Here is a 112,351-nt window from a genome sequence, read left to right as displayed (position 1 = left end):
ATACCACATATGCGAATGCTCACAATAACTGAACAAAGACCTAATTGTTACTTTGATGGCGTGTTGTAATTCTCATTCAGATGAAATTTTTCTACGTTGAACGTTTGCTGAATTTGAAACTAACAAGCATGAATATTACTCAAATTATATATAAGAAAAATATAAATGTAAAAAGTCCGGTATTTGATAAGGAACATACTAACGCCTTCTCGTATAATGCAAATCGATATAATTCATTTGACATCGTACTATACAAATCATTACTGTATGCACACAATATGTTTAAAAAGGTTAATTTTGATTGTTGTGAATCAACGTCATTAAAAAATTGTTAAAGAATAGATAATCTATGCAAATAAAAATAAAACAACAACGATCTATTTTTCGAAAAATTAATACTACTGAAAATTAGATTTTTCTACAAATAAACCTCGGTGCAGTGTGTGCTATTCTACGTTTTAATTCTGTAGGAGACATATGAAGTAAGTATTAAAAGAAAGAATCGAATTTTTATAAGCAATGTCGATGTCAATCTAAGTTTTCAATAAAAGACAGTTGCAAAAGTAAATGTGGCTTTCGTAATTTCCGAGCCTGCCAAATAATTGCATTCTATGAAAACAGTAACATTCTATATAACTTGTTTTCAGTTGTCGTATCCTGCTACGTTGTCGGTAATTTGTTATAAGATGTTTATATAAGCTGATTTAAAATGGAACTTGTAGAATCAATAAAAAAAAAGTGCAACATTTGGAACAATTTGATTTTGGAAAATCTATATGACCGACTGTCTCTTTGCACGATGCATTGTATTTACGCCTCCATTCTGGCGTGGCTGGGAACTTGTTCATCCCAAACAGCCAAACGTGGGTGAGGGTTTAATTACCGGTCGCAAGAAAATCTAAGAGACCTTATTCTATTCCCCATTTATCCTTAAAAGTATATTGGCGTTCAAGGCTTAGACATTTATGATAATGTTAAAATTAAAATGAGCATTCAGGCCTTTACTGTATTCATAAGACATTCAACCTGAGAACGAGTGCCTACTAATTTTAGATTTCTAATTAATCTTATTAAATTATTCGGCCAAATTAATTTCAAAATTTTACACAACAATCTAAAGATATTCAAGCATTCTAATATAAAAAAAATAATAAACAAGTATATGTGACCGTTAGCAATATCATATTTCCATGTGTCGTGAACTGCCAAATCAAGATCAATACCGTAAATAGCGTATGATTTTTTAAGTGCAGACCAATGAGCAATGTGGACAAAATACTGTACTGATCAGATTTCTATTTTAAATCCACGATAAACGGAGTATTGAACAGAATGAATAAAGGACGGATTGAATATTGGACAGGAAGAATAACAAAAGGTATAGCACAAACCGGAAAACATACCCCTTATTACTAACGTAGAATGGGCATTAAAATGACATTCTTTCTAATCAAATACAAAATCAAAGTAATCAGTTGTAGTCCAATACATATAAAACTAGTACATGAAGTCATCATTGTATTATAATCGTAAACGCTATAAGCACAAAATACAGGTTCATCAAAGAAACACAAAATGGTATTTGGACAAAGTACATAAGCTGAAATGAAATACAAGAATTTAAGATTGACAATTACACAATGACTGGATGTTAGGTACCGAGTCCCATCATACGTATATATTCACTGTCAACAAAGAAAAAACAAAAAGACTTTGGAAAAAAACGGAAGACAAGAATAAAAAATTTCCCATAGCAGGATCCACGTCAAATTGATATAATCAAATAAAGGCAACAGTAGTATACCGCTGTTCGATATTCATAAATCGATAGAGAAAAAAACAAATCTGGGCCACAAACCAAAACCGAGAGAAACGTATCAAATATAAGAGAACTACGACACAACAGAAACACAACATTAAAAATAGACTAACCAGTTAAATTAATGCTTTGCAAAGACCATGTGAAAGCACAATACAGTAACTCGTGAGTGAAATAATTCTGATGAAAACTTTCTGGAGGTCGTTGATAGGACGGAAATTATATTCATTTTGTCAAATCATGTTATGTTACCGAATAGTACATCTTTTGACAATTTCACTATAGAATTGATATGTTTTAATCATTAAATGGCTGTGGTAATTATGCCCTACTGAATACAAAATCAAGGTAGAAAGATTACGACAAATAACTTGTTGACACCGCATATGTGAAGAAATCATTTTTACATTATGTGTTAACGGACCGAACGATTGCATACCTCAAAATAAACTCCTTTGTGCAAAGATTTTAATTCACCGTACTCTGATAATTCTTGTTATTAGAATAGGGTTTTCAAAAAATATATATTTAATTTAAATCCCTTATACATATATATAAATATATCTTCAAATACAAAGTCTTGTTTATGTTTCTAAGTAGATTGTTTACACGGTTACATATCTTTACCTTGAAAGAACCAAGTATCGATTTTGAGTGTTGTTTATTTTTCAGAACTAAGTTTTGTCAAGAAAAGTGAGTATTATTTGTTAGTACTATTTACTCTGAAATATTAATCAACACATCTTTATAAGTGATTTTATTTGCAATCTAATGACAGCATTAATAGCGTTTAAGTAGCAATATATATATGCATATGTCTTAATATGTGATTTCCTCGACAGACATTCTTAAGCGGACAAGCTGTGTTTATATAGAATTATCATCAGAATTCATATAAAATTCGACTCAAATTAAGACCAAAGCTTTAGATTTATATGTAAAGCCTAGTTTGGTGAACAGTTTATGGTGCTGGTCACAGTAGTGTAGGCGGTAATACCACGATGTCTCATGATCATATTAAGAGGTTCAAGTCCAGCTTACAGAAGAACAATTCGTTGCTCACGCATTGGCTTGAGGATTATAACTTAACACATTCGCTTTTATTTCGAAGTTGAGTAACAATATAGTATTTCTTACAATATCAACTTCGTGCCAACTTCTGTCTTACATAATTGAAGGATCATTTAGAGATGTGAAGATATTTTTGTATATTTTCATTAATTTTTATATGAAATTGTAGTATAAGATAATTTTTTATTTTAAATTTGTTGATCAATAAAGGCAAAAGTATATTACCGATGCTCAAATTTCGTCAATCAACTAAGATAACAAACACAATTGAGTGAATTGCACGAAATATAAGAGAAGTTAGACCATGTGCATGGACATCGTATGCAAACAGCTAAATGAATCAACATTCAGTCAAAATATCTAAAAAATAGAACAGGACACAGTCTGTTAAACGACAGATCAGAAGATCTAAAACAAGAAAATATGCTGCTAATGACAAGAGACACCGAGTTGTTTGGTCAAATAGATCTCGATGGTTACCATAAAACCGTTTAGTCATGATAACAGTCGTTTTCCGCATAACTCTGTTTCTCTAATTCTTCGTCAATTTATCCCTTTCTGCACCCATTGTATAAAAAAATTTAATCAACGTGTGGTTCGTTTGATCTCAGTTCTTCATTGGTTAAAGTCCGATTATGACGTCGATTTTTCTTGCTTTTCCTCTTGTGACGGCATGCAAAAAGACGACCATGCCTGATGACGTCACATAGAAAGAAAAAAGTAAAAACACAAAAATACTGAACTCCGAGGAAAATTCAAAAAGGAAAGTCCAAAATCAAAAGGCAAAATCAAAAGTCCAAACACATCAAACGAATGGATAACAACTGTCATATTCCTGACTTGGTACAGGCATTTTCTAATGTAGAAAATGGTGGATTGAACCTGGTTTTATAGTTAGCTAAACCTCTCACTTGTATGACAGTCGCATCAAATTCCATTACATTGTCAACGATGCGTGAACAAAACAAACATACTCAAAGAGTAAAAATGTCAAAAATAGGGGTACAGCAGTCAACATTGTGTTATCATCTTAATCACTTTAAAAACAACAAATGTAACGAAGAAGCACAAAAAGGCATACATCCAATTTAACATCCTCATTTTGCTTATCTTATACGATTTTATTAATCTATGTAAAGTCTACCCGTAAAGGATGGAAGGTTTTAAGTACTGGTGTAAAATTGCGCGTTTGAAATTCGCACAGATAGACATAAAATAATTTTGTCGTTCAAAGTATGACGGCATACATAAGTGCAGAGTCACGTAAAGTAGATATAACAAAAAAACAGACTTAACATTAAAAGTAATAATAATAAATAAAATTATTGTGTGGTTCAAAGTACAAGAACACATCTTTTTGCAGTTCAGTCCCAAAGAAGGAATAAGTTTGCCTGCGTATTGTTTGAAAATCATTAGAGAAACAGATTTCACCACCAATCTCGTGTAATACGATATTTATCCACTCTCGACAGTTAAATTTTAAACTTTAAAACGCTCGGCAAAGCCTCGCGTTTTAAATTTGATAATTTAACTGTCTCGAGTGGATAAATATCGTATCACACCAGATGCAGTGGTAGAATCTATATTTACCAATGTCTTACAATATTATTCTTTTGGCTTTTTGTACCAAATCGACAAAACAATCGCGTTTCTCCTTTTACAAACGTAAAAATTGGTAATATGGTCCACTGAACATATAAAATGATAGTGAGATGTTCAGGTTAAAGTTTTGGGTTAAAGTTTTTGGTCAAGTTAGTTTTTGATGAAGTTGAAGTCCAATCAACTTGAACCTTAATACTCATGTTACCTACGATAGGATCTTTCTAATTAAATGTCTAATTAAAGTTTTGACCCCAATTTCACGGTCAACTGAACATGTAAAACGATAGTAGTATGATTTCGAAATGATACATGTCTCTACCAAAGACCAAAGAAGGTAAAAGTAAACAACTACATGTATGCGTCACCATACGGCTTTCAAAAAGGATAAATATTTATAGCGCATTGTAAGCTAAACAAATACCCCAAAATTAGAAGTTTTAAACAATGAAAGCAAAAATGAGGTCTGATATGTGAAATAATTCTAATGCAAAATATCTGAATCTCTTTGATAGTTCGACAAGTTGTAAAATCATGCATGGCAAAATTGTAACTTATTGCAAATCCGTTTTTCTATAATTTTACGTCTGGTGACGTTTGTTTGGACAAAACATGTGAATTTTTTTTATTACATAGCAAGGCCGTGTTATTTACAGCTTCTAAATACAGATTCAAAATAACATAGATTTCGAAAAAAATGCTTTTTAACACCGGGTATGAGTATTATATGTATTATATCACATTTAACATTTACGAACCGAAGTAGAAATAAATTCTTTGTTGAAGGATTTAAATGTGTCTTTCGATGATGATTAAACAAGAATTTGGTTTTCCGAAAATAGATATTTCATTTAAATCATTTATAAATAATTTTGATTAAATTGCGCAGTTTATATGTCTATGTAGATTGTTTAACGTTCCTTTACCTTGTTACGTTCCTTAACCTTGATAAACTAAAGTATCGATTTTGAGTACTGCTTATTTTGCTGAAGGAAGGTTTTTCAAGATAAGCGATGAGTGTCAGTTTATACAATTTTATATGATAACGTAGTTTTATACACCTGAAAAGGTAATGAAGACATTTGAATAAACGATTATAATTGCAATCGAATTGCAGCATCAATAATGTCAAGAGAAGCCGCATTTTGTTACATTTTTATGAATCTTACACTTAAACTCATTCATTTTTTAATATGAACATGTTCTTTGTAATATAACTAGATAGTTCCTGCTAGTTTTATTTAGTTTTAATTCAATATCGATGATATATTTCGAACAATGGCAAGTTCGTGTCAACTTTTTCCTGCAATATCGAGGCTAATTTTGAGATGAGAAGAAATTGTTTTCATCATTTTGTAATTATGCAGTTTTCTATAACTGTATTTGACCTATTAAGGCTCTGTAGTAAGGCTAAAGTAGTTTACCAATGTTGAAATCTCCTAGACCGCTTAAGATAAAAAAAAATAAAACTGACAGCATCGCAATACATCTTAGAGAAGTGAGACCTGGTGCGTCGACATTATAAGCGTATTTAAGTGTCCGTTAAATTTTTAAGGGTTTTTCATTGGGATCATAACGAACCAATAAATATGATATAGTTGTATGCATTTTTACAGTGTTTAACTTGAAAAGAAGTCTATATTTAAACACATGACATCTACAATCTTGCTGTTGACAATGTGTGTTGCTTCAGTGAACAGCTAACTAATGAATTAATCTGAAATGATGATTATCTTATAACAGAGTTCCACAAATGTCAGTGTCAAATGATTGTACATTACGCATGCTACATTGACATAGTTATTTCAAATCATATTATATTTTAAAAAAATGACGAATCTAGAACCTAGATATTAATCAGTCCTGATGTATTCCCCGATTGAACATTTACATAATTCTAATTCCATTGTAACTGCTATAGTCTAAAACTTTTATTTAAAGTATACTATCATGCAACTAATAACTGTTGCAATGCATTTAAATCCGCCCAGGTATTTGTTTGTTTTAAACATTTTGTCAATGTAGCATGCGTAATGTACAATCATTTGAATTCAAATTTATTTTTCTTAGATTAACTATGAATGGACGTACTACAATAGATGCAAGAATTAAACAGTTTATGTTTTACCTCCACAGTAAAATATAGAAATACTTGGCTATTCACTGACATTGTAAAACTTTTATCATGTCTGACATGGTTAATACTAACCTTTGGAAGGAATTAGAAATTTTGCGTGAGAAAAAAATTGTAGAATTGGCAAAATTTAGAGAATTGGCAAAAAATAAAGAATTAGCAAAAAATAAAAAATTGACAAAAATTGAAAAATTAATATTTGGAGCAACAAAACGGTTTCCAGAACCACCTAAACTAGTCCTATCAGTCATTGGTGATTCCAGTAGCTTTGTGCCTAAACCATGGCTCACATCAGTATTTCAAACTGGACTTATTGAAACTGCAAAAGGAGCAAAAGGTATGTTTCGAAATTATAAAAATTTGCACTCGTGGTATGTTTACACGAAATTCTATAATGCATCATAGTTGGTCATTAATCACACACTATAATTGATTATAACTCAAAAACAAGTACACCGACCTATCAAGTTTCTTAATTCATGTACTATCCATCTATACGTCTTTAAAACATCTAATTATTTGGAAAAAGATGAGCAAACATCCTTTTAGAATACAATTTGTGTTGAAGAATACTGAACGCATATAATAATATGCTATCTTATTTTTTTACTCGTAGGCAGATGTTTGAAAAAAAGTTTTTTAAAATGATATCGAGTCTATCAGAATTTATAGAAATAGAAACATCGTTTGCACTTTGAACACACATGTATATGTAGTTTTAATTATTCGTTCATGTGATCGTTGAATGAATGCATTGTGACGGGTGTTCTACGTAATCAATACACAATAGTTAGCAGGTCATTGTGTACCGACTACGACATGAGTAAATAGGACGAATTTCTACCTATCCTAGATTATAATAAAAAGGCTGTTACGTTTTCGACAATTTCGATATATGTATGTCAGAACATTGAAATGTGGTATACATACAAAATTACACAAATGTTGCCAGAGTTCAAATGAAGTGGATGTAAGCAATAAAGTGCCACCGTACGACATACAATAAAAAAAAACATACAGTATAGTAGGCTATAATAGGACCAAAATGAAAGATTATAAAACTATTCAAATAAAATGCTAACGACATGATTTATAACAACACAATTTGTGAAAAAACAAATTTGACAGACGTAACCCATCGCCAACAACTAAACAACAGGCTCCCGACTTGGAATATTCATACACAAAATGTGTCGGCAGGGTTTAATATATCTTTGAGTGTTCAATCCTCCCCTCACCTAAAGGCGTTCTGAAACAATCTACAGAAGAAAAATATATAACATGTAGTTTCTACAACTGCATCGAGTGTTATACGATATCTTCTTCTCGAAAGATAGTTGCATTTTTTTTATTTTTTATTAACAAATTTAAGTGTCGAGCGTAGAGAAATATCGCACCGTACGAGATGTAGTGTTGAAATTTTATTGTACAATGATTTCTATATATATTATATAAACAACTTTTATGTTGGTTTTTATCAGGCATCAAATATGTTTTGGATTTTTTTCATAGGGACGCCACAATAGCACATGGGAAGAATGAAAAACATTTTGACCCTTTTAATTGAATCGGGTTTTTTTTTTCAGACAAAAATCAACCAGCCGGAGAAAATATCACAATAGTGAAATATATTGTAAACGATAGTTATATATATATATATATATCCCGGCGAGGGAAGAACAAAAAATTTGCGAAAGCAACTTTACAGATCTAACATTGTTGGGTTAATGTTTAAACGAGTTGTATATACATAATGTACACAGTCATGTATCACCATCACTGCTGGTGATCCGATGGATAAATCTGTTGTAGAGTTGTCACTGGCTCAGACGTACTTATAAATATAATTATTCTCTGTGACTGTATCTCACATTAATTTGTAGGATCCTTTACTATAGATTATTTAGCTGATCTGTAAAAATAACATCTCCATGCCTTATATATCATGTACTGTAGTACGGACCCATGCTACTGTGATATCGTGACACCAAATCGCCTGCACTGCAGCCGTCCCGCTAGACCACACGACCACCTGGGCTCTTAAAACATAGAGCTTATATATATATATATATATAAGTGCCTATAAATAGCAGCACATGACATACAAATCTATGAGCGTGTGGATTAATCAGTACAGAGATCAATTCAATTACACAAATAAAATTATAGATTGCCTAACAATGTAATTTTAACACACTATTTAGTATGTAAATATAAGAATGTTTAAAATATTTACAAAATGATGAAAATAAACACAATATCTCGCTAGACCAACTAGCTTTATCAAGCATCAAGCGTTCATCTATCCAGGTGAAATCGGATGTAGATGATAAGAAACTTTTGCAGCTCAACGTATATGTTGCACTTAGCTGCCTTGAAAATAAGAAAATTTTGCAGCTCAATGTCTATGATGCACTTGAATTTAGCTGCCTTGAATAAGAAACTTTTGCAGCTCAATGTATATGTTGCACTTGGATTTAGCTGCCTTTAAAATACATAATTGGTAGTTGAAGTAAGCAACGTCCATTGGCCAATATTACGGGATAAAAAGGACGATGCTTAGTTTTAAATTATGCTTTATCTTTCCTGTATCTTTTCTCGTCTTTTTCGTTAAGACCATCAGGTTCTAAAGTGTGGAGTTGGTTGATCCAAAAGTTTTCTCTTCTCCTTCTCGCCGTAGTGTCCCACTCGGTGTTGACTTCTATAATTTGGAAAGTAACATTATCAAAAGGATGTTTCGTTGAACGAAGATGTCTTGTGAGAGGACAGTTTTTGTTGGTTTTGTACGATGAACGATGGTTATTGAGCCGAATATTAAATTTGTCCATTGTTTCTCCCACAGACTGAATGCCACAAGTGTCACATGTAAATATATAAATTGAGTTCTCCGTTTTACAGTTGGAACTAGAGTAGATGGTATAATTTTGTTTAGTAACGGAGCTGATAAAAGAACTGCTTGTATTGGCAGCTTTACAACACAAACAATTCCTTCGACCACATTGTTTGTAGCAACCGGGCGATGGAGGAGGCTGCTTTGCTAATACAGATGTCACTAATTTGTCACGGATGTTTTAGGTCTTCTGAAGGCCATGACTGGTGGTGATGAAAATACTTTTTTTAGATTTAAATCATTTTCTATAATTTTCCAATGCTTCTGAACAATGGATGACACATTTTTAAAATCAGGATGGTAAGTGAGTACAAGGGGTGTTCTGTTAGCTGCTTTATTCTTACCTTTGAACTCAAGAAGTTCTTGGCGACTAGTTATGTTTGCTCTTTCGAAAGCGCTATCAATGATGTTGTTATTGTATCCTCGAACAACTAGATGTTTACGAAGTTGTCCAAGTCTAGCATTTTTCGTATTTTCAGTATAGCATATTCTCTTGATTCGCAATGCCTGGCTGAGTGGGATACCACGGGAGCAGTGTTTAGGATGGCAACTTTTAGGAGAAAGGAATTGATGTTTGTCCGTTTGTTTGGTATGTAGGTCCGTTATAATGGTTGATGTAACTCGTAGTCTCGAGGAAGTTTATTTTCTCCATAGATGATTCATATGTAAATTTTATTGAATGGTGGAAAGAGTTACAGTGTTCTAGAAATTCATTAAGATGTTATTGTGAATCTGTCCATTTGAAATCAATATCGTCAATGAATCGGAACCATGATAAGGGCTGATATGGAGCACTAGCCAAGAGGCGTTTTTCAAGTTGGCCCATAAATATGTTGGCATATGACGGGGCAATTTTTGTGCACATACTAGTACCGTCTATCTGGAGATAGTGTTTTTCATTGAAAGAGAAGTTGTTATTCTCCAGTACTAGTTTAAGAAGTGTAACAAGGCACTCAGAAGGAGGATTTTTTTCACTACGAGTGTTCCATGCCTCTTCACACGTTGCTATTCGTTCGTCTTGTGGAATGTTGGTATATAAAGAAGACACGTCCATGGATGCAAGTATAGTATTGCTTGGTAAAGGATTGAGGCTTTCCATTTTCTTTAGAAAATCAGTTGTATCTTGAATGAATGAGGGTAGTTCTTTCACATGAGGTCTTGGATGACGGTTTACAAATTCTGATATCTTTTCAGTTGGATGACTATTCGCTGACACAATTGGTCGACCTGGATTGCCCGTTTTATGTATTTTAGGCAACATATAGAATCATCCGGCCTTTGCTTCGTTCTCAAGAGGTCGGAGATAATCAAAGGTGTCATTGTCTATATGCTTATTGTCGAACATCTCTTGAAGGATGGTGTTGATCCTTCGAATAGTATTATCTAAAGAACATGGAAATCCTTTACCAAGCAATACTATGAAAAAAGTCGCCATCTTGGATTGCCCAACCTACTTTGAATAAAAAATATTTAAAAATATTAATAAATTACTGTATACCTTACAAAGGCACTCATTTTCTTCCTAAATAATTCTTCTATCACATGCATATTTTCATTTTCCGATCAATGGAACCCTTACACAGCTTCGGTTGCATTCAGGTCTAAACATTCAAATTTCCCGGCGAAAGCAACGTAACTGGCACACTTGTCATTTCGCAACGATTCAGACGAAAGGGGAGGTAACATCTTGTTATTCGGAACTTCTCGGATGAATACTCCCAACCTAACGATAACTACCCAAATTATCGAAATTAAATTTCCCGCAATAATTTCCCCGCTGACTACAAATCCGCCAAAAACAGAATCTGAACAGTTAAAACAGAATTGTAGAGCAAATGGAGGAACCAAGTTCGCTAATTTCATGGTAATTATTTATTATAATTTAATAGTCAAAATTAGTTATATAATAGTTAGTTAAATTAGTTAGGAGTCTCTTTCCTGATAAAAATACTAGATTTTCAGTAGTTAGGGTTTTTTTTGGGGGGAAAGGGGGGGGGGGTAGGTGAATTTATAAAGTAATAATCTAGAAATACACAACTTGAAATAGTTATTTCAGTGTCTGTCCCATGTAAGGAGCCTGTAGTTCAGTGGTTGTCAGTGGTTCATGTCTCTCATATGTCTTTTTTCTAACTTGACTTATATTTTTTGTCTGGGTCCTAGCCGACTATATGATATTGTTTCTTTTTTCGTTGTTGAGTGTCGTACATTGCAAATACTTAGATCTCATGACTTCATATGAATTTGGGTGGATAGTTGTTGCATTGGCAATCACACCAAATTTGTTTTTAAATTAAAAAAAAAATCAACTCGAGAGGGATCCTCCTATCCTGCAGTATTACCAGAACTTCTTTATTTATATTGATATCTTATCAATACATATACCAAATGTACAATAATTTGTTATTCTTGAAGGACTTCTAGGAACCTTTCATTAAAAGATTATCGCACCAGATTATTTCTGGAATTTGGAACAAAAGAAAGGTGCATCTTCATAAGGCAGCAACCATTTGATTTTCTGGGGGGGAAAGTTTGACTTTAAAAAAATCCATAGCCCCCCCCCCCCCGAAATTCAAATGGTTGCTGCCTAAGTCCAAATACTGCTGTGTATTGCAGGATTATGAGAAGTAAATCAATTGACTGAACTCATATGGAATATATTCATGCATAAAGTTAGATCGTTGCAATGCAAAGTATAATAATGGTTTACATCATTTAGACAGCAAGCCAACACAAGATGCCCTTTAAACTTCATATGCGAGTTTATTTGGGCTTGATCTTCATTTTCTGATTGTCTCATTGGCTATTATACTGCAGATGAAAATAACTTTTTAAAAGAAGCCCAAAATGTAGCACAACTATAATTTTATGAATAAAGGAAATATTTGGTTGATGTAGTTCAGACAGACACCCAGCAAACAAAAAATACTTTTCAAATTAAGAATGTCAGTGCAAATACTAGACATTACACAGTTAGCTGTTGACTTTTGTCTTTTATAAATTCTATACACTGCTGTACAAGTCAGGGAAGCGCCCACATGTACCCATCACATTATAATCCTATTGCATACAGAAGCCTGCAATTTGGTGCGTCATTGGTTGCTGTCTGTCATATTTGATTTTCCTTTTTTATCTGTCATAGATAAATTTTTCATGTTTGAAGCTGACTTTACAGTATGGACTTTGACAAATTGTTCGTTGTTGAAGGCTGTACAGTTGACTTATAGTTGCTTAAATAAAGTCATTAATTAATTATTGACAGTTCCCTCCTTGGCAGGCATACCACATCTCCTGGTTTGTTTTCTTAATTAAAGAGAACTTATACTGTAAAAGGCATTATACTTTATAAACATAATGCAAATTTAAATAAACAGCATTAAGGTTGGATACCTATTGCAATATGGTGGATAGATTTCTTCTTAGCAATCATACCACATCTCCTTTTTCATTATCTAAAGAGACTGTAAAGCTGCAAATTGACATTATACTTTATTAACATAATACAAAAAACAAACAGCAATAAAACTGGATATCTATTGCAATACATAAACTTAAATACAATTGTTCGTGCCCAATCAATGAATATTTGTATTTACTGAAGCTAGCTTTTATGGGATTTATATTACTTATGTATACATCCTTGCTAAAAAAAATGTTGCTTGAAAATGAATCTTGTACCATAATGTATGAATAAAAGGAGATGTTGGGTATGCATCAACGAGACAGTATCTCAGGAACAAAAATAACAAGGCCTATAATCAAAAATAAATGTTTTAGGCTACCAAAAACAACACTTTTTAATTCAAAGAATATATTTTTTTAGGCTAACAGAGAATATCTTCCAAGATGAGAACTCATCTATTGAATTGTATGAAATACAACAGAGAAATTTGGAATTTTCAACACATGAAATTGGAAGAATCATAACAAAATTCCTATGTTAATGAATTGTGTGGCTAAAACAAAGCGATGTAAAAATAATTATAAAAAAATCACCAAAGTTTATTATGAACTTGCCTGGAAGATTCCGGTTTCAAAAAAAGATGAATTTAAATTTCAACACATTTCCAATATGATTCAGGAAAATACCATTTTAATAAGTAAAACCGACCATGCAATGACATTAGCACACTTTAATGGTTGTTTAGTTAATGGCAACAGAATTTTACCAGAAATTACTTTTCAATCCTCTGGTATATGGAATGTAACAATGTCAGGTAAAAAGGTTTTTCTTGATGATTTGAAAATATCTGACACATTTGAATTGTCTGAAGAGAGTGTAAAGTGCATAATTGACTTAGCAAAAAACTTTAAAATCTGCTCTGGTGTTGATGAATCTGAAATCAACAATATCATTATTTACCAGAAAATGCGCTAAGAGAAAATCGGCAGATACCAGTCATGATTCTATATTTAAATACAGATCTAAAAACTGCAAAGGTGTTGTTCCGTTTCAATCAAACTTAAATGTGTGTGTGGTATGCAGGAAATTTAAGAAAAATAATAATGACAATGATTTTCAAAATGACAACAAGACTTTACAGAAACCATGTGATGATTTACCAGTATATAACAATAATTTGTTACAATTAAAACAATTTTTATGTGGTTTTCCAGAAAAAGCACAATCTTTTTTATTATCACAAACTCAGTTTGTTAATTTAAATCCTCATGCTAGGCGCTGGGATAAAGATATCATCAGAATGTGTCTAACAATTTACTGTTGTTCTCCTCGTGCATATGAAGATCTTGCAAAAAGTGGATTTATGGTTCTTCCGTCCAAGTGTTTACTCCAAACTTATAAAAACAGAGTGCAGCATGAACCTGGAATACAAAAAGACATTTTACATTGGATGAAAAATGAGGCTTTAGCTTAAAATATTGGTTTAGGTGGCTATGAAGGCGGGATTATGTTGGGTGAGATGTCCATTCAGGTGGACTTAGAACTTCGCAAAGAAGGCAACTCATTTGAAATCATTGGCTTTAATGAGGGACTTCACGAAACAAACTATATGGAAACTCCTTGTATCGATAAGGAAAGTCTTCAACTAGCGTCCCATGTGTTGCAACTTTTGTTTTTAGGACATACAGGTTTCAGGTTCCCTTTTGCACATTATCCGACGACACAAGTCACTCCATCTGAAATGCTTTTAATATTTTGGCATTCAGTAAAAATGCTAGGATTGTTTGGTTTCACAGTAACATATGTTAGTCTTGATGGTGCTCAATACAACAGAGACTTCATGAAGATATTAATTGATGGTAAGACATCAGAAACGATGTTTTCAATGAGCATTAAGAACATATATGACAGTTCAAAACCAAATATACATGTTATAATGGACTATTCCCATGTTATGAAAAAAATTCGGAACAACATATCAAAAAGCGGTCTTCTCAATATTCACAAAAAAGTATTAAAATTTGAATCAAAACATATTGTTTGGGAGCACTGGTACAAGGCATACAAATGGGACATAGCTGTGAACCCATTCAAAATTTATCAGCAGTTAACTATGGAACACTTTTTTCTCACATCTCAATCAAAGATGCGGAATAAACTAGCTGAAGATGTTTTAAATGAAAATATGCTTCATTTAATGCAATGCTACCAAATTTCACTGAAAGAAAAAGGAGACGAGCTAAACAGTAGCATTGAATTTCTAAAAAAAACTTCTGTATTTGCAAAATATTTTAGGGATCAACGTCCTATATGTCAGTATTCCGATTAAAGACTTGATGAGAACAGAGAGGTCCTGAATTGGTTCAGAGCTTGGGAGGCTAGTATTAAGCAAGTACTGATGTCAAAGATAAAGAGAAGTCCCTATTATCATTTTAAACAAGGGAGGATCTTACCTCACTTCTGGTGGGTTTTGATGAAATGTGTAAAGATAGATGTCAACGCATATCCTCATCTATTATTCCAAATCGAATTAACAGTGATGTTTTAGAAAACATATTTTTTCAACAAAGAGGTCTACACAATGGCACAAATACCAATCCTACTTACCTAACGTACAGCAGAACCATGAAAACTATTATACTCGGTGAAGGCTTAATATCAAGAAAATCAAACACAGATGGACTGTCAAACTGTACAACAACAAACATTTATACAACTGGAACTTCCAAGGAGACATGTAGCGAACCCTGCAAGAAAATCAGGAAACAATAAACTTCTAAAAATGTATGCATTAGAATATGATGACAAAATTTGAATTTGTTGAAATGTTTTTTTTTATTTTACATTGTTATTTATTTTCATGAGTTCAGATAAATGAAACAGGTCAGATTATTAATGATAATTTGTTTTGGTGAAACGCAAAATTTCTCTGAATTACAAAATTAACTTAAAAAGGCAATCTGTGTACCTATATTCTGGAAAAAAACATACCATAATCAAAAAGGATTGACATTTTGACCTCTAGATGACATGTTTTTTTTTGTGTTGTTGGATTGCTATCTCATTGAAATACCCCATCCAGTTTCTGTAAATTTGTTAACAATTTTTGTAGACATTGGACAATCTGGAACTGGGCATTGTATAGATATTTTTTCAATACTACATACATGCTATATACATGATTTATTTTGTCAAGAATTTTTGGGGTCTTTGTTGTTGGATTACTGTCATTGATGTATATCCCACACTATGCACCTGTAATACATGTAGATATCAGTTTTTAAGTGAGCTCCATTTTAAAATTTTAATCAATTTGAATGGAATTGGCCAACCAATTACTAGAAATAGGTGAATGAAAGGTGAAGTGTACTTACATTCATGACATTTGTCTACATGTAACTAAACACATATTGGACAAGTATATACAGCATCTGGATTTGAACACGTCAACCAACTGGTTTTATCTTCTAATCCGACACAGTCTCTGTGATACCAAATAGAGCATATATCACAGCAAATCCAATCCTCCTCACATTTTTCAGGTTTTCCACAAATACCACAATTCTCATCTGAGGAATCTGAAAGTGGTGCTGTTTGTTTCAACTTTATTCCTCTACCCCTTTTCCCCTGTCTACCTTTGGCTTTACTTGTTTGCTTTCTTGTAGTTTTCTTATTACCTTTCCTCTTTGATGAACTTGCTTGAGGAGGGGTGCAATCAGTTGTGACAAAAACACTTGAACTGTCAGGTTCAGTAACAACACTATGAGAAGGTAAATGTGTTGTAGTTTCAGCTGTGTTATCTTGGTGTACATGTACTTGTGCATCTTCTTGAGATTGTGTCATACTTTTATTAGACACTGCAACTGTTGCACTGGGTGCACTTATTTCTGTTTCGGGCATTTCAACAATTGTATCAGGATGTATCTCCTTCTCTGTACATGTACTAGAATCTTTGAAAATGCAATAATTTGGCATAGCACTATGCTCATTCAACTTTTCAGCCAATACTTGTCCCAATTCTGGTTTTTTCTTACTCATTGATAAATTCACTCCATATGCTTTCAAGATTTTAATTAAATCTTTCTTTGTGAATTCTAAATAGAATGTTTCATTCTGTAATGACATAGATTTTAGTCCAAGGTGTGAGACAATTTTATTTTCAGGTATGTCAGTCATAAGAAAATTCATATCAATTGTTTTAACTTCTTTTTTCTTTACAGTTTTTTCAATAACCTTTTTACGCAACGCTTTACTTTTCTCTCTTCTTATGGCTGTCAAGTAATCCATCCTAAACTGGGCTATAGAAACATTTAGAAAAAGATTCACAATAAATTTAAATATAATTTCGAAATGCACACAGGTGTTTACTAATTTTTCTCCCATTTCTAATATAATACTCATATCATCTCGCTCTTCCTCCTCAGTTTCTACTGCTGTCCTTACATAACAATATTTTAAGCAGAATTCCTCAAGTAGTGCATTGTCAGATAAAATGTAATTTTGAGCATGTTTGAACAGTTCTTTTCTGTGCTTTTGAAGGTTTTTGTAACAAAGAAGAGTTCTAACTTTTAATTCAAGACTCTCAAAGAATTCAAAATTTTTATCATGAATGTTTGTCAGACCTTCTGATAAATTTTGCTTTCTTTTAGTCTCCTCTAAAGTCTCCACATATATTGATTCATTGGTAATTTCTGATGCAGACACAATCATTTCATCTAAAATGTTAACCCTGAATTTCAATTGTCTAACCTCTGGTACTTACCCAGGAACAAATAAATTATTTTGTATTGTTTTTGTAAGTTTATATCGACACTTTGCAATGACATATCCACCAATATATCGAATTTTCCCTCTCCCTCCTGTAGATATTTCCATATTTATAGGACAATTAATTTGAACTGATTGACCCGTGCTCTGGATAGAACCTGAGGCATCTCTTAACACATGTATTTGAATTAAAAACATAACTGCTACCAAAATTTGCTTCCCAAACTTGTTTTCATGAATCAATGGTTTAACTGAACTTTCAAGTTCTGATGATTTTAGGTACATATTGAACTTTGTGTAAAATTCAGTAAACATTTTTTGCTTAAAAGTCATCTGTTATTTTGAACAAGTGTTGAACATCTCTAGTACCTTATCATTTTGGACTTTCAACCATTTCATTAGAAAAGATTCCTTTTCCAAAAGTTTATTCTTTAAAGTTTCTGCATTGTTTTCTTCAGGAGTGTCTATGAAATCTTGGCAAGCTTCATTAAAAACTGTGTTGAGGTCCAAAATTCGCTCACTACTTGTACATGTATAAGTATGGTCCAACTCATTTAAAAAATTGAGAAAAAAAATCACTTTTTTCAATGTCTGAATCAGATTCTGTAAAATTCTCTTCATTTATAGGTACTTCTGTAATATTCTCTTTTTTGAAAGCAATTTTACAGCATACATTTTCAAAATTGATCATGTAAAGAACCTCACATAAACGATAAAACTGGTATACTGTCTCAGGATGCCTTTTTATACTGGTAGATTTATAATTGGTCACTTTAATTCCACTGATTGATTAAGCTCGGCCCACTGCCCCACCCACTTGTCCTGGTTTGAATTTTTGCAATCAATTTCCAAATAAAGAATTTGTCATGCCCTGAGATTTATGTATTGTTATTGCAAACGCCAGTTTAATTGGAAACTGAATTCTTTTGGCAATGCATTTTTTGTCGACTGGATCATATCTTGTGAATGTGTATTTGGTTATAGCAACACTCTCATTTTTCCATCGAGTACAATTGTACTCGTATTTCATGTTCATGTATTTTTCGCACTCTCCCTATTAGTCCGTTGACCAATTTGTCACTAAATTTACAAACAACATTACAGGTGCTGATATTTTCAACCCTAAATGTTTAGGTGCCAGCATTTTTTTTAAATAAAAATGATCCCCTTCATCTGTAGATGGGAAACAATGCAGGGGATATTCATTCAATGTCTCTTATTTATCACAATTGAAGAAGTCAGCATCAAGGTTTCTAGAAAATAATTTTACGACCGGTTCACCGTCTGGAATTTCTATGTCCCTATTTAAAGATTTAATAAATATATTGGTTTCTTCGGATGGTTCACCTTATCCTAATTCTGACACAGCATTTGATAGAGATGTCTCATTTTGTCTATAAATTTTACTGAGATTAATTCTGTGAGGAAATAAATATATAAAAAAATTGCTTTCAAAGCAATAATGGCCAAAATCTCCATACAGTTCATCACGTATCGGTGGCAGCTGAAAAAAAATCACCACTAAGGACAACTTGGATACCTCCCAAATATAATACTGGATTTTTTATTTTTCGACAAATAAATTCTACTTGTTCAAATTTTTTTTTTGACACCATTGAAACTTCATCGATAATTAATACATCTGTTTTAGTAATTCGGCATTTTGTAATAATAAATTTTTCATCAAAACTGATTAAATTTAACAAGTCATTGTTATTATGTCGACCATCTTCTAGTCCACAAAACCTGTGTAATGTTGTAGCACCTATGGATGAGGGATACTGTCTGCAGGCTATTCCTGTGTAGCATGTCAATTGGACGCATTTTCCTAATAATTTCAATTGCTCAAAACATGATTTAATTGTGTGTTTTTCCTGTTCCCCCTTGACCTGTCAAAACAAGGTTATGTCCATTGCAAATAAGTTTTTTAGCCAAATACTGTCCTGAATCCATGTTGTTGTTTACATTGCGGAAAATTTAATTTCGATAAGTTGGGTAGTTATCATTAGGTTGAGAGTATTCATCCGAGAAGTTCCGGATAACAAGATGTTACCTCCTCTTTCGTCTAAATCGTTGCGAAACGACAAGTGTGCCAGTTACGTTGCATTCGCCGGGAAATTTGAATGTTTAGACCTGAATGCAACCGAAGCTGTGTAAGGGTTCCGTTGATCGGAAAATGAAAATATGCATGTGATAGAAGAATTATTTAGGAAGAAAATGAGTGCCTTTGTAAGATATACAGTAATTTATTAATATTTTTAAATATTTTTTCTTCAAAGTAGGTTGGGCAATCCAAGATGGCGACTTAGATCCCTTTAGGTTTTTTCAGTATACGGATATGGATAGTAAAGTGCACATTGCTAGAAAACAAAGAAATGTCGATGGCATCGTCAAAAACGTTAATAAAGTAATACAAATAGACAGGAAATACTAAAAAAAATATAAAAAAAAACATTGATTAACAAAATTTAATGCTAACCGAGTCCCTGTGCACACGACCACCTGGGCTTCACAAAAAATAAAGCTTTCAGTGGCCATGTGTTACCTTTCCTCGTCAGTTTCAATCTAGCGTCGTACTACAGTACATGATATATAAGGCATGGAGATGTTATTGTTACAGATCAGCTAGCTCAATTATCTATAGTAAAGGATCCTACAAAGTAATGCAAGATTCATATACAAGTCTAAATTGAAAACTACGTTCAAACCTATGGTTGCGTTGGATAAAAACCGCAATTTCTATACGTGTGCATGTTAACAAATTTCGTTGTAGAAGGGTCTAAAAACAGCACAAACAACATTTTCCAAAAGACCAAAAAAAGTGAAAAAGTATATTTAAACAAAACGCATTTGACTAACAGGTCGAACAAAGGAGGGACGAAAGATACCAAAAGGACAGTCAAACTCATAAATCTAAAACAAACTGACAACGCCATGGCTAAAAATGAAAAAGACAAACAGAAAAACAATAGTACACATGACACAACATAGAAAACTAAAGAATAAACAACACGAACCCCATCAAAAAGTAGGGGTGATCTCAGGTGCTCCGGAAGGGTAAGCAGATCCTGCTCCACATGTGGCACCCGTCGTGTTGCTTATGTGATTACAAATCCGGTAAATAGTCTTATTCGGTAGGTCACATTCATGAAAGGGAAAGGGATTGTAGTTACGACGTAAAGAACATATCCGATATCATTTGTGAAACGGTTATTCCATAATGGTCAACCAACTCGTAATGGCGTCCGTAAAATTTACGAAGGGATGATTTCAACTTCACCATTTGGAACTCTTGGTTTAATAGCTTCCTTGTGAGCAGTAACCCTCTATCAAGAAAATCATGATAGGAAATGCAAGCACGGGAATATCGTATCAATTGGGAGATATATACCCCGTATGCAGGTGCTGCTGGAATGTTGCTACTTAGAAATGGAAAGTTCACAATTGGAAAGCTGAAATCATCTCTTTTGTCGTAAAGTTTTGTTTTCAACCGACCTTCATTGTCAATTTCTAGATGTAAGTCAAGATATGAATCCGACTTAACTGTATCTGTAGTATCCTTTATCTCCAATTCGATGGGATAGATGCGTTCAGCATAGTCACCAAATTTTGAATTGTTTAGTGAAAGAACGTCATCTATATAGCGGAAAGTAGAGTTAAAGGATATTGCTAACTTCTTATCTTTCTTCCTAAGAAGTTCCTGCATGAAGTCAGCCTCATAATAATAAAGAAACAAGTCGGCAAGTAGAGGGGCACAGTTTGTTCCCATTGGGATGCCGACAATCTGTTGAAAAACACGTCCTCCGAACGTTACAAATATGTTGTCAATCAAGAATTAAAGCATCTTGATAATATCGGTTTCAGAGAATTTTTTGTTTGAATCAGAGTGATTCTTTACAAAGTATGATTTATCCCTCCCTAAGACAAGATACTTCTATCTACGTTGGTCATTCTTTTTTATGAAGCAAAGTAATACCAACTCTTTCAATTTGTCTTTTAGTTTGGAATGTGGAATACTTGTGTAAAGAGTAGAAAAGTCAAATGTTTTAATACTGTTACAAGATGAAAGAGAGTTTGATTGAATGTACTCTAAAAGATGTTTGGAATTTTTAAGTATCCACATCTGATTCACGCCACCTCTAGAATAGGCAGTTTCAGAATAACTTTGAAGCCCGTCTTTGATTGCTGATAAAATAGATGTTAATAATTTAGAAAGAGGTTTCGTGGAGCACTTGGAAGACCCAGCAATATACCGTTGTTTGGAAGGACACTTATGTAGTTTAGATATCCAATACAGTGATGAAAGATCCAGTTCTTCATCTTTGGTTGAAATACCAAAGGAACAAAGAACAGACCTATGATTATCCAGGATTTCCTCTTTGGTAAGTGTCGTGAGGGTATATGTTGAGTTTCCAAGTGAATTGTCTATACCTAATTCGTTTATCAAGCAATTAATGTAGTGACCGAACAACTCATGTTCTTTAACCCTGCTGACTGCCATTGGCGATTGCCAAATAAAATTGATCACAAGATGTAACAAAAGGGATCTTAATATAAATTTAATACTTAACGGAAAACAATAATTTTGTGGCCAAGATGTTATGCCACAATCAAAAGGTGTCAATATATTTTTTTGTACACCAGATCCGGATTTCGATATATATACATTGCGCGAAAAATATATAAAATATAACAACTAATTTTATAACACTCATTAGTGTGTTAAAGTTACATTCTTAGACACTTATATAATTTAATTTAGTAATTGCATCAGTTTATTTACAAACTGATCCACACCTAGATAGATTGAATCTTGAGTGTTGCTATTTTTAGACAATATATATATAAATATTTGGTGTAATTTTCAGACTTATATAAATATTTGCATTAACCTTGTATCTATATCACTCTTAGATCCAGTGGACATGTATATTGTATGGTTTGTCACTTGTTTAGACTTGTTTGTATAATATACTTATTTCTAGTGACTGTATAATGAAATGAATCATGATCCTATATGATATATAAAAATTGTTGAGTTAGATTGCTGACAAATAATAAATACATTGTGTATGAAAATAATAATATAACATCTACATACGCTTAAAAAAACACGTGTCTCATGTCTATCTCTAGATTCACCTTCCGTGACAAGGTAACACTACGACTATTGAAGTTATAATTTTATATAGCGGATGTGGTCGAGGGGTCTAGAGCGCTGGACATGGGGCTAAGCGATTGGTGCTGTAGTGTATCAAAGGTGTGAGTTCGAATCCCGCTGAGGGACGGACAAAACGTTGTCAGTATAAAATCTAACTCTAACACTGTTTGGTGTAATTTTCAAACTTATATAAATATTTGCATTAACCTTGTATCTATATCACTCTTAGATCCAGTGGACATGTATATTGTATGGTTTGTCACTTGTTTAGACTTGTTTGTATAATATACTTATTTCTAGTGACTGTATAATGAAATGAAACATGATCCTATATGATATATAAAAATTGTTGAGTTAGATTGCTGACAAATAATAAATACATTGTGTATGAAAATAATAATATAACATCTACACACGCTTAAAAAAACACGTGTCTCATGTCTATCTCTAGATTCACCTTCCGTGACAAGGTAACACTACGACTATTGAAGTTATATTTTTATATAGCGGATGTGGTCGAGTGGTCTAGAGCGCTGGACATGAGGCTAAGCGATTGGTGCTGTAGTGTATCAAAGGTGTGAGTTCGAATCCCGCTGAGGGACGGACAAAAAGTTGTCAGTATAAAATCTAACTCTAACACTGTTTGGTGTAATTTTCAGACTTATATATATATAACTCGTCTAAACATCAACCCAACAATGTTAGATCTGTAAATTTGCTTTCGCAAATTTTTGGTTCTTCCCTCGCCGGGATTCGAACCCATGCTACTGTAATATCGTGACACCAAATCGCATGCACTGCAGCCGTCCCGCTAGACCACACGACCACCTGGGCTCTCATTAAAAGAGCTTTCGCTGGCCGTGTGTTACCTTTCCTCGTCAGTTTTAATCTAGCGGCGTACTACAGTACATGATATATAAGGCATGAAGATGTTATTGTTACAGATCAGCTAAATTATCTAACTCTAACACTGTTTGGTGTAATTTTCAGACTTATATATATATAACTCGTCTAAACATCAACCCAACAATGTTAGATCTGTAAATTTGCTTTCGCAAATTTTTGGTTCTTCCCTCGCCGGGATTCGAACCCATGCTACTGTGATATCGTGACACCAAAACGCCTGCACTGCAGCCGTCCCGCTAGACCACACGACCACCTGGGCTCTCATGTAAAGAGCTTTCGCTGGCCGTGTGTTACCTTTCCTCGTCAGTTTTAATCTAGCGGCGTACTACAGTACATGATATATAAGGCATGAAGATGTTATTGTTACAGATCAGCTAAATTATCTAACTCTAACACTGTTTGGTGTAATTTTCAGACTTATATATATATAACTCGTCTAAACATCAACCCAACAATGTTAGATCTGTAAATTTACTTTCGCAAATGTTTGGTTCTTCCCTCGCCGGGATTCGAACCCATGCTACTGTGATATCGTGACACCAAATCGCCTGCACTGCAGCCGTCCTGCTAGACCACACGACCACCTGGGCTCTCATGTAAAGAGCTTTCGCTGGCCGTGTGTTACCTTTCCTCGTCAGTTTTAATCTAGCGGCGTACTACAGTACATGATATATAAGGCATGAAGATGTTATTGTTACAGATCAGCTAAATTATCTATAGTAAAGGATCCTACAAATTAATGTAATATACAGTCACAGAAAATAATTATATTTATAAGTACGTCTGAGTCAGTGACAACTCTACAACAGATGTATCCATCGGATCGCCATCAATGATGGTGATACATGGCTGTGTACATAATGTATATACAACTCGTCTAAACATCAACCCAACAATGTTAGATATATATATATATATATATATATATCCTCTGTTTTGGTAAAAAAAAGAGTTTTAACATAGATGATGTTATTAATATCTACGATTTGCAATTGCTGAAAAGTCAAATCATTTTTATACTTTTATTATATCTAATACTTTTATTTGTAGACTGTTTGATTCTCTACAAAGGCTCATCAGAAAAAGTCAGTTCAATCGTAAGAGAAGCAGTATTGAATTTTCAAAGTTTGCAAACAGAAAAGGATAACGATTTTATCAGTCTAGTTGGAATTTTACCAGAAGAGACTGCTGCATTTAAATCTTGTAATGCATATAGTCTTCATTCTCATAAGGACCAGCAGTATGGATGTGTATGTATTTTTGAAAGAATTGTTGAAGGTATTTTTTTCCTTCAAAATTTGAAGGAACGTTTGATGATTGAGGTTATTAATCCCTAATATTATTATTAAGTTCGTATGAAACTAGTGACTGGTAAAAATAATGTTTATCCAATTCTTGTATATATCATAAATTTAGTCTTCTGTTCACGATTTTATCATTTTTTACGCACAAATATCGTATAATCGTTATTTTTTTTTCTCTCTGATTGTTATTTGGTGAAAATATGGAAGCTCATTAATTGTCGTGTTTTGAAGCCGGAGTTTACCGATTGTCACCTTATAGTAAACAATCAACAGAGAAGCATGACTATTGAGCACGTGTATAACATGTACAATCAGATACTAGTTTATTTCAGTGGCAGATCCATGCGTATTGCGATCACCTATTTTTTAAGAGAGGGTCAAGCTAATTAAGGTCACTTTGAATACGGGAAATATGTCGGCGAATTGCTTCCTGTAAACTTCTTCTAAAGTGGACAATTAAAGAATTTTCTTCAGAAAAAATATATGTACATCAGTTTAATAATGATAAATATCCATTTTGTTATTATAAAACATATGCATCATTTTTTATTTTTTTTTAATTTGAGGTTTCAAATTACTTGCATTAGTTCACAGCTAATGATATTAAATTAAGTGTATACAGAATACTGTTGTGATACATGCAACAACTTTCATTAAATTTAACAATACTACCGAAAAAGCCTTTTAAAATATCTTAATTTCCCTTTTTTTTTTCTATTCCTTTTCTGTGATGTTTGTAAATCATGCGCTTTATGATACGTTATGATTCTATTCAATACAGTGATTTAAAAGATGATGAGTAACTGAATTATTATATGTTAATAAAGATTCGGACTCAATCAATCTTCGCATTGCGTTTGAGGCATATCAAGTACCGCTACTTTTATAGTTCCCTAAGTTCTGATTGGATGTTTCTTATCAATTGACGCTAAAGTATGATACTTGCTCTCTTTAAGTTATCTGTATATAACAAGTAACGAAGTTATGACAAGTTTTTCAGCTTAAATCGATGAAGTGTATCTGAAAATAATTCATACCAATTTAAAGAAACGCAATTTCAATGTATCAACATGACGCGTGAAAATAGAGCATATCACTTCCCAGTGAATACGAGAAGTTGAGAATGGAAATTTGGAATGTGTCATTGAGCAAAAACAAATCGAGACCACTAAAGAGTCTGACACCATATTCCTAGTGACGAAGTTGAAATCATCTTGGTCCATTTTACGGACGCCATCACGAGTTAGTTAACCGTTAAGAACAATCTGTTTGATTTGTCGTAATTATGATCCTGTGCTCTTTGTTCTCGAATGTAATGTACTGATTAAAATTTATCAGCGAGTTTGAACTTACATTTAAATATACCTGAGGTTTTGATAGGTTTTATGTAGTTTAACTTTTAGTTTTCTATGTTGTATTTGGTGTACTGTTGTTGTAATATCAGTATTTAGTTCAAATTTAATCTTAGATCAATCCTAATTCTCTCTTATTCATTCAAATGTGACGCCATTTTTCATTTTTTGGTGATCTGTTTTACAAATTCAAATGTGACGTCATTTTTTTGTCATTTTTTACAATTTCAAATATGACGTCACTTGCCGTTGAGGTTTTAACTTTTTCGGATGTGTCTATTTTTTGTGATGCATTTTGTCGGGTTATGTAATGTATTTCGGTTGTTTCCTGTAATTAGTTAATACTTCAGTTTTATCATATATCTTTTGTATAGTCATTTTATAAAATTTATTGTATGCAAAAGTATAAATTATTCTAAATGATAGGGATGTTCTGGTACCTAACAGAAAACCCTGGCCGTTTTTGACACAACTTTTTTGTACCAAGTCAGGAATATGGCCATTGTTATATTATAGTTCGTTTCTGTGTTTGTTACATTTTAACGTTGTGTTTCCGTTGTGTCGTTTGTTTTCTCTTATTTTTGAGTGTGAATTCACATTACTATAAGACGTGTCACGGTACTTATCTATCCCAAATTCATGTATTTGGTTTTGATGTTCTATTTGTTATTCATTTAGGATTTTGTCTAATGCTTAGTCCGTTTCTGTGTGTGTAACATTTAAATGTTGTGTCGTTGTTTTCCTCTAATATTTAATGCGTTTCCCTCAGTTTTAGTTTGTTACCCCGATTTTGTTTTTTGTCCGTCGATTTATGAGTTTTGAACAGCGGTATACTACTGTTGCCTTTATTTTTGTATTGTTATCCTTTTTAAACATGGCGTTGTCAGATTTTTTTTTCTTATGAGTTTGAATGTCTCTCTGATTTCTTTCAACCTCTATTTTCCAATAAGTTACAGAATGATTGAAGTATTTTTCAATCGAAAAATGATTTATGTTTGCTTTATAATTGCTTAAAATTATCCGGGCAGTTTGTTTTAAATCTTTACAAAGTATCAACTTTAAAGGTGTTTTTTTATCACAAAAGGAATACTGGAAAAAGAGCACCTGTGTTTTTGGAGATATATTCAACATTGTAATGACAAATGACAAATATCCAGAAGTCCTCGCTTCAATGGTCAAAGACATCACCAAAAACAAGACATTATTCATGAATTTAAAAGGAAAGTCACGTAAGTCATTAAGTCGTTTGAAGACTTTTCCGTTATAGTTTAAACATTCCATAGTTACAGAAAATGAACTTATAGGTACATACACGATTCCCATTTAAAGGAAATTATTTAATACTAACCTAACTTTTTTTTTACTTTCGAAGTCGAACATTTCCCTATACATTATAGTATTAAATATTGAATTGGTATCATCGAAAAAAACCTAAATGTAATGTTTCGCGCGAGAGATATTCTGACTCAGACACCCCCCTCTTTTTTTAAATAAAGGGGTTGCACTTTTAAGAAAGTCATTTTGAATGATTTGCAGTAGTTTAAAGATGTCTCGATTACTCATTAAAAGTGTAGGCTGCATCAGCGTGCTTACAGACGAAGAAAAAGAATTGCGATGTTAAGGATCTCTACATTTCTATCTTTTCTGTTTGTTTCAAATGGTATTTTTTCTCAAAGGTGTGTTTGGCAAAGGAAGGGGTAATGTTTTTTTTTTTTTTTTATTTCTAATTATATTTTAACGGATCTGAGATACTACACAAACAAACAATTCACCTCACCCTTTTTTAGTAATGCATTTATTAGTGAATCGTTGTTTGAGTAAATACCAGTGGCAAATATTTCTGTCAATGTGTACGTCCAGTCGATTCGGGAAGACCTTTTCAAATAAATTATGTGTTCGGTAATGATGATGGATGAGTCTTGATTAGGGGTTAATAAGGCTACGTAACGTGTTTTTTATAACAAATTAATATATCAAGTTTAGACAGATATTTCTGTAAAGAACTTTATAAATAAGTGTTATAAGTATCAATTTTTTTATAAAAATCGTTTCTTTTTTAAATATACATGGGAAAATTAAAGTTCTGAATGCCTAGTTTTGTGTACACTTAACCTACACATGGCCTACATCGACTATCGACTGCATGTAGACAAAACATGATTTAAACTACTTGTAAACTTTGCGTTTTATCAATTAGAACGTAAGTATGTTTAGTTTATGTGTGAGTTACACTAGCACAACACCGAGTTAAGGTCAATGTGAACACGGTCTTACTCTTATTGATATCTATTCAGTAACGCTTTAAAAACAACACCAGCTATTTTTATATATGCCTCAACAAAACAATTATCATCGATTTTTATACAATGGAAAGGAATGTTGGATACGAGAATAATATCAGAGATACAAAAAATCTCACTTATGACAAAAACTGTTTTATTATATTATTATTATTTTATTATTGTTAAATATAGGTATTTATTATGCCTCAGTTATCATTTTCTGTATAAAATAAGTATACACAATATTTTGATTATTTTCTAAATTGTAAGCATTGAACTATTGGACCGGTCAATAGTTTCCAACTATTTGAACTCTATGCATCAATTGACCGCAAGCGACATTATATTTCGCGAAATTTTCAATGCTGGTACGCGATTGGAGGATTTTGAAAATACCGCGGAGTAACGACGTCGTGTTTTACCTAATTTATTTGGGGGTGACGTCATTGCATGACGTAGTCCTAGCATGACGTAGTCCTAGCATTTGAACATGTTTATGGGGTCAACGTTATGTTATGGTTTGACGATAGTTGAGTTATCACCGCTATTTATTGTCTGTTGTCTTTTTCGATGTGATAAAACACTTACTGACTAAATATTTGTGTAACAGTAAGTTTATTGTCTCTCGGATACGCCTCAGGACATCAGTTGCTCCTCGGGACAATAAACTTACTCTTCCACTCATACCTAGTCACAATATACATATATATATATATATATATATATATTCATAAAGTTTTAATAACATTGCGTTAATAAATATATGATGAATAAGAGGACTGATCAGTCGAATAAAATCTGACAACATGACAATTAACGCAAATGACAAAAAAACGAACATTTCCATAAAACAGTACAGTATATATTTTTTTTTAAATGAATTTAAATCTGCATTTTATAATTCTAGTAATGTGGCATGTGCCTGTTCTAACGATAGTAGCAGAAGGTGATTTGGATACTATAGAATGCGTACATCAATTGTTGAAACAGGACTTACCAGTTCTTATCCTTAAAGGAACTGGAAAAGCGGCGGACTTTATTGCAGATTTTATTGAAGAGTAAGACATCTGATATCAATTTGCAGAGAAGAATTTTTGCAAATGTAAAATGTATTATATATTTTTTTATCTTTACTGAAGATATGCTTGTTTTTAAACATAACGATATATGCATTTCATCTTTTTTGTATACATGGTATGAAGTAATGGTGTGAAGAAGCTACAATATCGTTCAAAACAGAATTCATATTTCTATTTACGAAATTAAAAATCATAAATAATATCTCTGACTAGCTATATGCGGATGCTGATATGGTTTCTGTGAAATGCGTTATATTTAAGTGTAAAATGAATCTTCATTTTCACACTGTTGACACTGTTTCACACTGTTCATTGACTTCTTTTTTTGTCACAAATATATATTTCTAATGATATTCGAGGATCTACACGGTGTCAGATTTATAAAATACTAAATCCTAAAAGTGGGACTCTGATATTTTCTCATTGGAAACATCCATCATATACATGTTTGAAAAGAATCGGCTGTAGTTTTCACTGATGTTTTTATCGGTGGAAGTAGGAGGCGATATCTACATGTGTATTATGCTAAATTTATTTAGTCGTGAATTAGTAATACTCTGAATAATATTGAATTAAATCTTATATTAAGCTCTGTCTGTTTTAGAGGTAATTCAGATTCATCGGATGAATATATTAAAGATAAAACGCCCTTGATGTTTGGTGTCATTTCTCATGGAACACAACTCAGCGGTCTTCCAACATTGCTGACAAATATAAAAAAACACAAATGTCTTGTAAGTAAATATTAGTTTTTTGAAAACTGTGATGAATAATACTGATAAAATATCATTCTTACCTAAAAAAAAATTGTATAGACAAAGACGATGCAGATAATCTAACTGAGTACAAAGGTAAAATTTAGTTTGTTCAATGTAACTTTACGTTGATGCATACTCATTCTTGATTAGATGCATATATAAATTTAATAAGATAAACTTGCACAATAATACTACACGGATAATAAACAGTATAAACGGGCAAAAATGCATCTTTTGGTGCTCAAATTTATTATTTTCTTTGCACTTCAACACTTTACAGTCAAGTATTATATTTGTGTTTAAATTTTATTAAAGGTTACATTTGTCGACATAAGAACACAAACAAAACCCGAGGAATTTACTGAAGCTGTTACAAATGCTGTCATTCGTGGATGGTCAAGATGGAAAACGGAACTGGATACTGTTGAAACAAATGATCTTAACGATGAAAATTCGTCAGATACTGAAACAGATACTGAAAAAGATACTGAACCAGATACTGAACTAGATTTGTTAGATTTACCAAGTAATAACCTTTCATTGAATTGATTTTTAAGAGTTTTGCATGTGTAAAATACGTCAACGGTTTCATTTGGGAGAAGGGCGATTTAAAAAATACAATCGACAAAAAAACTGATCTTGCAACACCAACTTTTCTACAAACATATAGCAATGAGAACACCGTCTAGGGGAACTAGAATTACGATTCATTAATGTTCTAGGAAATGCGAACGATGCTGCCATGTAAAAGTATTGAAATGACAGCATAAACAAAATGATTTGTCTTCAGAGGTTTGCATGTACTTATAAATCATCAAAACTTTATTAAAACTTGATTGGGAAAACTCTACATAAGTGGGGTTTATTTTGTATCTTATTTTAGAAACATAACATTGCTGAAGTTATACGATCAAAATGATACCTGCATAACCTATGTGTTTTCCATAATGTATTCTGGCATTGCTTCTGATTATAGATGTAGTACTCTGAAAATCGAATGTTAATCATAGTCAAGCATGAAGATCCAGTATTCATATGGCTCGTGATTAGTGTATACCAGAAAATTCCTGATTTTACTTAGTCTTCGACATAAGCGGTCATCTCAGAGCCAGAGTATAAGACAAACGAGATTTTTGTTTTTGAAATTATATGTTTTCCCTTTAGCAGCAATATAATTACCCCTTACGGGATATACATTAACCATTTTATTCTATATTCAAGATCTTGCATTAACTATTCAGATTTTATAAGATGGCACCTGTGTCTGAGCAAAAAGTTGACGAACCAGGGATATGCCAAAGAACGTCTCGTTCATTTTTTTAAAAGTTCATCGGAAGTTCAATATTTCGCATCTACGTTACAAATAATACAAGATAGTTCTGGGTACCCATGTTTTTGACATTTTTACATATTACGTCTGTTTGTTTTTTCACAGACATAAATGTCAATAACATGGAATTCTATACGACTTTCATACAAGTGAGAGATTAAGTTAGCTATATAATCCACCATTTTCTACATACATTTCGGACCAAAGTTAGGTACATGACAGTTGTTTTTCTTCTGTTGTATGTATTCAAGCGTTTGATTTGGCCTTTTTATAAACTTACTTTACTAATATTGCATCTATAGTTAAAAATAATATGCCTATAATTTCAATTTCAAGCAGGACTGACTAATTTACAATTATATTGACATCATGAAAGATTTTGCAATTTAGATAAATAAAGTGTTTTTTTAAACTGTTTTATAGATGAGGATACAATTTATTTAGGAGAAAGTGTTGAACAGTGTCCGCCAGTGGTTCGTCCACAAAAAAACTATAACAAGATCTCTCCAGTGACAGTAACTATGAATGCTGTTCTGGGATTTCAAAACGGATGTTCGAAAGAAATTGGAAAATTTATGGAGTCTTACAAGGAAACATTAACTCCTGCCTCGTTATCTTTATACTACTACATTGCATATCAGTTCATACAACAAATGCATGGAAATGAAAAATCTGACAAAATAGAGGTAAAACATGTTTACAATTTAATGTTACTCCACACACCGCTGTTATGGAAGGAATGGGTGTAATTTTGACTTCTTAATACGTTCAATATAATTATACGTGTTCTTCATTACTTCATTTCTTTCATATAAATCATGGTTAACTTAGTAATATTTTGATATTACTGAATCCCATGTCATAATGTAGTTTGTAGATTGGTGTATTGCTTTCAAATTTAAGGATAAAATTAATATAGGTAGAAAAGCTGGAATTTGCAGTTCAGACGAAATTCAGGTAGTACACTTAAAATTATTTCAAAGCAACTTGGATTTTCATCCAAATCTTCAGCTATCTTCATGATATATTTATTTTCCAAAAAAAACAGGTTATTTGGTAATTTGATTTATGGCTGTCAAATTGAAATATTTAGATTATAGGTATCTTTCTGAATTCTGTCAAAACTAAATATTTAGGCCTGTGTTTACCTATTAACTAGGTCATAAAATTTTACAACAATACACCTATATACAAAACAACCTGGTTTTTTTTGGTATAGAAAGTTTAATATCATAAACTTTCAAATTGAGAATGGAAATGGGGAATGTATCAAAGCGACAACAACCCGACCATACAGCAGACAACAGCCGAAGGCCACCAATGGGTCTTCAATGTAGCGAGAAACACCCGCACCCGGAGGCGTCCTGCATCTGACCCGTAAACAAATATGTCTACTAGTTCAGTGATAATGGACGTCGTACTAAACTCCGAATTATACACAAGAAACTAAAATGATTAAAAATCATACCAGACTAACAAAGGCCAGAGGCTCCTGACTTGGGACAGGCGCAAAAATAATTACCTTTTAAAAAAAGAAATGTGTCCCAAAGTTACAGTGAAAAAAGTTATCTTAATCAAATGTAAAAATATTTTTTGTTAAATTTAAAGACATGACATACATGAAACATAATATGGTTTAATTACCTCAGTACAAGTGTGTTTTACAAGTAAAAAGAAAGCCCCAATTGTATTTAACTCGTGTATTACTTAACTAGTGAATTCAAAAAGCCCTGCGATTTAAGTTTAACAGGATGTTGCAATTGTGAATGAATGTTATTTAGAAATTAAACTCTCTGGTATGTGTGATCATTTTAATGAGTTTGCCCCAAACAGAAGGTATTGCTTTATATATTACCACTAATCAAAATATTTATCAAAAAGGGATAAAACATTCAAGAAATTATAAAACACAATGATATGTCTCAAATTATAATAAAATATATGATGTTAATTACACAGTGATATTGTTGGCTCTTGTTACCTCACTAAAAAGATAATATTATAACTATTGTATGTAATCATGAAACCTTTGTAGTTTTTCAGGGTTTTTGCCAGGAATTTAGGAAAATTAGTTTGAAATATAAACACCTGCCAAACAAGAAGCATTAAATAAGATTTAATTACCCTAAGTATAGGTGCGGCATTTTGGGTTTAAGAGTTTCCTGAATTAACTCCTAACTGTAAATTCTAGCTTTTCTTTACCTAGATTAATAAAATCCTTAAATTTGACAGAAATATACCAAACTACATAACGACGGGTAATTCAATAAGATTAACATATTATCAAGATAGCTGTATAGTTTGATGAAATTCCAAGTTATTTTGAAAAATTGAAAAAATAAAGTGTTCTTTCTGAATTTTGTCCTAACTGGAAATCCTAGATTTTTAGACCTAGATTAATTTAATTCTTAAATTTGACAGCAATACACCAAAATTCATAATGAACTGGTTTTTAGTAAGTTCAAAATATTTTACTGAGATAGCTGTGTAATTTGATGAAAATCCAGGTTGATTTGAAAATTTGAAAAAAGAATGAAAATGTACTATCTGAATTTTGTCCGAACTGCAAATCCTAGTTTTTTTAATTAGATTAATTTAATTCTTAAATTTGACAACAATACACCAAACTTCATAATAAAAGAGAGACGAAAGATACCAGAGGGACAGTCAAACTCATAAATCGAAAATAAACTGACAACGCCTTGGCTAAAAATGAAAAGGACAAACAGACAAACAATAGTACATATGACACAACATAGAAAACTAAAGAATAAACAACAGAAACCCCACCAAAAACTGAGGGGTGATCTCAGGTGATCTAGAAGAGTAAGCAGATCCTGATATTCCATAACGGTCAACCAACTTGTGATGGCGTCCGTAAAATTTACGAAGAGATGATTTTAACTTCACCATTTGGAACTCAATAACATGGAATGCAGCAAGATCAATATATGACTTAGATAACTGTTTAGTTTGACGAATATCCAAATTGATTTGAAAAAGTTATAAAAGAAATTAAAGATGCCTATGTGAATTTAATCATTTTTGCTCTACCTATTAATTATATTCTATAACTACTCAGCAATAAACCAAACTACCAAATAAACTGGAATTTTGTACGATGGACTGATTTACATTAGTCACGACTAAATTTGAAGGTCCAGACAAGTCGAGACAGGTCGAGACTGGTTGAGACTGAGTCAAAACTAGTCGAGACACGTCAAGCTTTTGCCGAGACCGTTTAAGACTACACCAAGATCATCAAGTTCTGAATCAGACTTATTAAGTAAAGTTGAGACCTAGTCGAGTACAGTTAAGTACAGTTAAGTACTGTCGAGACTAGTTGAGTCAAATGTGTCCTCGACTTTACTGGTCGAGCGCAAAATGTGGTCTTTTCAGACTCTGAGCAGTTTGTAGTTATTGGTGATGAGTTTTCCTTTCTTATTCAATTACATGCATCAATACATATCCTTCGCTGTATTATTCACCTCAGACTAAAAATGAAATAAACAGAATGTTATTCTTTTACAGAATTTTAATATCCTTTTAAAAGAAGCTATTGTGGCTGATAGACATGATTATGTATCAGTATTATTAAAAGAGGAAGGTGTTAAATTTGACGAAAAGTATCTACAAGAAATATATCAGGTAATTAAATTCAAATAATAATTATATATATATATCAATAAATTTCAAATCAATTTCTTTTGTGTCAGATCAAATGATTTTATTTAATAATGATATAAAAAGGTTCTACATGTAGTACCACAAAACAATTTTTGGCGTTTTCAGTTTATTTTCGATTGATGAATTTGAATGTCTCTCTGGTATATTTCGCTTCTCTGTCATATCTATATACATTTTAATGTTCATTGTAATGATTTTTACAATCTTTATTCCAGGAGACACTCATATCTAATATCGAGGAAGATACAGATTTTCAAAGTATATCAAAGGTAAAAAAATATTCAATAATAACCTCATTTTTCAATTATTTTTACCTGGTCATATATATATTTATGCTCACGCACATATACAGATCTTACATTTTCATTTAGACTAATTATATATATATATAAAATATGTGTTCAGCCTTGTATCACCATCACTGGTGATCCAATGAATAAACTATGTTATATAGAGTCATCACTGACGTACTTATATTTATATTTTGCATTAATTTTTAGAATTCTTTACAATAGATAATTCAGCTGATCTGTAACCATTCCATCTTCATGGCGTATATATCACTGTGTATCGACGCTAGATTAAAAGTGACGAGGAACGGTAGCACCCGGTTACCGAAAGCGTTATGTTAGTAGAGCCTAGGTGGTCGAGTTGTTTAGCGCGTCGGGCACAGTGAAACAAGGTTTGGTGCACTGATATCTCAGTAGCATGAGGTTGAATCCCGGCTAGGGAAAAATTCAAATTTGCTAACGCAAATCTACTGGTCTAACATTGTTGGGCTGTTATTCAGACGAATAATATATACAAAATGTGTTTTAAGCCTTGTATCGACATCACTGCTGGTGATCCGATAGATAAAAACTGTTGTAGAATCGTCACTTGTTCAGACGTACTCATAACATCGTTATTTCTGTGAACTAAAACATCTTTTACCCAATCCAAGAGTCTAATAAACTCATCGAATGCCATAGCAATGCATGTGCTTAGTATTGATTTTATGTTTTACAGCTATAAAACATAATAGTGCTGTTTTTGTGTTTGTTTGCTTAGCTTTTTATTACAATTTGTGATTGCTGTGCTTTAGTTTTTATGATGCTTTTAGCTTAGTGTTCATGCATGTATATAATAAATAGTATTTCAATTATTTCATGCCTAAATGTGCATGAAATGGATGTTCTATGACTTTATGTTTTAATATTAGTATTGTGTATGATCATTATGTAAATCTAGTATTTATCGGTTATAAAAGCTCACAGAGCTTATGTTTTTTTTTGTTATGTTGTAACATGCTGATTATAAATAAAGCTTTGAACGAATTAATGAACATCTTGCATTAATTTGGAGAACAATATATAATTCAACTGATCTGTAAAGATTTCTTCTTCATGCCTTATATATCATGTACTGTGTTACGACGCTAGATTAAAATTGACAAGGAAAGGTAACACCCGGCCACCAAAAACTTTATTTTAGTACAGCCTAGATGGTCGAGTGGTCTAGTGCGTCGACCACATTGCAACGAGATTTGATACCATAATACATCTTTAAGTTAGTGGTATGAGTTAGAATCCCGGCGAGGGAAGAACCAAAAACTGCGAAAGCAAATTAACAGATTAAACATTGTTGAGCCGATGTTAAGCCGAATTATATTACAGAATGTATTGTCAGCCTTGTATCACCGTCACTGCTGGTGATCCGATGGATAAAATCTATTGAAGTTGTCACTTCCTCAAATGTTCTTATAACATAATTATTTCTGTGACTGCATCTTGCATTCATTTGAAGGATCCTTTACAATAAATAATTCAGCTGATCTGTACAATTTATCTTCTTGCCTTATATATCATGTACCATGTTACGATGCAAGATTAATACTGACGAGGAACGGTAACACCTTGTCTGGTAAATGTAGTCTAATTCGGAAGGTCACATAAATAGTATTGTTACACACATATGTACATGTACTTTTATGGGTATTACAATCTGTCGGTACCTACTGTATGGGTTTGCATAGGTCTTTATACAAATCGCATTGGCTGCTTGATGTGTACTGGTTAATAGTTTTGACTAATACACAAGATTTTTTATTAGATGTTTTTAAAATTGGTCCAGCTGTCGGAAATTGCAAGTACTCTCTGATAGAACTTTCGTAATTTTTATGTATAAATACCTTGCCACTTCCGGTCACTGTTTTATTAGATTTTTTTTTTTAGCTTTGTATCAATCTGATGTGTTCAGCCATTTCAACTGATATTTAAAGTTTGTTCTTATATTGTGCAACTGTTCTATGTTAGCAAATGGAGGGGAGTATGAGCGCTCACAAACATATTTAATCCTTATTGTATTGTTTTAAATTAAGCCGATAGTTTTCCCAATCCAATTATTTAATATTTTTCAAATTCGGTCATTTTAAAGCCGACTGAACGGTTCAGTTTTATTATTGTTAAAAGCCAAATTGCACAAACTTTCAAGTGTCATACACTGTGCAAGGATACATACGCGACATCATATAAGTTGTCTCGTTCGATGTGTTCGAGCATTTGATTTTGTCATTTGATTTAAGACTTTCCTTGCATTTGTCATTTGATTTAAGACTTTCCTTGGCACAACTTTTTGGAATTTTGGATCCTCAATGCTCTTCAACTTTGTGCTTGTTTGGCTTTATGAATATTTTGATATGAGCGTCACTGATGAGTCTTATGTAGACGAAACGCGCGTCTGGCGTGCTAAATTATAATCCTGGTACCTTTGATAACTATTTCCTATTCTAATTTTCCTCGGAGTTCAGTATACATGTAAATTAACTTTTTGCCAATAATTTCGATTGTTTAAACGACATCTTGGACGATCCGTATAATTTGGAACAAAAAATATGAACAAACATATTATACTAATGCTAAAATAACGAACAATAACTAATTGCAACATAATATTTCATATATATTTTATTAAATGTACATAACAAATCTGGATGTTAAGGTCAATCCAATTTGTAGGCTTTATTATGTTTAGCTATTTTATAACGGAATGTTATTCCACAATAAAACTTGTATTTGAGAAAATCGCCAGCTTTCAAAATGCGAAAACACATACATAACTGCATATGTCTTTTTGAGCTTTCTGTAATTAAGTTAAACCGTTCTTCTAATTAGTTGTGAATTTATTGAAATTTAGAAGTTATGCCTATAATAATGCTGTAGTGGGAACAAATACATTATAACAGAGATAATTCCAATTTTTAAATAAAAATCTTAAATATGTAACGTTTCAGTTTTCTATCAAATTCATAATACATTTAAGAAATGATTTCTTTTTTACTGATCTTGTACACATGTTTAGTTAGGAGTCAGTTGAGGCTCACTTCAGTGTGTGGGATTTTCCGCGCTGATTTGGATATCCATTGGTTGACTTCGGCTGTTATCTACTCTTTTGTCGGGTTGTTGTCTTTTTGACATATTCCCAATTTCAATTTTTCAATTTATTCGTGAAATGCATTTCTAGCAAATGCCATGTTTCAGATTTTCCCCTCCATAGTTTTGTTACATTTCAGTGGGGATCATCGTCAGCTGTTGAATCTTTGAGGGAATGTTGTCTTGTTTTGAAAACTGGAAATTTTCTGGCAAAAACAAAAGAACTCCGAAGTAGAAGTGACCAATTAAAATCGTTAGTGAGCGCCTTGCAGAAATGTAAACCGGAATTAACTGATAATAAGGAGGAATCATCTCAAATGACAGATACTGTCTGGAAAAAAGAAAATTCACTACATTCGAAAATGGCAAAAAAGGCAGAAAAGTGTGGGGTGAAAGTTGATGAAGCCCTCAAAGAGGTAGAAGATATCAAAAAAGAAGCTTTAAATTTGTTAAACTATTGTGAATTCAAGGAATCTAGGGATGAAACCGATACCACTGAAAATATGGAACGCTTCAAAGATCTGATACAATACTTTAAACAACATGCTGATTCGTTCAAATTAGGAGCAATTTCATTAAAAATTATTGCAAACGAACAAATCGAAGGTCTCCATGACTCACAATCAAACGCTGTTATCCTAGCAAACACAGTCAACGATTCATTTATTACGATTTCGGATTTACTTGACGATCTTGCATCATTGATTAAAGACGGAGTAAAGGAGAAACTCTCAATTGAAGAAAATATTTTAGATAAGTCTATACAAGACATTTGCATTAGCTGTAGCGAACAATGTATACAGGCAGGCCGAAACATCTGTCAATCACTGTTGGGATATCCAAAAAGTAAGTTCAAAATATCAAACATTAGTTAGTATATGTCATATACAAATAACAGTAAACAAAAGAAAAACTGAACTACACCACATCCACTGCTCATGCTATATGCATTACACAAAAAATATTCATGAAAATAAAATGAAAGCAGTCACTTGCATTACAAATCATTTTGATATCGTCCCACTAGATATCAGCTAACAATTAGCTTGTAAAGTACTGTAAGTCCTTTTAGAAGCAGCATATTGTTTTCACGTTCGAAAATATATTTTATAAAGTACGCTTACATAACAGTAACAATTGATTAAACAAATATATTATACTAAATAATTAAAACATGCATATGTTTTATCACTCATACCAATTAAAATAGAAATAATTAAACATCTGCATTACTATACATATATATATATATAAGGAAACAGAGTGGAATTCACTTTCATAGTGTGTAAAAGAGGGACATTCAAAAGATAAAAAAATACCTAAAAAACGCCATGTCTACAAAAGAAAACGACAAACAGACAAACAATAGTACACAAAACACAACTTACAAAAATGACTTACCAATACAAAACCAACCAAACACTTGGGGTATCTCAGGTGCTCCGGAAAGGTAAGAAGATCCTACTTCACTTCTTGCACATGTCGTGTTGCTCGTATTTTTACAAACCTGGTAAATAGTCTAATTCAGTAGATCAGATTCGTGAAAAGGGAACAAGATTGTAGTTACGACATTTGGAACATATCAGATATTATCTGTGAAACGGATATTACATAACGGTCAAACAACTCTTAATGGCGTCCGTAAAATTTACGAAGGAATGATTTCAACTTCACCATTTGGAACTCTTGGCTTTATAGCTTCCGTGTGAGCAGCACATCGGGATAGGGAATACAAGCCCGGGAATATCGTACAGTTTGAACAATAACCTAGTTTGATCACAACTATACAAATCGATTGATATTTCGTCATTGAATAATTATGTGATTTTTTGTAAAACAGATAATAATCAACCAACCTCCGATTCTGTCTTCGAAGATCTACTGGTATGGGCAATATTAGTAAACAGGCCGAAGCTTGCAACAATATTCTGGATGAAATGCAAAAATCAGCTATGCAAGTATTTTAGAAACATTGACAATTTACATTTAGATGATTTTGAAGTTATGAAAGTAAGGGTGTGTCAAACTAAAGATCTATATCATGACATTTATCAAATGATAAAAATTAATTTGTATGTTATTACTCAAAGGTAGGTGTGGAAGTAACATAACAAAAAGACTTAATGAGTTTCGTATTCAGAGAAAACAATTCTAGAAATACCAACGATTGCTAAAAACACGAAAGACACGTAGTATACTACGAAAGTAGTTCTAAATGAATGATATCATAACCATAAATAAAATACATGCATGGAGCTTTTCATCCACACATGTTAACCAATATGTTGTTAATATTGAATGCACAACATATTCCGAGTGATTTTTATTTTAACTATTTAACGCTATTTTAATAACAATGTCAAAATAATTTTTCAAAATACCTAAAATCACAATTTAACGTTCCCATAGCAACCTATTTCCCAAACCTTTATTGATATATTATTCCTAGACAACAGTGATAGTTTACATTTATTACCTTAGTATAATTTGTTGTGGGTGCAAATGTGTAAAATAATGTCATGCAAAATGCCTATGGTTTGCCTTCTTGAATTATTTTTGTCAGAAATAAATTTTATCTTTCATCTTACTCATAAATTGTGTTATATTTTAATGGAAAAAGTCAAAATATTCATCATAATTGAAATTTGTGTTTCATTACTGCTTAAAATGGGTCCTTTTTGTTTGTCAAAATATGCATTTTGAGGCAAAATCCGAGAGGACCCATAACCATGGCAACGGGGCATAAACAAATGTTTGTCAACATATTTCTTGTTTGTTTATCGACATCTACCAACAAACAAAATTTCAAAAAAATCTGAGACTATGCGTGCCGCAACTTGGTTGGTGGTTACAGCGAATTGTTATTAGTATTTTTTTCATTAATTGTCATTAGACATTTACAATGTTTGTGGCAAAACAAATTTAAACAAACAATAAACTACAAAATAAAAAACAAAATGATACACGAAAATTAATCAAATAGCCACAAAACCATAAGTGATAAATTTATAATATTACAATAGTCAATATTCTGGTTACAATAAGACCTCTGTCTTCAGTTCTAATGACCTTTTAATAAAGAAGCCAATAATTCTAACATGTAAAGGAAGTGGGGTTTAATATATAAAACAATTTTTAATTATCAGGTAAATGAATAAAATGTTCCTCATCTAATTGTATATTATTATGTAAATTTTGTCTGATATCTTCGTTTACCTTGCAATGGAGAATAAAATGAAACTCATCTTCGATGACTTTGCAGGTATTACACAGTCTTTGTTCTCGATGAATTTCAATGTAACGACCATTTTCTATTTCAAGACCACGGTCACTTATACCAAGTTTAGTAAAAATATTTCTTCTAGAAAAATCATTAAACAATAAGTAAAAATTTGCTTCAAGTGAAGGTTTAAGTTTTTATACCGAAAAAGTGTGCTACTTTTTGAATTTTTCTATTTTACTTTTATATAAATCTTTATAAGGCCACACCAATTTAATTTCTTGTTCTACGGATTTTTGGACTCCAAAAATTGGGACGAGCGAGCGATTTAAAAATTTTAATAAAAAAACATTTAATTTGCAAATTTTTGAGGCGAAGCTTGAAAAGTAAAGGCGAGCGATTATAATTTTTTTTGTAAACATAAAATAGTAGGATTTGACAATATTAAAACTTGATTTATCACTTGTACTTTGACATTTCTTTAATTTATGAAGTATTTTTTTCCCTGTTTACCAAGAAATAATTGAATAATTAAATCTGGTCTTTGTATGTGTGACTGACAATGAGACAATTCTCCATCCAAGTCATAATCAGGTTGGGAACAACCCCTTAATGTTATAAATATCCCTTTTAATGAGGGGTCAATATAACTTTATAATATATTTTTGTGTAAAAAACACTTTTTAGTACAAAAGGGCTCATATTTTCCCAAAGAACTATATATATATATCTGGTATTAAATGGTCCAAGAATTTTGTAATATTTCTGGACTTTAACCATGTTAACACTTTTACTTTAACAGTTTAATATTATTCAAAATAAGTGGACCCCTCTTTTAGAAAAGTTGTTAAAAATATGTTGTATTTAACCTCTTTTTGAGTAAAAAATTTTAAGTTATCAAAGGTTTTGTATAGTAGCACTTTACAAATCCTTGGTATTTCTATTTTCTTTTCTACAACAGTAAAATGACCCCTTGTCTGAAAAGGGGGGGGGGGGTATTGTTTCCAACCTGATAATAACAAACACAGGTCAAAGTACGGCCTTTTACACAGGGCTTTGATCAATACCAAACAGCAAGCTATAAGGGACCCCTAAATCATTAGTGTTCACAATTCGAACAGGAAAACCAACGATCTGATTTATATATCCAAACGGGAAAATACCAATGCACCACATCAACAAACGACAACTGCTGAACGACAGGTCCTTGAATCAATCAGGACAGGTGCAGAAACATACAGCGGCTTTTGATAGTTTTGTTTCGCCAGCATACAATATAATTGCAGTTGAAGGCAACTGTTTCAGAAGTTCCTTGTATTTTATTCTAACAACGAACATTTTGTGATAGGGAATATAAGTAAGGGGGACAGAAACCTATGTTTTGTTCTGTATAGGTATTTCCGATGTTATATTTCGGAGCACTCCAACTTGGGATTAATTGGTTTCACAGATATGTACAGTGTGGTGGGGTGCTAATAGGTTTAAAATCGTTATATACAGGTTTAAAAGACTTTGATCTAAAGACAAATGATTATATCTTTTTATAATATTTACAAAAAAACGGTGCGGGAAATGGACATGATTACATTTACGGATACGGGAAGCGGGAATATAAAAAAAAATTAAAAAATCTGTCCGTCGAACAAGGAATTAAATTGGTGTGGCCTAATAGTCATTTATTTTATTTTCAATTTCTGATTTTAAATGACTTACATCTGTAATATTCTTACAATTGGCCAAATCTTTTTTGATGCTATTGTCTGGTAAGACATTTCTAACATATGTATACCAAAAATATAAATCTTGTAAATTAAAGGTTCAAAGGCCTCTTTCAAAAATGGGTTTAAATTACCAATATTTAGTCTAGCAAGGTATAAAATAGATTGGGTTGTAATAAAATTTTCAACTGGACGCCTTCCAAGTTCCAATCTTGATCCTATATTTGATGAGGTTTTCTTGGTTCCAAGAAGGTATTTACAAAATGATAGATGGATTTTTTCAAAAGATGTTTTATCAGTAAAGTTGAGATGGTCATTGTCACAATTTCTTTAGGCGGTTCGCTGCCTTGCCTTACAAAAGAAAATAATCCATAAAGGATATTTCAGAGTTAAAACGATAGTTATATTGAAAACAACAAGCGCAACTTCTGTTTTTTTTACCACATTAAAAACACAGTTAATTTGTTTTATAAATTAACACTTCCAAAATCTTCATTTATGTATATCAAGAGGGGTTAAATTGTTAGAACTATGGTAAACCATTTATTCGTACACAATGGTTTTTTATCTTACTTTGTCTGCACGTTTCATTTCGTTTTGTACGTTCTTGAATATCCATGAATTGAAAATGACATTAATTTAAGGAGAAAACATTTTCTAAAAGTGAAAGAATTTATTATAGTTCGATAGAATTTTAAAAATTATTTGCACATGCATTATTAAACTGGTAAAATTATTCGGTCTCTGTCGCCATGACCTGTTAATATGACTTTTCTCAAGTTCCAAACAGTTCCTTTAACTTGTTTGACTAATTTTTTTCTCATCGCCATCTTCTACTATACCTCTTACCTTTTGAAGTCACCTATGCTAAAAGTTCTACACATTTTAAATTTTGTTAGTCAATAGTTTTTTTAGGAGGGGGGGTCTAAAAGGTAAAAGTTCAATCTTTGCCAAACGATCATTGTACTAATTTGTAAACTTGTTTTAACTGATTCAAATTTCGACTGCAAAGTTTCAGAAGACTTTTGTTACTGAAATACTTACAATTAAGATTATGAAATAAAACAAAATCTTTTAGGTCATTTTTTAGTAGCAATAAACCAAAAAACTATGTCAATTGGACATGCTTTGATACTATATATGCCCTTGAATTTTTACTAGATAATATTTTTGTTCGCTTCGGAGATTCCGTATATCGTCAGGATATCGGAATTCCAATGGGGACTTACTGTGCACCACTTATTGTGGACCTGTTTTTGTATTGCTATGAGTTACAATTGATGACAAAAATCAGCAAAGACCCATCCAAACAACATCTGATAAACAAATTTAATAATACTTTTAGATATTTGGATGATATTTTGGCTCTCAATAATGACGACTTCAGTATGTATACTAAAGAAATTTATCCTGTTGAACTTACTTTAAATAAAGCTAATACTAACAATGACCACTGCCCTTTCCTCAATCTTGATATCTATATCACTAACGGAAAGCTTAATACTAAAATTAATGATAAAAGAGATGATTTTTCATTTCCTATCGTTAATTATCCATTTTTAGATGGTGACGTTTCCTTGTCACCATCTTACGGTGTTTATATATCTCAACTTGTACGATTCGCTTGTGTATGTAACAATGTTTTAGATTTTAACGAGAGAAATTTATGTATTACTGAAAAATTATTTCACCAGGGTTTTCGATATCACAAACTAGTTAAAACATTTACTAAATTTTATCATCGGTATAAGGAAATTATTCGTAAATATAGCTCAACATGCAGTCTTCTTATACGTTCAGGTTTTCACATCCATTTTTTATGGAAATAATCTTTATAAAGCACAAAAAATGTCAGTATTCACCTCAGAAACTAACAAAACCTTTGAATAGACTTATTAAGAAGGGGTATAGTTACGATACTGTTGTCAGGTCATTAAAGATTGCATATTTTGGCGTTTATTTTGATTCACTTATAGGGTCTTTGCATCGGAACTAAACACATTTATTCAAAAACCAGTTGTTGGCATGACACGGGTTATGTTCTTTTCATATATGTTATGATTGTATGATACTTAACCCCAAACGGGAAGGATTGTGCCTGATATTCATATGATGAAATCATAATCTTTCAATCAGTTTAATTGAGGTCTGGAGCTGGCATGTCAGTTAACTGCTAGTAGTCTGTTGTTATTTATGTATTATTGTCATTTTGTTTATTTTCTTTGGTTTCATATTCTGACACCAGACTCAGACTTCTCTTGAACTGAATTTTAAATGTGCGTATTGTTATGCGTTTACTTTTCTACATTGGCTAGAGGTATAGGGGGAGGGGGGAATCTCATAAACATGTTTAACCCCGCCGCATTTTTGCGCCTGTCCCAAGTCAGGAGCCTCTGGCCTTTGTTGAATTGTATTCTTTTAATTTTAGTTTCTTGTGTACAATTTAGAAATTAGTATGGCGTTCATTATCACTGAACTAGTATATGTTTGTTAAGGGACCAGCTGAAGGACGCCTCCGGGTGCGGGAATTTCTCGCTAAATTGAAGACCTGTTGGTGACCTTCTGCTGTTGTTTTTTCTATGGTCGGGTTGTTGTCTCTTTGACACATTCCCCATTTCCATTTTCAATTTTATCTCATGTCCAGTGTAATTTGAGTTGATGTAATTTCTTTAGTTTTTGCTGTTGCCTAAACGTTTCCCTTCTTTATTATGATCAATAAAGTTGAGAATGTATATTATTGAAAATTGGAAACCTACTGTCGCCGTAATTAATATATAATTGTTGTTCTTTAAATTTCAGTGTGTGCTTTATTGGCTAGCTCTGCGTACAAGAAAATGGCACACAAAGTGAAAAGTGCTAGGGACCAGTCATTTTATGACGAAATGATGAATCAGTCCAGGTACATTTATTGTTGTTAACAGGATGAAATTTATATTAATTAGTTTAGCATACATTTTGTATTGGAACCTCTGATTAACAAAGCAAAACTGGAAGATGATTGTTAAATTTCAATGTGCACACATCTTTGCACTTAACTGGCATATGTACTTTTTCAAAGATTGTCGGTATGTCTCTTTCGGATATGTCTCATAAAAATTATAAAGAAAGTTAACATTTATATCAACGTCTATTATTTAGATTGTTTGCAGAAAGAGCTGTGGACCTCCAACGTAGACTGTATGATGCTGATGCTACTTTAGCTATGGATTTAGTAATCTCCGAAGACACAGTCTGGGACATCACCATAAGTCCATTAAAATGTGCCCATGAAAACAGCATGCTAGACTTTGTTGCTCAAACCTGTCCGCAAAGGCGTCTTAATAGAATATGGTATAATGAAATAGGAGCTAGTCTTGGAGGTTTTTGGAAGGTAAATCCTATTATGATCAGAGAAATTCAAGCATACTGTATGTTTTCCAAACAGCTACCTCAGGTTGCTGTAATTCTATAATAAAAGACGATAAAAAAATCTGACATGTTTTATCATATTTATGGTTGTATTTTACAAAAAACACAGAAAACTATCAAAGCTATCTTCCTATATTTTATATCAAAATTCTATGGTGTAGTTTTCATTTTATCGCAGAAAATTGGATTTTCCATTCATAATCTATACAAATTTGTCAATAATGAACAACTTATAGCGTGAAAAAAAGCCCCGTGACCCATTTTTTTTATTATTATTATTTTTTTTAAAAGCATGATATGAACTACATTTTGGCAAATTATTAAAAACATTCTATGGATTTATAATTTAGATACCCAATCTACCTTATATTAAAATACTTGAAGCCTTATATCCTTAATGATGTATTCATCTGCCTATAATAGTTATCAAAAGTACCAGGATTATAATTTTATACGCCAGACGCGCGTTTCGTCTACATAAGACTCATCAGTGACGCTCAGATCAAAATAGTTAAAAAGCCAAATAAATACAAAGTTGAAGAGCATTGAGTATCCAAAATTCCAAAAAGTTGTGCCAAATACGGCTAAGGTAATCTACTCCTGGGGTAAAAAAATCCTTAGTTTTTCGAAAAATTCAGTTTTGTAAACAGAAAATTTATAAAAATGACCATATAATTGATATTCATGTCAACACCGAAGTGCTGACTATTGGGCTGGTGATACCCTCGGGGACGAAAGTCCACCAGCAGTGGCATCGACCCAGTGGTGTAAATAGTTATCAAAAGTACCAGGATTATAATTTTATACGCCAGACGCGCGTTTCGTCTACATAAGACTCATCAGTGACGCTCAGATCAAAATAGTTAAAAAGCCAAATAAATACAAAGTTGAAGAGCATTGAGTATCCAAAATTCCAAAAAGTTGTGCCAAATACGGCTAAGGTAATCTACTCCTGGGGTAAGAAAATCCTTAGTTTTTCGAAAAATTCAGTTTTGTAAACAGAAAATTTATAAAAATGACCATATAATTGATATTCATGTCAACACCGAAGTGCTGACTACTGGGCTGGTGATACCCTCGGGGACGAAACGTCCACCAGCAGTGGCATCGACCCAGTGGTGTAAATAGTTATCAAAAGTACCAGGATTATAATTTTATACGCCAGACGCGCGTTTCGTCTACATAAGACTCATCAGTGACGCTCAGATCAAAATAGTTAAAAAGCCAAATAAATACAAAGTTGAAGAGCATTGAGTATCCAAAATTCCAAAAAGTTGTGCCAAATACGGCTAAGGTAATCTACTCCTGGGGTAAGAAAATCCTTAGTTTTTCGAAAAATTCAGTTTTGTAAACATTGCTGTGACGTCATTATATTGTTGTATCAATTCGATATTTCAGTGTTTGACATGCCACATTTACACCAAAAACATTGTATTTAAGGATGGACTTCTCTGATGAGCCAAAAATTTCAAGAATTAATCTTTTTTTCTTAACCTGATTTTTGGGTTTATAAGACTGTAAATAAAATATTGGTCAAGAAAAAATCATATGGTGTTGCACTTGTTTTTTCGCTACGGCTCTTTGAAAATACCCAATTTTGATGATTTTATACCATTTTTCATCAAATGTTACCTATTTATGGGCAATTATCGTGAAAAAATCACAGTTCCACAATTAAACTTAATTCATACTTTCAATAAAGATGTTTTGGACCAATCTGAATAAATTTATCTTAACAAAAACTATAGGTAGGTGTAAATATCAGAAAGTTTTATCATATAATGATTCTTTTTTATGCCCACGATAGTGGCACATCCGTGTACTTTGGACAGTTCTGTCAAATTTACCATGCTGTCAATTTTGTCAATTTGTGATTTTTCTCAATTTCAAGAACAAAATGCATTTCATTTCAACTTTTTTGTTATAAATGATTGAAAAAATACATATCTAAGAAATTTAAAAAGACAAAATAATATGAGATGTACATGATTCTTGTTAAATCATTTTTGTACTCCTCACCCATTTCCTCAAAATTTTTGCTAAAATAGTTATCAAAGGTACCAGGATTATAATTTAGTACGCCAGATGATAGATTGACTTGATTGGTCGTAAAATTTGAAAACTGGATTATTTTTTTTCATAGTAAATACACAATTTTTTCACAGAGTTATGTTTGATTATAATATTTTTAAAACTCATTAATATTTTCTACTTGTATCACATGTTTTGGAAATAATTCCAGAACGAGATTTCAACGAGACTGAAACGTCTGAAGAATACATCCATAAATATAAGTCACCTGGCATACAATCATTGTGTTAAATGTCTATCATCTCTTCCTGATAAGTATGTTGTTGTTCCTGTGGACAAAACTCCATTTAATATTGTCTTTGTATGTAGTTCGTATTACTACGAGTGTCTTATAAACTAATTAGAAATAAATGAGCACTCAGATAATCCCACATACAAACACATAGCATTTGACAAGGTTGAGATTATGGGGAATCATAAGTCCTTCAAAGCTTCAATGAACACTACATTGAACAACAAATCGGAGGACTTACCTTGCTTGTATTGGATACATAAGCTTAAAAAAAACGGTACATTGCCGGCTTATCTGCGTATTCCACAAAATTATTGTCTAAATGATTAAAATTCTGTTCGCAGTAAAAGAGGGTCTTCGAAAATACTGTGAAACTGTTTACTTGCGTAGTGGTTTTAACCATACGTGAATTCTTAAAAACTAAAAAAAAAACTTTTCGATAATTTGAAATCTCGTTCTTTTTCTGAATTTTTGTCTATCAAAACTTTTGATTTTTCAACCTTGTATACCACCATTTCCATGTGAAATTGAAAAAAACGTTTAAAAGAAATAACCCACAATGATTCTCAAAATAAAAATGGTAACATACGCTTTAAATTTATTACTTTTGAATACATTGTACCATAAGGCATATTTTGTGGATAGTGAACAAAAAGGTAAAACACGAATTTTTCAACAAATTGTCGGCATTTCTATGAGAACGATCTGTGCGCCTCTATTTGCCGACCATATAAATCGGAGTTCTGAAAACTAACTAGATGTGTTAAAGCGACACGAATGGCCCCGTCCCAAAAGGTTGAAAAATCTGCAATTTCAGTCTCACATATCAAAAATCAGCTCAAAATCAGGAGGCGTATAATTAAAAACATCCGTATAACTGTGATTTTCAATAATTTATCAAAGTCCAAAGCCCATAATTTCAGCAAAAATTAGCGGAGCGGAACGAAACTCAAAATTGACCTGTAACTCATCATGGTTAACTCAATACCTAAAATAAGCCCAATATCTGAAGGCGTTAAGAAAAAAAGTCCGTATAACTGTGATTTTCAACAATTTTAAACTCAAAGTCCAAAGCCTGTAATTTCGGCAAAAATTAGTGGAGCGAAACGAAACTTATAGTACATACAATCTAACTCTCTTTCATCTTGTAACAGTATTAAAACATTTGACTTTTCTACTCTTTACACAAGTATTTCACATTCCAAACTAAGCAGAGCAGAAAGTTGATGAACCAGGGGAATGTCAAAGTACGGTTCGTCCTTTTTCTAAAGAAGTTCATCGGAAGGTACCAAGACCTTGTCAATAAATGTTTCATATCAACTTCACAAATAATACACGATGATCTTGAAGTATAGATTCTGCGTACTGACGTTATTCATAAGCTTACAAATTGTGTTATAGTATTCTTTTATTTGTCTTTATTGATATTACTGTGACTGTTTGGTCTGTTTTTGGTGAAAATTATTTGACGTGACTCTATTCTGATGCATCCCGTCAGTATGTTATCGTTCTATATTTTTTGTCTCTCATGTTGTCTTTATGAATTTTTAAGTTTCTTAGATACATTTGACATGGCTCTGTATTTATACACCCCGCAATGAATGAGGTTGTTAAATGTTTTAGCTTCTTTGTTACATATGTTTGTTTGTTTTTATAGTGATAAAGATTATAACACAATGTTGACTGCTGTACCCCTATTTTTGACATTTTTACTTATTATGTCTGTTTGTTTGTTCACGCATCATTGTCATTATAATGGCGATAAGACTGTCGTAAACGTGACAGGTTTAGCTAGCTATAAAATCAGGTTCAGACCACCATTTTCTACCTAAGAAAATGCCTGTGCTAAGTCAAAAGTTGTTCAATCGTTTGATGTGTTTGAGCTTATGATTTTGTCATTTGATTAGAGACTTTCCGTTTTGAATTTTCCTCGGACTACAATATTTTTTTGATTTAATTTTTACAGAAAGGATGTCTAACTGGATGCTGTTGCTGCTGTAACTTTGTTTACAGATGCATTTTTAAATGTGGATGTTGTTGTAAATGTAGATGCTGTTGTAAATGTACCCCGGTGAAATTTACATTCCAGTTACAAAAATTTGTTCAAAGTCCATTGACAAAGTTTTTGGTGCATTATGTGAGTATTTGATGTATAAAGTCATCAGATTAATGATTAAGTAAAAAAACTAAACGCATGTGGTCGACAAAACGAATCATCAGTAGAGCTAGAATTGAATATAAAAAACAGCTGACTATGCGGTATGGGCTTTGTTCACTGTTGAAGGCCGTACGATGTGGAGAGATTTCTCATTAGCATTCATACCACATCTTCTTTTTTATAATTTTAGGTCATAATTATGATATATAAAATGCATGTACATCTGTTATGGGTACACAGATTGAGAACTCTTTGGTAGTTCAGGAATTGGTTACAAATAGAATCAGTATTGTGTATGTGTATGCATGTATATGTATGGTTGTTAATCCATACATTAATGAGTGTTGTTGAGAGGAAACAAACTTAATCTGTGTTCGTGATAATTGGAAAGTTTAAAACTATTTAAGCTTATAACTGTAGAACACACATTTATGAATTGGTCTAGGAAAACCTTATTTGTTGTATTCTTAATCTGAGGCATAACGTTTATACGTTTAAATTAATATTTACAGGCATTCTTTCTGGCTGCTTTGGTATGCTACAGTGCATTCCTGCTGACCGAGCTCGACATTTATGATGGAATAGGATCTATTAAGGTTTATGAGTGGATGTTTTATGCATATTTCCTGGGTGATTTTCTCGAGGAATACCGAAGAATGGTATGGTTATCAACAATGTACTTTTTATTGATGCTATAATATTCTTTACATGTTTTAGTTTTAAAAAGCTCGCTTTTGCAATAGATTTTAGTTTCGCAGATTAAATGGTAATTAAAAACTAATTAGTATGATATAAGTGATATGTAGGTTTTAAGTATATGAACGCGTTTATTTTTAATATTTGATTAATTGAATATTACGATTGCTGCCAATTGAAAGGAGAATGCACGAACAGTTTATTTACGTTTGAAATACGGTTATATTATATAGCTTTCAAATGTCAACATTCAGATAGTTAGGAGAAATGATTTCAGTATCGATCATCAGTCCTGTGTCTCGTCAAAACGCGGAACGATGATATATACACATTTTAAGCGACCATTGCACCAACCGTAACTAAAGCTTAATCTTACGCAAGATAATGATTCATCGTCATTTACTGCTGGTGGACGTTTCGAGGGTATCACCAGCCTAGTAGTCAGCACTTCGGTGTTGACATGAATAGCCATTACATGGTCATTTAAAAAAACAACTTCTTTACTAAACTCTGAATTTTTCGAAAAACTAAGGATTTTCTTATTCAAGGCATAGCTTCGGTGTTGACATGAATATCAATGATGTGGTAATTTTTATAAATTTACTGTTTACCAAACTTTGAAATTTTTGGAAAACTAAGGATTTTCTTATTCCTGGCATAGATTACCATAGTCGTATTTGGCACAACTTTTTGGAATTTTGGATCCTCAATGCTCTTCAACTTTGTACTTGTTTGGCTTTATAAATATTTTGATAAGCGTCACTGATGAGTTTTATGTAGACGAAACGCGCGTCTGGCGTACTAAATTATAATCCTGGTACCTTTGATAATTATTAGTACCTTAGCCGTATTTGGGATAGTTTTTTGGAATTTTGGGTCCTCAATGCTCTTCAATATTATTTGTTTTTATAACTCTTTTGATCTGAGCGTCACTGATGAGTCTTATGTAGAAGAAACGCGCGTCTGGCGTATAAAATTATAATCCTGATACCTTTGATAACTAATTATATTATTTGTTGAATATTTAACATGAAAATCAAAAACTTTGTTAAAAGTACGACTTGCTTCTTTCAGATACTTAAAGAAGAAAGTATTATGACAGAAATAAGTCCACCTTTGCTACAAAAAGATAGAAAACATTCCGTACATCATTCTCGGTGGTACTTGTCTAAGAAATATCTGTACAATTTCTGGAACTGTCTCGATTTCATATCGTATTCTATAACATTTGCTGCCATCACTATTCGATTTTTCAAGTCGACAACTTCAAACAACCTTGCTAGACGTTTTTACAGTCTAAGTCTGTTTACAATGTACATGAGATTTCTACATGTAATATTGATGTCACGAAAACTAGGACCTAAAATCATCATGATCAAAGAAATGGTATGTCATTATAAATATACTAAATACTGCGAGCATCATACATCATTAGTTAAAAATTAAACAGAAATGAATGAAATAAAAAGATCATAATAAAACAAATTAAATCAGCTTTCGAAACCAGAATATGTTTTTTAAAGTAACCTTACAGCAACTCCTACGTCAGTCTATACGATATTGAGTATAAGTTTCAATGTCTCAATGGTTTTATCTGAAGTATGGAATATTTGCGTCACAAATGACAACTATAATGTTGAAATAATCATTGTCACAATTACAAGAACTACGTGTTGTTCCCTCGATTGTGCCATTACCAAATAGTACTTAACAACCATAAATTAAAGTTGTTTCTTGGAAATGGACAGATTGTGACATTTTGACTGACTGTTAAACGTTGCTCGGATGGCAGTTGCTGGATGTATAGCAGAAGACACTTATATTGATATGGAGGTCAGTCAAAATATGAAGCATGGAGAAAGTGCATAACATTAAATTATTATGAAAGAACACAAAAAAAAATTGGTGACAAAATGTTTGAAATCGGTCAGGCTGTTTAAAAGTTATAACCATTACGATATAAAAAAATCCTTTTTCTTGCGAAGGCAAACATATCATATTTTTGGCTATTTGTCAGGCCAAATAAATATTGACCATATCGACAAAAACTTTCGGATTTACCAATAACGTTTCATAAAATACACAATGTAAAATTCAGTCAGAAGTGATATATTTATATATCAATAAGAGGTCCCAAATAACCGATCGTAGAGTGTTCTAAATAAACAAATTTGGCAGTACAACGGACTATACCAACCCGCAACAATTTTAGAAACATATTCCTGCAGCACCTGCATACGGGGTATATATCTCCCAATTGATATGATATTCCCGTGCTTGCATTTCCTATCATGACTTTCTTGACGTAATGTGCAATTATTATATTACCTTTTTCTTTGATCTGGAATCTGTATCGATCTAAATGTCACTGCAAGTTTTATCACTGTTTTCAAAAATAAGTCGGTGAAAGTGCGCATGCTCCGAGTTTTCTTAGTATGCAGCGGTAAAACCCGAGGACTGCTGAACGTTCCACTATTTTGAACTAATCGATAAAACGATTATGAAATTAAAATAATCAATGATGACAATTTAATACTTTAATGATATATTAAACAATAAATATAGATTCTACCACTGCATCGAGTGTGATACGATATTTATTCAATCGAGACAGTTAAAGTTTCAAATTTGAATGCGAGGCTCGAGAGTGGATAAATATCGTATTACATGAGATTTAGTGGTGGAATCTGTTTCTCTATTGATTTTCAAACAATACGCAGGCAAACTTCTTCCTTCTTTGCGACTGATCTGCAAAAAGATGTGTTCTTTCTATGTGACGCCTTCAGGCATGGTCGCCTTTTTTCATGCCATCACAATATGAAATTCAGAGGAAAACACGAAAATTCGACGTCATAATCGGATTTTAACCAATAAAGAACTGAGATCAAACGAACCACACGTTGATTAAATATTTTTATACAATGGGTGTAGAAAGGGATATATTGACGAAGAACTAGAGAAATATACATATGAAATATATATATCAGAACATTAAAATTGAATTTGTTATATTTTCATGAACATTTTGGTGCAAATTATATCTGTGCGGGGAAAAGGGGGGATATTTTGAAAATCTAAAAATCGCAAATACATTCTAGTGAAGGTGAATGATATATCCAGGAAGACTCATAACCACAGAATTCGTCCTATTAAACCAGATGTTAATGTGTCAAGCTGGTATTTACAGGGTTTGTTCACTAATGTGTTGATACCACGTAACAAAATGTTACGTCGGATTATGACAGTTAAAAGCACGTTGTCACAACGTTATAAAATATTACGTCCTGACAAGGTACTAAGTTTACGTATATGCGACGTAATTGTAAAGCGTCGTCTACAGGTACGTCTTCATGCAAACGTGTTACGTTCCAACAACGTTGGTACGACGTAAACTCAAGACATGACGTTCAGACGACCATTAACCGACGTTTGGGAGTACGTCGTGTGTTCACTGGGATTCCAGCAGCACCTGCATACGGGGTATATATCTCCCAATTGATACGATATTCCCGTGCTTGTATTTCCTATCATGACTTTCTTGATAGAGGGTTGCTGCTCACAAGGAAGCTATTAAACCAAGAGTTCGAAATGGTGAAGTTGAAATCATCCCTTCGTAAATTTTACGGACGCCATCACGAGTTGGTTGACCTTTATGAAATAACCGTTTCACAAATGATATCGGATATGTTCCTTACGTCGTAACTACAATTCCTTCCCTTTCATGAATGTGACCTACCGAATGAGACTATTTACCGGATTTGTTATCACTGAAGCAACAAGGCGGGTGCCCCATGTGGAGCATGATCTGGGTCAAGATGCGTATTAGGTTCTCCATAGGCCGTAATGGTAACTTTCTTCTGTTGCTCAGTCCATATCGTTAGCTTGGATATGTATGATGGCTCGTTTCGAAGCTGAGACATTTAACATAATTTTATGTGATTAAATTTTCGGGGTACGAAGTGAGATTACTCTTTCCGTAAATGAGCAAACCCCGAGTATCCTTTTGTGATAAGGCTCCTCGTGGTAAAAAATCCCAATTTTAACACAATAAGTTCTTTGTAAATTTAATACTTTGAACACATTTAATAGCTCCATAGTTTATTCTGTGTTCCCCTACTTTCTAAATTAACACAAATGGTTCAGCTCAGTCATTTGTTTATTATAGAAATGTGTCAAATATCACTACACAGAAGTTTTATGTTTACACGTGACTTTTGAGTTCCTCATTTTAAGGCACATTAGGGATATTATCCCATCTGCGTACCCTTCCGGAGCACCTGAGATCACCCTTAGTTTTTCTTGGGGTTTGTGTTGTTTATTCTTTAGTTTTCTATGTTGTGTCATGTGTACTGTTGTTTGTCTGTTTGTCTTTTTTCATTTTTAGCCATGGCGTTGTCGGTTTATTTTCGATTTATGAGTTTGACTGTCCCTCTGGTATCTTTCGTCCCTCGTTTAAGTACTAGTTATATGCAGAATAAATTTTAAATTTTAGTGTTCATTAAATTATGCAGTTTTGCATCTATATTTAAATTCTAAATAATTTTGAAGACCTTTAAAAAATTGGTGTGTGATCATTTAAGAAACATTATGATGATGATATTAATGTTACTGTTTTAAAAATTACATTCTAGTATTTGTTCGTTGACATATGATAAAGACATGCATTATATTTTCAGTTAAAGGATCTTTTTAGATTCATGTACATATTATTTGTGTTTATGGTGGGTGTTGGGGTACTGTATCATGCGAACATGTATCCAAAACATGTTGATATGTGGAACCAAGCAGGATGGGAATACTGGAGAATATGGAAGATTATTTATATTCCCTACTGGCAAATTTATGGCGATTCCTTCCTGGATACATTCAGCGGTAATTCGCCTTTTGTTCTCAAAGTTTTATATTTCAAACAATAGGGGTAAAAATTCAGACAAATGCATGGCTATCTCTCTCACGTCACATATTAATTCATCGATACGGTTTTGTAACATTATTTTTTAAAAGTTATTTGTGTGGATTAATTTAATCTTTGAAAACAAATTACACTCTTTGTTTAGTAACGATACTGTGGAAATTATGATAAAAAGTAAAATAACAAAAATACTGAACTCCGAGGAAAATTCAAAACGGAATGTCCCTAATCAAATGGCAAATGTTTTACTGGAATTCAGCACTAATACATAACGGTATATGTTGGGACACTTCATAATTATTTACTCTGTTGAAAGTTATGTATATAAATTCATTTAAATTTAGCATATATTATTTACATGTGTATGCAATGTACCGAAATGAGTGCAAAACAATATATTTGATTAAATTAAAAATAAGCAAAGATCAAGCACGGAATCAAGAATTTGGAAAAGAGAGCCAAACAAGCCAACTTTTGTGTGATACTTGTTAAAAGTCTATGCATTTATTAAATATATATGTCGTCTATATACATCTTCTTCATTTGAAAAATTGTGAAGAGTTGTCTCATTGGCAATCGTACTACATAATGTTATTTGCATATTGTGTTTGTTAATTGTTTCTGTTCCAGATATTTTTTTTAATATTAAACATTTGATGTACAAATAATTTTCAGAAAACAGTACAGCGCCATGTACCACTATACAAAGTGAATGGGAGAGTAATCCAGACATTGAACGGTGCAGTCAGTATGATTGGGTACTAATTGTGATCGCTGCATTATATATGCTGATTTCCAATCTCCTCCTCGTCAACCTTGTGATAGCTGTGTTCAGGTTGGCTACTTTAATTTAGATAAATCATTAATTACAAAGTTCAAACAATTTTTTGTAAAAAAAACTATGTTTGTTGCCTTAATAATATTATAAATATTTCAAAGGTGTTCGAACACCAGTGAAAATGCATTACAGGCCATTAAGTTCATTACGTAAATACAATACAAATTTGTCGCTTTTTATAAAGTCTTTGAGATACAATGACCAAATAAATAGTAGTTTTCCGTCTATAGTCATCCCACTAAATTAACATAACGCAATTCTAATTCATTTTCTTAATCAAAATAAAAAGCCGGTAAGTACTGAAAACACTGAGAACAAGGGTGTGAATTTCCTTAGCTAAGGTTATACTGTGTTGGAGTTGGCTACACTATTTTGGTCCTTTTTCAGTCGTTCAGTTTTTCAACAGGTTTTAATATATCATTTACAAATAATTGGCTGTGAACGTTTCTGGTGAAAGTATTTTAAGAACAGAGATTCGGACGCATGCAATGCATAAGCTATGTTTTGGCCCTTTACAGATCTGGGGGGAATGTGTATCCTCTCCATTTGATTTATATAGACTGTTAATTTGAGATTAAGATAAACTTCAAAGCCCGATTTTGATTGCTAATAAAATGTCTTTTAATACTGTGAAAAAAAGTTTTGGTGGAGCAAGTGGCAGGTCTAGAAATGAATGCTCGCATGTACCCTGTACAGAAAATATCGTTTCCTTTTTGGACGTTTTCGTGTGAGTATAATTTATGTTGTCACAACTTGGTTCCATTATCAGACAGTTTTTATGAAAGTGATTTGCAGGCAAACCCTGATATTGGTAGGTAGAACAACATGATTATTTTAATCAGCTTTAAAGATCACCTTTACTAATAAAATGTCTGTTTTGTGATGTCACCCTTTTCTTGATTTCATTAAATTGAAGGTTCATCAGACTTAAAAGGTTCGTATTTCATAGTTTCGGTTGGTGACCTTTTAAAGTATATACATGTATTTGAAATCAAAAGTCTTTGAGATACAATGACCAAATAAATAGTAGTTTTCCGTCTATAGTCATCCCACTAAATTAACATAACGCAATTCTAATTCATTTTCTTAATCAAAATAAAAAGCCGGTAAGTACTGAAAACACTGAGAACAAGGGTGTGAATTTCCTTAGCTAAGGTTATACTGTGTTGGAGTTGGCTACACTATTTTGGTCCTTTTTCAGTCGTTCAGTTTTTCAACAGGTTTTAATATATCATTTACAAATAATTGGCTGTGAACGTTTCTGGTGAAAGTATTTTAAGAACAGAGATTCGGACGCATGCAATGCATAAGCTATGTTTTGGCCCTTTACAGATCTGGGGGGAATGTGTATCCTCTCCATTTGATTTATATAGACTGTTAATTTGAGATTAAGATAAACTTCAAAGCCCGATTTTGATTGCTAATAAAATGTTTTTTAATACTGTGAAAAAAAGTTTGGTGGAGCAAGTGGCAGGTCTAGAAATGAATGCTCGCATGTACCCTGTACAGAAAATATCGTTTCCTTTTTGGACGTTTTCGTGTGAGTATAATTTATGTTGTCACAACTTGGTTCCATTATCAGACAGTTTTTATGAAAGTGATTTGCAGGCAAACCCTGATATTGGTAGGTAGAACAACATGATTATTTTAATCAGCTTTAAAGATCACCTTTACTAATAAAATGTCTGTTTTGTGATGTCACCCTTTTCTTGATTTCATTAAATTGAAGGTTCATCAGACTTAAAAGGTTCGTATTTCATAGTTTCGGTTGGTGACCTTTTAAAGTATATACATGTATTTGAAATCAAAAGTTAGTTTCCTTTCATTAATCTCCACATTAATATAAATTTTTGAAGAAACCAATCCAGGAATATGAATTAAGTGCACGGTCCGTGAAATATTGCTATTAATGTAACAGTTTAGTTTCGTCACCCCTGAACAACTCATCAGAAAATTAACTATACGCTTTCTTTTGTCAATGTCATGTTAAAGTTATATGAAATTTTGTTAAAGCTATTTTGAGTTATGGAACGAAATTTAGAAGAACGGATGAATAGACGGACGAACACCTTGACATTTCTATACCATAATACGTCAAGTCTTATACTAGCGTATTAAAATGTATTTCAACTCCCTTTCTTTGGACACAAAAACCTCCACCGGTTTCATCAAAATCCATAGCTTATCACCAAAGTCTTGTGTACTTTTTAGTTATCGCTTTGAACGGGTCCAGGAAAACTCAGAGAAATTATGGCGATACCTTAGATATGAAGTCATCATGGATTATAAATCCAGAATACCTGCTCCTCTTAACCTAATTATCAGACCACTACTTATGGTGTATCATGGCTGCTTAAAGAAGAGTTGTGACAAATCGATAGAACACACACCTGGTAAGATTATTACATTGAAGCGTATAGTTTCACTTCCTACTACAACAATCAGTATAGACGTACGCATTATGTATCAAGAGGACGAATCTCTCTCTCTCTCTCTCTCTCTCTCTCTCTCTCTCTCTCTCTCTCTCTCTCTCTCTCTCTCTCTCTCTCTCTCTCTCTGTGTGTGTGTGTGTGTGTGTGTGTACAACTACATATTAATGGGAATGTGTCAAAGAGACAACAACCCGACCCCAGAAAAAACAATTTAATCTATTCGAATTTGAATATACAATATTTACATTACATAAATATAGGAAAATGTGCTGTGAGTGCCAATGGGACAACTCTCCATCCAAATAACAATTCATAAAAATAAACCATTATAGGTCAATATACGGCCTTCAACACATGCATATTTGATTATAATGTGTTCTCTTAATAAGCTAGCACTAACATTTAAAATTTTCATTTCCGTATAGAATACAACAGCTATGATTGCACGTGCAATCCGTAAAAATGCAAAAACACTGCATTGAAAAAAGCTTTAATATAACGACAATAACTGTTAATATCAGCTATAAAACAGGAGTAACGAAAGTGTCGTCGTGCTATTAGTCCCGTTTCGAGCCGAGGACTGATAATATAAGGCTGACATATTGTGTGCAGTTTTTAAATATTGACTTGCTTATCTAGAAATGTACTATGATAGTTAACTACGTGTATCAATCATTGGAGCAGTACCACAGCGACAAGAACCTTGTATTGATGTTATAATTTTGATCACGTACTGTATTGTCGTCTTTTCTTTTTAAAAACGCATTTCTATAATTTGATATATGCTGGGATTTCTTTACAATGAATTAAACCAGGACGTAAAATCAACAAGACAAGCAATTTATATTTCACAATCTATTTGATCAATATTTTCTATTTAGATGAAAGATTGGTGGACAGAATTAAAACACTGCAATCTATTCACGCAGTTAACTGTGTGCATAATATTTGAAGAGAATTTATGTTTGTAAATAAACGTAAATTGTGAAAATGAAACAAAACAAATAATCTAAACTGAAACTGATGATGACCTGAAATTTTTATTTGCACATCTTACTCAATTGGCTGAATATGATGATGCTAGATTTTTATTACAAAAATCTGTCGTATGTGATGAAACTTATTGCAGTCTTTTAGTTACTTTTTTTTTTTGGACACTGAATCAGCACCCTCAAACAGCCAGACCAGGAACATACCAGCCAAACAATCGATGCTAATTGATCATTATTTTTTTTCTTTCTTTGTGTTTTCTTTTTCTTTCTATATTGATAGTTAGTTGTATATATTTTAACTCATCTGAAGTATCGATAGCATGTCTTCTGCAGTTGGGATATTTATACTTTATACGACATTGACATAGACGTTTTTGTGTGACGTGTTTTTCTATGTTAGGATTTGCTAGTTTTACAAATAAATATCACCTGTTGTACATATTTCTTTCGTGACAGGGTTAACTTCATCTTCCTTTTAATAATACTTTATATTCATGATCATAGTGCTTACTCCTTTTTACAATATTTATTCTGCTAGACTATTAGTCAAATTCAACAGAACAGATATTAAATAGATACATGTAGATAAATGCATGAGTACTGAATAAGGATATCCAAAGGTTATTCGATGCACATGATCATTAGCGACTTTGTATATTTACATAATTTGGTACCATTGTATCCAAAATTTAAAACAAATTTTATTCATGAATTGTATTTTTTCACATTAAGATTAAATGGATGGGACTTAATGTCAAGCGGAAATTATATGCATATTCAGGACGAGAACATGTTGATATGATTTGAATATGTACTCTGCTTTGTGTTAAATCGACATTCTGGGTCGGATTTTTAATTAACAAGATAAAGGTCTTTAGGAAGATTATGATAACCTAGCCGGAAAGACATTATTCTTCTTTTTTGGAGAGCACGTCTGGCCAATGAGTAACCATGTCTACACAATCTTAGCTCAGAAAAGATAATTACTAACCAAGATTACGATAATTGATGAATGTTTTGTGTTAAATAATATATGAATGCAACAATACATGTTAAAATTTAAATTAATGAACTTCGCATAAAAACTATTTTTTTCATGATTGGGTGTAATGCTTTGTCAACAGATAGACTGAAGGATGTTATTTTTAGTATTTGAATGGGCATTTAGAAATGCTATGAATAAAAAGAAAAACTGGTGTAACAGAATTATGACAAAATTTATAAAATGTGATATAGATTTATACACAAATTTAGATAATTTGTTGCATAAACGTGCTATAACACAGTTAAAAGATTGCAGATAAGAAAATGTTTTATAACACTGACCTGAAAAAGTTAATAGAAGTAATGGCGATTTTTTTAATATTTTATCTGATGATGATAGTTAATAAATATTTATTAAAATATTGATTATTATGAAGTTGTTTCCAAGATATGCTCTAATAATTAAAGTAGAAAAAAATAGTCTTTTGTATATGCTTGAATGATACTTATGCTAGTTTTACAGAACTGAAATATTTTATAAACAAAGTACTTGGTTGTAGATGGCTTAAATGTTTATAGTTAATTATAATTGAATGACACATGTGTATATTTAATTGACTTGTGCTTATAAATTAACATAATATATTATTGAAAATTTAAAGTCATATGAAACCTCAAATTAAAAAACAATATGCAAATGTTTTTTTTAAAACTAAATGGATAGTTTTCATTATACAACTTATGTACATATACTTTTTTCTGAGGAAAATTCTTTCATTTGTCAACATTTAGAAGAAGTTTACTTATTTTTTATTGCTTGCTGCCAGGAAGCAATTCGCCGACATATTTTCCATATGCAAAGTGACCCTCCTCGTAAAAATCCGGTGATAGCAATACGCACGAATCTGTCATTAAAATAAACAATTGCCTGATTGTATATGTTAAACACGTGCTAAATACCCATCCTTTTTGTTGATTATTTGCTATAAGGTGACAATCGGTAAACTTCGGCTTCAAAACACGGCCTTTAATGAGCAGCCATATTTGTTAAATCCGGCGTTTTGCATTTGCGCCGATCTGCATTTCATTTGCGCCGATTTTTTCTTTCATTTGCGCCGATTTTTCTTTTCATTTGCGCCGATTTTTTTACAGGTAAATAACAGGTAAATTACAGGTGAAATAGTATAAGAGGATGTGGTATGAGAGCCAATGAGACACCTCTCCATCCCAGTAATGTTATTTTCATTTATCATTAAAGACTTCTTCCGTTAGCGAGTTGTACATGTGTTATGAATTGTCAATTATAACATGTATATAACTGTTGTCTCCTGCTTAAAATCAAGAAGTAAAAAACCTAAGATAAAAGAACTTTGTTTATACTAAAATGACGAATTAAAAATATATGTAGCAGCATTTAAATCCATAAAAACGGAATACATTCAAATCATAAATCTGTTCTTGCCGAGTATGTATAGGCAACACATCTAATGTATTCCTTTCTTATGATTTCGTCTCTATTTCTTCTATATTTGGCAAAATTGTCGATAACGAAGGTCTCTTTTCTTTGTCTGGCATACGTACTTGTGGGGACATTTCTAGAGTTTGCATTTTCTCACAAGGAAGCTATTAAACCAAGAGTTCCAAATGGTGAAGTTGAAATAATTCCTTCTTTAATTTATGGACGCCATCACGAATTGGTTGACCGTTATGGAATGTGTACTTGTACGTTGTCTAAGAATGTATGACATTTGCCATCAGAAGGAGCGTCAGACAATGTCAAACGTGAAGCAGTCATCGATTTCATTTAGGGAAAGGAACCGTAACCCGAAACATTGGGATAGCCATTTACCAATTGCAATGTCACTTGATTTGTCTGTATACTCTGTGCTCAGCCAATGTAAAAGTATGAACTTACCTGTAACTTACCTGTAAATCCAATTAAGAAAAAATATAAAATCGGCGCAAATGAAAAAATGAAATCGGCGCAAATGAAAGAATGAAAATTTTCAAAATCGGCGCAAATGTCATACGCCCGTTAAATCATAACATCTGCAGATAGAAAAAAATTGACGATTATACGATATATTTGCGTAAAAAATGATAAAATCTTGCACAGAGGACTAAGTTTATGCATTGGTTCAAGAATTGGATGAACATTATTTTTCACCAGTCACTCGTTTCTTATGACTTGTTCGTGTGATAAAGAACTTTATCTTACGTTTAATATTAACATGATTAACAGATACATAAAGATTGGCCAGCCTATACGGTAACATACGAACTCGAAATTCTTATTCTTCGCAAATATCACGATGCTTGACTGGGGTATTATACCCTTTGTCAAGCATCGTGTTATTTGCACTATTAAAACTGTAAAACCACTTATGTAATTATTGGTGTTCGTTTGCTTAGCATGATGTATAAACGCACAGCTATATCCAGCCGGAGAGAAGACGATAAAAATGATCGATTCAAAATGTTTAGAGAACGTCATGCTATGCTTACCCTTAAGAATCGTTGCAACAGCTTTATTATGGTCCGTTTGCATCTGTTACAAGGCAAAACTTTTTATCGTAACCTTATTTTTTCTGGGGCAGTCTGCACTCCCGTCATCTGTTGGGTTTTTTTTTAAACTGTGCAGAATTTACCTACTAGTATTAGATTAAAGTTAGATTTATTATCGTCCTGATATTTGCTGCTGGGAGACAGGCAGACAATCACTCAAAAAGTATATTTGTCTACAATAATTTTACCTTTTTTCCAAACTTCGATCTTTAATTTGCGTTTGAATGTAAACATAAGATTATAATGCGCAGCGAACATGTTGTTTTAAATTTTGTCAAGCCTTTTATGACTTATGCAGTATGGGTTTTCATTTTATAACCGTGAGGTGACCTGTAGTTGCCATCGTCTACATAATTTGTTTTCCATTTGATAGTTTTCTTATTGGTAATCATACTTTATCTCCTTCTATTATATAACTTTTTTCTATATATTCATTTCTTACAAAGATATCCTTATCCTTCCTTTATATTCAAGAGTTCAAAAAAACAAATCAACTTGTTACTTTGATGTTGTTGATGAAAAAATGTAGCATCACAAAAATACTCAACTGCGAGAAAAAGTCAAAAGCGGAATGACCCTAATCGAAAGGCAAAATCAAAAGCTGAAACACATCAAACAAATGAATAATAATTTTCTTATTCCTGACTTGGTACAGACATTTTATTATGTAGACAATGGTGGATTAAAACTGGTTTTGTAGCTAGCTAATTCTCTCACCTGCATGACAGTCTAATCAAATTCCTTTTAAAGATCGACAACGATGTTTGAACAAAATAAACAGACACAATAGGCAAAAATTTTCACAAACAGGGGTACAGTAGTCAACATCTTGCTACAATCCTTATCACTATAAAAACAAACAAATATGTCACAAAGAAGCAAACAAAGGCATATAGATAAAACACATTTGCAAAAATTAAAGAACAGAATACAAAAACTAACAATAGCATAAGTACAGGATGCATAAGTACAGAGTCACGTCATATGTACCAAACAAACACAAAAACATAAATAGACAAAGCACATTAGGAAAAATGAAAGACAAGAATATCAAAATTATAAAAGTCATTGTCTAATAAGATGCATGAGTATAGTTTCATCACTTGTATAACTTAAGTTTATGCTCATACATATGAAATACAGTAATCTCATTTCCAAAGCGTTAGAAGGAGTTTGCAATTCTGTCTTCATTGCAATAGTAAACTATGAAGAAAAAAATCGTTCCTCGTCGAGAATACTGAGCAATCAAATGTATCGACATGAAATCACAATACTTTAATGTCCCCATCGGCATCCCGAGCCCCTACTTGCAGGTTTTACCCAATCGTTTATAAACTTTCTCTTTACAAGTATCTGAAACAAACTATTTCTAGCAAAAGAACCATGTAGCAAGAAAATAAGGTAGAAATACCCCCTTTGATTCTTAGCTATTCTTCAAACAACACAAACAAAGGAAGTTGTGGTATATAAACATAAACACATTGTATGTCAATAAATATTCAACATAAGTGTGGCATTATGATTAATTGATAGTTTTGTAAATAAATATTTTATTTTCAAATAAAGTTTACAATTATGTCACTCATCAACATTTGCCGTTACTAATTTTATTAATTACTCATCATCCACATTGTAATGATAATAAAATAAGTAACAAATAGAAATTTCCTGGTTGAAGCTTTGCGGTGCTTTTCCGTTGTCTTATAGGATTCAAAAATCATCGCACGTTGCATGCACAATTTAGTTTGGTCGCCCATTTTAAGCCCAAAAGAAACCAGCATTTTATGTTTGCTTAAATAAAGTTTAAAGTTTCCACATAACATTCAAATTTTAGATACTCATTTTCGCATGCAACCTTTTATATTTCCAATACGCAATTAACTGCATGGATTGACTGAAGTGTGTTTATTTTATTTAATTTGTTTTTCCTTTGTGTGTCGTCTTCCGTTTCACCTGAAACAATACAAATATATATCGAAAATTTAAGTTTTACAGACATCATTTACCTACATCATTATACTATCAGTAAAGATATCACTTAAAACAACGCAACCATATTATCTTTTGCGAATAACAAAATATTTTAATATGTTCTTTGATCTTAGAAAGTTAGGCACTAAAATCGTCATCACCCCCTAGTTTCATTAACGATCGTCTACCCTAGACATAAATTGAACAAACAATCTCATGAACACTTCTCTCACAGTTGAAAAAAATTACTAACAATAAACAGAGTTTTCTTAAGAAATTAGTTTTTTTACGAAAAAAAATATTTTCACAGATCAGGGGCAGGCTATGCTGACTGCACGTCAAGAATTCTTGCAAATCGTGTCCTGTTGCAAGAAAAAATGTCTTTCTATATATATACAATATACCTCTATTTTCAGTGGTAGCCCATGTTTCCCTGATTTCGTCCGAAACGTCCTCTGTTACCTCACCTACAAATTAGACTTATAATTAATTGGTTCTCGTCTTGATCTTGAACATGCATGAAATAATTTCACTGGACGTTCAGTAGCAAACAATCAATCATTTGAAACTATCCGTTTATAAATTCAAAATTTATATAGAAACTGTGGTTGCAACTTCTTTCTTAAATAGATTTTGCTATTTAGGTCTTTTTTGGTAAAATACCTCTTCTAAAGACGGTTTTAAAAACGACCCAGTGATTTTCAACTTGAAAAAATCTAAAACAATATATACATATAAACTCACCGTTGGTTTCCTGACTATTAATATCGTTCCTACAAAATGTATGCCTGCATCTCTTTAATTTACGATAAATCGACATGCATGACAAAATCGGTCTTATAAGTAGGTTCAAAGGCGCAGGTATTATGGTACGATAGTCCATTATAACTTCATATCTCAAATATCGCCACAATTTCCCGGAGTTTTCTTGGACCCGTCTAAACCGAAAGCTGAAATGAATAAAATATCTCCACTTTATATAAATAGTTTCTTCTGGTACGTTAAGTTTTGCATTAACGGTAAAAAAAAAAAGTAACACAAAATTTAATAATGTCAACAAGCAAATCTTGAACGCATACAGTAATATATTGGTATACACCACAACAGTAGAATACAGTATTTGGTAATTTTAAGGGCGTAAGGCAACTGAAAAATCTCATAGATATGAAAAAATAAAATGATTAAAAAATAAATCTTTACTTAGTAGTATTAGTAAAATGTTTCTTTGTACAATGTATATATACGTTCTGGCTCTGTTGTTCCATTTGAGATTTGATAGAAGGGGAATACCCTTAGATTGTTTTGATACACAGCTACTTTTGCATAGGTACTATGTCTGTACCAAAAATCTGTAGTACTGGAAATCTACTTCTAATATTCAGTACTATTTTGTTACTTTATTATTGTAATATTTAGGTACCTGTATTTTACAGTACTTGATTTGTACTGGAAAATTTAAGTACTACATATTTTTGGTTACAACGTTACATTTTCAGCATTTTGATAGCATGTTTATTTCATATCTCTTAAAATTATGATTTTCAAACATGGAATATTGTGATCGCTTTTGGTATAACTTCTGTACCAAAATTTTAGGTACAAATCAAGTACTGTAAAATACAGGTACATACATAGTACAATAATTAGTAAAGAAATATAATTACTTAATATCAAAAGTAAATTTTCAGTACTACAGATTTTAAGTACAAAAATAGTACCTATGCAAAATTGGCTGTGTAGGTACTTCCAAAAGAGTTGAAATAATATTAATTTGATAGTTTTACAAAGTTTTATTCTCTAAACGATTCTTTGGTTACTCGAAGCGATCTTAGCTTAGTCTTTCTCTACTGTCTACCTTTCAAACTCATGTGTCGAAAATAAACAGACAATGCCATGGCAAAAAAAGATAAGGACAAATAAACAAATAATTGTACGCAAAACACAATATAGAACACTAAAGACTGAGCTACAGGGACATCCCCTCCCAATAAAAACTAGGGGTTATATCAGAAGCTCCAAAGGATAAGCAGGTCCTGCTCCACATGTGACATCCGTCGTGTTGCTAATGTTAATTGACCTTTTCAACATTTGTCCACGCCTACAGTTGAGCACGACTACGACAGGTAAGAAGTGAGGGGTCATCTCAAATATAAGACTTGAAATAATAGTTTCGATCACTATTGATTTATTGTGTGAAATTTACTTGATTAGCAATGATACAACTTTCTAACAGAGTTCAAATGACATGGATTTTTTTAATTTAGAATGAAGGAAAGGATTCATGTTACGGTAAACAAAAAAATTAGAAATAAAAAAAAATAAAAAATAAAACAGCGGTCTCTGATCGATAAAAAGGAATCAAATATAATTGAGAAATCGTAATGTCAAAATATCACATAATTTATTAAATTTCAAATTACCAACATTTTAAGGACTTGGTTCAGGCGCACAAAACATGCAACGAGGTTTAACTAGTCTAATTGGATCCAAAACCTACCTTATGTATGGTCATAGATGAACAAACTGTACACAAACATAGAAAAGACTACAAAACCAAAGCTATGTAAACCCAAAAGAGAAATAGAGAAACGATTTCTGACCCGTTGACAACAAAACAAAATATAGCAATGACAGTGTAACATATATATATTTGATCAACACGGACCCAGTTAAACTTCACTGCTAAGAATTTTCCGCTTCTTATAAGAAACAGAGAGGTCATTTGCGAGAACTGGGGAATGACTCTACGATAAAGTGACAACGTATGTTGTTTTTCGGGACACGTAAAATTATATCGGTCCATCAGTTCGTGAGGACGTCCATATAACTAGACGAGGGATAACCTAAGTCATTGGAGTCCAAATCCCTGCTTAGCACTGTCCAAAGACAACAAACTCTTCAGTAAATAACGTGTTGAAATATTAATTCCATACGCAGGTATGTAATGCTTAAATGATTTTAATCTGAAAGAGAAGTTAACAAGTGAAACTGCGAGCTACTGCTCACTGATGATACCCCCGCCGCAAGTGGATAATATTAATAGTGTAAAAATATGCAAGTGTTCGGTAAACAGGAAGTTGTCGAGTGATGAATCTGAAAACGCATCACACGGTATAGCTGACTTATAAAAATCCTGAAACCAAATTTCAGAAATCCTTGTATTGTAGTTCCTGAGAAAAATGTGACGAAAATTTTTAACTTGGTTATCATGTGTAAAATCATACAAGTGTTCGGTAAACAGGAAGTTGTCAAGTGATGAATCTGAAAACGCATCACACGGTATAGCTGACTTATATAAATCCTGAAACCAAATTTCTTCAGAAATCCTTGTATTGTAGTTCCTGAGAAAAATGTGACGAAAATTTTCAAATTGGCTATCATGTGTAAAATCATACAAGTGTTCGGTAAACAGCAAGTTGTCGAGTGATGAATCTGAAAACGCATCACACGGTATAGCTGACTTATATAAATCCTGAAACCAAATTTCAGAAATCCTTGTATTGTAGTTCCTGAGAAAAATGTGACGAAAATTTTCAACTTGGCTATCATGTGTAAAATCAGACAAGTGTTCGGTAAACAGGAAGTTGTCAAGTGATGAATCTGAAAACGCATCACACGGTGTGGCTGACATATATAAATGTTGATACCAAATTACAGAACGGGTGGATGTGTAGTTATTGAGAAAAATGTGACGAAATTTTCATGGGACGGACTGACTGACGGACGGACTGATGGACGGACGGACTGACAGACAGAGGTAAAACAGTATACCCCCCTTTTTTAAAGCGGGGGTATAATTACATCCCCCCAATTCATCAAGGAAGTATATCAGCGTTAACAACGCAGCCCCCCCCCCCCCCCCAAATTCACCAAGGAAGTATATCAGCGTTAACAATGAAGCCCCCCCCCCCCCCCGAAATTGAATATGTGCATTGGGTAAAGTTGAGATCGGTTGGAAAACACCAACTCACCGTGTTTACAATTGTGTAACGTACGGACGACAGTCCAGTAATTATTTTTCATAAGTTCTCATAAATTTTCAGAAAAACATATCCAGATACAAGTTTTATCGTTATTGGCATGCGGCAAAATCTTAAACTTGAAGAGAAAGATGATCAGGATGCGGAATGATTTCAGTATTTTTTAACTCAATTGAACGTGAAATAACGTAAAATTACAGAGAAATACATCTATTCATATTTTTTGTTTGATATATCTTCTGTAGCTATATATAACCGCCAAATCGAATTTATATGCGTATAGTGATTAGCAGACCGTTTCTGTATTTGAAACGATCCCTCCATTTTACCTGTAAACTGTAGGTGTCATTAGTCGGTGTCGAGAGTTGTTGAAAAGGTCTATTACAAACCCGATAATATGTCTGATTTGGTAGATTACACACGGAAAAGGGGTATTGGATTGTAGTTACGACATACATAACATATCCGTTATCATCAGTCTATAACAGTCAACATAGTCTTGATGACGTCTGTAACACTTACGAAGAGGTAACTGACTTCCCCACTTGGAACTGTTGTTTAATAGATTCCTTGTGTTGGTAAGTTGATATCACCCCCAGTTTTGGCTTGATTCGTATTGTTCGGTTTTCTGTTTTCTTTGTTGCGTTTCGTATACCGTTTGTCATTTGATCGTTTTTCATTTTTGGTATGGCATTATTAGTTTGTTTTCAAATTATGTAATAGTTATTGACCTAGCAAGTCGGTATATTGGATTTAATCTGCACAGCTTGGGTGACCCTGATTAACCTGAACGACGTAGGAGTTCGGGTTAAAGGGTCACACGAGCGTGCAGATTAAATCCAATATACCGATTTGATTGGCCAATAACTGTTTTAACACATGACGCCATCAATTTACGAGAACGTTTTAGAAATATACGGACGAACTTCCGCAATCCACGACTCCTATGGAAGTTTCTTGTACAGTAAAGAAAGGGGAAAATGAGGCTTTATATAGTAAGAGGTTGGTAAGTTTTAAACAATTTTTATATTCAGGCTTCTTCTTAAATTGTTACATTATTTGCGATTTAATTGTATTTTTTTTTCTATCGTTTCTGTTAAATTTATTCAAAAATTTCAGTGACGATTCAAATCGGTGTTATTGAGTAAAGATTGATTTCTTTTCTTTCCTTAATGATATGTTTAGAGAAAGATAAACCGAGGACGATGTTAGTACATAAATTTAAAATGTTGAATAAACAGAAATAATGATTCTCTTTCCAATCTTTAACACCATCCCCCCCCCCACCCCCCCCCCCCACCCCCCGATTTTCCGACCCCAAATAATTCGATACCCAAAGAGTCCCTTTATATGAATTAATATGCCAAAAATCGTAATGAATTTCATTGAGTCTAAAACTTATTCAAATCAGATTTTATTTATTTAAATTTTCTTAAATACATGATTTCTTTGTTTGGCAGAAACTAGTAAAAAAAATATTATCTGTTCTGACTTTAAAACACTGATTTAAGATTTACATTGTATACACGAAATAAAATAAAATATGTTATGTCCCATTTTAGATAATAAAAAAGGAAGGAGAAACTTTTCTTTTTTCATCAGAGGCCTGGTTTGCCAAGACGTCTAAGTAGTTTTTTTTTACTGTAATCACTAGTCAACACTGAGGGTTTGAGGGCGAACTCCCCCCGTGCGGGAGTATTCGACTCCAATTTCAATCGATTAGGACTGTCAGTATTCCTATCAAAGGTGTGGGGTTTTCTCCGGGCACTTCGGCTCCCTCTACTAATAAAAACTGGGCGCCACGAAATAGCCGAAATGTTGCGCTTAAAAGTGACGTTAAAACACAATTATTTTGAAACTACGATGTTTGTACAAAGTGTTTAATTAAACTACTTTTTTGTAACTTCAAGTCAAATGGCGGATTTTTTTGGATTTTTTTTTGGGGGGGGGGGGCGAATAGGTTGTTCATCCTTGAATTGGAGACAACGTAACATTTTTAGTCTCGCTACAATCGTTGATATTTATTAATTTTATAAAATACATGTAACACCCCTTTCAGAATCCAGGTAACGCCCCTAAAGGTAAGAACAGATTTGAACTGTGCAGTTATCTGAGGTAGTTAATGCACACCTTAGCTGTGCATTATTAAGATTATAGCACAGTAAGAACAAAGAGATTTTACCCATGTCATGTGTTAAGAGTTTGAAAATACCTTTGGTATCTTTTGCTTCTCTATCTTTAACAAATACAAACCTGAATAGAGCAATCACAAGGTTGACGAGAAGAAGGTTCGAAATCAACATATAAAAGGCAGCAATCACAATGAGTACCCAGTCATACCGATTACACCGTTCTATGTCTGGGTTACTCTCCCATTCGCTCTGTATAGTGGTACATGGTGTTGTACTATTCGCTGAAATGATTCGTTAAATACACTTCTTTACCATTCAATTGTATCTGATTTATTACCGTTGACATGTATATATTGCTTTCCATTGTACGTTACATGTTAACAATGGGCAATTTATTTAGAAATAGAATAAACTGTGCGAGTACTCTCAAATCTGTTCCTGCTGTATTTTTTTGTCGTGATGTACAAGTATCCGGCCACGTCCACTTGTATTTGTTTCCATCTGATGAGTTAAGCCCTTTTCAACTGATTTTTATAGTTCGTTCTTATGTTGTACTGTTATACCACTTTCCCAGGTTAGGGGAGGGTTGGGATCCCGCTAACATGTTTAACACCGCCACATTATTTAAGTTTGTGCCTGTCCCTAGTCAGGAGCCTGTAATTCAGTGGTTGTCGTTTGTTTATGTGTTACATATTTGTTTTTCGTTCATTTTTTTATATAAATAAGGCCGTTAGTTTTCTCGTTTGAATTGTTTTACATTGTCTTATCGGGGCCTTTTATATCTGACCAGTGGCGGATCCAGAAATTTTCATAAGTGGGGGCCCACTGACTGCCCTAAGAGGGGGCCCGCTCCAGTCACGCTTCAGTGATTCCCTATATAAGCAACCAAATTTTTTCCCAAAAAGGGGGGCCCGGGCCCTCTGGCCCCCCCCCCCCCTAAATCCGCCTATGCTGACTATGCGGTATGGGCTTTGCTCATTGTTGAAGGCCGTACGGTGACCTATAGTTGTTAATGTCTGTGTCATTTGGTCTCTTGTGGACAGTTGTCTCATTGGCAATCATACCACATCTTCTTTTTTATATGTTGTAACGAATATATTTACTAAAACACGTCTACACATACATTGTATACTATTCCTTGATAGCTAAACGAGCTATCTTAATTTGCAGCTGAGTTTACAACTGATGATGTAAAAACAACAGGCATAACACAATATGTTTCAGGTTAAATTTGCTGTGTGTACAAAACAGGAAACAAAGTTTTGCTAACAATTACAGAAGCTGATAGTTTAATTGAATCCAATTTAATGATAAAACAAAATAAAGACCATGCGAAGTAATCGTGTTGACAATCTGCAAATTATTTATTGATTTTTTTAAGAACACACAAAAGAAACTTAATAATCTATAGGAATCCTGACAACTACGGCCCCCTCAAATAGTTGTTGGAATGGTTCTTAACGTGCAGAGAGCGTGGACCACTCGTCAAGCGAGGTATTGGATTTAACGTACACATTCTGACCGAATATTGCGTACATGTACATATCGCACACCCAAAAGGTACTCAATGGTTTTATTGCAGTCACAAGCAAAGCTGTAGTGACCATATTTCTATTCCTCAATCCTCATTAGAATGATGAAGTTACGAAAATTATTGACAAAATCTTTTAGTCACCAGCATGTTCATTAAATCAACATATCAACATAAGTGTAGCCATGATGAATTTAAATATAGCTACTGCATACAGATAACAGCATTTATATTGATTCCGTTACTTACATTAATTTGTAATAACTAAACGGTAGCAGAAATTTGCATGCATTAACATCTGGATTCATATCAAACTATGCAAATGTTCAGATTTATTTTTCATTGACAATTAAATTCCATGAGATAAAAAAAAATTACCATCAAAAGAATCCAAGAAATTAAATCCATATATTTGCCAGTAAGGTATATACATGATCTTCCATATTCTCCAGTATGTCCATCCAGCTGGATTCCACATATCCTCGTGCTTTGGATACATATTTGCATGGTAAAGCACACCGACTCCCACCATAAATACCAACAGAATTCCTATAAATCTCAGCAGTTCTTTTACCTGATAAATAATAATATTTCAAAAAAATGTCATACAGTGAAAAAGATTTTTTTTTAAATTGATATTTATTGAAATATTCTGAAATGATATCAATATGTTTTACATTCTTTGGATAACTGTGAAAATGTTCAATTACATGAATTTCGTTTTAAAATTCTGTAAGAAAGTAGAAAATACAGAATTCAATAGCAATTGGACTGTCTCTAAAATAAAGTTGAGATTTAAAAGCTTCTTTTTGTAAATTTATTGGGGTTTAAAACCGTTGATCGAATTACATATGTAGGGAACGCTGAAGCAATTCATTTTGAAATGAAGGTTAATTTCCGAATAACGCGAGATTGCTGTTCGCCAATCGATATAACGTTAACGTTTTATAATGAAATATACATACTGTTCCCTCTTTTGTCTGCCCAGGTCCCTCATAATGAAGAAAGTAATTTACTTTTTATAAGTATCCAACTCAACGTTGGCTTATCAGCCCCTCCCCCTTTTAACAATCCTGATGAGCACGTCAGGGCCTCATCAAGTGCATTTACACACCACAAAATCGATTATACCTTTACAAAATCAAAACATAGAGTTTTTGTAACAGAGATTAAAGCAAATGCCTGCTTTTTTGTTACTTTTGAAGGGCCAAACAGAAAAGAGTCATGTCAAACAGTTAAAATTTTATAAACAAATTATGATGGTATCAATAATATTTCAATTTCGATACCTCAATCTTTTTTTTCAAATGATAGAAGATAAATTTTTTCTCGTTGCATACGTATAAAAATAAAATTTAACAACAGATTGTTTCCTTTGCACAAATATATTCCAAGTGGATGACTTCCATATTCAAGTAAAAAAGTCTACTGTAGGGAAATTCATAAAGATTTGATAGGAAGTATTGCATTAAAATCAGACGTATTCAATCTCATTTGGAGGCGGGATCGTGTTTGGAAAATTTCAGATGACGGAACAGTCGTACGTAAACTTCTCTTGGACATCAGCTTTACCGTCAGGTTTCTATTAAACTGGCTTTCAGAAACCGCGATTACTGTTCGATGAGATCTGTAGTGTTTTTGTTAGTTCTGTGTGTGTTGGAGGGGCAGGGTTGAAATCGTTATTCTAATTGATTTTTTATTTTGTATATCTAATGTGTCATACATATCTATACTATTAAACGAGAAGACCTCATTTTTGGTGTCGCTTCTCTCCTTTCCACAATAAATTAATCAACACGCCTCTGTGTCCTATAGGTACAGTGCATAGTCGCATTTGTCATCCATTCATATGATTATTCAGATTGAGTTATTTTGGGAGAAAAACGAGAAAAAAAGCATCCGGATATTGTCCCGTCATTGGACAAAATTTTAAGTTAGATTAGACTTCCGGTTTGCGTTTTTCTGTATACTTTGAACATACATATACAAAGAATAAAGTGTATTTTCAGAATTCTATCTGCTATCATTTTCAAGTTTACTATCCACGGCAGTCACAGAGTTTATTAAATAGAGAGGGTCTGTATACTATATCAATGACCACCATGGATCGATTAGTAAACTTGGAATTGAAAGTAAATACACTATATTTATATAGTAATGAATGTTCATAATATACAGATAAGCGTTAAAAATATTCATGTGAACTTTTGATACCTTTTCTGAAATTCTCCAGTCATTTAATCTTTTACAAAATTCATTGATTACAAAAAAAAAAAGAAGATGTGGTATGATTGCCATGTTGAGACAACTCTCCACAAGAGACCAATATGACACAGAAATTAACAACTACAGGTCACCGTACGACCTTAATTAAAGCCCATACCGCATACTCAGCTTCAAAAGGCCCCGAACTGACAATGTAAAACAATTCAAACCAGAAAACTAGCGGCCTTATTTATGTACAAAAAGTGAACGAAAAACAAATATGTAACACATAAACAAACGACAACCACTGAATTACAGACTCCTTACTTAAATGTTCATAACATACTAAATGAAAACTATGTTCATATTGAAATTGATAGAAAACCAAAAATTGGGATTTTTGGAAATAAAGGAGGGATTAAAAAAAAAAGAAGCATTTTCCTGTCCCAAATAACCTATGACTTATGATACTTTTGCTGAAATTCTCCAGTCATTCAATATTTTACAAAATTCTTCCAACAACACTTTACATACTTTAAACTACGCTCTGAATGCCCGCGATTTCGCGGGTGTGTTCTAGTTACCATTGATATGTTCATCACTCAATGCTGTGTTGTTACGCCACAATTTGGGAGAGTTGATAACTTTTAAACTATCAGTATCATGTTTAATTCAAAATATATGTATGTCCGTCTAAAGGAGGTCTTTACTCAAGGAATCGTTTCTTATGTTGATACATATACATGTAGTATGTTGTGTTGAAGTGAAAACAAAAACCAATCCAATATATGAGATAAAGATACGTACCATTTCCTTGATCATGATAATTTTTGGTCCTAGTTTTCTTTCTACCAATATGATATGAAGAAATCTCATGTACATTGTAAACAGACTGAGACTGTAAAATCGTCTTGTTAGATTATTTGTGGTGGTTGGCTTAAAAAAGCGAATTAAGATAGCAGTTACTGTCAGGATGTATGATGTTACATCAAGAATGGTCCAAAAGTTGTACAAGTAACTCTTTACTCTATACAACAAAGAACGCCTTAACAGAGTTTTTGTTTCATTGAAATCTGTTAATTCTGTAGGAAATTTCGGTTCTTTCAAAACCTATAAAAGAAATATAACTTATATGGTGCAAACAGAAGACAAACGTTTAATTTTCAACAACTGACCAGATCAGATGTATAAAATTTAACGTATCATAGTTACAATGCGTATTATGTTGTCTATAACATACCCATCATTGAATATCGAAATAAAAAAGTTCAAAAGAAAAAAAAACACAAGTTGAAGAGCATTGAGGATCCAAAATTCCAAAATGTTAAGAAATATTTTAGGAAATTTTTTCATATAATATATCAGGACTTGCTTCATATTCACATGCATTCAACACAGATACAAGAAAATCAAACAATATATAAAATTCCGTACAGATATTTTGAACCCTCTGTTTTTGGTGTGTTACAACGACAAAGTACAAGGAGCAAGGTCAAAACGTTCAATGGGCCGTAATCCCAGGCCCCGCGATGACATTGATAGTTCTTTACATATATACAACTGACATTAGGATCCATAATTAACCAACTATATGACGACAAAAATAAGCATGAAGTAGGAGATGGGATGGCAAAGTAGTTGTTAGACAGTGCTAACATTTCTTAGTTCTCTCAAGAAAGACACAATAGAGTGGGGTATCGAAAATAAGTGAACATCTGAAAATAAAAATCTAACAATAGACTGAATAGATATTATCAATAAGTTGGTACTGGAAAGGACCAAAATTACGATAACATCATACCATTTATGCAATTCTGCATATAAAACATACTTTGTTTCGTGTAGATACGATAAACTCTGTAAGAGGAATGACTATATCAGTTCTGTAGTTGGTCTTGACAGATGGAAATCGTGGATAAGGAAGACTTTGGTTAACTTTTTTCATATAAGAGACAAGTAGGTAGCATTATCCAATATCTTGGTGTTTGAAAAATAAGCTACGAAAGCACAAGATAATTACTTTTTTGGGAACTACATATTAGGTTATAAGCAAATACTAAGCTTTTCGGTTGATTCCTTTATTCACCTAATCGTTTGTTTCTAGGAGTATAATACAGATGTAAATAATTGTATTTAATTTACCACATGTTGATACTGTTCAAGTACATCTCCAAGCAAATGTATGTAGACAATCCATTCATACATATTAACAGATTGTATTCCATCAATAAAGTCAAGTTCTGTCAAGAGGAATGCACTGTAGCACACCAGAGCAACAAAAAAGAAAGCCTAAATATCAATTATAAAATGTTATTATTTGAGATATTTTAGATGTGTTGACCAATGATTTGATATAAAGAACAGATTTCAGATACATCAAATAACACCATTACAAATTAATCCTTAGTTTATATTCAATGTTTAGAAATTTATCTGTGACGTCACTTTGTTGTGCATTGATACAATCTTGTGACGGACAGTTTATAATTCTATTAATGCTATTAAATTAAAGCACATTGCTACGAACTTGTTTCAGAAAAAAAAACAGAATAATCAAGGAGAACCAATTTAACCATGGTTCACCAACCAATAGGGGCAAAAATGTATTAAAAAAAACCAGCTGTTCCATAATCGGCCAATTATTTTACCCTACGGATGAGTGTTTCGTGTTCATAAGACACGCCCGATTAAGTTGAAAGGTCACATCAAATTAGAAGATAAAAAGATTTAAACACCAATAGTTCGGAAGATCTGTTATTAATACGGATAAAGACATGTATGCCTTAAATACATATGCCTTACATTAATGCATAATGAAACAAGAATAATAATAATTTAGGTTTTACTCACATAATGTAGACCGAACCTTGCCAAGGGCGAACAAATAAATTTGCGAAGTCTGTGAAGTCTTTTAAGTCTGCATTCTTTATCCGTCGTAAAAAGGAAACAACAACCAGTCAACAATCCTTTCTGCAATAATTTAAACATAAACATTAGCAAAACAACTAAACTCCTCTTGATTATCATTAAGAATATCCATTACACGTTTTCTCAATAAGTTTCCATTAACAAACAAAATGTATCAAATTAAATAAAGCTGGAAGTTACCAAAGGGAAATTCCACTTTTTTGTTATTTCGTTGCTATTGTTATTTTCAAGTGAAGTCTTTTCTTTTCTTGTTTTAGTTGTATTCTTTCATATACTTTTTATTAGTTCGTTGATCTAAATATTAAAATGACCACCTACTTCAAAAGTCATATGTTCTGTCTCAATATAGGAACGTAGTGTGGTACTTTATTAATTATCTTTTTATCAAAATGACTATTTGGCATGTTTTATTTAAGGAATTTACAGCAGATCTTTGTTAGTATCTGATAACAAACCTGGGGATGATCAGAAGAGGTTTTGAAAAAATGAAGTGTTCTACACAATTACCATATTATATATTAAAAAGATATTAAATTCTTGATTCGAATAGAAGGAGACGTAAAGTACATATAAACAGTACTCACACTAATATGAAACACATTCTTTGATAGTTATCCCACAAGGACGCGGTGTGTCAGTGTAAGATCTTCTCGATGGCCGGAGGCCAGAGGGTGATCTAACACTGGCACACCAAGTCCGAATGGGATAACTATTTTACATCCCAGCTGTTTTAGATTAAACGAGAAACCGTCTACAATTTTCGAACGCCACACACCCATTATAACATACTTTATATATTACTATATGATGTATACCCTTTATGACCCCCGAACACGATGAGTAGATATCAAACAATGTCAACTCGCCCCACTTGCAAATCGGCCCTCACTATATCGCCACTTTAAAAAAAAAAGTCGCCCCACACTTGTTTACCGACTCTTCCCACTTATGAAAAAGTGTAAAATCAAATTGAACAATTAGTCTGACAACTCACTTATTAACGAAAAAGGTTTAAACCCCACTGAATAAGGGTCTGCCAACTCGCCCCACTTATAAAGAGATCTTGCTTCCTTTAAGTATGTTAAATTACAGTTAGATCGTATCCAGTCGTCCTGGTGTAGTGGTATGTGTCGTGGCTTGATATACTAAAGGTCTTGAGTTCGAATCCCTGCATATATACCTTCTGCGTGAATTTTTATAGATAGTCTTTTCCGTATAATTAATTATAAGTTTTGTAGTGGAATTGACATTCCCGCCAAATGTTACAAAACAAAGTAAAGCATGCATAACAAAGAAACTCAAACTGGGGTGATCCGGCTCAGATCACCCTTGTTAGAACAAAGGAACTGGGATGCAAATGCAGTGCAGAGGTTATCAATGTTACTATATATACAATATTTGACTTTTGATGAAGTTGAAGTTATGATTTATCTTATCTCCTATACATTTCTAGGAATATGAATGGTTAAATGCGCCCTCGTGGAGACCGTGTATATTCAATATTAGGTTAGTAGGAAGGCGGGGCTTAATTCAATACACGGTTAGTAGTGGATTTACGACTTGACACTGTTTGATTATTTAAAAGTATTGAAAGTTCTGTTTAATATTGTTATATCAAGGTTGTCGATAATAAATAGTTATTGTTTGCATTATTATTTTAATACAGAAAATTTGAAGAAGGTTCTTAAAATTGAACAACTCTAGTCTATTTTCAACAAATAAAGATAGTCGGTAAGATAAATTCGTTACATAGTGTGCTAGTGACCTAATATGATATATACGGGGTCAGTAAATTCTATATGGAGTTTACTGATCCCGTATATATCTTATTAGGTCACTAACACACTATGTACATTGTAACTTATATTATCCAATTTATTTTTATGATTTTCACCGAGGTCAATGACCGATGCTGAAAGTCAAATATATCGGATTAATAAATCAACTGATAACAAAATTCAATAATTGTTTGTTATATGCATGGCTACCTCAAATTTACTAGCTTTCGTTTAAGATATCTATTTGCTCCTTTTTTATACTCAATATATTATCTGTTTTGGCAGTTGCTAACTTTTACAAACTGAAACATTACACTATAAGGTAAAATCACAAAAATACTGAACTCCGAGGAAAATCCATATATCTGATGAGTTTATTCAAAACGACAAGTCCCTATTCAAATGGCAAAATCAAATGATAAAACACATCAAACGAAAGGACAACAACTGTCATATTCCTGACTTGGTACAGGCATTTTCAATAGAGAAAATGGATTGAACCTGGTTTTATAGCGCTATACCTCTCACTTGTACGACAGTCGCATCAATGTCCACTATATTGAAAATGATGCGTGAACAAAATGTCACAAATAGGGATACACAAACGACTTGGACCCAACCAAAACAAAAGGGTGATTTCAGGTGCTCCAGAAGGGGAAGCATATCCTGCTCCACATGTGGCACTCGTCGTGTTGCTCATGTTATTACAAATCCGGTAAATAGTCTAATTCGGTAGGTCACATTCGTGAAAAGGGAAGGGGATTGTAGTTATGACATAATGAACATATCCCATATCGTCTGTATAACGAATATTCCATAACGGTCAACCAACTGGTGAGAGCGTCCATAATATTTACGAAGTGATGATTACAACTTCGCCATTTGGATCTCTTAGTTTAGAAATTAAAAGGTCACAACTGGGATGCCGAAATCATCTCTTTTGTCGTAAAGCTCAGTTTTCAACCGACACTTAAAGTCAATCTCCAGATATAAGTCCTAATCAAATGGCAAAATCAAAAGCTCAAACACATCAAACGAATGCATAAATAGTTATCAAAGGTACAAGGATTGTAATTTAGTACGCCAGACGCGCGTTTCGTCTACATAAGACTCATTAGTGACGTTCATGTCAAAATATTTATAAATCCAAACAAATACAAAGTTGAAGAGCATTTAGGATCCAAAATTCCAAAAAAGTTGTGCCAAATACGGCTAAGGTAAATAGTTATCAAAGGTACCAGGATTATAATTTAGTACGCCAGACGCGCGTTTCGTCTACATAAGACTCATCAGTGACGCGCTCAAATCCATAAGGTAATCTATGCCTGGGATAAGAAAATCCTTAATTTTTCGAAAAAATAATTTTTTTGTAAACAGGAAATTTATAAAAATGAACACATTATTGATATTCATGTCAACACCGAAGTGTTGACTACTGGGCTGGTAATACCATCGGGGACGAAACTTCTACCAGCAGTGGCATCGACCCAGTGGTGTAAATAGTTAGCAAAGGTACCAGGATAATAATTTATTACGCCAGACATAACAACTGTCATATTCCGGACTTAGTACAGGCAATTTCATATGTAAAAAATGGTGGATTGAACCTGGTTTTATAGCGCTAAACCTCTCACTTGTATGACAGACGTATCAAATTCCGTTCTTTGTACAACGATGCGTGAACAAACCAGACATAATCGGTAAAATAGTCAAAATATGGTTACAGCATCACTGTGTTATAATCTCAAAACAAACAAACATTACGGAAGAACTCAATTGTATTAAAAAAGAGAATCTTTCTATGCTTTAAGCAAATGAAAACCAAAAATATATTTTTAGTCATATCATGAAAAAAAACCTAGACAATTAGAATAAATAACCATTAGACAATTGACTAAAGCAATAAAACAATAAATATAAAGCAATTCATTACCCTTAATGGCATTGTTGTAGAACTAAGGGGTTGTTATATCATTGCAATAATGTATATGGAATTGGATAAAAATAAAATAAAATACAAGCATCTATATCCACAGGCCGATATTCCCTTCACACTTTCAAATTTCAATGTTCAGGGAAGCAAGAAATCTTTTTTTCAAATCCCAATTTGTAGTACATTTTATAGTTTTAAGTTGATATACCACTTTATGGTACACTATCTCACCTCAAATCCTTAGCCTGACAGAGAACTGATATATACAGACCTGAACACATAGTGAGACCTCTTGGCATCCTCAATAACAGAAGGAAACTATTATTTGTTAAAAATTGTAATAAAAACTAAAATCAATACACTGCTAGAAAGAAAAGACGCTTATTGTAAATTTTTGTTTGACCCCATCCGAAACTAAAAGACAAATTGAAAGAGTTGTTATAACTTTGTTTCATTAAAAAGAATGGCGAACGTAGATACACGTATCTTGTCTTGGGGAGGGATACATTCTACAATGTAGAACTGACATTATCAGGATGATTGGTGAGTCTGACTTTATACAGGAACTTTCTAGGAAAATGATAAGAAGTTCAATGCATATTGTTAATATGCATTTTTTTAGATATATTTTTTTATACTATCCCTTTGTTCTTATTTCACCGGTCCTATTATGTAAACATGTTACATGAGAGTTATAAATCGAGTTTCAATAACTATATTCAATCCTAACGGACTACTTGTTATCCAGCTGGAATATCATAGTATTTATGTAGGTTCGTTTTACATCCATTAAAATTTCAAAATGTATATGAAAACCTTTACCACCTTAAAGAAATAGCATCATCTGATAAATCTTGGTTTTGATTAATTAATCACAGATAATTATTTATGATATTTTACAAAACACTGCGAAATTCTACCTGAATAGAATGTATTGATTGAAATATCCTTTAATTTTATGTTCCGCTATATAGATGATAATCTTTCACTAAATAATATAAAGTGTGGTGACTATGTTGAACGATTCTATCCCATCGAACTAGAGATAAAGGATACAAAATATACAAAATATACATTGAAGTCTCTCCCATATCTTACATCTAGAAATTGACAATGAGGGTCGCTTGAAAACAAAATTTTACGACAAAAGAGATGATGTCAGCTTCCCCAATTGTGAACTTTCCATTTCAATGTAGCAACATCCCAGCAGCGCCTGCATACGGAGTATATATCTCCCAATTGATACGATATTCCCAGGCTTCCTATAATAATTTCCTGGATAGAGGATTACTGCTCACAAAGAAGCTATTAAACCAAGAGTTCCAAATGGTCAAGTTAAAATTATCCCTTCGTAAATGTTTCGGACGCCATCACGAGTTGGTTGACCGTTATGGAATAACCGTTTCAGAGATGATATCAGATAAGTTCCTCACGTCGTAACTACTATCCCCTTCCCTTTTCACGAATGTGACTTACCGAGTTAGACTATTTACCGGATTTGTAATAACATAAGCAACCAACACGACGGGTGCAACATGTGGACCACGATCTGCTTACCCTTCCGGATCACCTGAGATCACCCCCATTTTGTTGGTGGGGTTCGTTTTTTATCTTGTGTCTTCTGTACTATTTATTTTCTGTTTGTCTTTTTATTTTTCTCATGGCGTTGTCAGTTTATTTGCAATCTATGAGTTTGACTATCCCTCTGGTATCTTTCGTCCCTCTTTTGAGATGTTTAGTCAAATTTTCTATTTGGAATACTTCGTTTATTTACCAACACTGACATATACGATGGTTTGATTTCAAAGAGGTATAACATGTTTATTTCAACTAACTGTATATAATGACCTAACCTTTAAAACACCTTTCAATGACCCACCAATGTCATTATACCATATCTTGTTCAGACGTCTCTGACAACATGAATGTGAAATAAAATCAAGCATCATGTTTTCGTGTGCGCACTCCAGAGGACTGATTGCTATGTCCCAAACTGAATATTCAGTCACAACTAGTTCCATTGTAAGTGCAGCATTTTCTTCATATAGTTTAGATTGGAGGTACACACTTCTTTCTTCGTAAATCCTTGGAACAAATAAAAAATTATATGAATTGATACCGGTTTTTATATTTTGTATATATAGTACGAGCCCTAATGTTAAAAGAAATATTATATGCAGATATCATTCACTTTTTGACTGATTATATGTTGCATCCTTATAGGACAAAATGCATATCGAAAAGATGAACATGACAAAAAAAACACCTTTAAATAAAGATGGAATTGAGATTGGATGAAGGGACTAGATAACTAGTTTAGAGTGTCTTTACACTGAGAGTTGAATAGAGTCTGAATATTAACCCTCGGAATCTACCAGCAAAGTACTTCTCAAGATTGACAGTGAAACTTAATTAATATGACAAAAATGGATTTCTACCACAATCCACAAATGTAGCAAATTTCATACTTCCCGCACAACTATACAGCCTTTGTAGTTAGGGGTATTTACTTCTGTGAGACTCTCAATTATATTTGGTGCCTTTGTAGACGTAATTAATGACATAAGTCATTGTTATCCTAATATATATGACTTTAAGAGAAAATGTTAGTCTAAAACTGTCTTGATTTATTGGTGAGTTGCTGACGCGTTGGAATTTCATATTCATATCAATTGAATGTTTAACATGTAATCATAGTTTGCTTCAATTCTAGCAATGCGCTAAGTTTTACCATGTACATTAATATCTGTTTCAAGGATACTATATGTATGTAATCAATTAAATATGTTGAGTTGGTGTTAATTTGCTTTGTAAACAGAATCTAAAAATATTAATGTTCTCTCTTCCAACAAAAAGGGTTGAGATCTCATTAACATGTTTAACCCCGCCGCAATTTTGCGCCTGTCCCAAGTCAGGAGCATCTGGCCTTTGTTAGTCTTGTATTATTTTTAAATTTTAATTTCTTGTGTACAATTTGGAGTTTAGTATGGCGTTCATTATCACTGAACTAGTATATATATTTGTTTAGGGACCAGTGAAGGACGCCACCGGGTGCAGGAATTTCTCGCTGCATTGAAGACCTGTTGGTGACCTTCTGCTCTACGGTCGGGTTGCTGTTTCTTTGACACATTCACAATTTTCATTCTCAACTTTATTATCTAGATGCTTGAATTTTTTATAGACAAAATTAATTGTTCCATTGTTCTTATCACATGTATCAGGTTATATAGAAGATGTCTCCTCATGAAATACTCAAAGTATTTGTCTATGTTTTAAGCAGTAAATCCATCAAACTTGATATTCAGGATACAACATATGCAGTTGATTCTGTCTGATATTGATATATTGACATTGAGTTTTGGTTGAGATCTAAAACCTAACTACAATTCATTTCACTTTCCCCCAAATTGTACCTTCCTAGTAAGATTTTTAACTTGGGTTGTATTAGCATGAGCAACACAATGAGTGCCATATGTTGAGTAGGGTCTGCCAACCCTTCTGGAGTCTCTGAGGTCAACCCCCAGATTTTGGTAGGGTTGGTGTTGCCTAGTCTTCTATGTTGTGTTTTGACACTTGTTATTTGTCAGTTGGTCTTTTTCTGTTTTTCCTTTTAGCAATGACGTTGACAGTTTATTCTCGACTTATAAGTTTGATTGTCCATTTGGTATCAAATCCTTTCTTTAACAGATAATTTCAACTTTCAAATTGTGAAAATTATTTGAGTAAGGGCATCGCCAGCTAGTTGACGGTAATGAAATGTATTGTTTCTTATTACGTCAGACATGTTTTAAATGTCGTAATCATAACTCCGTCCTCATTTCCTCGAATGTGAGCTATAGATTTAGACTTATCCCTGGCTTTTTAATTAAGCAATACGAGAAACAGGATAGACACATGATATCATTACCTTTTTGTTGGAGTTCGTGTTGCTCAGGTTTAGCTTTCTATGTTGTGTGTTGTACATTTTCGTCTTTGGATAGCATTTTTAGCTCACCTGGCCTGAAGGGCCAGTTGAACTTTTCTCATCACTTTGCGTCCGTCGTCCGTCGTCGTCCGTCGTCGTTAACTTTTACTACTAGGCCAAATTAAACCAAACTTGGCCACAATCATCATTGGGGTATCTAGTTTGAATAATGTGTCCGGTGACCCGGCCAACCAATTAAGATTGACGCCATGGTTAAAAATAGAACATAGGGGTAAAATACAGTTTTGGCTTATAACTCAAAAATCAAACCATTTAAAGCAAATCTGACAGGAAGAAATTGTTTATCAGGTCAAGATCTATCTGCCCTGAAATTTTCAGATGAATCGGACAACTAGTTGTTGGATTGCTGGCCCTAAATTGGCAATTTTAAGGAAATTTTACTGTTTTTGGTTATTATCTTGAATATTATTATAGATAGAGATAAACTGTAAACAGCAATAATGTTCAGCAAAGTAATATTTACAAATAAGTCAACTTGATCGAATGGTCAGTTGACCCCTTTAGGAGATATTGCCCTTCATAGTCAATTTTTTAACCATTTTTTGTATATCTTAGTAATCTTTTACAAAAATCTTCTCCTCTGAAACTACTGGGCCAAATTAATCCAAACTTGGCCACAATTATCATTGGGGTATCTAGTTTAAAAAATGTGTGGCGTGACCCTGCCAACCAACCGAGATGGCCGCCATGGCTAAAAATAGAACACAGGGCTAAAATGTAGATTTTGGCTTATAACTCTAAAACCAAAGCATTAAGAGCAACTCTGACATAATCTATTAGGTCAAGATCTATCTGCCCTGAAATTGTCAGACAAATCTGACAATCCGTTGTTGGGTTGCTGCTCCAGAATTAGTAATTTTAAGGAAATTTTGCAGTTTTTGCTTATTATCTTGAATATTATTATAGATAGACATAACCTGTAAACAGCAATAATGTTCAGCAAAGTAAGATCTACAAATAAGTCAACATGACCAAAATTGTTAGTTTACCTCTTAAGGAGTTATTGCCCTTTATAGTCATGTTTTAACAATTTTCATAAATTTTTGTAAATTTTTAGAATATATTTTCCACTGTAATTACTGGGCCAAAGTTATTATAGATAGAGATAATTGTAGCAAGAAGAAGGTCCAGTAAAGGAAGATCTACAAACACATCATGATCACCAAAACAAAATTTTGTCATGAATATATCTGTGTCCATTGTTTAATATGCACACAGACCAAGGTGAGCGACACAGGCTCTTGGGAGCCTCTAGTTTTTTCAACTCATGTTTTTGAATATAAAAAAGAAGATGTGGTATGATTGCCAATGAGACAACTGTCCACAAGAGACCAAAATGACACAGACATTATCAACTATAGGTCACCATACGGCCTTCAACAATGAGCAAAGCCCATACCGCATAGTCAGCTATAAAAGGCCCCGATAAGACAATGTAAAACAATTCAAACGAGAGGAGAAATATACAAAAGAAAGATCCAAATTTGTAGGTCGAAAACAAACTGACAATATTCTGCAAAATAAACAAAAAACGACGAAAAGACAGTACACAAAACACAAAATTAAACAAAACTGAGCAACACGAAACCCACCGTAAGGTGAGGGTTATCTTAGGTGCTACAGAATGGTGATCAGATCCTGCTCTATTGATGGCATCAGTTGTATTGCATATGTAATCTGTGTAATTTTTGGTCCCTGACCATTTTCTTACCTGGCCTGTTTTATCATATCATCGTATCGTGACTGATCTTTTGTGCCTTTGACTTTGTAAGCCATTTTACTGTATATACAACTAGCGAGTAGGGCGCAAACTGAAATAGATATAGGTTATGAAAACGTTTACAATTACGTATAGTAGTGATCATGATGATAACAAATGTAATACGATGATTCCAAACCTTTTAAAAAACACGTTTCAGTGAAATAAAAGTATTATCATAAACAATTTACAATATTTTAGAAATTAACATTTATTTCCTTACTTCGTATTGGTCAATGACCACTCATTAAATATTTTGAATGAGGTAACAAAACACATTTCAGTGAAGGATGTTTTTTGGTTTCAATAAATGTTTCATATATAAAAAGTTATCGAAAGTACCAGGATAATAATTTAATACGCCAGACGCGCGTTTCGTCTGCATTAGACTCATCAGTGATGCTCAGATCAAAATAGTTATAAAGTTAAACAAGTAAAAAGTTGAAGAGCATTGAGGACCCATAATTCCAAAAAGTATAAGACATGTTTTGTAGTGACATTATTTTTCTAGATAACTCAATCCTTCAAACTAGGTTTTTATAATCATATTTAACATTGGTCCATATTGTTTTATTTATTTTATGAATCAACATTGATACAACATTATACCTTTCATCCACCACAATGTGAGCCCACACAGAGTAACGCTTCCAAGTCTTTTTGTTGTTGTAGTTATGGTATTTGTTTTGAGTTATTCTTAATTGGTGAGGTACGTTTCACTGTTCAATATTTGTTTATTCATATAACCCTCTTTTATTATATTTGAAAATTGAAACATGTACGCGTATCAATAAAAAATGCAAAACATATTCAATAATTGTTTTTAAAATACATTTACTAATAACATTTGTTCTAACTACAGACCAGGTTTTATAAAACTTAATGAAAATAAACAACCAGGAAATACCAAATGCATATTAATAATGACTCACGCAATTGATTTTTAGATTTCATCCAGAAAATCGATGCAAGATTTGGTCTGTTTTCTAGAACTGCCCAAATCAATAAATCCTCATACGGACAATCCTTTGGCAAATCAATATCTTTCATATCGAATTCTGTGGGGGGGAAAAAGTGATTACGTAAGAAAATAAAAGAGTTTGTTTCGAAACATGTGTGCGATTAATTGTTGCTTGCCTAAAGTACGTAGGTAAGTATTGCATTTCGCAAGTATTATGCTAAAGACTAGGTTTTGCTTTATTTTGATTTTAATTGCATTGATAATATTGCTATGGACAAAGTCATTATACTTCACCTCATGTGTTTAATTTCACTACTTGGTATTCTCCTGTAATATTTAAATCATGAATAAAATATGAGTAAATCAAGTGTTAAAAAACTCAAAGTTATCTGTTTTGTTTTGTCTTTTCATTTTTGAAGTTACAACAAACCCGATACCAGGTTAACATGAAATACGCTCACGGCATAAAGTAAAATGCCCTAAATACAATATAAAATCGTCATGTTAAGGGAAGTTAGTTGATTTCTTTTAAAAGAACCATCCTTCGAAGGCTGCTAGCCTTTGATATTATTGCAACACCGTCATACATTTTTTAAACGAAAAGCTGAGATATTGTGTACACTCTCAAGGACTACATATCAGAAAGACAAAAATGAAATAATCAAAATTACAACGAAATCTGAAAAACCTAAATCATTTTAATCTAATGATTGTGTTTCTTCTGCTTATTACATTCTTTGCATTTGATAAAGGCTGATCTGTCTTTTATCCATATTCTAATGATATAGATCAACTCGGAACACACAAATATACCCATAAATTAAAACAAGATAAAGTTGATGATTTGAGTGGTTATTATCTGATCCATGTCGGGTTCTTAAAGTTAAATTATATATAGTATCTCCATTTTCTATTTTTAACGGTATAATTGACATGTATTACAGCCATTCGGTTTTGGACAATAACATGAAACAATAAGAAAGATCAAATACATACTTTTCGGATATTCCAGCAGTGATAGACAAATATTTCTACCAGATTGAATACACATTCTACTTGTACGATCTTGAATATAACACATGAGCTCAGATCTGTTTTGTATACATTTTGTGAGGGTCGACCCGGCCTCATTAACAATTGTTTTTAATGATTTACATTTCTTTATTGGTTCCGAATCACCTTTCCATAACTTTAGAGTTTTAGGTTCTGAATTCACAACTTTATCTAATATGACATTTATTGCGTCTTTTGTTTCCGTATCTAACATGGTATTACTCTGTTGAGCTTGTGTAAGACTTGTGTCAGACAGTTCGATGCGTTTCAAATGCTCTTCCACTTCTTTCAGTTTGTACGCTTTCTTCAATGTGTGTACAGCCTTTTTTGAGGCCCACTGAAATAAAGACAGTATTGTCACACTTGCCCTTAGTTAATACATATAGGAAATTTTTACAACCTATCACTTAGTGTGCCTTTGCAAAGATTTTTAATATAAATTTGCGAATTTAAGTAGAATTAAGTGCAAATCTGGGAGAATTACAGTGGTTAAAACTTTTTTCCCAAAACAATTTTCAATAAAGGTAGGTTATAAGAAATTTTCATACGTTGTGCAATTTAAACATGGCACTTTTAAGTATTCTGATTATTCATAATAATAATATATATGTTGTAAAAATACGTGCAGAAAAATGCAAAATATACGTATTCCAAATAAGCAATATACCATGTATACAGTTAATACGATTATGACTTTTGAACAGAGTTATTACTACTGACTACTGTTGTCTTTTTTCAATATTCTAAGAACAATTGGGAAATACTAATACTATGTTTAGGAGGAACTCCAGATAGAAGTTAGACAAATTATTCACCCGATAATGCAATGATCAAGTCCATGATTTTTTATTGGTACTTCCCTCCCTCCCGCCTATATGTACATGCTGACAAAGCAACATCAGACAAACATGTTTATAATAACATCGTTGAGTTGAGCACTGTCTTCTTGACGTAAACTCCATCTTGTTTTTCTTTTGATAAATGATATTGATACAAATTCAGTTTTAAAAGAGAATAGAGTGTTGACATAAACAAAAGACAATCTGATTGACACAAACATTGCCAATTAATTTCGTTGCTATGACCTATTGTCGCCAAACTGATATGTACTATTAGTAATGCTGCATAAAAAAGAATGTCTTAGGAAGGGATACATTCTACATTGTAATGGATCACTCTGATTCAAACAAAAAACTCTCTGAAACTGACATTATCAAGATGCTTGATTTCTTGATTAACAACATATTTGTTACGTTCGGAGGACGTGTTTTTCAACAGACTATCAGCATTCCAACGGGAACGAATTGTGCCCCTCTTCTTGTCGACTTGTTTCTTTATTATTATGAGGCTGACTTCATACAGGAACTTCTTAGGAAGAAAGATAAGAAGTCAGCCATATCCTTTAACTCTACTTTCCTTTACATAAATGATGTTCTTTGCCTAAATAATTCAAAATTTGATGACCATGTCGAACGCATCAATCGCATTGAACTAGAGATAAAGGATACAACAGATACAGTTAAGTCGGCCTAATATTTTGACTTACATCTAGAAATTGACAATGAGGGTCCATTGAAAACAAAGCTTTACGACAGAAGAGATGCTTTCAGCTTTCCAATTGTAAACTTTCCATTTCTAAGTAGCAACATTCAAGCAGCACCTGCATACAGTGTATATATCTCCCAATTGATACGATAATCCCGTGCTTGCATTTCCTATCATGACTTTCTTTGGGTTGTTGCTCACAAAGAAGCTATTGAATCAAAAGTTTCAAATGGTGAAGTTGAAACCATCTCTTCGTAAATTTCGTATCACCAGCCAAGTAGTCAGCACTTTTTGTGCTGACATGAATTATCATTGATATGTTTATATTTATAAATTAAATGTTTACAAAATTTAGAAGGCTTTTCTACCTCAGACATAGCTTACCTTAGCTGGATTTGGCAAAACTTTTAGGAATTTTCCTCAATGCTCTTCAACTTCGTACTTTATTTGGCCTTTTCAACTTTTTTGGATTCGAGCGTCACTGATGAGTCTTTAGTAGACGAAACGCGCGTCTGGCGTATATACTAAATTTAGTCCTGGTATCTATGATGAGTTTATTTATGGACGCCATCACGAGTTGGTTGACCGTTATGGAATAACCGTTTCACAAATCATATCGTATATGTTCCTTGCGTCGTATAACTACAATCCCCTTTCCTCTCATAAATGTGACCTACCGAATTAGACTATTTACCAGATTTGTTATCTCATAAGCAACACGACGGGTGCAACATGTGGAGCAGGATCTGCTTACCCTTCCGAAGCACCTGAGATCACCCCTAGTTTAATTTTGGTGGGGTTCGTGTTGTTTATTCTTTAGTTTTCTACATGTATGTTGTTTCATGTGTACTATTGTTTGTCTGTTTGTTCTTTTCATTTTTAGCCATGGAGTTGTCAGTTTAATTTTCGATTTATGAGTTTGACTGTCCCTCTGGTGTCTTTCGTCCCTCTTTTATAGAAAATACCATGGATATACTACGAGTAGTTCCTAACAAACTGATTAAAGCAGAAAATTGAACATTACAATTGCTTAATAATTGTAGGCGCTGGACCAAGCCTTAGAGGTAGGCTTTCAAAATAGGAGCAAATTTATATCTTCTGATAGCCATGCAACTTTTTTCAATAAAATTTCATTAATCTTTCAAACTGACTTTAGCGAAAAAAATAACAATTGTTGTCGCCTCCATCGATGCCGCAAACTAGGGCAGAAAAGCATTATATCTCACATGCAACGCCCTTCATCGCCGCTGAGAAGTAGTCATCGTGTGATATCAAATGCGTATTTGTGTTATTATATAACTATCAAATAAGTATTACCTTGAGAAATTCTCAATACAATTATTCATTCAAAATGTAATCACATTTGATATACTAGTACTTAATTTCATAGAAGACAATTCCAAAATTGCTTTGCAAACCTGTTGCCATATACAAAAATAGCTATAATATATCATAAATGGTCAATATAGGCCCATTATTTGGATGCGAGGTTATAATAGTATTAATTTTGAAGAATGACAAATAAATTCGAAAAAACATGAGTTTAAAAATAATGAAGAATAGACAATGGAAAGGAAAAATTTAAAATGTACGTCAATCCATTTTACGAATTCTCGACTACATGGAGATGTTTGATATAAGTCTGTGAAACAAAAACAAAGCATTCGCTTCTATATGCTAACACACATTTAGAGGGTATCATGCAGTGTGCATCAAATTACAAATGTCCATCTAAATTGTCTCAGTTGTAAATATAACATCAAATAATCAAACATCTGCCAATCACGAAACAAATGAATGAAAGTGACAAAAAAATGTGAAATAATACCAATATTTTGTTAATGCCTTATTAAATAGCGAGATATCCTTTGATTAAAACAATTTGATATGGACTCTTAAATCTTTCTATCTTTTTTAATCTTATGCCCATGCACTTACCTTAAATACGCCTTGGAAATCAGACTTACCAGCATCCATTCCATTTTGAAGAAGTGTTTTCTAAAATAAATGTATTATATCAGTTGTAAGTAAACATGCATTTAAGCATATTAATACTAATCAACGCAAATGTTGATTTTTTATCGCTTAGTAACACGCAAAAACAAGATGAACATCAAATACTGTTATTACATAACTAATTGGTCATTATAGCTTTTTCCGTATTAGCCTTGTCAGAAAACAATATTAACTCTTGATTGGGAAGTGGAACTTCATCCGTATTGCGCATGCTGATTTCATCATATTATGGCTAATTGGCTCGTATTATTTAATAATATATAAAACGCCTGGAGCATTGGCTCCTAGACTCAAAAAGACGAAGGCTAATATAATATATATTCATGGGTCATTACAGAACCAACTAGCTAAAATAACAAATTAATCAAACTACTCGAACTTTAGAAAACATTTTAGACTTTGTGGTGTACAATGAAAGAAAATCCTGTATAACACCATCTTCCCGAATTTCGCTGAGGCGTAGGTCATTTGCTATCTAAAGACAATACATTGTACAGCCTCTCGGTCAGTTCAATCTTATAATGAAAAAAATGAACACACAATATGCACACCTATTTTCAATGTCCAGTCGTTTATTAATTGTGGACATTTTCTTACTTTGCATGCACGTTCTCTTGGTATCAATTACGATCAGACTGTCTTTCATTATATACCTGATAAATATCCGAAACTTGGTTTGATCCTAATTGAACATCGTCCTCTTCCAACAAAACAGACACATAGTCATGTCTATCAGCAATAATCGCTTCTTTTAAAAGGATCTTAAAATTCTGTTGAAAAGAGAAAAAAGGCAAGTAGACAAACACTTCGTCATGGTGAGATTTAAGTTTTGAATACCCGTTTGACTATTGTGGTGTTGTTTCTGATTTCATTTTTCTGAGCAGTATCAAAACAATATATATATAAAAAGACAGATGTTGTATGAAAGCCTCTTTAACAAGAGACAAAAAATAGAAATTCACAATTATTGGTCATTCCCGTATGGCCATCAACAATGAGCAAATAATTATCAAAGGTACCAGGATTATAATTTAGTACGCTAGACGCGCGTTTCGTCTACATAAGACTCATCAGTAACGCTCAAATCAAAATAGTTATAAAGCCAAACAAGTACAAAGTTGAAGAGCATTGAGGACCCAAAATTCCAAAAAGTAAAGCCCATAACACGTAACTAGCTTTAAAAGGCCCCAAAACGACAATATAAAATGATTCAAACGAGAATCTTACAAACTAATTTAAGTACAAAACAATGAACAAAAAACACAGCAACAGACGGCAACCTCTGAATTACAAGCTTCTGACTAGGGACAGAAACATACTTACAGAATTCGGCAGGGTTGAACATGATTGGCGGTCGCCCAACTCAACTAAACTTGTACACTGGTGCAAAAGCACAACACAAGAACTAACTATACAAAATATTAAACGAATAACGAATATGATACACAGTGGTTTAACAGTACAATGTAAGAACAAACTATAAAAATCCTTAACATCAGATTATACAAATAGAAATATATGTAACAATTCAAATCAGAAAAACTAATTGAATAGTTTTGAACAACTGAACACATGCTGATATTGCTGATATTGATCATGTCTAAATTTATGGAGCCGGTAAAATTCATTACAGTAAAAATTAAAATGTGCTTTTACTCTTGATAAAGGTTTTCTACATATACAATCATACTTCAAAAGAATTGTATCTATCTCTGAATTTAGCTAAGGTTTGAAGTAATTTGTCGTAAAAAAATTTCCCTGATAATGTTTATCAATAATACATTGATTATGTTTATTGAGATCTTCACTACAGATACGGTTAAAGGGAACAATTTTGGATAAATCAACAGCATAATCAGGTGCCAACGTAGTTTGAGACATCTGTTTTGCGCCAATAAAGCGGTGGTTTTTTCAACACAACTCCGTTTTTCACTAGTTCTCAGAACGCCTAGTACCATATGCTGCAATATAAGGGTACATGATTGCGCCAATGTATTCTAATGAAAATCTTTTGTAGTGTTTTTTTTGTCTTGTTATGTTTTCTAATAACGTCTAATGTTTCCTTTTCGAGTTATCCTTGTGAAATTTAATGCTAGAAGCGGCTTGAAAAATTGAGATTATGTTAGAAAAGTCAGATGAATGAGACAAAATAATTTGTTTTTATTGTAGTGATAATGAAACGTCTCTGGTCCATTATTAATGCGTTTGTGGTTGATTGAACATCAATCCATGCGTAAAGTGGAAACAAAGCATATGCATTACTATATGGGAGTAATGCATATTGAGCAAAAGCCTTTACTTTTACTTTTTTATTTTGGCATATCTCGCAACAAATGTCCCTTATTCCATTAATTGTTCTTTGTATAGTACCATCTTTTTGAAAAGCTCACTAGAGCTTGTGTTTATGTAGTTTATTGACTATCGACTCTAAATAAAACTTTGAATCTTTGAAAACTACAAGATATGTAAAAAATAAAATATGATGGTTTTGTTCAATCAGTAATGAAAGTGAAACAGTAAAATCATAATTCGCTGTAAGCAAATAGTATGGTTTAATTTTTCACACATCGTTGTCAATATAATGTAACTGATCCGACTGTCAAACAAGTGGGAGGTTTAGTTAGCTATAAATCTAGGTACCTGTACCAAGTTAGAAGTTTGACAGATGTAATCCATTAATTTGGTGTGTTTGATTTTGCCATTCGATTACGGACTTTCAGTTTTGATGATTTGATTCACAAAAGCTTATATGTTTATACAGTAAAAACAATGATTTACATTTATTTTAAACTATAATATGAAATTCGATAGACTTGGAGGTATCATATATGGTTAATTGGATGGCGTATATAACAAAATATAACATGAAATAATAAAAAACAAAATATAATATCAACAATAAACTATTATATGAAATTCAATAGACATAGAGGTATTATATATGGTAAATTAGATGGCGTTAAGAACACATTACACACGGAACGATAATACATATTATTAAGCCAATTCCTTGTTAATTGATTACTTTTTTACTTTTATGATACGTTTTAGTATGTTTTAAATCAGATTAAAGAATTTGATTCAAATCGGTGAACATTAATTTGACAGGCAATGCTTCTTAGGTAAAAAATGATCGTGTACGGCAAATATCAGTACATGTAAATTGGCGTTAATGTATTTCATTTACTGGCGCAATTAATACATTTAAAACAATATCAGTTGACTAATATGACATGTTTTGAAAAACAGCGATTGGCGTAAAAGGACTGCTGCCATTCAAAAAAGTAAAATTAACAGTAGGGAAAGAAAATTGCACACTATAATTTGCTTCATATTAAGTGTTACTCTTAATATTACCAAGTGTGGTCTAGTAAGGCGAAGCGTATTATGTTTTAAGTAACTGGTTTACAGCTCAAATCTGCCAAAATAGCTATTTAAAGCTACTTAACGACTCATTTTGTGACATAGCTCGTCAACTGTTTCAGTCTTTAAAGTTCATCCTCATGTCCTTAAACCTTCATAATAGGCCCATGCAACATTCATTTTATATTATCCGTGAAGTATCGGTAAGGCCTCTTTCATGTTTGTTGTGTTCTAGGTTTCATGCTTTGTCGACTATTATATTATTTTTTGTGCGTTTTTCTGTGATTAATGTTTTTCTGTGTGTGTGTGTGTGTGCTGTTCTTCTGTCAGTGTTAACGTTGTTATTTCAGCAATAATTGTTTTAACTTTGTCATAATGCGTGGTTAAACCTACCAGTTTTCTCAGAATGTCCTGTTTCAAGTCAGAAAATGGCACTTGTTTTCAAATAGTTAGTTTTTTGGATGTTTGCGTGTTTTTTTGTTGCACTTCAGTTTTCATGTTGTTCCTTTGTTTTCCTCTTATATTTCATGTGTTTCCCCCGGTTTTAGTGTGTAACCCTAATTTGTTTTCTCTCAATGGATTTATGACTTGTCAACACCAGTATACTGCTGTTTTTTATGTTGTTTGTGCCTATTTTTTTAATTTATAATTATACCTCTGTTTTGTTTGTAGCAATCTTATCCTGAATAGTCTGATATGCAATATAATAAAACAGTGGTAACGACGCAGGACTCAAAGTAGCTTGATATTTTTCCATAAATTTCCCTGTATTAATTGTAGGTATTTGAAGGACATTTCCAGTCACTGTTGTAGTTTCGTTTGTTTGCCTAGAATGATCCTGGGTACTCTCATCCAGCTGGGTAATACCCTGACTCTCTGAAATTAATAAATTGAAAGTTACCATCAATAATTGATTTACAAATAGTTTAGTATTGCATTAGCATGTTGGAGGTTCCATGCGAACCATTTAAACGAGTTTAGCAATAATAGAGATGTGAATTCCTCGTACAAAATCGATGAAATGAGCTTGGAATATTAATTCAACAGAAAAAATCAGTATGCGGAAACTGTAGGAATGTCCCCAGCTAATTATCAGTAAGCTACACGAATACCAGAGTTCTCACGTTTGTCATGTGGTTATAAACAACAAAAATAACTACAAGAACACCAGCGTTCTCACAAATTATAGCTTTGTTCTAAACAACTACAGGAATACCAGAGTTCTCAATATTATCATCAGGTTCTGAACAACTATCGGAATATCCGAGTGTTGCGTCCTATACAGAAGTATTCAGGTTTCTAGACTTAAAATGAAAAAAGGGAATGTGTCAAAGAGACAACAAAAATACCAAAGAGCAAAAACCAACCGACGGACAACAATGAGTCTTCAACACAGCGAGATAATTACGCACCCTAACGCGTACTTCAGTTGTCTCCTACAAACAAATATGTACAAATGTAATAGTTCAGTGATAACGGAGGCCATACTTAACTTCAAAACACATTGTCCATCTTGATTTTACAAAGAATGACACCTATCATAATTGATACTGAGTGTATTATTATCTATCTTGAGTACAGGACCTGCTGACTTTTTTCATGGTTGTAGGTGCTAAAGTTTGCACAATCATCATATCATGTAAGATATTTTGTGTCAGAGAATATTTTGTGTTCTTATTTAACGTACTCAGTTTCATGCATTTTATGCTAATGGAAAGTCTTCAACTCATCGCTATGTTTGAATCGCTCAAAGTCCATGTAGTATATGGTAGATCGTTACATTAAAGCTAATTTGTCTTTAATAAAAAAAATCCGTTTAGTGTGAAACTTAAAAATAAAATTCTGATATAATTCTTTACTGTTTTCAATTAGAAGCGTCGTTTTGTTTTATCAAAGTTCATTCTATTAAAAATACCTTCAGTTTCTACACCTTCTGACCTCTCTGGAGATTCGCCATTTCTTAATATATGTGACCATCCGCGAATAATAGATGTTGTTACCGAATCTGTGAAATTAGTTGGTTCTGTTTCCTTGTTTACATCAAGGATCGTTATCTTATAAACAAAAATTATAAAAGATATTATTAATAGCAGACTCGAAAAATTAACAGATATGTCTATATTATATCTCTTGCGAACAAATAACAGGTAAGAACTAGAGGTTACTGCAATGAGAAGGAAATATCGTGTGCTTCCACCTGATTCCTCCTGATTTTCACTGGAATTTATTGCTTTAATTTCTGAATGTACTATTTGTAAAAAATCGTTAATTATTTGTTTATGCATCTATAGATACAAGAAGATGTGGTATAAGTGCCAATATGACAACTCTCCATCCAAGTTTCAATTTGTAAAAGAAAAACCATTATAGGTCACAGTACGTTTTTCAAGAAATATTTGCTCACGTCATACAGTAAGTTATAAAGGGCACAAACAATTACTAGTGAAAACCCATACAAACGGGATGACTTGCATTTTTACATGACATTTTTTGAAAAAAAAATGCTCGGTTGAACAATGTTAAATAGCTAGCCACATCTCCCGCTTAAATTGCTATGTTTTAAAAATATGGCTAAAATGACAAAACATCAAAACAGACAGACAAACTCTCGCAAGGACACTCATCACAGAGATACGCAATAATAATTAATATAACAGACGACACAATTTGCAAACCTCAAAACAACAACGAACATCTTTCATCAACGACTGAAACGCAGGTCATCATACACAGCTTAATTAGACGAAGTTTACTGCAATATGACGGTGAAACAAAAATAAACATGGTATTTAATTAAGAGCACGGCATTCTTTTGAAAATCAAATTTAAAATTCTAAATGGAGCTGAAACACACAAGGTAGAAAATAGAGATATATGAAGGAAATAAAGTCTTATAACTAAAAAAAAAGTCATTTCATTTAAAAACAAACTCTTGTTTATTTTCAAATGTAAGTAAAGCTGCAAATACTATCAACATCAGTTTTAGCCTACTCGTCTAAAAGGCTAGTTATATTAACAACTGTGTGAATAGAACAGCGATTGTTTAAACACTAAAAACTGCAGTCTTTAAAACAATTATATACCCGGTATTAATTAACATTTAACATACCGCTTTAGTTTATTTTTTACCTGATCCAAATCTAGATATAATGACTGTTCATTGTGGTTAATTTTCGATTGATTAATTTATTGGTGTGTAATACTATTTTCAACACTATTGTGCTATTGGCAGTCCGGTTTAAAATGTACAGGAAGCCGAAGTGCCTAGAGAGAACCTTTGACCTTCGGTAGGAAAACAGACAATCCTAGTCAATGAAGAGTCAAATGAACCTGCCCGGTGCGGAATTCGAACTCACAATTTCAGTGTTGGACTACATATATCCCTCTGCTACCGAGGCCTTTGGCTTTTTTTTTTAGACCATATGTCTTATAAGTGTAATGTAACCATGTGTCTTATAAGTGTAATGTAAACTTAGTTTTAATATTACATGCTTTATTTACAAAAGCTAAAAATGAGTTTCTTAAAAGAATTAACACTACAATCAAAATTGTTATGTGAATTGCTTTGGTGGGTTTTTTTTTGTTTTTTTTTTTTTGTTTTTTTATTTTAAATTTGGATATCAAGTGTTTGATTATCAACTGAAATTGTTTATTTCCACAGCTGAATAAACCTGCCAATCAATACAATACTTACCAAAAATTTGCATTTATAAATGCGTTCTAACCATACTGTAAGTTTGTTGAGACTTTGATCCCTTGGAGATACTATTCCAAACAATATTGATGATTTTTCCTTAATATAGTCATGAATACTGTTCTCTGAAGTAGAACCACTGTTTCTGGATCTGATATAACATACAGATATTAAATTAATTGAATGAAGTTATTAACATTACATATATGTAACATCAGTAAATTACTGTCGCCTTAATAGTTTGCCTTAAAAATACTTACAACTAAATTTTATGACTCTAATAACTAGAAAAATAATTGTATTAATCCTTTTTGTTCGTATTACTTGGGCATCCACAATTATTCAAATACTAGTAAAAGAAGAAGGACGAAAGATGCCAAAGGGACAGTCAAACTCATAAATCTAAAACAAACTGACAACGCCATGGCTAAAATGAAAACGACAAACAGAAAAACAATAGTACACATGACACAACATAGAAAACTAAAGAATAAACAACACGAACCCCACCAAAAACTAGGGGTGATCTCAGGTGCTCCGGAATGGCACCCGTCGTGTTGCTTATGTGGTTACAAATCCGGTAAATAGTCTTATTCGGTAGGTCACATTCATGAAAGGGAAGGGGATTGTAGTTACGACGTAAGGAACATATCCGATATCATTTGTGAAACGGTTATTCCATAACGGTCAACCAACTCGTGATGGCGTCCGTAAAATTTACGAAGGGATGATTTCAACTTCACCATTTGGAACTCTTGGTTTAATAGCTTCCTTGTGAGCAGCAAACCTCTATCACGAAAATCATGATAGGAAATGCAAGCACGGGGATATCGTATCAATTGGGAGATATATACCCCGTATGCAGGTGCTGCCGGAATGTTGCTACTTAGAAATGGAAAGTTCACAATTGGAAAGCTGAAATCATCTCTTTTGTCGTAAAGTTTTGTTTTCAACCGACCCTCATTGTCAATTTCTAGATGTAAGTCAAGATATGAAGCCGACTTAATTGTATCTGTAGTATCCTTTATCTCTAGTTCGATGAGAAAGACGCGTTCCACATAGTCACCTATCAACAACGGTGTTAACATAAACAAGCTTCTTATCGTAGTGAGCACATTGTGATGTTGATTTTTGAATCGTGTGTTGTCTTTGGTTTGATTCCCTCATTCATAAGTCATCCTGTTTAGAACCTATGCAACAAGTATAAGATGATTTCTTTTTTTTTTTCTTTTCTTTTTTTGATTTGTACTTCAGATAGATGTATGATGGGTGATACTTTGTGCGAACGTTAACCTGTTTAACGACTGCGCTTTTCTTTTAAAAAAATATCATGTTATTTTGATCATGCCTTCATTTTTATTTATATTACATTGCATTCGTTTTAGTTTATATTATACATAATCTGGATTTCACATTTTGAAACAGCCATCTTAAACTGAACAGCTCTTGATAGAGTGGGCGAAACATGATTAAGTTATGTCCAGTTGTTCAATCAATATAAAGACTTATCCACTGTATATGTGGCTTCTAATCATCACTGAATTGACTGTAAATCAAAAGTCCGAACAGAAGTAGGATTTTGAGTGCTGCCGTTAGATATTTTTTAGTTTTGTTTTGTAGAAAGTAAAATCACAAAAATACTGAACTTAGAGGAAAATCAATTCGGAAAGTCCATCATCAAATGGGAAAATCAAATAACAAACCGAATAAAAAACGAATGGACAAGATTTGTCATATTCCTGACTGTTTGTTATACGTTTTTACTTTGTTTTTGCGTCTTCATTTTTTGTTAATGGCTTTGTGAGTTTGGATATTTGTTTGGCGTTTTCCGTCTCAATTGCACCGAATAATCCAATTCGTCAAAATGTACCAATAAGGGAATGCGACACAATTAGTTTATTCTTCAAATATTACGACTATTTTGGTATCTGACGATCTTCAATCGTTATATTTGTAGCTGATGAGTTGAGACCGAGACAAACTTTCATGATGACAATGTAAATGATTTATAGGGTCGATTGCAGTCCCACAAAAATCTGGAATACTTTCCTGCTGCTGAAATTGTGTTCGTTGATAATGGTAAAACGTTTTGCTTGCATTATATCTCATTCAGTTTCCTTTTATTAGGCAATAATATTGTATCAAATCACATTTATTTATACCAACATTTAACATATGTACTGTCCTTGAATAAATTATTCTGCCTATAAATATATAAATGTAAACCAAAAAGGTATAAATGCTGCTTAGGCATCTAAACCAGCATACTTTAAGATTTAAGTATTAAAGGGATTGGCTTACTCCTCAATAAAACCAGCAACAAAATCCGCTGCTTTTCCCGATCCTTTCAGCAATAAAATTGGTAGATCTATTTCAAGAACCTGAACTATAGCGTCTATTGTATCTAGGTCTCCTTCAGCGACAACTGTTAGAACTGGCAATCTCCAAATAACTGTAATAAACCAATCAATTGAAGACTAGGTGGTAAATTTATACGATGAAGCGTATTATGAACTATTCTCAAACTATTCGGTGTTGAGTTCATTCAGTAAAAGTTGCACCTCCTTAGCGAAGAGAAGACATTTAAGGTGATCTGATTTAAGCTATTCTTGCTTTGCAATATACAGTTTTGAGAGCAGAAATAATGGAAAATATATATAGAAACTAAAATTATTTCTTTTTTTAGTTTTGGATTCAATCGTTCTTAAAGAGGTCCGACCGAGATTCAATATCCGTATTAAAAATAGATTTTTTATAATTTAGACAATTCATAACGTTTAGAGTTTGGTTTTCTAGATCAGCTTGCAATGTTAATTCCATCAGTTAAACAATTTAGAAAAAAAGCGAACAATAATTGGCCATCTAAAAGATTATTCTTCTCTGACAATCATAGACATTGTAACATTTGATGAAATCGTTATATTCTCAGATTTAATAACGACTTTGCGTTATTTGTGACTTTGCGTTATTCGTATAGTCGAAAATTATCATTTTATAATTTAATTTTGGATGTAACGCGTCTTCTGATTGGCTGACGTTATTTTGTTATCAGACCATAGACATAATTTAGTCATGTGACCGTGACGTCATCAACGTTTTTACAAGATTTTCTACGGTTTAAAATGGAATTTAGAATTAAATTATAAGAAATGACTGTAATATTTTTTCTGTCTATTCGAAATAACATAAAAAATGTGGTGCACACTGTTAAATAACCCGCTACGCGCGTTATTCAGTGTGCACCAAATTTTTTATGTTATTTCTTCATAGACAGAAAAAATATTACAGTTATTCCTTAAATAAATTGCAAATGAATAGATATGTTAGCCTTCAAAGTTTTTATGCATTTCTTTTATACATGTAGACCACATGTGAACTCTCATTTTTATATTTGGCCTTAACATTCCGTTAATATAACACGAATTATGATGCATCTGGGTTTTTTTATTATTAATTCTCAGTGTTAAAATATGAGTTATTAACTTACGATCTACATTTCCTGCAAGTTTCATAAATATTATTTCTTTTTCAGCAATGATTTTCAAAGTTTGAGCATGCAACTTGGCAAATACAGTTGTATTAGATAATGTAGTTTGGAAAGATTCCTGCAACAAAAAAGTAGTGCATATATATTTTATGTGTGTTGACATTGATAGGAAGAGTATCCGTTTTCGCTATTTTAGCTTTTAACTGTGGTGAATTTGTCTTTGAATTTTTAAGCCATTGGCGTGGTCAGTTTGTTTTTGATTTATGAATAAGAATGTCCCTCTGGGAACGTTCCATTATTTTAAAGACTTTGATTCTGATTTGTGATATCACAATTCGACTTAACCAAATTTCTTATATATGAAGAGTAAATGCAAAATTTTCTATACAGTTGGAAATACTGTATGGTTGCAATTACTCTTGAAGTCATTAACTGCGTAGACACTTAATGTAATTTTAGTATTTTAAGACAAAGTTAGCTTTTTTACAAACATTTATTAAGTAAATTATATTTATAAATCGAGGTAATTAGGAGTCAAAAGGTGTACGTTAACATGCATTTAAACTCACTGAATGCACAAATTACTCTATTCATACAAAGAGTCTCTGTATCTTCATAAAAGTGTGTCCGCGTAGCACCCGTTATTGTACTGTTTTTCTATAGAAATGCTGAGAGTAAACCGTACAAATAACACTGTACTTTCAGCAAAACTGACTACAAATTCAAACAAACAAACAAAAAAATGTAACATAGACGCCTACAGAAAGTAATGGTTGTTGCTTCTAAACATGACAAAGACAAATATTTGTTTGTAGTTGATAGTACATACAGTAAATTAATGTAATATAGATACTTATAGGTTTCATAACGAGTGAGAATTAGATATCGCTTGATATCAACTCGAGTTATTTAATTTCAATATAATAATAAACGAGCCTGTGGCGAGTTTGTTATTACTATTTAAATTAAATAAAGAGAGTTGATATCAAACGATATCTAATTCTCCCGAGTTGTGAAACCTATTTCTCTTATGGTAAACATGCTTTTTGTGCTTAATAAAAAAAATCCGCGAAACGTCGACCCAGTCGCTTGAACATAACTGCATTGTGACGTCATATGTCCTGTTCGTCGTCAATCTTCAACATAAGACTTTTTTAAACATTTTGTACGCTTCAGAATGTAATAATATTTGAATAAGAATATATAATAAGGTGAAAAGTGTGCGTATTTTCTATATTATTGAAGAAATCGCTTATCTCCGTTGCAATGGAGGAAATGTACATCATTGTGACCTTTAACTGTCAACAATGACCTAAAGAATAGCCAATGAAAATGCCGCAATATCGTTTCAGGAGGTTTCGTTGGCCAATCAAATTAACGCATTTTTCGTATCACTTTTTCGTATCACACTCCGGACAGTGTGATACGAGAATTATCTATTCATGCGAGAAATAGATAACAGGCCCCAACCATAAGAGAAAAAATAATAATCATCTTCTTTGATTTTTTTTTTTTTTTTTTTGTTATACTTTCGCCCGGATTTGTTATTATGGATAACAAGCTAGTTATGAGGCATGTCATCAAATATAAACCACTAATTATTCTAATAACAACCAATCAAACCTTTTCATTTGTTTGTGAGACTTACTATTGATTTTAAATTTGCTTTCTTATATTCTGCTAAATTTCCTTCCTTTGTGTCTTCCTGTAAATTCCATAAGTCCTCTATAGCTTTCTGGACAATAGAGCTTATTCTATCCCTTGATCCTTTGTATAATATCAAGTAATCTATTGAATAAAACATTGATAATAATTCAGATAACAATGAATTATCACTATCAAGAAAGCTTATCACATAGAATAAGATATTGGCTTTTAACCAAAACACTGTTTGTTCTGAAAATGCATGAACTAATGTTATCTGAACACTACTAATTTTTAAGGCTACTTGATTTAAATGTGTCAATGAGTCTAAATAATTGATAGAGTGAAAACTGAAATATCAAAATGCATGTATGATGAGTTCAAACTATACAGTTGAAACAATTGAACAATATCAGAAAAGTTAAGACAAATATTATCATGTTTCACATTCAAAAGTGAAAAACACACCTTGGAAATCATAGAAACCAGATAAAAATAATTAAGGTAGCACAATACAAAGATTTGTTCACTCCCAATCAGACAACTTTAAACTGATGTAATTCATTTGATCTTTCTTTATGTTTTATAAATGAGGTACCAAAAGAAAGAAGAAAGATTAATCTTTCAAATTGTGATAATTTCATTATGAAATAATTATTACATAATCAATTGTTATGTAATTAGTTGCTATATTGTGATGTCCACACTTGAATGAATTTAGCGTCTTTGTTCTTCATAGCATCCCAAAATATTTTATAGATTCTTGTACAACACAGCTTGCCCTCCAAAACTGTGTCTCAGATTTGCAAAAACATCAATAGAACAAATTTTATATTACATTGAATTTAGTGATCTCTTATGAATTGATGTTGCAAACTTCATTGAAGATTATTGAGAAAATGAAATACAATAGGAAAAATCTGAGACACAGTTTTGGAGGTCAAACTGTGTTGTGCAAGAATCTATAAAATATTTTGGGATGCTATGAATAACAAAGAAGCTAAATTCATTCAAGTATGGACATCACAATATAGCAACTAATTACATAACAATTAATTATGTAATAATTATGTCATAATAAAATTATCCCAATTTAATAATTCTTCTTTCTTTTGGTACCTCTTTTATAAAATTTAAAGAAGGATGAGTGGAATTACATCAGTTTAAAGATGTCTGATTGGGGATAAAAAATCTTTGTATTGTGCTACCTTAAGCAGTTAACTTTTAAAGACCATTGTGCACCGTTCCACCCCAACCCCAATAAACCCAACAAATCAGCTGTATTGCAATCAAATAGCCTATGGAATCTTATAATCAAATTTTTAATGTTTTTAAATTTATATTTATCTGCATGATTTAAAACTTTTCGTATCTTTTAATGTCTAAGTACACGTTCTCACTAACAGTATTAGCTTTAGGGAAATAAAAACCCGTTATAAGTAACAACTGAATTATGGGTTTTCATAAAACTAAGGATTTTCTTATCCCAGGCATAGATTACCTTAGCCGTATTTGGCACAACTTTTGGGAAATTTTGGCCACTCAATGATCCTCAACTTTGTACTTGATTGGCTTTATAAATATTTTGACATGAGCGTCACTGATGAGTTTTATGTAGATGAAACGCACGTTTGGCGTACTAAATTATAATCCTGGTACCTTTGATAACTATTTACACTACTGGGTCGATGCCACTGCTGGTGGACGTTTCGTCCCCAAGGGTATCACCAGCCCAGTAGTCAACATTTTGGTGTTGAAATGAATATCAATTATGTGGTCATGTTTCCAAAATTTTGAAATTTTCATAAAACTAAGGATTTTCTTATCCCAGGCATAGATAACCTTGCACTTGGCACAACTTTTTTGAAATTTTGGACCCTCAATGCTCTTCAATTTTGAACTTGTTTGGCATTATAAATATTTTGATATGAGCGTCACTGATGAGTCTTATGTAGAAGAAACGCGCGTCTGGCGTACTAAATTATAACCCTGGTACCTTTAACAACTAATTAAACAAGTTGAAAATTAATCTGTGGTGTATGTTTTTAGTTTAGTCAAGAGAGTAGTGATATATACAGACTTAAACCATTTAACACTAATGTTAGAATCTTTATGAGTCATGATCATGGTCAACATACACCACTACAGATGGTTTGTAATTCTATACCTACATTAAATAAATGCAACAGTAGTATACCGCTGTTCAAACTCATAAATCCATGAACAAAAAACAAAATCGGGGTAACAAACTAAAACTGAGGGAAACGCATTAAATATAAGAGGAGAACAACGACACAACACTACAATGTAACACACACAGAAACGGACCAAGCATCAGACAAAATCCCACGAGAATAACAAATATAATATCAAAACTAAATACACGAATTTGGGATAGATAAGTACCGTGACACGTCTTATCGCAATGTGAATTTACACTCAAAAATAAGAGAAAACAAACGACGCAACGTTAAAATGTAACACACACAGAAACGAACTATAATATAACAATGGCCACTGACTTGGTACAGGAAATATTTAGAGGAAGAAATGGCGGGTTGAACCTGGTTTTGTGGCATGCCAAACCTCCCCTTTTACAGTCATGTGAAATATAACATTAAAATGACAACAACACCACAGGACTACAATATAAATAAATTGGAGAATACAATTGACAAAGAAACACACTAACAAAAGCCAACAAAAGCCAACAAGTTGAAAATTTTAATACACCAGAAGTGCATTTTATCCACACAAGATCTGCTAGTGATGCCCAGATACAAAAGTTTGAAAGGCGAAACAAGCACAAAGTCGAACAGCATCGAGGGCCAAAAAATCAAAAAAATTGTGCCAAAAACGGCCAGGGTTTTCTGTTAGTTACCAGAACATCCTTATTATTTAGAATAATTTATACTTTTGCAAACAGTAAATTTATAAAATTACTAAACAAAAGCTGTGCACGATAGAACTGAAATATTAACTTATTACAGGAAACAACTGAAATACATTACATAACCAGACATTTGCAACACAAAATGTAGACACATCCGAATAAGTTTAAATCTCAACGCCAAGTGACGTTATATTTGAAATTGTAAAAAATGACAAGAAAAGGATGACGTCATTTGAATTTGTAAAACAGATCATCAAAAAATGAAAAATGACGTCATTTGAATGAATACGATAGAATTAGGATTGATTTAAGATTATATTTGAACTAAATACTGATATTGCATTTAATAACAATGCACATTTTAATATTTATTAATAGCAAACTAATAAAACCTTTGAATAATTCCCTATCTTCGGACTAAACTCTTTTCCATACCATTATTAAAGATCAATCAATTCAGTCGAGAAACCCAAAACACGTCGGTTATTGAAACAAAATAACAGATTTGGTTTCAAAAATTTTTGAATTTGCTAAATACTGGCTACTAACTAAACCTGTGGCAATCTTTCCCCTATAGAAGATAACAATCTGAGGTTTTTCGAACTAGAATGTGATCATGGGGGATTTGCATGGTCATAATCCGAATCAATAACAACGGGCAACTGAGAAACTTGTTAGCCAAAGCCCAACATATCACATACCACATCCCAACAACTAAAAGAAGTAAAACATCAGGTTGATGATAGATGCAGTGCTATACCAAAAAATGACAAAGGTGAAAGTCAGATTAAACAAACCTGTTTTATATAAAAAGATACCAATTCCTCAATTTAGAGTGACATTCAAAAATTATGATGTACTATGAGCACACGGGATCTATACCCTTTCAAGAAGCCCGATATTCAGAATACGTTATCCTCCCTATACAAAAACGTGCTGCTGCTCCATCCGACAATGGAGCAAACAATATTAATGTATATTCAAAGAGTAATTTTTGGAATGTCTATCTAACAAATGTGGAAAAAACTACTAAAATACTGAACTCCGAGGAAATTGAAAACTGAAAGTCCCTAATCAAATGGTAAAATCAAAACCTCAAACACATCAACAGAATGGAGGTAATTATGGCAAAATAATAATTAAACTCACAGATGCCCTCCGTCATTCCCTAAAGACAATGACAGAGATGATTTTAGAAAATAACGCATCTCGTCTGTCCTCCTTTACTGTAATCAAAAGGAACCATATCAATCGGACGTCTTTATACTAGATACATGAATATACCGTGATGGAACGATTAATAGCCGGGTAGTTAATATCTTTTAGTTCTTTTATTTTAAGATAGCATTTAGAAATATTATTATGAAGTTCATTTAACCAACGGTGACAAACATAATACGGATTGAAACAATTTCTAAAGATTTTCTCCGAAAGCTTCAATCACTTTACACTATTGCATTTTACGAACTTTAATACGTTTTCTGTACTTTTTTATTATAACAGATGTGTAATCATTTCAAAATGTAAAAACGAATGACTGAACTAGATACTTCATAAGGTGTTTTACGTTATTATCACTAATCTGTTGACTGATACGGTTTGTCTCCACTCGTGAGCAACATGTTTACGTAGTCTTAGATCTATAAAATAGCAAACAATTGCTAATGTTGCTATGTGTCCAACTCCTGACTTTGTCATTGTTATCCATTCGTTTGATGTGTTTGAGCTTTGGATATTGCCACCTTGTTTTTAATTTTCCTCGGACTTCAGTATTTTTGTGATTTTACTTTCAACTGAGTGTATATTTGTATGATGTGTTATTCAAGGAAAGCATAAGATGTTTTACCTTGTCGGCGTACCCAGGCTTGTTCCTTTTGAAGCTCATGCAATTCCTTCAGATTGTGTTTATACCTTGATAAGTATCTTCTAAATGAATTCATGAAATTTTAATATCATTGAACTACTGTTGTCTCAAATTTAGAATAGAATATTTTACTCTCATAGGAAAGAAAACACTTGAATTTCGACATGACGTATAAAATACCTTTAGCACCCTTTGCAGTGGCTATAAGTCCAGTTTTCAATACAGGTATCAACCATGGTGTCGGCACAAAACTGCTAGAATCGCCAATAATTGACAAAACCAGTTTCGGAGGTCGCACTCGTTCTTCTAATAATGTATCTATCCAATTTCGTGCTCCTGATAAGTCATCAATCAAATATGTTGCAGATAATTCATTTACATTTGTTGATCTTCCACGGTGATCTTCTGTTTCCACTTCCGGTTGATTATTGTCA

At 32.6% G+C, this 112,351-nt stretch overlaps 1 protein-coding gene, 2 long non-coding RNA genes and 2 pseudogenes across 6 annotated transcripts; 2 read left to right on the top strand and 3 right to left on the bottom strand.

Annotated features, from left to right (window-relative positions):
- Positions 1-2,418: 2,418 nt before the first annotated feature.
- Positions 2,419-63,291, top strand: LOC143071386 (uncharacterized). Of its 3 annotated transcripts, none has more exons than XM_076245640.1 (21): positions 2,419-2,512; positions 6,560-6,960; positions 24,798-24,997; positions 27,488-27,632; positions 29,593-29,743; positions 30,369-30,498; positions 30,838-31,048; positions 32,276-32,538; positions 35,384-35,500; positions 35,755-35,808; positions 39,090-39,795; positions 40,790-40,903; positions 46,687-46,786; positions 47,026-47,257; positions 51,585-51,755; positions 52,289-52,435; positions 53,547-53,858; positions 57,149-57,344; positions 58,060-58,219; positions 60,434-60,615; positions 61,536-63,291. In XM_076245640.1, exons 2-21 carry the CDS (start codon positions 6,675-6,677, stop codon positions 61,604-61,606), a joined length of 3,948 nt encoding a protein of 1,315 aa, XP_076101755.1. In that variant the 5' UTR covers positions 2,419-2,512; positions 6,560-6,674; the 3' UTR covers positions 61,607-63,291. The 3 variants fall into 3 exon arrangements, with proteins under 3 accessions (XP_076101755.1, XP_076101757.1, XP_076101756.1); XM_076245641.1 differs by lacking the exon at positions 2,419-2,512 and adding an exon at positions 5,779-6,233 and having other exon boundaries at positions 6,515-6,960; XM_076245642.1 differs by lacking the exons at positions 58,060-58,219; positions 60,434-60,615; positions 61,536-63,291 and having other exon boundaries at positions 57,166-57,344.
- LOC143070912 (uncharacterized) lies at positions 14,433-15,685 on the top strand (annotated as a pseudogene).
- LOC143070911 (uncharacterized) lies at positions 17,188-19,633 on the bottom strand (annotated as a pseudogene).
- A 3,462-nt stretch (positions 63,292-66,753) lies between the features above and the next one.
- On the bottom strand, positions 66,754-78,076 carry LOC143070494 (uncharacterized). Of its 2 annotated transcripts, XR_012976547.1 has the most exons (6): positions 77,822-78,076; positions 75,188-75,383; positions 73,400-73,559; positions 67,911-68,116; positions 67,571-67,633; positions 66,754-67,148 (listed from the first exon to the last, which is right to left on the bottom strand). It is a non-coding gene; the product is annotated as an uncharacterized LOC143070494 (long non-coding RNA). The 2 variants fall into 2 exon arrangements; XR_012976548.1 differs by lacking the exon at positions 67,571-67,633 and having other exon boundaries at positions 66,755-67,148; positions 77,822-78,073.
- A 7,436-nt stretch (positions 78,077-85,512) lies between these two features.
- Positions 85,513-90,455, bottom strand: LOC143070493 (uncharacterized). The gene is made up of 3 exons (XR_012976546.1): positions 90,330-90,455; positions 89,350-89,449; positions 85,513-85,738 (listed from the first exon to the last, which is right to left on the bottom strand). It is a non-coding gene; the product is annotated as an uncharacterized LOC143070493 (long non-coding RNA).
- Between the last annotated feature and the right edge of the window lie 21,896 nt (positions 90,456-112,351).

The sequence above is a fragment of the Mytilus galloprovincialis genome, chromosome 4 (genome assembly GCF_965363235.1).
Source record: "Mytilus galloprovincialis chromosome 4, xbMytGall1.hap1.1, whole genome shotgun sequence".
NCBI classification, from domain to species: Eukaryota; Metazoa; Mollusca; class Bivalvia; order Mytilida; family Mytilidae; genus Mytilus; species Mytilus galloprovincialis.
The sequence above is the reverse complement of the archived record's forward strand: the minus strand, read 5'-3'. Positions and strand labels throughout refer to the sequence as shown.

What these genes read in the sequence shown, in the direction of transcription:
- LOC143071386 (XM_076245640.1), top strand. Translation starts at nt 6,675, where the DNA reads ATGTCTGACATGGTTAATACTAACCTTTGGAAGGAATTAGAAATTTTG. An exon ending in ATTGCAGATTTTATTGAAGA is followed by an intron (nt 29,744 to 30,368) that starts GTAAGACATCTG and finishes TGTCTGTTTTAG; the next exon opens with AGGTAATTCAGATTCATCGG. An exon ending in CTTGTGATAGCTGTGTTCAG is followed by an intron (nt 58,220 to 60,433) that starts GTTGGCTACTTT and finishes TGTACTTTTTAG; the next exon opens with TTATCGCTTTGAACGGGTCC.